The sequence below is a fragment of the Pelophylax lessonae genome (genome assembly GCF_965119305.1).
Source record: "Pelophylax lessonae genome assembly, chromosome: 8".
NCBI lineage: Eukaryota > Metazoa > Chordata > Amphibia > Anura > Ranidae > Pelophylax > Pelophylax lessonae.
In genome coordinates, this window is record NC_138775.1 from 51,778,581 (window position 1) to 51,922,759 (window position 144,179).

Here is a 144,179-nt window from a genome sequence, read left to right on the forward strand (position 1 = left end):
TTTCCTTTAAATATTCCCTGTTTGCAAATTTACATCATTAGGTGGCAGATTTTGTTCTCTGTAGCTGTAGCCTGTAAAAATCTGGAGTCTTTCCGTCTAACTCATTAGTCGCCCCTCTTCAGATATTGCCCATAAAGAACGATTACTGCTGTAGACTGTACTTGAGGGCTATAAAGAGAATTGCAACATAATTCCAAAGAGAGAACAAAATGATAAAAAGTAGTTTATGGCTGGATATTTCCACTTATAAATTGTTGGCTGTAATCCTCCTCTACTCCCATACTGCTGACTTCTCTGCTAGAGGTGAGCAAATCGTTAAAAACTTGCAGTAGATTATACTAAGATACATGGTAAAAATTATTTAGGGGGTTTATCAGAGCTGGAAATCTGTGAGATAAAAGTTGTAATTGTAGACATATATTTATTGAACCCACTTGACTGTTTGGTACTGTATGTTCAATAGACAGTAGTCGGACTCTTGCCAGATTAAAATGCCTAATAAGATCGGGTAATGGGTTGCTCAGCTACACAGCAAATGTGAAGGGTTAAAGACACCAAGCTGCTAGACCTTTAATTTCAACAATAATCTTCCTATAAATGATATGTATATCTAAGGTACTGTATTTTATGCATGTTATTTACCTGTAAAGAGACCCTGGTGTAGGCATCCAAAAGGCCTGGCACTGCTGCTGGGTGGTCAGGAGGAAGAATTCAATCCTTACAATGGAGGTCAAAATGCCATCCTCAAAGACAGCTAAAAATATCAATGGTATCATACTGCTGGCTCTGCTTAGTGTTGTTGGCCCTGGAATTATGTAGGCACCACCAAATAGAAGGTCAATCAACTACAACTCAAGGAACCCCTAGCAGCCTCTGGAGGAACCTTAGAGTTCCACGAAACCCAGGTTGAGGTTGGCTGCTCTATACTATTCTATCTCTTCCCTGACAGCTACATATTAGGTTATGTAGGGAGGTGGCCGGAGAAAAAGAGGAGCTGTGCCAGCATAGACAGTAGTTAGACATGACCAGAATTGGAGAGGGATGTTATCTGCAAGAAGGGAGGGGGATCTGTGGCTGTTAAGGAATTGACTCTTCCAGGAGTGGCCGAATTCCTATAAAAGTTCAAAGGCACCTTGCAAGTGAGTAAAACATTTGTTTATGAAAATTAAAACATTTTTAAAGCAATTTAAAATATTTTTTTCTGTGCTTTTACCAGCATTTTTGGTAAGTTGATAACAAGGTTTCTTTATGAAGCTTCAGATTGGCCATAAATGGGCAGATGACTCATCATCAATAAAAGAGAATGAGACATCTGCTCACTGTTAGGGATGATCGAACTTTTGAAAAGTTCAGTTCGGCCAGGACATCTGAACTTCCCGAAAGTTCGGCCCGGATTTCAGAACCCCATTGAAATCAATGGGACCCGTAATCAAAAAACACCATTTTAAGCCCTAAAACCCAATAAATGCCCCTAAAAAGTGCCTAGGGTTCTGGGTCATGCCCCATTAACTATTAATCACACAAAAAAAAGTTCTTAAAAATCGTCATTTTTGATAAAAAAGCCAATTATTGAAAAAAAAAAAAAAGAGAGATTTTTTTGATTTTGACTTTGGATTTGGTATCTGGGGTGTCTAAAAAGTGTACATGTAAAGTTTCAGCTCTGTAGCATGTCCAGAACCATGAAAAAATATATATAATTTTTCAGTAGAACAGGGATGTGGGACCCTCCTTTAACACCTATATGATCTTTTTTTCTGGTTCTGGACATGCTACAGAGCTGAAACTTCACAGGTACACCTTTTAGACCCCCTAGACACTAAATCACACAAAAAAAGTTCTTAAAAATTGTAATTTTTGATAAAAAAAAGCCAATTATTGAAAAATTAAAAAAAAAAAAAAAAAAAAAGAGATTTTTTTATTTTTACTTTAGATTTAGTATCTGGGGGGTCTAAAAAGTGTGCATGTGAAGTTTCAGCTCTGTAGCATGTCCAGAACCATAAAAAAAAGATTGTTTGCATTAGAAAACTTTCAGCACAGGAGGTTGGCTTCGCTGCTGTAACACCTTGCCGGTTTAATAGAAGGCATTTTTTTGGGTTCTTTGCAGTCAGGAAAAACATCTGAACTTGTGTATAGTGGTACTGTGCACAAGTTCTGATGTTTTGCCTGCCTCCAAAAACCCCCAAAAAATGCCAGCAAAAACACACCTGGGCATTTTTTTTTGACGCTAGCGTTTTTTTGGCAGTTTTTGGGGTTCTTTTGAGGCAGGCAAAACATCTGAACTTGTGTATAGTGGTGTATATGCACACATACATATATTTATATACACACCTAGACATATATAGGTGTGATAGTAGCAGAAATATATGCTTGCGCTAATGAAATCATTTACAGTAATATATTTCTGCTACTATCACACCTATATATGGCTAGGTGTCTATATACATATAATTATGTGTGTATATATACCACTATACACAAGTTCAGATGTTTTGCCTGCCTCAAAAGAACCCCAAAAAATGCCAAAAAAAACGCTAGCGTCAAAAAAAAAATGCCCAGGTGTGTTTTTGCTGGCATTTTTTGGGAGTTTTTGGAGGCAGGCAAAACATCAGAACTTGTGCACAGTACCACTATACACAAGTTCAGATGTTTTTCCTGACTGCAAAGAACCCAAAAAAATGCCTGCTTTGAAACCGGCAAGGTGTGAAAACCGAGGAGAGAAGCTAACCCCCTGAGCTGAAAGTTTTCTAATACATACAATCCTTTTTTTTTCTGGTTCTGGACATGCTACAGAGCTGAAACTTCACATGTACACCTTTTAGACCCCCCAGACACAAAATCACACAAAAAAAGTTCTTAAAAATTGTCATTTTTGATAAAAAAGCCAATTATTGAAAAAATAAAAAAAAATAAAAAATAAAAAGAGATTTTTTGATTTTTACTTTGGATTTCAGATCTGGGGGGTCTAAAAAGTGTACATGTGAAGTTTCAGCTCTGTAGCATGTCCAGAACCATAAAAAAAGATTGTTTGTATTAGAAAACTTTTAGCACAGGAGGTTGGCTTCGCTGCTGTAACACCTTGCCGGTTTAATAGAAGGCATTTTTTTGGGTTCTTTGCAGTCAGGAAAAACATCTGAACTTGTGTATAGTGGTACTGTGCACAAGTTCTGATGTTTTGCCTGCCTCCAAAAACCCCCAAAAAATGCCAGCAAAAACACACCTGGGCATTTTTTTTTTTTTGACGCTAGCGTTTTTTTTGGCATTTTTTGGGGGGTTTTGGAGGCAGGCAAAACATCTGAACTTGTGTATAGTGGTGTATATACACACATCCATATATTTATATACACACCTAGACATATATAGGTGTGATAGTAGCAGAAATATATGCTTGCGCTAATGAAATCATTTACAGTAATATATTTCTGCTACTATCACACCTATATATGGCTAGGTGTCTATATACATATAATTATGTGTGTATATATACCACTATACACAAGTTTAGATGTTTTGCCTGCCTCAAAACAACCCAAAAAAATGCCAAAAAAAACGCTAGCGTCAAAAAAAAAAAAATGCCCAGGTGTGTTTTTGCTGGCATTTTTTGTTGGTTTTTGGAGGCAGGCAAAACATCAGAACTTGTGCACAGTACCACTATACACAAGTTCAGATGTTTTTCCTGACTGCAAAGAACCCAAAAAAATCTGAACTTGTGTATAGTGGTATATATACACACATAATTATATGTATATAGACACCTAGCCATATATAGGTGTGATAGTAGCAGAAATATATTACTGTAAATGATTTCATTGGCGCAAGCATTTATTTCTGCTACTATCACACCTATATATGTCTAGGGGTATATATACAGACATATATGTGTATATATACCCCCTATACACATGTTCAGATGTCATGTCTGACATCAAATATGTCCTCAAAAAAGCACTGGCAGTGGCAGCCCCTGCAGCATGAAAAATGCTTGGCTGGTGAGAAGCCATATGCCTGTCCCGAAGCAATTCAGAGAAATGATCATTTCTCTATAGCGGTCACCCTGCTATGGAAGGGTTTTGTCACCCTGCCATAGCAGTCACTGCCAGTTAACCCTACACTACATTACGGTCCCCTTACACTTAACACTTTCCCTACAGAAACTAAATTTTTGAAGCTAACTTAAGTGTAAAGGAGCACTCTAACTACACTAGATATCCCTTTCCTCACACTAATAAATAGCTAAATGACACTTTTAAAGTAAAATTAACAGAACTGCTTCCACTCTCTTCCATGTCCAGTATAACAATGCTAGGAATATGGCGGGGGCGATCTTATATACTGGGGGGCGTATTCACTAATGATTGGTCTAGGGACCCCCTAGTCACTCCAATCACATTCCTAGCATTCTCCTGCCCCCTCAATTGGCTTTTGCTAATGGTTCTGGTCCAATCACAGGCTTTTAAAGCCCATTTCCTGAGGCATTGCATTTTGGTCGGTTCTGGTTGCCGAATTCCGAACTTTTTGGGCAAAAAGTTCTAAATTCGGCTGAACCTCGAACACCCAATGTTCGGGCCGAACCGATGGTCGACCCGAACCGATCGATCATCCCTACTCACTGTAGAAACATTCTGGACATTTGTGACACATTTGGGGGGACCAGTGACATTACTACAGGATTCAGTGCTAAAATATGCAGGTACTGTACTAATGACACTGGCAGGGAAGGGGTTAACACCAGAGGCAATTAAAGCCATTCTGTCTCCACAAGGAGCGACCGTGGTTGCCCGGTGGCAATCGCGGCCGCCGGACCCACTGATCGGCTTCCTCTGTGGCGAATGGGCACATGCGCCTCCGGCGCCACGCGCGCACCCCCACGAACCAACGTACAGGTACGTCATTTCGCGGGACAGAGACGACCTACCGGGCGGGCAGGCGAGTGTTACGTAATTAACAATAAAACTAAAATGGACCATAAACCACTACAATTCCCTTTTAAATGAAACCTGCTATGAGAGAAATATAGAGGCTTCCATTGTTGACCCTTTGCTAAAAAAAAAGTCTACTGCCTGGCAATTTCTGGCTTCAAAACATTCAGAGTCACTGACCTAATACAGTTGTGCAGGTAAAGTGTCATCCTGGCAGAACTCCTCATCTGCATACCCAACCCAGGTCAGGACCAAAGCAACCAACAGCCAGGCAACTAGCATTTTCAGTAGTGACAACCCTTGTATTTATCTCATGGCTGGTTTTCCATTTGGCATCTCATTTAAATGCAAAAAGAAAAAAAAAGTGACTTTTCCAGCTGTCCAATCAACAAAATAAATACAGGAGACACATCAGATTAGATTTTGTGTGATACATTACGATCCAAGCATTTCTAGAACAGTCCAGATTTCTAATTTGCAATTAAATTGCTTCATATCTGGGTCAAATATCATGGGGATTGAATGTAAATTAAGAAATTTATGATTGCACTTCAGAAACAAAATATCATTTTTTTTTTCAGAAAAAAATAGACGCTTGGCTTCAAAATAGACAAGTTGATGGATTTGACTGTCGTAAAAAAAAAATTGTCTTTTCCAGGAAAAGTAATATCAGCTCCGCATTTAATATAAACTAACCAGCAGCGATGAGGAATTGGTTTGCCCGTTTCCCGGCGATAGAATGTTCAAGAATCGGGTCACCATTCTACACTGGGTGACCCTATCTGTTCTGAGAACTGGTAAAGGGGTCCTTTCCCTTCACACATAACTAGTATTCATTCATCATGGTGGCCATAGAGGACAGATTTTCCCATAGCTACAGTTACCCCTTGCCGACCACTTAACTGTAAACATACGTCATTACTTTATAGTTAAATACCGGGGTCAGGGCTCCAGCTAGATGCCATACACCCAGTTGGCTTTCTGATAAATGTGATTCCAGTGGCAGATTTGCCGCTTTCCGGTCATTTCCGAGATTACTGGAGCCGTCGGTAAGCCCGGAACCGATCCCGTGCAGCTGATGGCTAGGCAAGATAGCCTTCACTAGGCTCTATACCAGGGGTCTTCAAACTATGGCCCTCCAGTTGTTGAGGAACTACAATTCCCATCATGCCTAGTCATATCTGTGAATGTCAGAGTTTTACAATGCCTCATGGGATGTGTAGTTCCGCAAAAGATGGAGGGCCATAGTTTGAGGATCCCTGCTCTATGCCTTTGGAGGACATGAGCCATATCTAATGCCACTTTCTGTTCTCAGGCAGATAGAAAGGATTTTTTAAAAGGCAAAACATCTTTTTTTTTTAAAAAACTTTTGCTTTTAAAGGTAAATGAGAGATCTGAGGTCTTTTTGACCCCAGGTTTATCAAAAAAGAGGAACTGTCATGGTTCTTTCTATTAAAAGGGATGTTTTAATTCCTTGTAATAGGAATAAAAGTGATCAAAAAAAGAAAAAAGGTAAAACGCATAGTGTAAAAAAAAAATTTAAGCGCCCCATCCCTCGGAGCTCGCACGCACAAGCGAACGCATGCATAAGTCGCACCTGGTTGTTTAAACCGCACAAATAATTCTAGCACTAGACCTCCATTGTAACTCTAAACAGGTAACCTGTAAGAATATGTAAAGCGCCACCTGGAGATTTTTAAGTTTCGGTTTGAGTTAAGTTTTTCGCCATTCCACGAGCATGCGCAAATTTAAAAGCATGACATGTTAGGTATCTATTTACTTACTTGGCATAACATCATCTTTTACCTATACAGAAAAATTGGGCTAACTTTACAGTTTTTTGGGGGTTTTTTTAATCATTAAAGTGTATTTTTTTCCAAAAAAAATTGCATTTGAAAGACCGCTGCGCAAATACCGTGTGACATACAAATGCACTTTAATAAATAGAAAACAAAATAAAACACAATAGTTACCCCGATTTTTTTGCATAACATGAAAGATGATGTTACGCTGAGTAAATAGATACGTAGCACGTCATGCTTTAAAATTGCGCACGATTGTGGAATGGCTACAAACGACGTTACTTAAAAATATCCATCGGCGACGCTTTCAAAATTTTATCCGGTTATCTATTTGGAGTTACAGAGGAGGCCCTGTGCTAGAATTATTGCTCTCGCACTAACGATCGTAACGATACCTCCCATGTGTGGTTTGAACACCCTTCACACGTGCTTGCGTGACTTACATATGCATTCCCTTCTGAGCGCAAGGGCGGAGGGATGGGGTCTGGGAGCGTAACATTTTAAAAAATATATATCTTTTACTTTTTTCTTTTCTTTTTTTCACTGTCCCATTATTCATTTTTATAATTTTGATTCCTATTACAAGGAATGTAAACATCCCTTGTAATAGAAAAAAAAAGAATGACAGGTCCTCTTTAGGCCCCTTTCATACTTGTGCGGCCTGAAAGTCGCACGACTTTGCCACGACTTGAAGCAATGCCTGTGTAATCTTGAGGTCTAAAGTCAGACCAAAGTAGTTCAGGGGCTACTTTGAAGTCGCACAGATATGAAAGGTACTCATTGGAAATCATGGGGTAAGACTTGTCATGCAACTTTGCATTCCCAAGTCGCCTGACAAGTCGCACAAGGGTAAAAGGGGCCTTATTGAGAGAACTGGGATCAAAAAGACCCCAAAATCTCTCATTTACCTTTAAAAGCAAAAGTAAAAAACATTTTTTTTTTACCTTTTACTATTAAAAAAAAAAAGATAATTTATTATGGCCTGGGAACCGGAAGTGAAGCCAGACATCTCTCCGGTCCTCCAAGGGCATAGAGGCGAGTGGCGACCATCTTGGCCTCACTTGTCTTTCTCTGTATAAACCAAATTAGCATGCAGCACAACGTACATAGAAATAAAGTGCTAATGTGCTAAATATATTGTGCTAATCACACCCTCAAAATATCACAAGGCGTAAATGGATATACAGTATTTCACAAAAGTGTGTACACCCCTCACATTTTTGTAAATATTTCCTTATATCTTTTCATGTGACAACACTGAAGAAATGACACTTTGCTACAATGTAAAGTAGTGAGTGTACAGCGTGTATAACAGTGTAAATTTGCTGTCCCCTCAAAATAATTCAACACAGCCAATAATGTCTAAACTGCTGGCAACAAAAGTGAGTACGCCCCTGAGTGACAATGTCCAAATTGGGCCCAAAGTGTTAATATTTTGTGTGGACACAATTTTTTTCCAGCACTGCTTTAACCCTCTTGGGCATGGAGTGCACCAGAGCTTCACAGGTTGCCACTGGAGTCCTCTTCCACTCCTCCATGAAGACATCACGGAGGTGGATGTTAGAGACCTTGCGCTCCTCCACCTTCCGTTTGAGGATGCCCCACAGATGCTCAATAGGGTTTAGGTCTGGAGACATGTTTGGCCAGTCCATCACCTTTACTCTCAGCTTCTTTAGCAAGGCAGTGGTCATCTTGGAGGTGTGTTTGGGATCGTTATCATGTTGGAATACTGCTCTGCGGCCCAGTCTCTGAAGGAAGGGGATCATGCTCTGCTTCAGTATGTCACAGTACATGTTGGCATTCATGGTTCCCTCAATGAACTGTAGCTCCCCAGTGCCGGTAGCAGCACTCATGCAGCCCCAGACCATGACACTCCCACCACAAACTTGACTGTAGGGAAGACACACTTGTCTTTGTACTCCTCACCTGGTTACCGCCACACACGCCTGACGCCATCTGAACCAAATAAGTTTATCTTGGTCTCATCAGACCACAGGTGTACTCACTTTTGTGAGATACTGTAAATTAAAATTTGAAAGTGCCAAATATTCATAAATATCACAAAATATATATAATATATCAAAGGCTAATAAAATGTTCAGTAACGTCCAGTAAATCTGTGTAAATTGTAAGAGGATCACTTGTCTTCCTCCTCCAGCAAACACCTGCATCAGCTTGCTCCTGGGCTTCACCGATGGGTCAGGTAAGCCCGGGAAGGACTGGGAAGCGGCACCCTTCCCACCACTTCTAAAAGTGATCCGGCAGCAAATCCATGTCAAGTCATGACATATTTTTTACTATGGGCCGGTCGTCAATTTGACTGTTGGTACACAGCTTTCGAGAGTCGATCATGACAGTTCATCCAACAAGCATGAACAAAAATCGGAAGACCAGGACCACGCATGTTCAGAAACTAAAGAATACATTGCAATGTAATACATCACTTCCCAAGTTGTATTCTATGGTAGGAGAATTTCGTTCCTTTAGTACCCTCCTCATTTCCGTTATGAGACTAGTATGAAAAAATGGAGGCTCATCCCTCTGATATTCTCATTGTGTGTACGAGGCTTAAAGCTGGTCATTCACTGACAGAGTTTGTGACAGAGACAGAGTGAGTCTTGGGGTCTCACCGAGAGTACTGGGTCCCGTTCTAAGGATCTAGAACAGCTGATTCCTGGTCATCTGATCGCTGTGATAGCCTCTGATTGGCTATCACAGTGATCAGTCAATGTGAAGCCCGCCCCCGTGTTTTCTGTTTCTGTGAATGGACGAGAAGGATACATTGTATCATTGTCTCTAAGTATAGAGACAGAAAAAAAAAAAGAACAGTGTGTAGAAAAACAACAAAAAAAAAACAAAAGAAAAGAAAATATTTAAATTAAGGATTGACCTAGGTCAGTGTCAGAGTTAGTGTTTGGTCAAGGTCAGGGTCAAAGGGCAAGGTTAAAGGTCAGGGTCAGTATGTTTTGGACAGTGTTTTTATTCATTTTTTGTAATTAGTATCAGTGTCAGTGTGTTTAAGTGCTGGTTTACATTGGTGCGATGTGAGAACCCTGCGGATCCACTGTGAGTTCCCGCATCGCACGTGACTTACCTGCATGTGTGAATTGCTGGGGGTGTCAATACAAAGTTAACGACACCCCCAGATTATTTCGCATATCGCAGTGCGAACTGTCAGTTCGGACAGGAATCGGATTGCATAGGTGTGAACACCCATGAGATCAGATTCTGGTGGGGACTAAAAAAAGGGTCCTGTGCGAATGTGATGCAAATTCAGCCATTCAATATGTATGGCTGAATTTGCATCGCACAGACATCGCATGTGATTTGCACAGCAGTGCGCTGCGAATCACATGTGATGTCTGACATCGCATATGTGTGAACCGGCACTTAGGTAGGATAAAAAAAGCAAAATGTGCACTATTGTACCCCACAGCATAATTCCTCCTCCACCAAATGATTTGGACCAGTACACAAAGCAAGGTCCATAAAGACATGGATGAGCGCGTTTGGGGTGGAGGAACTTGACTGGCCTGCACAGAGTCCTGACCTCCACCTGATAGAAAACCTTTGGGATGAATTCGAGCGCAGACTGTTGGCCAGGCCTTTCCTCCAACATCAGTTTACAAATGTGCTTCTGGAAGAATGGTCAAACATTCCCATAGACACACTCCTAAACCTTGTGGACAGCCTTCCCAGAAGAGTTGAAGCTGTTATAGCTGCAAAGGGTGGGCCAACTCAACATTGAACCCTACGGACTAAAGCCACATCCTAATGCCTCGTACACACGCAACGATTATCGGCCGACCGATCGTCCGACTTTTGTCCAGAGTGGTGTTTTGTTGGTTGGAATGTGCCTAGACTGCAAACTAATTTTCTCGGCCAACAAAAATCTACTTCAGAAGTGATGTCATGTGCTGGTTTACTTTCCGTGTGTTTTTTCTTCTATGAGCATGCCCAGTCTTGCTCATCAGATTTTTGTCTGCCGAAATCTGTACTGACTGACGGAAAATCGGCCGTTGTGTTGACGGCCAACAAAAATTTTATAGCCTGCACACCAGATTTTTTTCGGCCGAAAAGTCGGAGTAGGTTGTCAAAAGCATCATACTAACTAGCCAAAAATCGGACGTTGGCCGAAAATTCCCGGCCAATAATCGATGCGTGTGTACGAGGCATTAGACTGTAATGCCATTAAAGTTCATGTGTGTGTAAAGGCAGGCGTCCCAATACTTTTGACAATATAGTGTAAGTTTTTCTGTGGAATACAGAACAGATTAGTTGCAGAAATATCTGCTTTACCAATATATAACATGGTACAAGGTGGAATTCTCCTTTAAAGGTTGATAGGCTTAACCATTCTCTTGTCTTTTCTCGTTTGTTGAAGGGAATTGATCTTGTCATAAGAAGAGCTACTTCTATCCAGTGGGAAGACTTAGACGTTTCCAGCGAGTAGCTTGCAGGGGGTTTGGAAGTTGCCTCTTCTCCGTAGCGGAGCCTGGCTTCTGCTGTACTTAACATTCTCTGCTCATTTGAAACGTCCGTAGGGGAAAATCATCAAGCCGATGGCTTAAAGTCTAGTTCTGCCCCAACACATTATCTGTACTACATTCCTGACACCTGGAAATAAATACGGACCCGCAGGAAAAGGCTGCTGAACATATTGACAAAATGCATTTTGAAGATGTCCTTGAAGTTCCCATTAAACATGCACGTAAATCTGCATGTATTTGTAGAAGCAACCCCGGGAGCAGACCGAGTCCCTCTCTTAAAGGAAAAAAGAATAAGGCTTGTGAAGATTAGAATTAAGATATAAAAAAATATAAAAAATACTTTCGAAAATTTTGGCTGCACACCCAACTTAAATTTTAGGACATTGTCACTAAAAAATTCATAAGATTCAAAGAACATTATAGTGTATTTTTTAGCAACTACAAATTATTATTTTTTAATGTTTATCTTGAAGCTTTTTTTTTTTTAGGCAACCTTCACATTTTCACATGCGTGCTTTACCATATTTCTCTGATTGTATCACATTGACATGGTTGTAGATTCTTCCTCTAGTAGCAAACAATATTTGACTGCAGTCTCCAAACTTTCCTGTGCTCATACCACTGAGAAAATAATCCTAGAAACACAAAGAGGTGGATTTATAAAAAAATTGCAAAGCTGTTCGTCCATCGAAACTGCATGCAAATACATGGTGTGAATGGTGCAAAATCAAATGTTCTCAGAATCAAATGTTACTCATTAACCACTTCTGGATCGGAAGATTTTCCCCCTTAACCACTTGCCGACTGCTCACTCGAGCTCTACTGCGGCAAAGTGGTTAGTTCCCGTCCAGCGGCGTAGACCTATGTCGCTGGACTCCTCCCCTTGTGGGCGGCGCACGAGCACCACCGGAGGCTCGCTCCCGCTGTATTCAGTCACAGCGGGAGTCGGGCCAGGGGAGGAGCGGCGGTAATCACCACCGCTCTTCCCCGATCATTGGGGAATCGAGTTTAGAGATCCGCCCGCTTGTGTAAACAAAGCGGGCGGATCTCCTAAGTGACAGACAGTGACAGATTGCAGGGTTCAGCATAGCTGAACCTGCGATCTGTCCCTGTGTCGCTCAGTCACCTCCCCCCACACACGTCAGTAAGCACCAGGCATACATTAACCCCTCCCTCTCCAATAAAATGAACCCCTTCCCTGCCAGTGTCATTTTTACAGTAACAGTGCATATTTATAGCACTGATTACTGTAGTAATGTCACTGGTACCCCCAAAAGTGTCAAAAAATGTCAGTCAAGGGTCCGATCTGTCTGCCGCAATGTCGCAGTCCCGCAAAAAAAAAAATCGCAGATCGCCGCCATTACTCGTTAAAAAAAAACACCAAAAATGACAGAAATCTGTCCCTTAGTTAGTAAACGTAATAACTTTTGCGCAAACCAATCAAAATACGCTTATTGTGATTTTTTTTTACCAAACATAGGTAGCAGAAAACAAATTGGCCAAAAAATGTAAAAAAATTTAGATTTTTACATATTTTTGGGGGGGAATTTCATATAAAAAAATGTGAAAAATATTGTTATTTTTTCAAAATGTACGCTTTTTTTTGTTTATAGCACAAAAAGTAAAAATCACACAGGTGATCAAATACCGTTTGGGTACGGTGTCGCACGACTGCGCAATTGTCAGTTAAATTTGCACAGTGCCGAATCGCAAAAAGTGGCCTGGACGTAAGACAGCAAAATCCTCCGGTGGTAAAGTGGTTAATGACCAGGCCATTTTTTTGCGATTCGGCACTGTGTTACTTTAATGGACAATTGCGCGGTAGTGCGACAGTGTACCCAAATAAAATTGATGTCCTTTTTTACCCATAAATAGAGCTTTTTTTTGGTGGTATTTGATCACCTGTGCAATTTTTTTTTTTTGCGCTATAAACAAAAAAATAGCAACAATTCTGAAAAAAAAAACTATATTTTTCACTTTCTGCTTTATAACATTCCCAATAAAAAAAAAAAAAAAATAATAAAAATCTAATTTTTTCATAATTTTAGGCCAATTTGTATTCTGCTACAAATTTTTGGTAAAAAAATCCCATTAAAAGTGTATTTTGATAGGTTTGCGCAAAAGTTATCGCGTCTACAAACTAGGGGAAAGATTTGTCATTTTTATTTATTTTTTTACTAGTAATGGCGGCGATCTGCGATTTTCAGCGCGACTGTGGCGGACCATTGCGGCGGACAGATCAGACCCCTAACTGACATTTTTGACACTTTTGGGGGGACCAGTGACATTACTACAGTAATTAGTGCTAAAAATATGCATTTTCCTTCACATTCCTTCCTAACCCCCCGCCATCTTGTGCCCTGCTCCTTGCCATAGGCCTCCGCACAATATTCCTGGCCATAGACCCTTGTATGCAAGGAAGGAATAGCCACACAAGTAGTTTTGCTGCATTTTACTTGTGAGATTTATTACAGTCACATCACTTGATACATACATTTATACTTGACACACATTTATACTTGACATTACACAGTCTCTTACATTTAGTGGACAGTCCACAGTAGTCACAAGTGAAAGCATACAGTATGCAGCAACTTTAGCACTCCACCTGTCTTATATATGGGCCCTAACTCACCTATGACATCACTAAAGGAAGGACTTCTCTAAAAGGGGAGCTATTACTTGCTTGTAACTTTTTCTTTTACCATACTATTTTAGGACAGAGCCACCTAGGGACAGACTAGCTAACTGCACCTGCTTACACATGGACTTAAACCAACTTCACCCAGATCTGTAGAGAGTAGAGCTGGGTCACAAGCCAAAATCCGTAACAGCTAGGGAGGTAGGCAATAAATTGCAAGCAAGATCAAGATCAGAGACAAGCAGAGGTTGGCAATGTGCAGGCAATGAGGTATGGAATCGATAGGCAGAATCTTGGTTAACAGTCCAGGCCGAGGTCAGTAACACAAGTAGGCAGAAGACATAAACAAGCAGGGCAGTCCAGAGGCAGATCAGACGAAAGTCAGGTCAATAACAGGGTCAAGTAGGATTTAGGATCAAGGACAATAAATGCAAGCTGAAATACTATCCACCAATGATCCCATGCAGGCTTCAGGTCTAAATAGTCCACTAGGCACCAGAATCTGTGGTAGGCGTGTCCCTGTGTCCACATAGGCGCCACTGTGCACACGTTCTTAGGCTCCCTTGCCCAAAAACAATCATGTTATGCACATTAAAATGAGCACGCTCTTTCTGAAGGCTGACAAGAGATTCCTGACACTCTGGCCCATAAATAAAATACTGGTTCTCAAGATTGGTTTGATCATGTCTGTACATCTGACTGTTGGCTAAATCAGTATAATTACTGAGCCAGGTACCTCTGATCTCAGTAAGAATTTACTGAACACATTTATCACATCTAAAGACCATTAGTGAGGCAGGAGATGAATGAAGAGAAGCCACTTTGCTTCTCAAAGCTGATATTTGCATATGAGAAGGCTTCCATTTTTAAGATGTTGCCTACATTTCGCTCCTGTTGCAGGTTTACAGAGTGTGTCCAATGGAAAGGCTTACTTAAAACTCAGCGGGCAAACAGAGTGGGGAAAGAGCAAAAGTAAGGTGAGTATACAGTAAGTATGTAGGTAAGTGCAGTCTGTACTCTCCACTGCAGAAGCTTGACCGAAGTGGCAATGTAGAAGGGGAAGGAAGTTGTGAGGAACTTGGTTCCTCTGTGACTTCCTGTGGTCACAAAGAAACAGCTGTCTGATTGGATGCTGGCACCCCATGTGACTTCAGTGGCCATCTTGGGTCAGGAAGAGTCTATTTAAGACTACGGCTCCCAGGTTTGGGGCACTTTAGGTGAGTGGCTTGTTTAGGGACAGGTTCCCCATCTGACAGGGACAGTGTTCAGAGGAAGTGAAAGGTTTCAGAGGTGTGGGGACAGTGCAGGGACTATGTCAACCTCTCTTCAGTAAGCCTCTACTTTGGGTGTGGACTGGCCAGGCCGCATTCCGGGCCTCATAGCAGACACCGTCGGCATCTTCTAGTCTTAAGACCACTGTAACAGTTCGTAAATGGCTCTGGTTGGGTGTGCCCACCCACCAGGCTTGAATAAGTTGTGTTGAACCTTTGTACAATATACAGTACCTTTATTGCCTATCCCAGACTCTGTATCTTTACTGCCCAAGACACCACGCTGCACCTTACTCACAAGTAAGTGGTGGGAATGCCATTATTGTGAGCCTGTTTCGTGATCTGCATGGGTAAAGCACATGTTGACTTTAAGCACATACAGACACAATCTACAGTTTTCCTCTGTGTCCAGCTGACCTCATTTGACTCTCTTGGAAGATAGCTTCATGCACATACCAATCATACATTATTTATTAATTAGGTGAAGACGTACATAACAACATGATAAAACAGAGATAGCAAATCCTTCAACAGATAAGGATCTGAACAATGTTATACAAAAGAACTCGTCATCATCTGTTAAGAGGTTATAAATTGCTCATTCACATCTAGCAGGGCTTTTCCAGAACTCGTCAAGGTGAAGCCACTGACAAAGCTTGTGGCAATGAAACAAAGAAAAATTGTCAATTGTCAGCAATTCATCTTCTATGTAGTATTTTCCAGCCCCTTCCCTGCTGTCTGTCGTCACTCTTCCACAATAATTAATCTGATACTTAAAAGGAGGGTTGGATTTCCCTTAGTGGAATCTGAACGCACAGAGACTTTGGTGCCCAAAGCAACATTGCTCTACTAGGGTCATCTCTTCTATACATTTTTCTTTACTAGTCATACCCTGTGCCATGGAGTATGGGGGCAGCAGCCAACAACAGACAAGATCAGTGTTAGAAAAATACAAGCTCTCAAAGGGGCAAAGTAACAGCAAACTACAAGGTACAGTACCAAATTACAAAAAAGATGCTGCCAATGACAATACCACATCCCATGACATCTACAAAAAAAAAAAATCAGACTTTACTGGTACCAGGGGAGACTACTTATAATATAAATACAAATACTTTATTGAATGATATAAAAATCAGAAGATAAAAAACACCAAGGCAATGACATATCCCTAGTGTGAGGTCACATCTTCCATGATTACAGTATATAATATGAATTTCTCAACACATCATTTCATAATATTACAGTCCATAGAAGGTCAACGTGTTTCGCATGAATGCTTCCTCAGGACTTTTTCCATATGTTCATGAGAAGATGACCTATCTTAAAAAGATACACATTAGATAACTATGTAACTATGTAAGATATACATCACATAAATGTATGTACTTATATGAACAATAATAATATTCAACAACAGACAAAATTAGTATAAGAGCAACACAAGCTGTCAGAGGGCAAAGTAATAGCAAACAAAAAAGTACAGTACCAAATTACAAAAAAGATGCTGCCGATAATAGTACCACATCCTATGACATCTACAAAGAGAAAAATAAAAAAAGTGGACTTTACTGGTACCAGGGAAGACTACAATAGATAAAATACAAATACTTTTTTGAATGATATAAAAATCAGAAGATAAAAAATACCAAGCAATGACATATCACTAATGTGATGTCACATCTTCCATGATTACAGTATATGAGATGAATTTCTCAACACCTCATTTAATAATATGTCCAAAAAAGGTTAACGTGTTTCGCATGAATGCTTTCTCAGGACCTTTTCCATATGTTCATGAGAGGATGACCTATCTTAAAAAGATACATGTTATATATGCATCACATACATTTACATCCTTATTTGAAAAATAATAATATTCAACAACAGACAAGACCAGTGTTAGCGTGATGCAAGCTCTCAGATGGGCATACAACAAAGTTGCCAAATCGAGAGGAAGAAGCATATTGGTTTGAAAAGCTGAAGGCCAGGCTGGTAGTAGACTAAGGCACTTGCTGTCTGGAGCAGTTTTTACATTTTTTACAGACATGGTAAAATCAGCATTTTTTGCTAGAAAATTACTTAGAACCCCCCCCAAAAATGATATTTTTTCTGAAAGCAGAGGACCTGGAGAATAAAATGGTGGCTGTTATAATTTTAAAATTTTATATGATATTCACACAGCTATCAAACTCACATTGTCAGGAAGCTTGAGCCGCCCTATGCTTGTTATAACAACTTGAATACAGAATGTGTGTATATATCCTATGGGCAGCCAGTGGCTAATCCAAAGTACAAGCCAAGGTCAGAATCCAGAAACCAGGTTGACACAGGTAGACAAAATTAACACATTGATCAGGCAACATCAGGATCAGGAACTTCAGATTTCCCTATAGAGGTAGTTAATGAGGTTCTGGTCTCAGCAGTTTTGTGGTCTTGCTCCAGTGCATAGTAGCAACCATCAGATAACAAATGTTTAAGGCTGGTCATTACACTGTGGCTCAGAATATTGTGTCAACTTAACAAAGCTGATATGAGTTGACTGTATTTCTAACTTACAGTGTGAATGTAAGAATCAGCACTGCAGGCTATTGAATTCAACTGTTGCGGCACCTTCGCTGTCTTGAATACACAAACAGCCACTGCATCTGATTGGACGCAGTCACTGTTCAGCTGATAAGTTTCCACTTCCACCCAACTCAGACAATTTTTAAATCAACTTTTTTAAAGCCGAGTGGTACCAAGAGGGCAGATTTTGGCAGACATTTCAAGCCAAGTAATGTAAGCTTACCTGCTTCCCGCCCGGGCCATTGTAAAATGACACTCAATTGGGAACCCTATTGTTCTGGATGGATGTCATATGATGTCCTCCCCAGAATACACCCCCTGCAGGCCCAGCAGGCACGATCTGTCATCTGCTGTGTCCACCGGATCAGTGTACTGGCCTGCTGCCGGTATCATGTGATTGATGTGACCAACCACAGCAGATCACATGACAATTCTAAACAATTAATAGTTTGACTGCATGCCATTCATTGAGTACAATTGAGTTCCTAGCTGTGATTGGTCACAGTGATCACATGGTACAGACAGGGCCAATCACAGCTAATCAAAACATTACACACTAAATTATTCTATTTTATTCAGTAAAAATTCTTCCTTATAACAGTGAAATTCACTATAAACAATTATAGTATGTAAAAAAAAAAAAGATAAATCCTAAACACCTCCCCAGAGTAGTACAGTATTGCTCTGGTCACAGCATGTACAAAAAGGTTAAAAAAAAAAAGGAAAGGAAAGAAAAAAAAAAGGGGCAAAAAGTTTCAAATAATTGAAAAAAAATTATTAACAATTATTTATTTATTTTTTTCGATACTGTCACCAGTCAGTGTCCCTGATCACTGCCACACCAGTTATATAATGAAGCCGTACTGCACTGGTGACAGTTTTTAAAAATGTAGAACAAAATGTGAAAAAAAAAAATTACAACTTCGAAAAAGGGGCCTTACTAAATACCTTGGACTGTCTACTTTCCACTGTCATTTGGGGAATATTTGTAGTATTCTGGCATTTTCAGGCTTCAAGAAGAGGCCGTCAGTACATCAGAATTGATCGATTTTTCGGATATATATACCATAGTTCGTGAACTCTAACTTTCAACAAACTAAATAATATACACTCATTTTGGGTTATTTTCACCAAAGAAATGTAGCAGAATGCATTTTGGCCTAAATTTATGAAGAAAGACTATTTATTTGCAAAATGTTATAACAGAAACAAACATTAAAACCCAGTGGTGATTAAATACCACCAAGAGAAAGCTCTATTTGTGTGAAAAAAATGCTAAAAATGTATTATGAGTACTTTGTTGCATGTCAGCGCAATTGTCATTGTGTGTGTGTCAGTGTGACAGCGCCAAAAGCTGAAAAGTGGCCTGGGCAGGAAGGGGGTAAAAGTGCCCAGTATTGAAGTGGTTAATATTGGGAGATTTTGTACTGGAGGAGAGAGTAGATTGGCAAGAGTGATGACCTTGTCAGGCAGAATATTTGTTTCACATTCAACTCTGGACGACAAAAATAACAGTTGGAAGCCGATTGGTTGCTGCAGGCGCACTTTTAATACATAAGCCCCTTGTAAGCAGTGATCACTGTTATGTTTAAAATAATCTACACATGGCTAAGATTTAGGGAGATTAGGCGCTAGTGTTAATATCTCTCACATTCAAGATTAGTTAGGGGATGGGTGAAGCACTTTAAGTATGAGCTAATTACATACAGCAATCTGTCCTCATTAAATCTCCTAGCTGAACCACTAAATAAATGAATCCTCTTCTACAGCCTCCCAGTTACAAGCTATGGTGTTCTATGTCTGTGCACAGGGCATAGGAAATGTGTGCCTAGTGTTTCTACTAATAGGTTCTGTGTGCTCAGTCCTGTAGAACAAAGTACAAGCACGTCCTTAATATACAAGTGTAAAACTTTAATAAAGAGGACCTGTTGCATTTGAATTACCCTCAGCAATTCGCAATGCCTTTTGTCTTCCTCACCTCTGTTTTGGCCCACTTTCATGTCATTTTTCTGTTTTATTGCCCCCCATCAGGATATTATTGCTATGTAGTATGCTGCTACAATTTGTTGACTTAAGGCCCGTACACACGTACCGATCGTCGGCATACAAACGTCGGTGGACGAAGGATCTGCCGATTGTACGCGTGTTAGTATGGTGCCTCCGACAGATGTCTGCACACAATCCGCGGACAAAAGTCTTTCGTGCAAACATGAAAATATTTGTATGCCGACACCAGAACGGACGATTGTTCGCCTGTCAGTACACAATTCGGCCGACAGACCGCAGATTTGCAAGACTGGGCATGCTCAGAAAATAGAAAACACAGGGAAAGTTAACCATTACATGACATCACTTCTGCAGTCGGCGGACAAAATTCTTGTGCTGTCCTTGTGCTGTCTTTGCACTTTTCAGCAGACACCGACATCCCGGGGAGAAAAGAGGAACATTTGTAAGCCGACCATCGGTACGTGTGTACGGGGCTTAATGCCCCATACACACGTGCAGATTATCTGCAGACTTTTGTCTGCAGACTTACCTTTTCTATGTAGTGCAAGGGCCTGCTGGATTGCATACAAATTGAAAGTGTTTAGGTCTGACCTCATATTATATGGTTTTGGTAAGTCTGCAGACAAAAGTCTGCAGATAATCTGCACGTGTGTATGGGGCATTACTTGTCTATTCTCCCATTCTGTTCAATGCTATTTAAAAAATAAAAAGACATATTTACCTGCTTTGTGCAACCCTCTTCTGTGGTTTCCCCCGCCGGCACTTTTGGCTCCTCCTTTTCTTAGTGTGCCACCAAAGGAAGCCGCTTCCTGAAATAGCACACCTGTGGGCTTGATCTCGAGCTGTGCTGCATGTGTCTTCAGACACAGGCAGTGAGGCTCGGCTCCGTCCCCCTGCTCTCTTCTCACAAGCTGTGATTGACAGCAGTGGCCAATGGCTCTGCTTTTCTCTGGCACAGAATGGGATTGAAATAGGGTTCAGGTAAGTATTCTAGGGAAGGGGGGGGGGGACATGAAAGGCACAGGGTTTTAAACCTTCTGTGTGTAGCAGCCCCCCCCTAATACTTACCTGAACCCCATTTCGATCCAGCCATGTACACAGGAGCCTTGGCTCTCCGGGAGCTCACACTCCTGATTGTCTTTTTGGCAGCAGCGGGAGCCATTGACTCCCACAGCTGTCATTCAAGACAGTGAGCCAATCAGGAGATGGAGGGGTGTGGCCGAGCCACAGCTCCATGTGTGAATGGACTCGGATAGTTGAGAGTGCACCTGCTTGGGTGCCCCCAGAGCAAGAAGCTCTCTGTGGGGGTTCCCGGCAGGAGGGAGGAGCAAGGAGCGCTGGTGTGTTACCTGAGAAGAGGAGGATCCGGGCTTCTCTGTGCAAAACCGATACACAGAGCAGGTAAGTATAACACGTTTGTTATAAAAAAAAAAAACAAAAAAAAAAAACGAGACATTAATATTGCTTTAATGCAGGCAATGCTTTAAGGTAAAAACCTTTAGCCTCTCCAACCAATTCCAGTCCTAGCTAGACCCTTCCTATTTCTTTCATGTTCCCCCATGGAAGTGCTCGTAATTTACATGAACAGGGCTTTGGAAAGTCATTGTCTTCTTACACTTCAAATGACTGGAAAAACATAATCTGTACTGCAATAAGCTGAAGTAAATTATGTTGGATTCAACTTCTGTGTCTTATTGAAGAGTTAAGCTACCTGTGGCTGGTGCCAAGTCAGCAGGTGACCATACTGTCCAGCCAGACTGGATCTAAGGAGGTATGTCAATGCATTAAGTGGCATTTGAAATAAAACAACCTCCCTAGTTCTATATTTCCCTTTATTTCCTTTTTGTAACTCCATCTACCCTGTCTGTATTGTTGGCTTATCGGATAAGCTGGTAACTAACAATCCAAAAACACGTGTTAAGTGAGAGCTATAAGAGTCGGTTCACACTAATCCGACTCGAAGTCGCCCCGACTTTGGGCGACTAATGAAGTCGCCCGTGCAGCGCGACTTCAGCGTGGCTTGCAACGACTTCTCATAATAGAAGTCAATGCAAGTCGCTTCGACTTTGTCAAAAAATAGTGCAGGAACCTTTTTCAAAGTCGGAGCGACTTGAGTCGCTCTGATTAGAACGGTTCCATTGCACAGCATTGGAAGCTACATGTCAGGTGACCAAGTCGCCTGACAAGTTGGATCAGTGTGAACTGGCAGTAAGCCCTCTGAACAAACAAATGGCCATACCATAAACTCACATAGATAAACCGCTGTTCCTGGAACAAAGGATATGGCGGCCTGACGCCTGAAGTCCTCTGGCACCCGCCAATCGTTAAACAAAGCAGATCGTTGTTCTGAGAGGAGGGAAGGGATGGCATTTGTGTCAGTGTTAATTTTGGCAGCAAATTTCAATCTAGTTTTAGTCTTAGTCTTAGGACTAAAATGGCATTTTAGTTTTTGTCCCATTTTAGTCTTGTGCAAGTGTTTTAGTTTTAGTCTACTAAAACTCCAGTACATTTTAGTCGACTAAAACGTCCTATATTTTAGTCGACTAAAACGTCCTACATTTTAGTCGACTATAACTCATTTTAGTCATCTATAATCGAATGGGTGTAGTTCAATTGTAATTTGTAATGCATTATTTAAGCATTTCTCTACAATTTCCAAACTCATTATATACTACTGCTGGTCCTGGAGTGAAAAATCTAATATGTTATTATTTATGGTATTAAGCTTTGAGCATGCACCAGTGTTAGTTTTGGCAGCAAATTTCGATTTAGTTTTAGTTATAGTCTTTTGACTAAAATGCCATTTTAGTTTTAGTCGTATTTTAGTCATCTCAATTGTTTTAGTTTTAGTTGGTTTTAGTCGACGAAATTAACACTGATTTGTGTCCCTGCAAAGCAGTGAATAAATCTCATCCCTTCCCCTAGTAAAAGTGCCTCACACACTAAAGTTACAGGCTAGGCACACAGTTAGCCCTTAGATCGCCCCTGATGTTAACCCCTTCCCAGCCAATGTCATTAGTACAGTGACAGTGCATATTTTTAGCACTGATCATTGTATTAGAGTCACTGGTCCTCAAAAAATGTCAAAAGTGTCACTTAGGGGCTTATGTACTAAAGCTAGACAGGGCAAAATTAAGCCCCGTACACACGTACCGAATGTCGGCCGAACGATTGGCCGTCTTTTGTCCGGTGCTGTCCCATCGGCTGAAAAGCGCAAAAGACTGCACATGAATTTTGTCGGCCAACAACAGCCGACTGCAGAAGTGATGTCATGTGATGGTTAACTTTCCGTGTGTTTTTTCTTCTCTGAGCATGCCCAGTCTTGCTAATCGGCTGTTTGTCGGCCGAATTCTGTACTGACTGGCGAACAATCGGCCGTTCTGGTGTTGGCCAACAAAAATTTTAATGCCTGCACATCAGATTCTGTTCGGCCGAAAAGTCGGTGTCGGTTGTCAGAAGCATCATACTAACAAGCCGACAATCGGCCGATCGTTCGGCGGCCGAATATTTACGGCCGACAATCGCTACGTGTGTACTTGGCTTTAGTCACAATGCTGCAGAGAAATCAATCAGCTTCCAGGTTTTATTGTTAAAGCTTAATTAAACGAGCTGAGGTTAGAAGCTGATTGGTTTCTCTGCAGAATTGTACCTAATTTTGCTCTCTCTAGCTTTAGTAAATAAACCCTGCAGTGTCCGATTTGTCTGCCGCAATCTCGCAGTCCCGCCATAGAACTATCCCATAGTTTGTAGATGCTATAACTTTTGCGCAAACCAATCAATATACACTTATTGGGATTTTTCTTTTACCAAAAATATGTAGCAGAATACATATTGGCCTAAATTGATGAAGAAATACATTTTTTTTTTATGAGATATGTTTTATTGCAGAAAGTAAAAAATTTTTTTTTTCAAAATTGTCCGCCTTTTTTTGTTTGTAAAACAAAATAAAACCGCAGACATGATCAAATACCACCAAAAGGAAACTCTATTTTTGGGGAAAAAAGGACATACATTTTATTTGGGTATGACCGTGCAATCATCAGTTAAAGTAACGCAGTGACGTATCACAAAAAATGGCCTGGTCATAAAGGGGGGTAAATCCTCCAGAGGTCATGTGGTTAAGGTAACAGTATATAGCACAGTAGCTTAGTGGTTAGCACTCCTGCCTTGCAGCACTAGGGTCATCAGTTCAAAACCTGACACTACCTACATGGAGTTTGCATGTTATAAAAACATGTGTGGCCACCATTAAACTACCTGCTTTATTAACTCAAGCACCCTTTCACTACCACAACCGTCTCCCCCAGTGACACTTACTGCATTTTAATAAGGATAGACAATGCCTCCTTCACAGTACTCCTCTGCTGCGTGGTGTGCAATTAGCATGCAGAATACATGAAATGTTGCAGATACATTCTATTACCAAAAGTATTGGGACACCTGCCTTTACACGCACATGAACTTTAATGGCATTCCAGTCTTAGTCCGTAGGGTTCAATATTGAGATTGCCCACCCTTTGCAGCTATAATAGCTTCAACTCTTCTGGGAAGGCTGTCCACAAGGTTTAGGAGTGTCTCTATGGGAATGTTTGACCATTTTTACTGAACCGCATTTGTGAGGTCAGGCACTGATGTTGGAGAGAAGTCCTGGCTCGCAGTCTCCACCTTATCTCAAAGGTGTTCTATCGGGTTGAGGTCAGGACTCTGTGCAGGCAAGTCAAGTTCCTCCACCCCTAACTCACTCATCCATGTCTTTTGTACACTAGTCCAAATCAATTGGTGGAGGGGGGAGATTATGGTGTGGGGTTGTTTTTCAGGGGTTGGGCTTGGCCACTTAGTTCCAGTGAAGGGAACTCTTAAGGCGTCAGCATACCAAGACATTTTAGATAATTTCATTCTCCCAACTTTGTGGGAACAGTTTGGGAATGGCCCCGTCCTGTTCCAACCTGACTGCCCACCAATGCACAAAGTAAGGTCCATAAAGACATGGATGAGCGAGTTTGGGGTGGAAGAACTTGATTGGCCTGCCTCAACCCCATAGAACACCTTTGGGATGAATTAGAGCGGAGACTGCGAGCCAGGCCTTCTCATCCACATAAGTGCCTGACCTCACAAATGCACGTCTGGAAGATTGGTCAAACATTCCCATAGACACACTCCTAAATCTTGTGGACAGCCTTCCCAGAAGAGTTGAAGCTGTTATAGCTGCAAAGGTTGGGCCAACTCAATATTGAACCCTACGGACTAAGACTGGGATGCCATTAAAGTTCATGTGCGTGTAAAAGCAGGCGTCCCAATACTTTTGGCAATATAGTGTATGTTGTTCTTGCTCTGGGCTGGCATATACAGTACATGCCTCTATATATGAACACGGATCACGCAGCTGGCATTTCATTTAATTAGGAATGTTTTCTCTTACATTTACATTTTATTGATAGTAAACAGGAATAAACATGTTTCCTTAAAATGCTTATTTTGCTGATGTAATCACACTGACAGATGTTCCATTTCATACATGAGCCAAGTCACTATAGAAGGGAAGAGGAGATCATCAGCAGAGCGAGAACCCCAATTCATATTTACAAATGAATTAAGGAAGACAAAATATGGCCATTATGGTCTGCAACATGAAAGGCATCAGAGATGTCACTAAACAGAAAGTACTGATTTGCCTATAAAAAAATGAATCCTGCTCACCAGATTTCTAGCTGATAAATCTCCTGCAATTCACCAGATATTCACATATAATAATAAAAAAAGATGCACTGACACTTGATATGGAAATGACATGATCCCCTGAGTGCTTTGATGAGGTCTATATACAGTATGATGAAATGTGTAGAAAGGGGAGACACATAGGCGTGAGCAAGGGGTGTGCTCAGGGCCGGCGTTAGGGGGGGGCAAACTGGGCAACTGCCCAGGGCCCCGGATGTCCAGGGGCCCCGGGCCCCGTGCAGGGCCGGACTGGTCAATCGGCAGGGGTCGGCAAGGTGTCCGCGCACTGGTCCTTGCAGTGTCCGCCGCGCCGCAAGTGTCACTCTGCCCATCTGCCGAGAAGAATCTCTTCAATCCCGATGCGATGCGAACGCTCGGGGACGGAGCCTCAGGCCTCCCTCGGATTGTCCGCTCCCGCCTCCCGCTTGGCTCTACCTCTTGGCACCGCCCACAAAGTCGAGTGGTGGGGGAGACTGGAGAGAGACCTGCGTGCGCGGCTGCGCAGTGATCTCTCTCTCTGTGACTGACTCTGGGCTGGCTCGGCTGGGGGAGGGACTGTCTGACTGACCAGGAGAACTTCTGACCTGGAGAAGAAAAGCAGGATGGTAACGGTAGGTTGTGTGGACTCACTGAACTGGAGGTCTGGGAAGGGAACCCTGCTTGGCCTGCTCTAAGGGGGATCTATGGGGGTCGGGACCTGGGATGGCTGACCTGCCTGCTCTAAAGGTGGATTTATAAATATGGGGGACCCTCACCCTGGCCTAGGCCTGCTCTAAGGGGGATCTATGGGGGACCTGGGATGGCTGACCTGCCTGCTCTAAAGGGGGATTTATAAATATGGGGGGACCCTCACCCTGGCCTAGGCCTGCTCTAAAGGGGGATCTAGGGGGTCCCCCTAGATCCCCCTTTAGAGCAGGCCAGGGTGAGGGTCCCCATATTTATAAATCCCCCTTTAGAGCAGGCAGGTCAGCCATCCCAGGTCCCCCACAGATCCCCCTTTAGAGCAGGCCAGGGGGAGGGTCCCCCATATTTATACATACCCCTTAAGAGCAGGCAAGGGAGTCCCTTGCCTGCTCTAAAGGGGGTGTATAAATATGGGAGACCCTCACCCTGGCCTATGCCTGCTCTAAAGGGGGATCTATGGGGGACCTGCTTGCCCTTGTCTGCACTAAAGGGGGATCTATGGGGGATGGTGGACCTGCCTGCCCTTGTCTTCTGTAAAAGGGGATCTATGGGGGGGGCCTGCCTGCCCTTGCCTGCTCTAAAGGGGGATGTATAATTATGGGGCACCCTCACTCTGGCCTGCTCTAAAGGGGGATCTATGGGGGACCTGCCTCCCTTACCTGCTCTAAAGAGGGATGTATAAAGAGGGATGTATAAATATGGGGGACCCTCACCCTGGTCAGGCCTGCTCTAAAGGGGGATCTATGGGGGACCGGCCTGTATGGGGCACGCTGTGGTCACTCTGCATTGAAATGGGGCACGCTGTGGTCACTCTGCATTGAAAGGGGGCACGCTGTGGTCTCTCTGCATTGAAAGGGGGCACGCTGTGGTCTCTCTGCATTGAAAGGGGGCACGCTGTGGTCAGTCTGCATTGAAAGGGGGCACGCTGTGGTCAGTCTGCATTGAAAGGGGGCACGCTGTGGTCAGTCTGCATTGAAAGGGGGCACGCTGTGGTCAGTCTGCATTGAAAGGGGGCACGCTGTGGTCTCTCTGCATTGAAAGGGGGCACGCTGTGGTCAGTCTGCATTGAAAGGGGGCACGCTGTGGTCAGTCTGCATTGAAAGGGGGCACGCTGTGGTCAGTCTGCATTGAAAGGGGGCACACTGTGGTCAGTCTGCATTAAAAGGGGGCACACTGTGGTCTCTCTGCATTGAAAGGGGGCACGCTGTGGTCTCTCTGCATTGAAAGGGGGCACGCTGTGGTCTCTCTGCATTGAAAGGGGGCACGCTGTGGTCAGTCTGCATTGAAATGGGGCCCGCTGTGGTCAGTCTGCATTGAAATGGGGCCCGCTGTGGTCACTCTGCATTGAAAGGGGGCACGCTGTGGTCACTCTGCATTGAAAGGGGGCACGCTGTGGTCACTCTGCATTGATGGGGGCACGCTGTGGTCACTCTGCATTGAAAGGGGGCACGCTGTGGTCTCTCTGCATTGAAAGGGGGCATGCTGTGGTCAGTCTGCATTGAAATGGGGCACGCTGTGGTCACTCTGCATTGATGGGGGCACGCTGTGGTCACTCTGCATTGAAAGGGGGCACGCTGTGGTCTCTCTGCATTGAAAGGGGGCACGCTGTGGTCTCTCTGCATTGAAAGGGGGCACGCTGTGGTCTCTCTGCATTGAAAGGGGGCACGCTGTGGTCTCTCTGCATTGAAAGTGGGCACGCTGTGGTCAGTCTGCATTGAAATGGGGCAGGCTGTGGTCACTTTGCATTGATGGGGGCACGCTGTGGTCACTCTGCATTGAAAGGGGGCACGCTGTGGTCAGTCTGCATTGACGGGGCACGCACTGCATGATTTTACCTTTTATGAACAAGAAATCAACGTTGTGCTGGTATGACGACGCAATGCTATGGGGCTGGTATGTAATTTTTTCCAGGGCTGGTTTTCATACCCAGTCCGGCCCTGGCCCCGTGTCACTGTCAGCAGCGGGCTCCATTTTACAAAGGGGCCCCGTCACTGTCAGGAGCCGGCTTCATCTTCCAAAGGGCCCCCAGCCGCCCCCTGTCAGTGTCACGCTGCCTCCGCTCCACTATGTGCCGGCGGGCGGATACAATGCGATGCGCAGCGCTGTGCTGCCTGTGGCCTTAAAGCCTTGTCTACACTGGATTTTTTCTCGATGAAAAATTCATAGTTGCATTGATTTTGTTATATTTTATTTATTCTATTTAATGTTATTTAATGAAAGCATATTTTCATGTAGTTGTATGTTTTATTTGGCTAAATTGATTAAATGCGCCTATATTTTTGGTAGAATATAAAAAAATTTGGGGCCCCACTTTTAGGTTTGCCCAGGGCCACACTTTGTCTAAAACCGGCCCTGGGTGTGCTGGGTGTGCCTGGGTACACCCCAATAACCTTGTGAACGTTAAAATTAGTAACCCCTCCCACCAAAAAGCATTGTAAAAAATGTAAAAAATGTTAAAAAATTACAACAAATAATAACAAAAAAGTACAAAAAGTTAAAAATGTAAAACAAAAATATAACAAAAATAGGTGATTCTTGTGCACACCTATGGGGAGACAGTACATTTTGCAAGAAAAGAAAATGCACTAATGGAAAGAGTGCCAGTCCAAAGGATAAAAGAGTCCAAATTAATTTATAATTTAATACTAAAAAACATGCGATGCGTTTCAGGGGTCAGAGAAAACTCCAGGGCTTAAGTTACATAGATTCACACAGGAAACCTCGATTTTGAGTCCTTTTTAAAGTGTTACTAAACCCAGGAGCCTTCATTCACTATATCTGGTCTCCCACAGTACACAGAACATGGAAATGCAATAGTTTTAGTAAATATAAACTGCTAAATACCTTTTCCCATCAGCAGTATTAAAACTTGTAGGAGGAGTTTTCATTCTACTCTAACTGTCCTATGAGGCTGCAGGACCCCTGACCCTCTGTCTTGACAGTGCTGATTGGCCCTGTGCTGATCACAAGAAAAAAAAAACTTTCTAGCAATACACAGCAAATTGAGCATGTGCAGAGTTCTATCTGTTGTAAAAGCTCTATCAGGAGATGGATTGGGGACTGTGGAAAAAGGGGAGGATCAGAGAAGACAGGATGAAACAGCTTTTTTACGCAATGAGGAGGATTAACAACCAAGCATGGAGGTATACCAAGCATGCTCTACTGCATATACAGACTGATTTTACTGTTGTGGGTTTAGTAACACTTTAAGGTATTTAGTTTAAGAAAGAAGCCAGGGAATTCCTGTGAGATGTCTGGCTCAGAGAAATGCTCATGTGCGTGGCATTCTCTGCAGAATAGTGATCAGGCACACGGATGCACACATGAATGCGCACACACACACAGGTGAGCGCACAGTGCATGTTGGCACCAGACAGGCTATTTAAGGATGCTCCTGCCCATGCCCAGTTGCTGACTGGTCTTTGGCTGTTCCCTGCCTCCTGCATTTATCCAGTGTCTTCTCCTTGTTGCTGACCCGGCTTGCTCCTGACCTGATCTTGGCTCCTGCTCTTGACTTGTCATCAGTTCCTGACCCAGCTTTTGTTCCTGACTATGGTCACCTCACTGCCTGCCTGTTGATGACCCTGGCTAATCCTGTGACTACGCTTCTGTCTCTTACCCTGGCTTTCATGACCTGTCTGAGTTCCAGCATGGCTGTCTGCCGTTGAAGCTCTGCACACCGCTGAGTGTTGCCACCTCAAGTCTGCTGAGAGCTATGACATGCCACACGTCCTGGGCCTGCAGCACAAGTTGAGTGTCCCTTTAACCTCAGCCAGAATACTGAGCCCGGCTACTATTCCTGACCCAATGGTCCACCAGCCTCTTTGGGATCTCATCTCCTGCTGCAAAATTTCCTATCAACATGTGTTGGCATTCGTGTTCCTCCTGTCCATGGGCACCCTCTGTTCCAGTGGGGCCTGGGCTAGGGCCCCTTTCCTCGTGGTGTTGTCGTGTGCACTTTTTCACAGCAGTCGGTGTGAGGATCTTTTCTGAAACATCAGTGTCCTTTTATATTCATGGACTTCATGTTGTTTTGTTACTGGACTTTGCTATTTTAGTTGGCGCTGCACCCTTTGTTATATATGTGTTTTTATGGCAACCTACTGGGGTATCCATTGGCAGGGCTGCTGTTAGAAATCACGGGGGCCCCATACAGCTTACCTGACAGGGCCCCCTTCCCCCCGTCCGAAAGGGTCTGACATAGATTTATCAGGCCCTTTCTCTGTAGCCTCAACTGCACAGACAAATAAATAGGAACCACTCCGAGTCTTCCTTCTCATTCACAAACCAAAGCATAGTAAACACACTGCCTTGATAGGCAGTTTACTATGCTTCAGTGATATATGGACACAGGAGTGATTGGTACCAATCACTCACTGTGTTCATTCAGGAAGGAAAGGGGCCAGTAAATGACCGGTATAATTACTGGCCCCTTACCCCACTCTTCATCTTAAAACATCCTCTTGTATGCCTGCAGCAGCTGCTGGCGGTAAAGGGGGTAAGCCAGCAGTGCTATAGGGGAAAGGGACACACGGGGGGAGGGGGTACGGACAGGAGATGGAAAGGGCGCATGTGCTATAACCAATTTCCCTGCAGTGCAGCTGGAGGGGGAAAGAAGAAGTCTGCCTTAAGACAGTACAGCCGGACCTCCTGCCCAACAGGTGCCCGGGCCCCCCTTATAAACTGATGGGCCCAGTGCAGGAGGGCTTGCTGCACTACCTAATCAGTGGCCCTGCCCACCAGAGGGTAGCCTTGTCTGTTGTGAGCAGCCTAACCTGAGTCAGTGAGGTCTCAAAATAGTTTTGTCCTCTATTTTGTATAATCTCACATCAAAGTCCCAGCGCCTCTCGGATGCCTTTTTCTTCATTGGAGTATATTTTACCAAACATCATTTATTTTATTACTAAAAACAAAGGCTGTTTAAATTTAGGCTAAAGCTTCAGTGCGCACCTGGCTGTGAAGCCGCAAGCTGTCCCACACCGGAGATGCCAGCCCCGTGGGGAGAAGACAGAGAGAACCGAGGTTCCCCCCCCCCCTGCTGCGTCGCTGGATTCTGGGACAGGTGAGTATGTGTTTATTAAAAGTCAGCAGCTACACTTTTTGTAGCTGCTGACTTTTAATAAACACGAAAATGTCTGGAACTCCGCTTTTAACATGATAGGCATATGTTTTTTTTTTTTCCCTTTTTTACTGAGAGTTTAACAGAAGCATTACGGTAAAATAAAATGTAACAGTGTTTTTTAACAAAGAAAATAGCAGAAAGTCTGTATTACAACACGGGTTCAAGGTAGAAACCAATGAGGAATAATATAGAATATACAAGGTTGGAATCAAGGCAAGAGCAAACAATACAAAACATTCTGAGAATGGAGAAAATGAGCATGAGCAGGAAATCATGGACGAGAGATATCCATGAAGTAGGATGAGTGGTGATATATATCATCAATATTTTGCCTCTAAACATTGTTTCAATGTAAATAAATATGTAATAAGCTCAGGTAATTATAGTGAAACTGGTAGGTGTGGCTACTTTAAATCAAAATTCCAAGGCTAAATTCTAGTTTCCCGGCATCCACCACCTGGAGCATCCCTCTAATTTCACCTTTAGCAACATGGTAAATGTTATACTCATATTAAGGGTCTAACATGTAACATGGTACTACCACAGCACCCCCCAGATCCCCCACTATGACAGTGGGCGGGGGATGATCACCTGCTAATAATATAAAAACAGAGTTCTGGGAATAAATAAACTACAAGTTAATTGAGAACTACAAGCAGACGGCTTGTAGTTCCCAATGAACTGTGAGGGCGCTGGTGAGCGTCCTCGTAGTTTATTGATTCTTTCTGCTCTCCAGTAATTGTCTGCAGGCCCCTAAAAAATAATAATTTACTTGCAAAAAAATGTGCATTTATTTATTTCTACAAAAGTAAACTAATCCTTTATGTCCTATAGTTACTTTGCTTTCCTGCAGTCTTCAAGCATTTTACAGGTTTTTACTTTTTTCTTTGGTGGTGCCATGGTGGGGGTAAACATTCCTTCCTCCTGGATGAAACAACACTCATATAATAACGTTCAGTTGTTATGTGTTGCCATTCACACAGCATATCTATTTCTATTTTCTTTTAGATGCTTTTTAGATGTTTCTCAGAAGGAAGTGTCATAGCAAACTGCAAGTTTTTTTTAAATAATTTTAGGCAGGACATAGATGAATCACATTTTTTGCCACTGACAAAATTTGCATGCCGAAAATCTGACAAGCTGGTTGTACCAAAGTTGATTGTTGGATCGACTTGGGTATAGTAAGCCTGCCCATAGAGGGTTAGAATCTCGGATGGTTCAGCAGGGACCGGCCAAGATTCAAACCATCTATGGCCAGGTTTAAAATAAGCCTGTCCTAAGTCTGTCCTCATCAATATACAATAGAAGGCATCCAGCCTCTACATCTCTACACCTTAATCCTTGGTTAGGACAGACAATGCTGAATTGGCTGAGATTCAAACTATTTATGGCCAGGTTTAGAGTAAAGCCTGGTATACACCAATAATTTTTTTTTGGGTTGAACAAAACAAAAAAAAACCGACAGCTGTAGAAACAATTTGACATTAGTACAGCGATCTCCCCTACTGAGCTGTTGCTTTGTGACAGGGGGATGCCCCCCCCCCCCCGCCAGAACTCTCCAATCAGTGCTCTCAGCAATTGACTGAGAGTGCTGATCGGAAGCCAGGTGGCTGCTGGTTTTCCAGCATGCTCACCCCAACAGAAGCCGGCTTTGTTTGGACCTGCTGACATACACATAGGCCGAATGTCGACCAGTTTTTATTGAGCCAGCTGATGCCTCCTGACATTCAGCCTATGTGTACTAGGCATAGGTCTGTCCCAAGTCTGTCCTCATCAACATACAATGGATGACATGCAGCCTCTACACCCTAACCCAGGGATCCTCAAACTACGGCCCTCCAGCTGTTGTGGAACTAAACATCCCATGAGGCATTTTAAAACTCACAGACATGAAAAGGCATGATGGGAATTGTAGTTCCTGAACAACTGGAGGGCCATAGTTTGAAGCAGACATGGGAGTAAGTCACACATGTGCAAGTCACAAGCAAGTCTCAAGTCTTAACCTTCAAGTCTCAAGCAAGTCCCAAGTTACTGTGGCGAAAAGCAAGCAAGTCAAGTCCAGTCCCTGCTAGAAGTCAAGCATGTCAAGTCAAGTCATTTATTTTGGTCAAGTCACAAATCAAGTCAAAATACTGATCTATACCAATTTTCACCTTTAAATCAGTTAAAGTCAGTGGTCAGGAAAGGTTTTGTTTTATTTTCAACATTAACAAAACTGCTTAGTGCTTTTTTCTTGGCATATTAAAGAAACACTTTGAATGCCCAAACAGCTCAAAATCCTTCGTCCGGTCATGTTTCAACACCACAGTCACTAAAAACATGTTAAGTATTTCCATTGTTAAACAGCCAGTGTCCTAAAAATCAGAACACACTGAGGTGTTTTAAGTGACTGTGGTGTCAGAAACATAACAGGCACATTCATTTTGCTTTAACACATCTTGAGAAAATGCAAATATTTAATAACTTAAAAAAGTAAAGTCATTTCGAGTCATATGTCTCAAGTCAAAGTCAAGTCTCAAGTCATGAATACCAAGACAAGTCAAAGTCAAGTCGAGTATTTTATTAATTTTAGTCAAGCAAGTCTCAAGTCCTCAAACTGGTGACTTAAGTCTGACTTAAGTCATGTCATGTGACTCAAGTCCCCCACCTCTGGTTTGAAGACCCCTTCCCCAACCCTTTGTTAGGACAGACAATGTTCAAATATAGTCACAATTTATAATGAAGATATGCCTGCAAGGTACAGACAGGAATATTTTTGGAAATCACAGTTGCCCAGCCCCCTCATAAACGTAGAGAACCAAGTAGGATTTTTCCCTACTGGAGGGTCCAGAATAGAGCATCTGAAAAAGGTAAGCTGCAATTTTAAAATGGTTCCTTAGGTTACGCTATGTGAATGGGAACATCCAACAAATATAAAGTAGGTGTTAATCCCAATTTGACTTTAAATCTTCACCTAAAGACACCCATAGAATCTTTACATGCAGAAGATTTCTGGGTGTATCAGATATGTGTGTTTCCCACCACTTTCCCTGGTTCCCGTCACCACTCCCTACATCACTTCTGTGTCCTGTGGTGACACAGGGGCCGGTGTTCGCAATTATAAGGCATGGCAGGGGATGCAGGCATCTAACACACCTAGAACAGTATTGAGTCTTCTAGCAGCTTTGCTCTGCTTCTACAAATGGGCGCCAGAACACAAAAAATAAATTCTCTTTTTTTTATAGGAGCGCCAGTCACTTTTATGAATTATTAAATTTTCATAACTTCATAATTTCATTTTTAAATGTAACATCTTTTTTAAAGCTGGGTATCCTGAATCTGATTATGACAGACTTACTCAAACTTTATAACCTAGAAGAACCCTTTCAGGTCTACAGGAAACCTAGCTAAAAGATTTAATTAGGTGGGGAGGGGGGGGGGGGTGGTGCCCCCCCTTACAGTGGTAATTAGAATGGCACCCATACAGACTCTTCCAAGTGACATTTACCCAGAACTATGTAGGCACCATCAAATAGGATCCTTATCAAATAACTATTAGGGTAAACTATCAAAAGGAACTTTTAACGCTCAGAAACCTAAAGTTACCCATAGATGGATCAAAATTCAGTTGTTTTAGCAAGGACCAGCCAAATTTTGATCCATCTATGGCCATTCCTGTTCGACAGTAGAGATGATCGAACTTTTGAAAAGTTTGGTTCGACTCGAACACCCGAATTTCCCAAAAATTCGGTTCGGATTCCAGAACCCCATTGAAATCAAAGGGACCTGAACTTCTGGAATCAAAAAACACAATTTTGAAGCCCTAAAACCCAATAAATGCCCCTAAAAAGTGCCTAGGGTTCTGGGTCATGCCCCAGGGTCACATTTTACTGATGTTTCTGGGCCAGTCATGGGCTTTTAAAGCCCAGTTCCTGTCCCATTGCATTTTGGGCGGTTTTGGTGGCCGAATTCCGAACTTTTACCGCAAAAAGTTCGGAATTCGGCCGAATTTCGAACACACAATGTTCAGGTCGAACCGATGGTCGACCCGAACCGTTCGATCATCCCTATTCGACAGGAGTCGATCTAAGAATTGAATTCTGTTGATTGGGACTATTGGAAGACTGCTACTCATACCAGTGAAAAAATCATAATCACCGTCAAATAGGAAGTCAATCAGCCACAGCTCAAGGAACCCCTAGAATGCACTGGAAGAACATTGGCTGAGAATTACTAGCAGAGAGTTTTGACTCAGTGTTGTTTTGGCAACATTAAAGAATACCTCCAGCTAAAACTAATTTGCTAGCATTGGATAGAGAAGGGATAGAACCTCTGGGGGGGGGGGGGGGTTGCAGGAAAAGATGCTGATTCCTTCATTTTGTGCCTATTCAAAAGTATTGATACTTTCTCCCTCCCCTGTTGTAAAGGGAAAGGGAGAGTTCAGCACTGTACAAATTACCATATGTTTGCTGTGATGACCAATCACAGTGATCACATGGTACCCAGCCAGCCACATGGATGGTACCCAGTCAGTCTTACATTAATAGTATGTAAACTATTGGAGGGGATGATAAGGGACTATACTCAAGAATTTTCTGATGAAAACAGTATCATTAGTAGTAATCAGCATGGGTTTATGAAAGGTCATTCTTGCCAAACAAATCTGTTTCTACGAGGAAGTGAGCTGCCACCTAGATAAAGGGAGGCCTGCAAATGGGGTGTATCTGGATTTTGCAAAAGCATTTGATACAGTCCTCATAGACCAGTCATGTCCAAAGTCCGACCCGCGGGCCAGTTGCGGCCCATCCTTTAGTTTTATACGGCCCCCTGAGACACTGCTGACTTTTGTCAATGAATTTCCCACTGAGACTCCTCACATCTTCGCCCCGATGCTGATGCGATGGCTCGGGGGCGGGCCTCTAACCTCCCTCAGCAGCTCGGCTGCTCCCGAGTTCTGCCGATTCCCGCTCTGCCCCCCCCCCCCCCCCGCGCGCGCCGCTCGGCTCTATCTGCCGGCGCCGCCCACGACTGCGAGGGAGTGCAGAATGAATTTGAAAATTGCATGCCTTCTCGCCTTCACCGCACACAGCATGTATGTATGCATGTGTGTATGTGTGTGTGTGTGTGTGTATGTATTTGTGTGTGTGTGTGTGTGTGTATGTATGTATGTATGTGTGTGTATGTATGTGTGTATGTATGTATCTATGTATGTATGTTTGTGTGTATGTATGTGTGAGTGGGTATGTATGTATGTATGTGTGTGTGTGTATGTATGTATGTATGTATGTATGTATATATGTATGTGTGTGTGTGTGTGTGTGTGTGTGTGTGTGTGTGTGTGTGTGTGTGTGTGTGTGTGTGTGTGTGTGTGTGTGTGTGTGTGTATGTATGTATGTAGCTGACTAAGGAGGTGTCACTTCTACAATCCTACCGCCTGTTTATGTAAGTGTGATTTTATTCATAAAGTACTGATGCTTATTATTTCCTTTATATATATATATATATATATATATATATATATATATATATATATATATATATGTGTGTGTGTATGTATGTGTGTGTGTGTGTATGTATGTGTTTGTATGTATATATATATATATATGTATGTGTGTGTGTGTGTGTGTATGTATATTTAATTGTAATGGCTCAAATGTCAGGCAAAATGGTCAGCCCTCACGCATGTTCACTTCATCAAATCTGGCCCTCTTTGAAAAAAGTTTGGACACCACAGTCGTAGACGCTTAATTTACAAACGGAGGTCTGTAGGCATAGACCATAGGGTTTGTTCATGAGGGTGGTAATAAATAACATGTACTCAGACTGGTCTGGAGTGGTAAGGGATACCCCCAAGGCTCTGCCCTGGGACCAATTCTGTTAAATTTTTTCATACACGATATAGAGGTCGGTATATAAAGCTCCATCTCAGTATTTGCTGATGACACAAAAATAAGCATGGCAACAACCTCACAGCAGGATATAGAAACTTTACAAGAAGACCTGAATAAAATAATAGGTTGGGCAACTAGATGGCAAATGAGGTTTAATGTTGAAAAATGTAAAATATAAACGCAAGTTACTGGGGGGGGGAATCCAGGATGGAGAAAGATCAGGGGTTCCTAGTTGATGACAGACTGAGCAATAGCATGTAATGTCAAGCTGCAGCAAGCAAAGCCAGCAGAATATTAGCGTACAATCGTACATTAAAAGAGAATTTACTCCAGAGATAAAACGATAATCCTGCCACTATATAAAACTCTGGTTCAGCAACATTTAGAGTATGTTGTCCAGTTCTGGTCACCGATCCTCCAAAAGGATGTACTAGAACTAGAAAGAATTCAGAGAAGGGCAACACATTTAAAAAGGGGACTGGAGGACCTCAGTTACGAGGAACAACTTCAAGCACTAAACTTATTCTCCCTGGAGAACAGAAGTTTGAGAGGAGATATGATAGCAAAGCCTTCCCAGAAGAGTTGAAGCTGTTATAGCTGCAAAGGGTGGGCCAACTCAATACTGAACCCTACGGACTAAGACTGGGGTGCCATTAAAGTTCATGTGCGTGTAAAGGCATGCGTCCCAATACTTTTGACAATATAGTGTATGTTGCAATGCTGTATTACACTCTTTCATTGCGGCTTTTCTTTATATCTGCGTTTGTATAGATAAACGGTGGCATTTGGTGTCCAGAGAAGAAGCATGATTTGAGGACCACATTCCTGGTGTAGAGCTTTTGCTGCCTTAAATAAAATGTAATATGGATTTTTTTCTGATGTGATCGAATAGGTGATTAGACATATTGCACCGGTAACTGACCTCCTAATGATGAGTTATATGATCCACTTTGATCTTTGCTAAGCTTTGCTTTTTTCCCCCTCTCTCACTCACCAGTCTGCTTAATACATTATGGCATTCATTAGGTAAATACACATTTTACGGGCAGTCACTGAATGCAGTCTTAGAATAAGCTCTGGGAAAGATTAACATTAATCTGAGATAAACTCTGCTTTTAGGGGTCATGCTTATAAGTCAACTGCATAGATTAGTGAGCTTCAATTAAGTTCTCATTTCATAATTATAGGATATCACCTAGAAATATTTCATACAGTGTAAGCCTCTGCTCAACACACATTGAATCAATATGAGCCGGGATATGATTTGTGCATAAAAGAAAACAAAGGAAAACATGGGATAAAGTCAGACTGTCAAAAGTACATTCATTAAAGTGTAACCCCACTATTGATAAAAGTTATATGTGTAAAAAAAAAAAAAAAAAAAAGCAAGACTTTATCAATAACAATTTGATAAAAAAAATGGTCTTTAGCAAGGAACATACCACATTCCATTCCACATTAATAATAATGATACCAAAATGAATGTGTACTGTGTTTGTGGAGCATTGTTCCTGTTTCTTCTTGCTGGAGGGTGCCATTTTTCTAAAGCCCAGAGCCCCTGAACAGCAGTAAAACTTTAAGCTGTCAGCAGATTAACCCCTAGTGGCTCTGATTTTCAGCACAATGCCAAAAATGGAGAGAAAACGAGCATGTGCACAGCAGGGTGAGACAGTGTATTACTGGATTGTAAACAATATAGGCACTTATTTGTAACATTTTACATAGCCATCACAGCAAGAGGACAGCCTGAAGTGATATAGCAGGACTTAATATTCTGACTAAAGTTTTACTTTAACTAATCTAAAGTTTTTTTTTTTTTTTTAATCTACCTAAAAGCCCCAATTTTTACCTGAATTTGAAGCCGCGTGATGTGTTGGGTCGTGAGTCTTCTTTCTTCTGGACTGCAGAATGGAAAAGTCCTTCTTCAGGGTCCACAGAGCTCCCTGGTGATGTGAATACTTCCCATTGGCTATCCTTTGGTGGGGTCCTCAGGGGGTCCAGTGTCATGTTGATGTTATAATGAGGGGCAAAACTAAGACCAGTCAGCCTGAACGGCAGCAGTGTATCACCGGTCTTCACTATTTGAAGAGGCACTGTAGAGAGTCACATGATGGCCGATTCCATAGGTAAAAAACAGGTATAAGGTTTGAGTGAATAGGTATGGGTATGGGTGGGTGGGTTAGTATGGATTGGGGGGAGGAAGTTGCTTTGCCTGGATATGAGCTTTTACACTAATCAGGTAGTTCATGAACCTAAATCGATTGTAAAGTCTATTTTTTTTTTTCTAACAAACATGTTATACTTACCTCCTCAGTGCAGTTTGTTTTGCACAAAGCAGCCCAGATCCTCCTCTTCTTGGGTCCCTGGCTGGAGCTACTGGCCCCTCCCTCCTCCTGGCCCCTCCCTCCTGTTGAGTGTCCTCACAGCTTGCTATGGGGGCACCCGAGCATAGCTGCAACTCTGTATATCCATGCAGACACAGAGCTGCTGTTTTCCCCCTCTCTCTCCTGATTTGCTAATTGACATTTGACAGCAGCAGGAGCCAATCAGGAGAGGGATGTCAGGTCACCTGCGGGACCAAGTGACGGGTATAGCTCCGCAGAGGTTGTGGACCCAACTGCTGACTGCTGAGGGTCGATGGCTCTGAGAAGCAGCTACACAGGGTTGCAGCCACGGTCCTGGACAGGGAGCTAGAGCATTAGATTCCCCGAGGTACGGAGTCTAAGAGCCAGCAGGTTTTCACCAGGGCCTCTGATGGTGAGGATGGACTTGGCTGCAGCTGACTCCAGGGTCTCCCAGCTCATGCTCATGGCTGGCTCTGGTGGATGGAGAGAAAGCAGCAGTACAGAGTAACAAGGGATAGTCGGGAGAAGAAGCCAAAGGTTGGGGCAACACACAAACAGGAATGGTCAGAAAAACAAGCCGAAGGTCAGGGCAACAAGCAGACAGGGATGGTCATGAGAACAAGCCAAAGTCAGCACGGGGGAATCAGATGTAGAGCACACGGCAATAATCACCCAGGGAAGCCTTCACACAATTGTTGTTTGGGTAAGGCTGACTTGCAATGCACGGGTTAAAATAATGTTTCCTGTTAGAGGCTGGGGTGGAGCCATGCTGAGAGGAGATTACTTAAACACACAGGTGTGAGAGCACGGTCCCTTAAACTGATACACAGACAAGAGAGGTAAGCAGACAGTCAGGGCAGGAAACATTACTGCAGATTCATGACAGAGAGTCCCGGATAGCTGAGCCACTCGTGACATCGCTGGATGGAGAGGGGGCTCAGGCAAGTATTAGGGGGACTGAGGGGAGCTGCTGCACACAGAAGGCTTTTTATCCTTATTCATAGAATGCATTAAGATAAAAAAACATTCTGACTTTACAACCCCTTTAACTCAGGCTTTTTGCCAGGGACCAGTAAGAAAAATACAAGTGTACCACCTAAAGTGTGCCATGGTTCTGTAATAATTGGAGGTCATGATGAATGATTGGTGTTCCCAAAGGACATAATTTATTTCTATCACATACTTTCATGTTTTCCAGCATTAGCTTCCTTTGCAGCTTTAAGAATTTGATCAAATGAGATCTTAGAACCACAAAGAAAGTTGGTGCTGAAAGATTACCTTCTGATAGGTGCTCTGGTTGTAGATTTGAATGGGATGAAGGTATAGCCTTACAATGGCCAACATGTGTCACTGGCTGATTGCCATCTAATTAATGTCTGAATGGTGAGTGGTCCAAATAGCCCACGCAGGACCACCAGTCTAATATATCCTATTAGTACTGGCCCATGGGGCAGATACCCCCTTGCCCCCTATGTCAGTCCACCCCTGACTATTGGAGTCAAGGTAAATACAACAACATAGGGAAACTATTATACAGTGTATGAGACCCACTTAGGGTTGCTGCCTCATTCCTTTAAACCCAAACACATAATAATTACACAGGTTCTGTGGCTAATTAGGGTGGCAATTAAACTCACTTAGGGCCTTATCTGCATTAAATCAGCATTTAGAACCTGTGTAATTAATATGTATTTGGGTTTAAAGGGATTAGGTGGCAACCCTAGACCCTCTTCACATATGATCCATGCTTTAGGGTCAGGATGGAAGTACATCAGAAGCTTCCTGCATGACTCAGGATCCGAAATAGCACACAGTGAGACACCCGGCAGTACACAAGAGCTTCCCCCTAGATCTGAGTGAATCTGTCTGCATGCACCCAAGGTTGACTACATAGACCATTTAACCACTTAAGCCCCGGAAGATTTTACCCCCTTCCTGACCAGGGTTTTTTTTGCGATTTTTTACTGCGTGACTTTAATGGAAAATTGCGCGGTCGTGCGACGCTGTACCTAAACGACTTTGATGTCCTTTTTTTCCCACAAATAGAGCTTTCTTTTGGTGGTATTTGATCATCTGTGCGATTTTTTGATCATGCGCTATAAACAAAAAAAGAGCGTCAATTTTGCAAAAATAACAATATTTTTCACATTTTTTTATATGAAATTCCCCCCCAAAAAAATGTAAAAATCAAAATTGTTTAACATTTTCGGCCAATTTGTTTTATGCTACATATGTTTGGTAAAAAAGATTGCAAAAAGCGTATTTTGATTGGTTTGCGCAAAAGTTATCGCGTTTACTAACAAAGGGAAAGATTTTTGTCATTTTTGTTGTTTTTTTTTTTAACGCGTAATGGCGGTGATCTGCAATTTTTTTTGCGGTACTGCGACATTGCGGTGGACAGATCGGAGCCTTGACTGACATTTTTGACACTTTTGGGGTTACCAGTGACATTTCTACAGTAATCAGTGCTATACATATGCACTGTTACTGTAAAATTACACTGGCAGTGAAGGGGTTAACTTTTTTTGAGAGGGAGGGGTGGTGTGTGTCCCTAGGGGCGTGATTCTAACTGTGATTGGCTGTGGCTTGAGGTGTAGGAACAGTGATCAACGGTCCTACATACTAGAACCGTATGTTTCTACACAGGGAAGAATGACAGGCGGCTTGTTTACATTAGCCGCCTGCCTTTCTCCCTCTGCACCGACGATCGGCGAGTGACCGGCGGACATCGGGTCCGCCGGTCACACGCACGGACTTGCTGGGGAACGAGCCGGGGTGTGAGCGCGCCTCTGTGGGCGCGCGCTCGCCCACTATCGGCTCCCAAGCAAGTGACAGGCTAGTGACGTATATATACATCACTTTGCCTGGCCGGGGCTGACTGCCGACGTATATCGTCGTGCGGCTGTCGCCAACCGGTTAAAAGTAACTAGACACCATACAGAATGCACTAGTTCTCTTTAACAACAACAACAAAAATCAGTTTATCTAATAATTAGGAAATGCAATTAATTGGCTGCAGGCCATCCACTCAAGAAAAAAATAAAATAAAATATTCCTTACTATATTTAGTCCACCTGCAAAAAAAGGCTATTAATGTAACAAATCGATGGTACGTTCAAGCGGCCAGCTCTCCAGAATCAAGGACAAAAGCGACTTAGTGTTTTATAGATCAGAGTAAATAGGAGGTTCAGAGAGCAGCTTACACAGCACCAGTCTTCACAAAAGGAACAATCAGACAAAAGGTTGACAATCTACATTTGGAAACCAAGGCTGCAAAATGAATCAGCCAGCCAAAGAAAGAAGGAACAGGTGCAAGTGTGGGTGGGGAACCCAGCAGATTGTCCGTCAAACCCAAATATCAGAATGGTAAACCTGACTTCCTGTAGTGAGAGGCTACATTTACAGGGAAGTTAAGGTACAATCATCTGGCTGACACATTCATCGGCAGTGTGTTACCAAGAGATTTGCTGAATGTCCTGGCTTCCTTCATTAATGGAACATTCACTTTAAAGACACTCTGTTACCACAGTATACATTGCAACATAAGCATGAGTATTAAAAGTAGGCATATGGCACCCACTGTAGCACTTGTAGCATTAGTATTAAAGCGGAGTTCCGGGCATAGATGTCATTTTTTGATGAACATACCCCCGGGACAGTCAGGGCTAGCACATTCCACAATGGCTAGCCTCTGATCTGTCCCGGTTCGCACTTACCTTTTAGAAGAAATACTTACTTAGAAAATTTCTTCCACAGCGTTTCCATCTCTCTTGTGGGCAGCTGAAGCCGGCGCGGTCCTCTTCTGCGTCTTCTTCCGCGTCTTCTTCTCCCAGAATGCGCCGCACCGGCCCCTCTCGTCACTTCCGGCGCGGCGCCGCATTCCTAAACAGCTTCTGGGCATGCCCAGAAGCTGTTTAGCAGGGGAATGCGGCGTCGCCCGGAAGTTTAACGGTGCGGCGCATTGATTCCTGGGAGCGATGACGTTTAGCTCCCAGGAATCATCGCAGCGCAGGAAGTGACGGGGTGAGCCGCGGCTCCGAGGGAGGAAGCAGTCAGAGGTGAGTATTTACGATCTTCAATAAAAAGGTGAGTAAACAAAAAAAATAAAAATAACTATCCAATTCCTTTTCAGGTCAGGTCTACCTAGCGGAGGGGCACAAAAAAAAAAAAATAGTTTTTGTGCCCGGAACTCCGCTTTAATGTATTTTCCAGTAATCCCATTTTTAATTTTGAGCCACTTTCAACACTTGTGGAAATGTTAGAGGCTCTGTCCCATCCATGACTCAAACTTGAGTGTGATGTCACTGTGATGCCAGTAGAGATCTGGAGTCTGAAAGGCAAGCTTCCCATTAGACTGTGCATAGGATCATGCCAAAGCTGTCATCCACTTTGTTGAGCACAGGCACTGCATCATAGAATTCTATACAATCCAATCATATGAACACTGGCCATAACATGAATCTATTATTTCCAGTCCTAACATGCAGTGCTAGAGCTGAGAAAAGTAGATTGAAGCCTTGGCACTCTTATAACAGTTTCTATGAGGCTTACTGTCAGGGAGGGTAAGTGCATGGTCATGGCTGGAGATCTGCATGTGGGAAAATTACAATTTGTGGCCTGTTGCATAGGGTTATGGTAGCATGTACATCTGCACGTGTTGTTGTCTGTGCTAATGCATGTGCTCAAGCCCTATTTAATGCACAGCTAAGGAGAGTTGCTGAGTGGTCGTCAGTAGAGTTGAGCGGACACCTGGATGTCCATGTTTGGCGGGTTCGGCCGAACTTGAAAAAAAAGTCCGCGTCCGTGACCTGGACTTTTTCCGAACTTTACCCGGACACCGAACCCCATTGAAGTCAATGGGGACCCGAACTTTTAGGCACTAAAATGGCTCTAAAAAACCAATGGAAAGGGCTAGAGTGCTGCAAATGGCAGCAAAATGTAGTTAAGAGCATGACAAGTGCTCTTAAAAAAAATCCCCTTTAAATTTGTAATTTTTAAATAACAGATTAGAACTGCACTCTGTAGTAAAATATAGCTGAATGCTGCACACAACAGACTGATAGAAATATTTTTTTTTCTCCCTCCTCCTCCTCAATGGTCTCAAGTGAGGGCAAAAAGATCGTTCACTGCACCACCCCCCCACACAGCAAAATCGATGTAGATCGCTAATGGACGATTGTTCTGTCCTGTGTCTCCTAATCTCTCCCTGCCTAATCTCTCCAGCCTGTCCCTAAAATGCTCAAATATCTTTCCCTGCCTACACTCCGACCTGTCCCTGCATTTTTTTCGGGCACAATTTTTCCCTGTCTGTCCCTAATCAGCAGCAGCCAGCACGTATGATGTGTGCTCTCTCCCTACACTACAGCAGAATGACGCACCGCGCTGTGTCTCTCGAGCTTATAAAGACATGGGTCACATGCTTCAGATGGCCAATCACAGCTACTAATACATTAGTAGGCATGGCTGTGATGGCGCACACCAGTTAAAACGCTTGTTGATTGGCTGTTGAAAGCCCGCCATTAAAAGCGCGCCATTACATACAAAACAGGAAATAAAATTACCGAACACGGATTTTAAACCCGAACATACAGTAAAGTTTTCGGGTCCGTGTCCGGGTAACAAAAATCCAATTATCCGGTACGAACCCGAAGAATACAGTCCGTGTTCGCTCAACACTAGTCGTCAGCTCTTGTGGCCCATGACCTGACATATGTTCTGCTATCCTATGTTCGACCCTGATTGCCTCCTGATTCAGCTCTCCCATTGCTAACCTTGGCTTGTGTCCTGAGTACCAGGTGCCTTCAGCCTGCTGTCCTTGTACCTCTTCTTCCCATCTCTTATTGAGTCTGGCCTTTGACCTTGCTCCTGCTCTTGAATTGGTACCCAAAAATTTGCAGTGTGACCTGCTCTGGTTCTGATTGATTTATTTCTGAAGCTAGGAAAGCCTGCATCAATAAGCATGGGTGGAGCATGAGAGGCAACTATTTTCATTTCTCCACAGATGCACACGGATGGTTCATTTTTGGCCATCCCTTTGAAGTAAACTGGTGGCAGAAAAATGCTCCTATTAGGTCACCATGATATCTGTGCCTTTAAAAGGAAACTTTTCAGTAAGTGAGCCTATATTATTCAGCAGAAAACAGTTACACTTAGGTCCATATATATGTAGACACAGGCACAATTGTAGTTTTTCAGGTATTTGCCAAAACATATTCAAGCTATAGTTATATAATTGATTTGGGCTGAAAGTTCACACTCTCAGGTTTAATTTGAGGGTATGTACATCCAAATCAGAGGAAGGGTTTAGGCATTACAGCTCAGAATAGCCATCCCCCTTTTTCAAAGGACCAAAAGTAATTGGACAATTGAATCAGCAGCTGTTTCATGGCCAGGTGTGGAGTACTCATTGATTATATCTTCATCAAATAAGCAGGATTAAAGGTCTGGAGTTGATTCAAGTGTGGTATTTGCATTTGGAATCTATTGTTGTGAACCTACATCATGCATTCAAAGGAGCTGTCCATACAAGTGAAACAGGCCATTGTAAGGCTTCAAATACAAAATAAAATCCATCAGGGAGATAGCAGCAACATTAGGAGTCGCTAAAGCAGCAGTTTGGTACATTCTAAGAAAAGAAGAAGACACTGGTGAGCTCAGCAACGTAAAAAGGCCTGGACGACCATGGAAGAAATCAGTGGTGGATGATCGTAGGATCCTCTCTATGGTAAAGAAAAACCCATTTACAACATCCAGACAAGTTAAGAACACTCTCCATGAGGTGGGCGTATCATTGTCAAAGTCTACAATCCAGAGAAGACTTCACGAGAGCAAATACAGAGGGTTCACCACTAGGTACAATCCATTCATAAGCCTGAAGAATCGAAAAGCCAGCTAAGACCTTGACAAAAAACATCTAAAAAAGCAAGACCAGTTCTGTAAAAGTATTCTTTGGACAGATGAAACTAAGATTAAGCTGTACCAGACTGACAGGAAGAAAAATGTGTGGAGAAGGCTTGGAACAGCTCATAATCCAAAGAAAACAACATCATCTGTAAAACATGGTGGAGGCAGTGTGATGGCATGGGCATGCATGGCTTTCAGTGGCACTGGGTCATTGGTGTTTATTGATGATGTAATAGAAGACAGGAGCATCCGGGTGAATTCTGCAGTGTTTAGAGAAATACTGTCGGCCCAAATTCAGCGAAATGCAGCAAAGTTGATTGGACGGTGCTTCACAGTACAGATAGACAATGATCCGAAACACACTGCAAAAGCAACCCAGGAACTTTTCAAGGGAAAGAAATAGAATATTCTGCAATGGCTGAATCAATCACCTGATCCCAACCCAATTGGGCATGCATTTCACTTGCTAAAGGCAAAAGTAAAGGCAGAAAGACCCACAAAGAACAACTATAGACAGCTGCAGTTAGAGCCTGGCAAAGCATCAGAAAGGAGGAAACCCAGTCTTTGGTAATGTCCATGGGGTCCAGACTTCAGGCAGTCATTGCAGTAAGGGATTCTCAACAAAATATTAAAAATGAACATTTTTTTTATGATTATATTCATTTGTCTAATTACATTTGAGCCTCTAAAAATCAGAGGAGTGTGTATAAAAATGGTTGCAGTTCCTAAAATTTGCACTTGATGTTTATGTTCAACCCCTTGAATTAAAGCTGTCTGCGCTTCAAAGTCATTTGGATTATTTAGTTTTAAGAGCAACAAATTTTAAAAGTGTGCCTGTGTCCAAATATCGTATCTATGGACCTAACTGTATATGGATTCCATTCACACCATAAAGAGGGCAATAACAAAGGGAAAGGGTTGACAATAGCAAATGAAAATTATTCAAAGCGGGGCAAATTGAGGAAGAAGCCCAGGGCCTGAGGAAACCATCTGCTTCTGCTCTTATGCAGTGTTAGTGGAAATCATTTGGTGTGTCAGTAAAGAGCTTATTATGCCCTAGTATACCTTCTCTTTCTTATGTTGTATTTGCCTCTAAACCTTGAAATGTTTTATTTGTATTTCAATGTGCCTTTGTTACCCACCTACTGTCAGGATTTATGGCTTTTTGCCTTTGTCTATTGTCCACATATTGTAACAACTGCCTGTGTTTTGCCACATTTACTCAAAGTATTACTACATTCCAGGACTGTCTTTCTGAGGCTAGGTCGCCATTGCTTGTTTAAGAGACCATGCTACTATAATGTAACTACCTTGAAGGGCCTTTACGATCAAACCACTATAGAAAAACAAATATTTTGGCTACATCCTACTAAGCAGACCTTATCGGTATTATCACTTGCCTGGGGAACCTAGAGTTGCAGCAATTCCAGGGGATTCACATTGAGTAGGTAGATGGATGTTGGTGGAGCCTAGCCAAGTCAAAAGATGTCAAGCTCCTGTAGTAAAGTGAAACGAAATCAGAGAGGGCATAGAAAAATCTTTCTGGGCAGTAATTATATTATCAGGCATCTTGTAGTAATTGCGGTTATCCAGGACTCAAAGAAGATGTGCAATGATATAATGAAAATGTAGAGGTGGTAATTGTGCCCAAATAATACCCTGAGAAATATACCTTTTGTCTAGAAATTCCTTCTGACAAATAGCAATGCACATCTTGGTAGGTGAATGTGTCTAGGCACCCCTGTGCCTACAGCCTCATAGCTGAGTATCTGCAGTGTGAGATCTAAGGCACTGTTGCCTCTGACTGCTAGTCTCAGGATACTTGGAGTGAGATTTGGTAATATCACCACTGTCAGTGCTTTAATGGCGCTTTTCCACTGCATGGAACCGTACCGGTTCGGCACGCTTTTGTGCTTTTCCACTGCTGGTACCGCATGGTATAGGGTCGGAATGGTTCGGTACGGTACGGTATAGGTTTGCTTTTCCACTGCATGGAACCTAACGGTACGGTACGGTACGGCTCTGAAAAAACAGTACCTACTCGATTGTGGTTCCAACAGGTACCAAACTGGTACCATATCCCACAATCCTTTGCATGCAGTCACTACTAGCCACTGATTGGTCAGAGAATCCCACCCACCCCGTTGTTATCCCACCCACTTAACTTTAGTACTACTTTAGTGGAAAAGCAAACCTATACCGTACCGCACCGAACCGTTCCGACACTATACCATGCGGTACCAGCAGTGGAAAAGCAAACCGGGCCAAGCAGGGCAGAGTAGAGCCGAGCCGATACGAGCCGGTACTTGCAGTGGAAAAGTGCCATAAGTGTCCCAAAAGAGATGCCGGTACTCTATTATAGCCTATAAATTTTGTCGCCCCCCCCCCCCCCCACCCCACATCAGGGTCCCCACAGAGCACACCCCCTGGCCAGGGCTGGGACTCCAGAGCAGGGGGACTCACTGGTGGTGACTGGTCTGGCTCTGGAGTGGGAAATATTCTTGGGGGGGGGCAATTGAGGGCACAGATGTCCAAAATGAGCAAACTGGTATGCTAAGGCGCACGGAGAGGTGGCGGTATGCTCAAGAGCCATATTTGGAAATGGCGGTACTGAGTACCAGTGCATACCGGCCCACCTAAAGCACTGACCACTGTGCTGCTCACTGTTCATCTTGGTGGAGGCTCTGACCTGAAAAAGTGTTGCCTCTACAAAAATGTTGCCCTTAACACAGTGACACGGTGCAGATCCAGGCATGTGTAAGTCAATAATGGGGAAAAATCAGCCGCTGGGGAACCACAGGCAATAATGAACCACAGGCAATATTGATGACTAGATTTTTGCCCTCTTCTTAACTTTATTTGGGCACAGCTTTCAGAGTGGAGTTCTTCTTCAACCCCTTCACTCTGACCTTACGCAAATATGCGGTCCTACTGGACTGGGCTTTGTTCTGTGAGGCCGCATATTTGCATAGCTCTCTTGGTGTCGGCAGCACAGGAACCGGGGTCTCGCATAGTGTGTTTAAAAAAATTAAAAAAATAAAAATAATAATAAAAAAAAAATACAAGCATGCAAAAAAAAAAAACCAGACCAAGGTTAGATCTAGGCCATTGCCAGGGTTAGTGTTTGGATCATGGTCAGGGTCAAAGGTAAGGGTAAGTATTTTTTTTTCCCGGTATTTTTATTTATTTTTCTGTAGTATCAGTGTCAGGTAGTGTCTGTGTGTTTTAACTAGTTCTAGACCAGAAGGATTTGCCCCTTCAGGCTATTTTTTGCGATTCGGCACTGCGTTATTTTAACGGACAATTTCACGGTCGGGCGACACTGTACCCAAATAAAATTGATGTCCTTTTTTCCCACAAATAGAGCTTTTTTTGGTGGTATTTGATAACCTGTGTGATTTGAATTTTTTGCACTACAAACAAAAAAAAAAAGCGACAATTCTGAAAAAAACAACAACAAAAAAAAAACATAATTTTTCACATTCTGCTTTATAACATTCCCAAAAAAAAATGTAAAAACATAATTTTTTCATCCTTTTATTCCAATTTGTATTCTGCTACATGTTTTTGGTAAAAAAAAAATTGCAATAAGCATATTTTGATTGGTTTGCGCAAAAGTTATAGCGTCTACAAACTAAGGGAACGGTTTACTTCATTTTTATTTTTATTTTATTTTTTTTTACTAGCAATAGTGGCGATCTGCGATTTTTTAGCGGGACTGCGACATTGCGGCAGACAGATCGAGCCCCTAACTGACATTTTTTACACTTTTGGGGTGACCAGTGACATTACTTGCCCCCAGGACCGCTCCCGCGAGCCGACATACCCCTATGTCGGTTCGCACAGCTGAGCCAGCCTGCCGCAGTAAATCTGTGGCAGGCAGTCAGCAAGCAGTTAAAGCGGAGTTCCGGGCACAAAATCGGTATTTTTTTTTTGTGCCCCTCCGCTAGCTACACATAACCTGAAAAGGAATTGGATAGTTATTTTTTTTTTTTTGTACACTCACCTTGTAATCGAAGATCGTAAATACTCACCTCAGGGTACTTCCTCCTCCAGCGCCGAGGCTCACCCCGTCACTTCCTGCCTCGCGATGATTCCTGGGAGCTGAACGTCATCGCTCCCAGGAATCAATGCGACGGCACCGGCCCCGCACGTCACTTCCGGGCGACGCCGCATTCCCCTGCTAAACAGCTTCTGGGCATGCCCAGAAGCTGTTTAGGAATGCGGCGCCGCACCGGAAGTGACGAGAGGGGCCGATGCGGCGCATTCTGGGAGAAGAAGACGTGGAAGAAGACACCGAAGAGGACCGCGCCGGCTTCAGCTGCCCACAAGAGAGATGGAAACGCTGTGGAAGAAATTTTCAAAGTAAGTATTTCTTCTTGCAGGTAAGTGCGAACCGGGACAGATCAGAGGCTAGCCATTGTGGAATGTGCTAGCCCTGACTGTCCCAGGGGTATGTTCATCAAAAAATGAGATCTGTGCCCGGAACTCCGCTTTAAGTAGGATATAAAATGGGCACTATAGATTTTGGGCTGTACTACGGGTACAAACAACAACTAATATACGCATATGTGGTATCGCTGCGATCGTTGGGAACAGGAGAATTTAATTTGAGCTCTTCTTTGGTGTAAGGTTATGGCAGTAGCAAGAAATATACAGCTGAGTTTAAAAAAAAGATTTATTTTACTATTATGGGCCATATTAGGAGATATCCATTACCATTTACCACCAAAAGAAAGCCCAATTTGTCCTTAAAAAATACAGTATAATCCACCTGGATTATGATATGTACAGTTTACTAACACATGTCAACGTTTCAAAATTGTGTTTAGGCATGTAGATTGGTTTTACCCTAAGGAGCGAAGGGGTTAATACCATTAAAATTGGCACATCTGTAGATTGCGGTCAAACTGCAGATATGTAGTGGGATGTAAAGGTGCATTACAAGATTGCAAAGTATGTTAAGTATGTTTCAATGAAATGGATAACACTGTAATTAGATAACCAAGTCTCATTAAAAATGCAAAAAACACGATTTATCTGCTGTAATAATCTTGCCCAAGACCTAGCTGTTTCTTTTCACCTTGTTGTTATTTGCATATTGGTATTCATTATGTAGCCAGCGCTAACAAGTATTGACCATAGGCCTCTTGAGGGAATTGTTTGCAAATTGTTATATCACAAGAAACAAACTGAGCACATGGCAAGCCTGGGATCAATATGACTTACAATCACATCATGTGGTTGAGATACCGCGTCTACGCACGCCAATTCAGAGGTGTTTTTTTCCCTTAGGAATAACAGAAACTCTACGTCCGTGACAATGCAGCCATTGAAAATAAGCATGTCAGCCAGATAATTCATTGTTATGTCAGCTGTCATTTTGTAATGCACTTTGAAAAACAATATTGCAGTTGATTTGCTGGTTTCCTTTTGACCTTACTATCATTTTAATACTTGATCAATGTCATTTGTAACAGAGGAGTAACTAGAACCTTCGGGGCCCCAGTGCAGGAAACCATTAAGGGCCCCCCGGACCCCTGACCTGGGGCCCTTCCCTTCAAGCCTGGGGCTCTTCCCACTGATCCTGGGGCCCTTTTGCTCTCGTTGCAGGGCCCTTTATTATGGTCCCGCAATTGGGAACCATTCACAAGTTCTGCAGTGGGCCCCCTTCCTGCCAGCTTGGGGCCTCCCCACGGTGGTGAAATGCCAGGGTGCGGTCGCAAGTGTGACCTTTGCGATCCTGGAAGTTCACCCACTGGTGTCAGTAGTTTTTATTTTTTGGTATTTTAATTGTATTATTTTTTATAATTGTATTTTCTTTTTTTACAGTGTCACTGACTATGACTCTGTCCATTCATAAGAGGAAGGAGCTGGTAAATTACATATTTACCGACCCGTTCCTGGTTCTCTATTGTGCCACACCCCCCGCAGCAGCCGGCAGGAGAGGGGAGGGAGCACTGTGGGGGGGGGGGGGTTGCAGGGGAGCACACAGGGGCCCAGAGACAGCAGAACACAAGTAATTTGGATAGGAGGAGTGGCGGGGGCAGCATACAGAGGAACCAATCTCCTCCATTTTCCTCCTGCAGCTATGGGAGGAAAAAGGAGGACAGTGATTTCTCTACATGCTGCCCCCCACTGCCCCTCTAATCCAGGTGTACAGGGGAGCTGCAGAGGCCCCCTGGAGCATGGGGCCAGGTTGCAATTGCAACCCCTGCACCCCCTGTAATTATGCCCCTGATTTGTAAGACTGAGATCTGTAAACAATGAAGTTGTAAAAACTGCCTGCAAGTGGGTCTTCATGGCTGGCTGCATTTGGCTCCAAGAGCACAAGTTCCCACCCCACATCCTGATAGAACACTGCCCCTCCTGCTGAGGCCAAACCCTCCGCCATCTTTGCCTCACTCAGAGGCCTTCACATGACATTCCCAGCAATTGACCTTTACATTCCCAAAGGAAGGAATGTCTACACATTAAGTAGTTTGCTGCACTTTACTAATGGAATTTTGGAAATGGCATAACAGTCACATCACATCAACATACTATCCGGGGTCACTTGACGTTATACAGTCAATCACATTTAGTGGACTGTCCGCAGTAGTCACATGTGAAAGCATATGCAGCACCTCAGTATCCATCAGTGGACGGGTGTCAATCAAATGGATGCTAGAGCATGTCCTGAAGATAAAGTAGTTGCATCAAGTCTGCTGCTAGAGAGAGCAAGAAGACCTATTTCTTCCATACAAGTGTCAGCATGGTCAAGGCAATGTGTCTGCTTCCACACATAATCAGGTGAGGCCAAGCGAGAGTTGTACTGATCTACTGTGAATAGTTACATTGGAGTATCCCACTATTCCCTTCTCCCATCCAAGTTCCACAATAAATACAAGAAAAAACATAAACCTTGGACTGTTTATTGAGTAACGCGCAAACGGGTGTAAGGAGGGACATGTGAAAAAAAACCCCAGCAACTGTCTGCAGATAATCAGAGGGAGGCCTAAGAAGTCAACACACAGCAAGCCCTACGGGGACAGTGCTACATTTCTAAATAGCTGTACCTCTTATTATTAAGCAGTTGAGCTCCAGTCCAGTGACTTTGCCTAGGTTGAGATAATGTCATCAGTGTGCTACTGGCAGAAAGAAGTATTTCCTCAGTCACCTCCTCTTCAGTGATCATTTTGATTTTGCAGCAATGTGAGAATCAGTAGCAGCAAAGTTATTTGTGTCAGTCTTTTGTGATTAAAGATGTGTAGTGTACTGGCATCATGGGTTAAAATTGCACAGAAAGAAAGAAAGAAAGAAAGAAAGAAAGAAAGAAAGAAAGAAAGAAAGAAAGAAAGAAAGAAAGAAAGAAAGAAAGAAAGAAAGAAAGAAAGAAAGAAAGAGAAAGAAAGAAAGGAGAGGAGTAAAATGAAGAAGGGAGGAAGAAAGAAAGAAAGAAAGAAAGAAAGAAAGAAAGAAAGAAAGAGAGAGAGAGAGAGAGAAAGAAAGAAAGAAAGAAAGAAAGAAAGAAAGAAAGAAAGAAAGAAAGAAAGAAAGAAAGAAAGAAAAGGAAAGAGAGGAGTAAAATGGAGAAGGAAGGAAGAAAGAAAGAAAGAAAGAAAGAAAGAAAGAAAGAAAGAAAGAAAGAAAGAAAGAAAGAAAGAAAGAAAGAAAGAAAGAAAGAAAGAAAGAAAGAAAGAAAAAGAGGAGTAAAATGAAGAAAGAAAGAAAGAAAAAGAGGAGTGAAAGAAAGTAAGAAAAGAGAAAAAATGAAGAAGGGAGGAAGAAAGAAATAAAGAAATAAAGAAAGAAATAAAGAAAGAAAGAAAGAAAGAAAGAAAGAAAGAAAGAAAGAAAGAAAGAAAGAAAGAAAGAAAGAAAGAAAGAAAAGGAATGAGAGGAGTAAAATGGAGAAGGAAGGAAGGAACCATGGAAGAAAGAAAGGAAGGAAGAAAGGAAAGGAGTGGAGGGGGTGGAAAGGTGGGGGTAGTTTGGAGAAGGGAGGAAAGGAAGAATGACAAAAGGAAGGAAAGAAATATTAAATGCATTCCATTAGGACAATCCACAAATTGTGTATGTTTAGTTCTTATATAGATGAAAATATTCACAGCTGACCCAGAATGCCCGTACCGCTATCCATTTTTGTCCACTTCATTTACCGTGCCATGCTTCCACTTTCTTATTAGTGGGTAGCTGTCAGCTTTGAAAATGTCACATCAAGCCACTAGAATTGAAGAAAACATAGACGTTCCTGAAAAACAAACATCACTCGCTCACAAAGTGCTGCTGCTCAGTGACCTAGAATTAAAATATTTGCTGCTCTACCTTGTAAGGTGGAGATGCTCAGGCATTGATGAGTCGTTTTACCAGCAGACTGTTTGGCAAACGCATTTAAATTACCTGTAGCCTTTTCAGAAAATGTTAGGACCAGAATAATAATTAATGAGTGAGAAAAAAAATCAACTTATTTAGCATGAAATAATAAAAACAATTTATTCAAGCATGGTATGTTCAGTAAACAAAAGATTTTTGTTGAGGGAAAAAAACAAACCTTAGGCTAGTTTCACCAATTTATAGCTTGTAAAAGCAATATTTTGTTTCCTTCCCATCAAAAACAACACATGCTTTTGTTGCTCCCTTTCTCTGGAACTCCCTTCCACATGCAGTCATACAGTCACCAGCCCTTCAAGTTTTGAGAGCTGATCTCTGGGACTACATTGTACCCACACTCAATCTAGCTTATCAACCAATTAGTTAAAAAAATATTAAGCCAAAATACAAGATTTCTTACCTAAAATCATGGTCACGTGACAAGCCGGGTCCCAATTCTTCAGTGTGGGTTCAGATTCTGCAGTGTGAGAGGGTCCTTCTTCGAGGTTTCATGTTGGCTGTAAGTGAAGGCCAATGGGGGGTCCTAAGAATGCGTTATGAACCTTCCTACCTGCACCTTGTGTTTTTTTATCTCCCTGTGTATTGATCATGAAGTTTCATGGTGTCATTTGTTGGCCTGTACACAGTTTATATATCAAATCACATCATATCATCCCACTATCTCATCATATTACAGAGTCTATAGATCAAATCTTCACATTCAGGTTTCAGTTTGTGTTCAAACATGAGGCATGGCACTGCAAAAGGTAATGCATGGCCTTTGTCTATAGTGTGAAAACTGAGACTTCCTGTGAAGAAACTGCATGTGCCACAATCCCTGGGTCTCTCAATCAAGTGCTGGTGAAAAACAGTAATTAGAAATGAAGCAGAAAAAGTGCAATTGTTAGAGAACTCACCATACAGAGTTTTATCACGTTAGTATTCCTAATCTTGTGATGTGACACAGAAGGGATCATAAATGATCTAGAGGAGGGGATATCCAGCACAATCTCAGTATTTGCGGATGATACAAAGCTAAGCAGGGCAATAACTTCTATGAAGGATGTGGTAACCTTACAAGCAGAACTGAACAAAATAATGGGGTGGGCAACTACATGGCAGATGAGGTTTAATGTTGATAAATGTAAAGTAATGCACTTGGGCGTCAGAAATACGAAAGCAAGCTACTCAATAGAGGGGGAACCTCTGGGTGAATCTAAGATGGAAAAAGACCTGGGGGTCCTAGTGGACAACAGGCTTGACAGTGGCATGCAATGCCAAGCCGCTGCAAGCAAAGCCAACAGAATACTGGCATGTATAAAAAAGGGGATTCATTCCAGAAATAAAGAGATTATTCTCCCGCTCTACAAGACTCTGGTCCGGCCACATCTGGAGTATGCTGTCCAGTTCTGGGCACCGGTCCTCAGGAAGGATGTGCTGGAACTGGAGAGAGTCCAGAGAAGGGCAACAAAAATAATTAGGGGAATGGAGGACATCAGCTATGAGGAAAGACTACAAGCACTGAACTTATTCTCTCTGGAGAAGAGACGCTTGAGAGTAGATATGATATCAATGTACTAATGCTGTACTGGTGACCCAAGTATAAGGAACACACTTTTCAGAGAAAGGGAATACAATAAGACACGTGGCCCCTCACTATAACTAGAGGAAAAATGGTTTAACCTTAAAATACCTAGGGGGTTCTTTACTGTCAGAGCAGTGGGGATGTGGTATTCTCTTCCACAAGCAGTGGTATCAACGGGGAGCATCGATAGTTTCAAAAAACTATTAGACGGGCACCTTAAAGAGCACAACATACAGGGGTATACAATGTATGGTTAACTTCAAACACACACACACACACACATCATAGGTTGAACTGGATTGACTGGTGTTTTTTTTTTACCTCCCTAACTATATAACTATGTAACTAAGGGATGGTGAGGCATTTATCAGATGTTGAATAACCTGGAACAAGGAGTTGCCTATCCCTTTGGCGAATAGGGACAAGCAAGCTGAATTAATTCATGGACATAAGGGAATTGATTGGCCATGACACTACAAACTGCAGCCACAACATGAAAGCCATTTATTACAAGGTAAGGCAAACAAAGGACAAAGGGAATATATCTACACTAACTACACTGGTAAGTGTGTCTGGTCTGCAGTGTTGGATCACCAAGTTCCACTACCAGAAGAGGTGTCATGAAGGGTCACATGACATAGACATAATTAAAGCGGAACCATGAATAAAAAGTAAACATTTTTGAGCAGACAGACTCTTTATTGCAGAGAAACTGCCCATGTGCAGCTCAGTGTACATTCTTGTTACATCTTGGTGATCCTGCCTGTGCCAATCAAGACGTCAAAGGCCCCACACATGGAAGAAGCCAGGGAAAAGATGTCATAATGCAGGAGTGTAGGTGATCGTTTCCCTTTAATAAAGGAAATGTGTTTTTTATTTTTTTTATTTTAAATGGATAGTAGCTGGAAAAGTATATTTTTTTTCGTATGCCGTTAGGCTTTAAATGTTTTTTTTTTTAAATCCCCAGAAAAAAACAAATGACTTTATCTTTAAAGCGGAGTTTCACCCATTTTAAATAGTTGAGATGTAAGTAATCCCCTTTAAAAATGCTTTTACCAATGTATTTTTTTTTTTTTTGTAAGGAAATCCTTTTTTCTTCTTAATTCAGCCCCACCTTCGGGTGCAGCCGCCTAGGCGATTACATCACTAGGCGATTCGCAAGGGCTCCTGGGATAGCAGCGTCATGTATCCCAGCAGCCCTTGCGAATCGCCTAGTGACGAAATCTGGCGTTTTTTTCCAGACTGGAAATTTTGTGAACAGGGGACCAGGATGTCCTGATTGACAGGTTGCTATAGCAATGGGGTGGGAACTTCTGTCGCCGCCGCCATTGCTTTGGCAGCCTATCGGGAAGAGGAAGAGTCGCTCAGTGGCATGTTCCGGGTGCGAGATCAGGAGGTGCATGCTGGGTAGCCAGCTGCACCTTATCCTGGAAAAACACACGAGCAGGCTTCAAATGCCCATATCCTCGATGGCCCCTGCCTGCTTCCGAGATCATGTAAGTTATTACAGTTTTAAAAAAAACAAGAATGAAGGCAGTTAGGACAGTATCCAAATAATAATGTACTAGTACTAATCATTGGGAAGCTTTTAAAAAAATTTGATTATAATAGACTGAATAGACTGGAGCTCCGCTTTAAAATCTTTATCCAAACTCATTACTTTACATCACTCACAATTGCCATTTGTAGCCAAATTTCACTTACCTATTGTTCAATAGACTGCAGACTTGTTTCATAAAAAAAAAAAAAAAAATTTTTCATGGATACCTTAGGGTTTTATTTTTATAATTGCCATACCTCCTGAAGGTTCTCATCTTGTAATTCACTATTGGTACTGAAGATAAATCAAGAATAATGTTTAAATAATTAGCTCAGAATGTTTTTTATATAAAACTGGCTGCAATGCTAAGAATTAAGCTGCTTTTGCACTGATCCGTTTTTCTTCCATTTTTGGGCTAAAAAAAAAAGCAGGAGAACCATTAAATCATCATTTATCATTAATTATTATTAAATAAAGTACCAAAAATGCACCTCCTCATTGAAATATATGGAAAACACATCAACAATACACCTGCGGTTGCGTTTTTGGTCCGTTTTTTGTCACCTTTTTTTTTTTCATGTGTATAATGGCAAAAATGCAGTCAAAATGCAGCAAAAAAACACATATGTGTTTTTTTTTTTATCACGTTTTAGAAAGGGAGCAGTGTGACAGTAGCCTTACACACAGGTTTACCTTCGGCTCCCCCCGAAAATCAATAACGAAGCAACTTTGTAAAATGTTGTCACCTAGGACAGCAAATAGCCATAAACAGCTTGATAACAGCAAGCAAAACAATTATCAGTAGATTTTGACCATCACTTGCAATAATTGAACCCTTTGGGCCCAATGACAGTTTTCATTTAGAAATCCTATTTATTCCTACACAGCTGATTCGTTTTTATGTGCGACAGAGTAGCACAGACCACATTTTCGTGCATGTACCCTTCTTAAGCGCCACTAAAATAAATGATAAATGCCCAAAAAAATGTAATATACGGCTTTACAAATGGAAAATCGCATTCTTTTGTTCACTTAGAAAAATGATGACTAAAATAGTTTAGAATGCATAAAAACACGTATAAAACACACACCAAGTGCAAAACTGCAGGCAGTAGTAATGCACTTAGAAATTGTGCATCACTCATATGTTTATAGTGCTCTCCCCTGGAGGGGCCGCTGAGAATATGACCAGGTCTCCCTTGCTAGTACAAGGACTTTCAGTCACAAGAACAGTTTCATACACACTGACAATACAGGATCGGTCCAGGGCAGTGTTTCTCAACCTTTTTCCAGTCGGGGAGCGCATGAAAAGTATTTTCAGACTTGAGGCACCCCTGTCCAAGGTTCAGTTCACGTTACTGTATGTCACGGAACAAGCGCAGAATCGCGCTCATTCCTGACACACAGACAAATGCTCTGCTCTTTAGGGGTGTCAATTATTCTTAATGGTACCACCCATATTGGAAAACATGGGGTGCTTTTGGTGCGGCGTAATTAAAAAAAAAGGGTCAGGGACTTCTTTCCCTGCATTTCTGTGTGTGTAGGGAAGCCCATTGAAATGTGTCATTTATACAGTAACAGTGCATAATATTTAGCACTGATTACTGTATAATGGCGCTTTTCCACTGCATGGAACCGTACCGGTTCGGCACGCTTTTGTGCTTTTCCACTGCAGGTACCGCATTGGTATAGGGTCGGAACGGTTCGGTACGGTACGGCATAGGTTTGCTTTTCCATTGCATGGAACCGAACGGTACGGTACAGTACGGCTCTGAAAAAACAGTACCTACTCGATTGTGGTTCCAACAGGTACCAAACTGGTACCATATGCCACAATCCTTTGCATGCAGTCACTACTAGCCACTGATTGATCAGAGAATCCCACCCACCCCGTTGTTATCCCACCCACTTAACTTAGTACTACTTTAGCGGAAAAGCAAACCTATACCGTACCGTACCGAACCGTTCCGACACTATACCATGTGGTACCAGCAGTGGAAAAGCAAACCGGGCCAAGCAGGGCCGAGTAGAGCCGAGCCGGTACGAGCCGGTACTTGCAGTGGAAAAGTGCCATTAGTGTCACCAAAAAGTGTCAAAAATGTCAGTTAGGGGCTCGATCTCTCCGTCGCAATGTTGCAGTCCCGCTAAAAAATGCTGATCGCCGCCATTAGTAATAAAAACAAAAAAATAAATAAAAATTCCAAAAATCTATCCCATAGTTTGTAAACGCTATAACATTTGCGCGAACCAATTAAAATATGCTTTTTGGGATTTTTTACCAAAAATATGTAGCAGAATACAAATTGGCCTAAACTGATAAAAAAATTAGATTTTTTTTAATTTTTTTTATTGGGAATTTTTTATAGCAGAAAGTATAAAATATGGCGTTTTTTCAAAATCGTCTCTCTCTTTTTTTTTTATTTATAGCGCAAAATGTAAAAACCGCAGAGGTGATCAAATACAACCAAAAGAAAGCTCTATTTGTGGAAAAAAAAAAGTACATCAATTGTATCTGGGTACAGTGTCGCAAGACTGCGCAATTTTTCATGAATCTTCTTAGCGGTATTCCTGAGTGTGGCTCGGGGTTAAATTTCAGAGCCAAAAGCGGTAACCCCGAGCCACACTCGGGGTATCGCCAGAAGCATCGCTGGATCCTGAAAGCAGGGTTACTTACCTTGTCACCGGGATCCATCGGTTTTCCCCCGGCGGTGTCTATCGGCGGATCTTCCTCCTGATCCTCTCCGTGCCCCGGCTTCCGTCTCCTGCGTCTCCTGCGACGTATATATATATATATATATATATATATATATGTGTATGTATATATATATATATATATATATATATATATATATATATATATATACATACACGTATGTATATATATATGTATATATATATATATGTGTGTATACATACATACATACTTTAACTTAATTTATAGTTTTTTATTATATTATAATTTATGATTTTGTGTTTCAAACTTTATCATACCCGAGATGTTATAAAGAAGAACGCACAGTAAAAAAAATAATAATATGTAAATAGTTGGTTTGGGCTGCTCATTCTTAAGAATTACATGCAAAATAATGGCACCGCTTTCAGCACCTAAAATCCTAAAGAATCATACCGCCAGGGAGGTTAAAGTAACGCAGTGCCGAATCGCAAAAAATGGCCTGGTCATTAGGGGGTAAAACCTTCCGGAGCTGACGTGGTTAAAAAAAAAAAAAAAGTATTTTATACAACCTCCTGTTGGGCAAATGTATTGACTGTTGCAGTCTTACCCAGCGTTCATCTTTAATCCCTTAGAGGTGGGATGCACACGGATGAAGACACATGTCCTAGTCATTTTTGCAGTGACGCCCACGTCTAACATCACACATTCATGTAACACCGCAATAAGAAGTGACACGGGATCTGAAAATAAAAAGCCACAAAATAATGGGGGAGCGTGAACCAGCTCGAGGAGGTTTTATATATAGAGCAAAAGGAAATGATTTACATGGGAGACACAGCAGGGAACACTGGGCTTTCAGCCACCAAGCACAATGCAAAATATAGCCTTGACATGGAAACCAGGCCCAAATGTTTCTCACAAATAGATAATCACAATAATTAGAACCCTAGCTAAAAATACCAACAAGCCCTCCATTAAATGAACAGAGGAAAAATCTGCAATTTAAGCAAAAGCTGAACTTTTTTTTTTTTCCTTGTCAGATGATTTCTATGATTAGTGTTGGTTATTGTTTTACTTTATCATTGAACATCTTCTTTTGCATCCTTTTTATCATGTCACTGTAGTATTTCTTGTGTAGATGACGATTAGTGAGCTGTGATCTATGATATCACATGCTGAAGGTGGTATATTATGTAGCCAGGAGCCTGGCTATTGCCTGCATATTCAGGAGACACTCTGCAGTCAGGGTGAATGAGAACTAAGAATGAAGCAAAGCATCTTGGGACATGTAGTCAAAGGAGATTTATCTTCAGTCGGACTGTTATGGACTTCAAATCCCAGCCAGCTGGTGAAGTAGAACAGAATGCTGGGACGGACACAAGAAGCCTGTGCGGGGACAGAATCGCTTGCTTGGGACCACGGCCTGGATCTGCAAGCAGTGACTCATGCTGCGGCCAAGTTGCGGCCTGTGCAACAGGAAGAGAGAGTCATCCTGAGCAGGTGAAGAAGGACCCACTGCCAGCTATTTCTGGTCATTCAGCAGCAGCCTGGAGGCCGCAGTCATCACATCCATGCAAGATCTCAATGGGCTGCGGCATGGTGCGACACGAGGTCAAGCGCTGTCCCCTTGAGCCAGATTCTGCAGAGGACTACTGTGGAGCCCTCATGCCACTCTTTAATACCAAGGGCCGCTGGGATTGGTGAGCATGCACTTTCCCATCTACCTAAAACAAAGGGCACTGTACATAGACACCGTTGTTTTAATTTCTCTGACTAAACTTTAGGAGAACTTTGTGCTACACTTACTCGTTGAGCAGCAACAGTGTTCACCCTGCTTGCTTGTGCTACTTTACAGCACATGTGTCAAACACAAGGCCTGTGGGCTGAATGCGGCCCCCCAGGCCAATTCATGAGGTCCCTGCACCTTTCCGGAAGCTGCGACACCCCCCCCCCCCCCGCCTCAACTCCCACCTTGTCTCAGCACTCAGCAGCAGAGAGGAGGACAGAGCTGCTTCTCCAAATTCTGGGCTTCTTTATGCAGCCATGGCGAGGCTCGTCTCTGCCCCTCTTGTCTCAGCAATTGGCAGCAGAAATTACAGAACTTCTACAGATCCTGTGCAGCTGCAGCACCCAATCATTTCTGCCCCCCCCCCCCAGTCTTGGTATTCAGCAGTCTCCGGCAACTGACTTCAGTCCTCTGGTCCTCCTCCAGACTATGCACTTTCTGCTTCCCAACTCCACCTCCAGCTTCTTCCCGGAAGCAGCACAAGGTAAGGGGGTGCACCGTGATGTAAGAGAGGGTGGGGGACTCTTGACTTCTGATGGTAGGTGGCTCTTGAAAACTGATGTGAGAGGATGGGGAGCTCTAGACATCTAGTCTTGCAGATACAACCAGCCCTTTATGGGCAACCGTGATGCTGTTGTGACCCACATAGAAATTGAGTTTGATACTCCTGCTTTACAGCACTCTGCTTGTTAGGACACTTCAAGCATACCACTAAAGAGCTGGCGGAAGACATACGTATATACATATGGATATGTTCATATTTTACTTCAATGAACCGTCATTGTTTTAACTAACAGGACTCTGTGCAGGCCAGTCAAGTTCCTCCACTCCAAACCCTCTCATCCATGTCTTTATGGATCTTGCTTTGTGCACTGGTGTGCAGTCATGTTGGAACAGGAAGGGGCCATCTCCAAACCGTTCTCACAAAGTTGGAAGCATGGCATTCTCATCCAGGGTTTCATAGAACACTAGGGTTCTTCTAGAGTTATTAGGGGTCCCTCCGATTGTTGGTGCCTGCATAGCTCTAGAGTTCACTAGCATGGCGCCAATGATCTTTTTTTGTCTACAGGAGTGGCATTCTACCCACCACTGTCAGGGGTATTCTTCCCACTGGCAACCTATGTAAGAGAATTCACCCCACTAGCCATCAATTTAGGGTCAATCTTCCTACTGTCCACCTATGTAAGGGGCAATCTTCCTACTGTCCACCTATGTAAGGGGCAATCTTCCTACTGTCCACCTATGTAAGGGGCAATCTTCCTACTGTCCACCTATGTAAGGGGCAATCTTCCTACTGTCCACCTATGTAAGGGGCAATCTTCCTACTGTCCACCTATGTAAGGGGCAATCTTCTTACTGTCCACCTATGTAAGGGGCATTCTTCTTACTGTCCACCTATGTAAGGGGCAATCTTCTTACTGTCCACCTATGTAAGGGGCAATCTTCCTACTGTCCACCTATGTAAGGGGCAATCTTCCTACTGTCCACCTATGTAAGGGGCAATCTTCCTACTGTCCACTCATGTATGCGGCAGTCTTTTTTTTTGGCCACTTAAGTAAGGGGTGTTTTTTCCACTGACCTTCAACTATTTGGTCTTAGCAGAGAAAGTTCTTCACCAGTAAAAAGTTGAGAAAGAAAAAAGAGAACAAAAAAAGAATTTTCAGGTGCCAAGTATGAATACAAAAATAAAGTGAATACAGAACCTTAAAATTTAAAACAATTCTTAATTGACATTAATATAAGTACACTAATAAGTCCTCTGTGTTTTATCCCTGTAAATGTCCTAATCCTGCTGGACCACAATTAACAATGCCTTGTATGCAAGTCTGTTTCCTGCCAGCACTGGAAGTCGGCGTGGCGGGCATGGGGTGATGCCCCACATTGGCAGCCATCATTTAGGTAGGCTAACAAGTGGGGACTGTACAGATCTGGGATGGAGTTGGGGCATCACATTGGGGGACTGGCAGAATAGCGCATCTATTGAGTGGTTTAAGGTCTTTAAGGTCAGTACTATGGACTCTCTCCATTAATAATATGGGCAACCATTTGTTTTTACATTTATTGTTTTGCACAATATATACTCTTTGACTAATATTTGGGGAATGCCTATTTTGATTTACCCCTCTGGGGCTTACCCGCAGGATTCATAGATTCTTAGTATTTTTCTTTCTTTTTTGTCTATTTTCTTTACAGTATTTCTTGTTTTGCCCATTGTTTATGAACAGGGACCACTCCTATGTAGTGTGGGTATGTATCCTACAAAGCTATTGCATGTTGTATGCCCCCCTTTTGCCTAAAGCCTACATTTTAACCCTTAATACATAATATAAAACTTTCCTTCTGGACATATGCTTCATGTTTTTTTATATACAGTATATGATTTAAACATTACTTTTTTGTGATCCATTAGGTTATTAGCCACCTAATAAGGGCTGATTGAATATATAGCGCTTTACAAACAACACTAGGGTTATGTATTTGTGAGTACGCAACTGTTATGTATTAAGATCTCAAAGATGTTGTTTGCTCATTTTATTATAAGCAATAACTGTATTTAAACTCATTGAGACCAATGACCACCTCCTGTACTTTGGCCTTCTATGCTTATTGTAAATTTATTGTGTAACAAGATGCACTTGTATTTACAAAGACATTGCTTATTGTGTGCCAGCAGGATTAGTGCATTTTCAGGAATATTAACATAGTGGACCTGTTTGTGTGCTGAACAAGTTGTTTTTATTATACAAGCTTTTAAAGTGGTTGTAAACCCTCCCATATACCTTGTGACGTGAATAGCCTCAGATGATACACAGAGATGAAAGAAATCCTCCTATATAAGTTATACTTATCTGCTGTCTTCCCCTTTCTACACCCTTTGAAAAGTGCAGATCGTGTTAAAAATCTTTCTTCATCTTTTAGCAGCACATAGGGGGTGGGAGGGGAGACTGGACTTACATTGTGTGAGAGCTGATTGGAGGAAAGGGACACCCCCCCCCTCCACATAGGCAGAGGAACGAAGGAACATGCAGAGCTGTATTCTGAATAGACAAGCTCCCTGCCTATCTCCCTCTAAGCTCCCTCCCTGACTCAAATTTTGAGAAGTGACAACTTTTCAGAAGTGACTCATGCCGATAACAGAAGAAGAAAGCATCAGAGAGAAACAACACTTAGAGCTTTGGAGAGAGATAAGTAAACACTACAGATATATGTGCTTAGTTCAAATTTCACAAAAGGGGTTTACAACCACTTTAACCACTTGCCAACTGCTCACAGTATATTTACTGTGGCAGTCAGCCCCTCACAGGCAGAGTGACATAGATCTACGTCACTAGCCTGTGAGGGTCTAGGGAGCGAGCGTGCGCCCCTGGAGGCACGCTCCCGCGTGGTCACGGACCCCCCCCCGCGCGTGTGACCGGTGGACCCGATGTCTGCCGGTCACTCTGCGATCGTCGATGCAGAGGGAGAAAGTCAGGCGGCTAGTGTAAACAAGCCGCCTGTCATTCTCCCCTGTGTAGAAACAGTGATCACACGGTTCTACTATGTAGGACCGTTGATCACTGTTTCTACAGCTCAAGCCACAGCCAATCACAGTTAGAATCACGCCCCTAGGGACACACACAGCCCCTCCCTCTCAAATAAAGTTAACCCCTTCACTACCAGTGTTATTTTGCAGTAAAAGTGCATATGTATAGCACTGATTACTGTAGTAATGTCACTGGTAACCCCAAAAGTGTAAAAAATGTCAGTCAAGGGTCCGATCTGTCCTCCGCAATGTCGCAGTACCGCAAAAAAATTGCAGATCGCCGCCATTACGCGTTAAAAAAAAACAACAAAAATGACAAAAATCTTTCTCTTTGTTAGTAAACGCGATAACTTTTGCGCAAACCAATCAAAATAAGCTTTTTGCGATTTTTTTTACCAAACATATGTAGCATAAAACAAATTGACCGAAAATGTTAAAAAATTTAGATTTTTACATTTTTTTGGGGGGAATTTCATATTAAAAAATGTGAAAAATATTGTTATTTTTGCAAAATTGGTGCTCTTTTTTTGTTTATAGCGCATGATCAAAAAATCGCACAGGTGATCAAATACCACCAAAAGAAAGCTCTGTTTGTGGGAAAAAAAGGACGTCAAATTCGTTTAGGTACAGCATCGCACAAACGCGAATTGTCCGTTAAAGTCACGCAGTGCCGAATCACAAAATAGGCCCTGGTCAGGAAGGGGGTAAAATCTTCCGGGGCTTAAGTGGTTAAAGTAATAAACTCAGACAACGTTACTCTAAATCCACAATAATAATGATGTGAATAAAGAGTTGTTTTAAATGTTAAGGTTGTGTATTCACTTTTTTAGGGTTATGCTTGGCACCTCAAAGTCCTTTTTTACTTTTTTTCTTTTTTCTGTATAGATATTTTTTGATGTGGTGTCAACAAACTGTGTTCCCAGTTTTAAAAAAGTTGAGTAACGTTTCAAACGTTTACTTATTTTAAACAACCATTAAACGTATTTTAAAACAACTCCTTATTCATCTCTGTAGCTGTAGATATTGTGAAGATATTCATCCTCAAAGTTAACAACACAGGCTCTGAAATCACAACGTCTCTCCCTTTATTTTCTTTAGCAGCAGAAACTTTGCAGCCTGCCAGTCTTCTGATATAAACAAACCCTGGGTTCTCTAAGCTGTTAGAAACAGAAATTTGAGTTTAGAAACTTTGTTGTAATCTTTGAAAATGAATTACTTCACTTTGCAAGCAACTAGAAAGATCAAGGATGGCTTTGTTCTAGTTTATTGTATTACTGGTTAAGAAAATCTAAAAACTTCAATATCCATAGACTGGGCATGAATGCAATTAAAAAAATCACCTATCTGTCCGCTAACTCCTCTCTTTGCTCTCCTGCAGAGCTTTACAGCCTCCGAAAAAATCTGACACACTTCCGTAGCTTTGGGACTTGCAGCACATGTCTTTATAGCAATAAAAGGACATTTATGGGCTGATTCACACCAGAATGTGGCACAGGAAAGGCAGGTTCCATGCATTTTTCTTGCACAATGATTGCCTTTGTGATCGGCTGGCGGTATCAATATATTGTTAATGACACCCCAAACGCCGATCACAAACTCAGTGAGTTTTCAGGCACCAGATACTGGCAGTATTTGCCTTGGTGGATGGGCTGTTTCCTCACAGATCCTATGCATGGAATTTGTTTTTCATCTGTTTCCACACAAGGCTTCCTTCCCTCCCTTAACCAGTTATATACTGCATCAGTTATGGACCACTGTTCATGATATTATACATATTAAACCAGCTATTTAGTGCATATTTATGGACTATACTTTGGATGTTTTTATACATGTTATTTATTTCATTATGCGTTGCACTTTATTTTTATGACATTTTACTAGAGGTTTAGGTTTGACCTTTTTGTTTTCAGCTGCAAATTTTAGGAATTTTAGGAATTTATGATTGCACTTTATTTTTTAAAGTTTTTGTATGGATTAAAATGGAACGTTTTTTTTAATCTATACAAATAGAAAATAATATTCAGCGCACAATCTAAATCATAAATTCCTAAAATTCCTAAAATTTGCAGCTGAACACTAAAAGGTCAAACCTAAACCTCTAGTAAAATGTCATAAAAATAAAGTGCAATGCATAATTAAATAAATAACATGTATATAAAAACATCCAAAGTATAGTCCATAAATATGCACTAAATAGCTGGTTTAAGATGTATAATATCACGAACAGTGGTCCATAACTGATGCAGTATATAACTGGTTAAGGGAGGGAAGGAAGCCTCGTGTGGAAAGAGATGAAAAACAAACTCCATGCATAGGATCTGTGAGGAAACAGCCCATCCACCAAGGCAAACACTGCCTCTCACCTCAACAACTCGACCACTAAGGGTCACAAAGCATGTATCCAAGGACCAATCCATTCCCAGAGAGAAATACCAGTCTTAACCTCCAATTGTCGGATTAGCGTGTAATGAAGAAAAAGGATCTAGTGCTCTCTCCGGTTGATAACACACAATTTATTATCATAAAAGTTCATATACTCACAAGTGAAGCACTGTCTCAGTGCAAAATGCAGGCAGAATGATACAAACTGATCAGCGTGACAGCTGCGGGTGACGTCCTCCCCCCCGTACGCGTTACGTCCGTAGGCAGGACTTCATAGCGAATCTATGTCTGTTTATTTCTGAGAAGATTTAGCACCGTTAAAGTCCTGCATTTCATTATTCATTGTTAATCACAATTAATGTTGCTATACAGTAAAAATAACAGTGTGAAAAAACAATGCATGCATTGATATACTTACAAACTCTGTTCCAATACACTCTTTGCCCAGCCAAACATATGAATAAAAAAAGATTCACAGACTGGAATTCCCTGAGATCTTGCAGGATTTCAGCATCCAATCAGAAAACTTCCCTGAAAAGACTGATGGAGTCCATAAGAGGACAATTCTTTGAAAGGGTACCCAAAGGTAAACATTTTTTTTTTAGTTTTGGATAGAGCGGAGTGGGATTCATTTAGAACCCCTGTCAGTTTTTACTGTTGTCAATGCCCCTGTTAGGGAGATTTACTCTCTCTATTTGTCCCATTATCAAAAGTGAAAGTAAAAAAAAATCCCACATTTTGGGTTGGCAATAGAACACTAATAGACAGGAAACTAGTTCTGGTTACCTTGACAGCCAGCTTACGCATGTATTTGCAAATGTGTGCAAAATAAACCCCTGTTTTTAACACATACTGTTAGACAGGATAGTTGGGTTGGTTGCAGGCTGATTGGTAAGTTGAGCTGGGAATTTCTCTGGTTTTGATTTGCATGTATTGCCCTTCCATGTGCTCCTTCCTACAAAGGGCAGTTATAGGTGTGGGCAGTGGCCATTTGTTTGTACTGTTGGAATACTGGTGAGGGGATGCACTGAACTATATGATGGGTGTCTGGTGCACCCCTGTGCCTTTAAGAAGGGCCGGGCTCCCTCCAGGCTCACCTGCCCTCTGCCTATCCATTATAATGCATGTGCTTCCACTGTGGAGGCTTTCAATTTTTTGAGTTAGGACTACAGACACTGGGGTGAACTGAAGGAGCTATGTGGCTTACGCATGTATTTTCAAATATGTGCAAACTAAACCCCTGTTTTTAACGCATACTGTTGAACAGGATATATTGGCTGCTTGCAGGCTGGTCGGTAAGTTGAGCTGGGAAGTCCTTTGGTTTTGTTTTGCATGCATCGCCCTTCCATGTGCTCCTTGCTGCAAAGGCCTGTTATAGGTGGGGGCAGTGGCCATTTGTTTGTACAGTTCTGGTTACCTAGTGACACAATGGGATTCCCTCGTTTTGGAGGGAATTCCTCACACTTCCTGTTTTGACTATGGGACAGGAAGTGACAGAGATCCCCCCAATGGCACGCATATGGCAAACCCCCCCCCCCCCCCAAAAAAAAACAACTGGTTGTAACCCTACCTTACTCTATCCAAAATAAAAAAAATTTTGCCTTTGGTTACACTTGAACAAACCCCTCTCCACCTGTAACAACAGCACAGTGCCGCCTACAGGTTGGAGGAATGCCTGCATCTGCCTACACTCATGCAGCAGTATTCTATAGTTCAGTGATGGTGAACCTTGACACCCCAGATGTTTTGGAATTACATTTCCCATGATGCTCATGCCCTCCACAGTGTAGTTGGGCATCATGGGAAATGTAGTTCCAAAACATCTGGGGTGCCAAGGGTCGCCATCACTGCTATAGTTCTTTTGTACAGACAACCTGTGGCTCCTGGGCATCACATTTTATTTTATATGCCTCAATACGCCTATGTGCATAAGCCCTAACACAGACAGAAGCCAGACTCAATTCTCAGCTTTTATTTTGAACGTCTTGTTCTTAACAAGCCTTCCGTTAATGAGGTCCTATTGTATTCCTAGGTTGCCAAGACTTTATCTAATGTCAATGTTGGCAGCAGTTGTTCTGCAGACATAATGCACGATAACAGATTATCATTCTGCCTCATGTGAAGGCAACCTAAAAATACAGCTTGCAGAATCACACTCTGCAAAGTTATCTGCGATAATTTTTTTGAGGTGTGACTCAGATTCCCTTCTTTTTCTGTTTGACAATGTTTTTATCAGAGCCATATGTTGTCAGCGATTTTGTTCTACAACTGAAGCAAAACTGCAGCAAAATTCAGAGGCCCTCCGCTCCAAACGATGAAGGAACACAGAAAATTAGCTAAAATAATTATTCTGTCCATTAGGAGTGACTCCAAGCAATTTTTATATTTTTTTGCTGGTGCTGGAAGTATAAGTGGGGGAAATCAAAGCTCCCATCCTAAATCCAGTGTTATATTAAAAGCAGACATACCATATTATAAACTGCTTAGTCAGAAAAATAAAAATCATATATAATATATTATTAAGCAATCACAGTGTAATAATATCAAAAATCTTACACACATACAACACAATAAAAACATATTTACTTATATACAAAAATAAATAAAAATGAATATATACATAAATAAACAAAAACAAACAAGCTTACATCAGCAAATAACAGAAAATAAAATGTATTTTTTCCCCCCGAAAAAAGATCCGAGAGCGATCGATAACAGTTGAAAATGCAATGCCAGGAATGGTGGCGGCACCCATAGGTTTCCATAGCCCAGCTGTTGCCGGCGCTGCCTCCTCTCCCCTGCAGCTGCCACTCATTGACACAGGGGAGCAAGAGCTGTGGGATCATGTGACCAGATTGCAGCAGGTTGAAATTAGGAATTTTTAGGAATAGTTAAAGCAGTATTACACTCAAATCTAAAAATGTAAACTATTACAGATTACCAATTAGTATACAGGCATACCCCGTTTAAAGTACACTCACTTTATGTACACTCGTGAGTACGGACAAAGCCTGGTCAGCTTGGCATGGCATTACTCCCAGTTTTTAACATTGGCGTCTATGGGAAATCTTGGTCAGCTTGACATGGCACTACTCCCAAACCATAAGTGACAGGGATATCAAACTTAGGAAGCAATGTGAGGGGACCCAGGACTACAACATATCCTATTTGTGGCCAGCCAGCTTGCCTAGGTAATCTACCATGTCATAGTCCTGGATCCCCTTAACATGCTCCCCAAGCTTGGTGTCCTTGTCACTTATGGTTTGGGAGCAGTGCCATGTCAAGCTGACCAAGATTTCCTATGGAGCTAGTGTATTTACATGCATTGAGAAATTAAAAAAGGTATTGCTTCACTTTAAGTACATTTTCGTTTTACATACATGCTCTGGTCCCATTGTGTACTTAAAAGCGGGGTATGCCTGTATGTGTGGGCAGCATTTCTTTTCTTTTTTTAGACTTTTTTGCCTCTGTTTTCACCTGGTGATCTGGTCAGTAACACACCTCCTGTATTAAAGTGCCTCATACATAAATGTATGAGCACAGGGGAACCTTTGGACAGCAGGACAGCTGCATTGTTAATCTGGAGGGAGGGGAGTATTAGATGTACTAACGTATTTAGATGCACAAACAAAATGAAGCCAAAATCCAGCTTACAAGGGGCTACAGCTTTTTTTTCTTTTTTTGGGAAAAGAGTTTTACATAAATAAATCAAAATTGATCATTGTAAACACCCCTGTCATTGTTAAAACAAACTTACTGGCAGAATCGCCAGATGAAAATAAGAATGAGAAAGCCTCAAAAAGAAAATGAATGCAGCCACCACATCTAAGAATTGGTGAGCTTGATTTAATTTAATGCTGCTTTAAATTCTACTTGCCATCCGCGCTATAGCCGAAGTACAGCTACAGCGCGGCCTTGAATTTCCGGGAGGCCGTCTTTAAACGGCCTTCCAGTGACAGGCTCCCCGCGCGCTCCCGCGAGCACGCATCGGGGAAAATCTGTGTTGGCCGTGTCCCTTGGACACAGCCAATCACAGATCGTGGTAAATGGCCAATCACAGCAGCCATTTACCATGTGATCGGCCCATGCAATGAGAGATGATCTCATATGTAAACATATGAGATCATCTCTCATCGCCAGCGCTCCTTCCTCGCACGGAGACTGCAGTGTGAGGAAGGAGGAGAGCCGATAAGCCGTCGGGGACACAGTGGAATGTAATCAGGGCACTGATCACCAGTGCCCTGATTACTACAGAGGTAAATAAAATGTGCCCACCATCAGTGCCCACAGTGCCCTCCATCAGTGCCCACAATCAGTGCCCATAGTGCTGCCAGTCAGTGCCTGCTCATCTAGGCACTGATGAGCACTGACTGGCAGCACTATGGGCACTGAGTGTGGGCACTGATGGTGCTGCCCATCAGTGCTCATCAGTGCCGCCCATCAGTGCTCATCAGTGCCACCCGTCAGTGTCCATCAGTGCCACCCGCCAGTGCCCATCAGTGCCACCCACCAGTGCCCATCAGTGCCGCCTATCAGTGCCCAGCAGTGCCACCTCTGTGCCCAGTAGTGCCACCTCTCAGTGCCCAGCAGTGCCACCTATCAGTGCTCATCAGTGCCGCCTATCAGTGTTCATCAGTGCCGCCTATCAGTGCTCATCAGTGCGGCATATTAGTACCTCCTCATCAGTGCCACCTCATCAGTGCCCATAAGTGCCACCTCATCAGTGCCCATAAGTGCCACCTCATCAGTGCCCATCAGTGCAGCCTATCAGTGCTCATCAGTGCCGCCTCATCAGCGCACATCAGTGAAGGAGAAAAATTTATTTATTTTCAAAATTTACTCGCAGAAAATAAGAAAAACTTTTTTTTTCAAAATTTTCTGTCTTTTTTCTTTTTTTTTTGTAAAAAATAAAAAACCCAGAGATGATTAAATACCACCAAAAGAAAGCTCTATTTGTGTGAAAAAAATGATAAAAATGTCATATGGGTACAGTGTAGCATGACCGCGCAATTGTCATTCAAAATGTGAGAGCGCTGAAAGCTGAAAATTGGCCTGGATGGGAAGGGGGTGAAAGTGCCCGGTAGGCAAGTGGTTAAAGTGATTGTAAAGTCTCATTTATTTTTCTATTAAAATACCAAACATATTGTATTTGCTCCCTCTGTGCAGTTGGATTTGCACAGGGAAGCCCAGATCCTCCTCTTCTCGGTCCCTGGCTGGAGCTCCTGGACCCTCCCTCCTGCTGAGTGCCCCCACAGCAAGCAGCTTGCTATGGGGGCACCCGAGCCGAGCTGAAACTCCATGTATCCATTCAGACATGGAGCTGCCATTCGGCCCCGCCCACTTTCTCTCTCATGATTGGCTGACTGAGTTTGATTGACAGCAGCAAGAGTCAATAGTACTGCTGCTGTGTTTCAGCCAATCAGGAGAGAGAGTCCCGGACGGCTGAGGCATTCATGGACATCGCTGGATAGAGATGGGGCTCACGTAAGTATTAGAGGGGCTGAGGGGGGGCGCTGCACATAAAAGGCTTTTTTTCTTCTCGCATAGAATGTATGAAGATAAAAAACCTTCTGACTTTACAGCTCCTTTAATATGAAAAATGTTTTCTGGTATCAGGTCCCCGAAACATTAACGTTTCCCATTATATTTTTTACAAATTGCCTGCCTAGCAATTATGAATATTATATCATTTAAAAAATCATGAGTTTCCCTATACAAATCAGCATATTTTATTTTTTTTTTACAAATTGTGTTTACTTAGAATTAGCCTGAAAGATATTCCGCATAAAGTAAACAGTAAAGAATTCCCTTGCCAAATACATTCTTTAGATTTTTTTATCCATCCAAGTAAACATGGAGTCTTCACCAGGATCCCCCAACACGGCATCTTCTGATGTTCCTGCTTCACTGCCTTCTCGTCAACTAAACACACATCCCAGAATAATATGACACCGAGACATTTCTGCTGAGCTGACATGTTGCTCAGATGCTTATTTGCTCGATATAATAAAGAAACATTCGGAGAATATTCTGTGTTGGTGATGTGTGAGAACGGCTCAGAAATATCACTAATTATTCTCATACAGGGTATAGAAGGTCGGGATTTATACAATTATTTTAGACTATACACATTAGGGCCTATTATACAATGCCTTTTGGGTACCTGACCTGAACATGCTAAGCAAGTGACAGTATTGAAGATATTGGATCAGCATGATGGTCTAGCAAATTCCATTTTCCTACATGAGATCCACATTGGGAGCCTACATAAAGTAATGGCTCCATGGATTAGCCAGCCCAAAGATGATATTCCAGTATAGCCTGAAGCAAAAAAATAAATAAATAAAGTGTAGGGCATGACTGGGTAGACAGGGTAATCAGGGAGAGATAGGGTTAACTAGGTAGTTCCTTGGTCTCTCACCCAATTGGGGGTTTTCTTTAGCAGGGAGGAGGGGCTGCAAGGAGGTCTTTGAGAAGTTTGCACATCTTCCCAGCATTCGGTGAAGCACGTGGGGGAAGAACGTTCCCACCCACCTGCCCCTACACTGGATTTGTTTATCTGTAAGTGGTCTTCATGATTTGGCAGTTGGGGTCTTTGGAGGCATTTAAAAAACCTCAGTATAGGGACCCATCTAAGGTACGGAGTTAACTGTGGAATGCCAGTTAATGGTGGGTTAAATTATGAGGTATCTACAGAATGTTGAGGTTGTCCCTGAGGCGGTGTACTTTGGCTGGGGACCATGTAAGTAGTTACACAAATACAAAGTAGATAATTGATACTTGGTGCCTTCAGAGATCGGAAACCTCATGTTTCTTGTTATGGTATTTGGTTCCTGCTTTATGGAATGTTTGTCCAACAATTGTGTTTTTGTATTTTTTCTACATATAGTTGGGGTAAAAGGGGTTGGGTTGGTTAGAGGTTATGAATATGATGAGGTTGAGGATTACATCTGGGGTGCCTTAGTCAAGTTTTAACCACTTGCCGACTAGTCACGTTGACTGTACTGCGGCAAAGCGGCTTGTTCCCGTCCACTCCTCCCCTTGTGGGCGGCGCTCGCACGCCGCCGGAGGCTCGCTCCCGCTGTTTTCATTCACAGCGGGAGTCGGGCCAGGGGAGGAGCAGCGGCGATCACAGCCGCTCTTCCCCGATCGTCGGGGATTCGAGTGTGGAGATCCGCCCGCTTGTGTAAACAAAGCGGGCGGATCTCCTAAGTGACAAACAGTGACAGATTGCAGGATTCAGCATAGCTGAATCTGTGATCTGTCCCTGTGTCACTCAGTCACCTCCCCCCCCCCACATGTCAGTAAGCACCAGGCATACAATAACCCCTCCCTCTCCAATAAAATTAACCCCTTCCCTGCCAGTGTCATTTTTACAGTAACAGTGCATATTTATAGCACTGATTACTGTAGTAATATCACTGGTACCCCCAAAAGTGTCAAAAATGTCAGTCAAGGGTCCGATCTGTCCGCCGCAATGTCGCAGTCCCGCAAAAAAAAAAAAAATCACAGATCGCCGCCATTACTCATTAAAAAAAAAAAACCACCAAAAATGACAGAAATTTTTCCCTTAGTTAGTAAACGCAATAACTTTTGCGCAAACAAATCAAAATACGCTTATTGTGATTTTTTTTACCAAACATAGGTAGCAGAAAACAAATTGGTCAAAAATTTAAAAAAAATGTTGATTTTTACATATTTTTGGGGGGGGGGGGGAATTTCATATAAAAAAATGTGAAAAATATTGTTATTTTCTGAAAATTTGCGCTCTTTTTTATAGCGCGAAAAGTAAAAATCTCACAGGTGATCAAATACCACCAAAAGAAAGCTCTGTTTGTGGGGAAAAAAAGGACGTAAATTTCGTTTGGGTACAGCGTCGCATGACCGCGCAATTGTCAGTTAAAGTAGCACAGTGCCGAATCGCAAAAAGTGGCCTAGACGTAAGACAGCAAAATCCTCCAGTGGTAAAGTGGTTAAGTTTCAGATAGTGGATTAAATCATTTGACAGTTTTTTATATCTTCGTCACTTCCAGCAACTGAATGACCAGCTCTTCTAACTTTCTGTGGACATTTTCAAGCAGAACCATTTGATTTAAAGTGATTGTAAAGCCTTGGTTTTTTTTTCTATTAAAATACCAAACATGTTATACTTACCTCCTCTGTGCAATTGGTTTTGCACAGGGCAGCCCGCATCCTCTTCTTTTGGGTCCTTAGCTGGAGCTCCTAGTCCCTCCCGAGTTGAATGCCCTCACAGCAAACAGTTTTCTATGGTGGCACCCAAGCCGAGCTGCAGGTGGCACCACCCCACCTCTTCTGATTGGCTAAATTAGTTTGATTGACAGCAGTGGGAGCCAATGGCATTGCTGCTGTGTCTTAGCCAATCATGAGAGAGAGTCCTGGACGCTGAGGCACTTTTGGACTTCGCTGGATAGAGAGGGGGCTCTGATAAGTATTAGGGGGAGCTGAGGGGGGCTGCTGCACATAGAAGGACTTTTATCTTAATGCATAGTATGCATTAAGATAAAAACCCTTCTGACTTTACAACCCATTTAACAATTTCAAAAAAACAGTCACATACCCAGCATGTGCTGGCATTGTAGCAGTCAAAGCATCCAATGGCTGGCGTCATAACTGATCAAATGTGCAGCACCATGGCAGTTGAAAATGCCAAGGCCAAGATGGTGGCTTCCTTGGCTGAAAAGAATAGGAGGGTTTAGCTCTGCTGTAAGGAAGTCTTGGATGTATTAATTTGATTTTCATTACTTAGAATCAGTGCTGTATCTTGGCCTAGGCCAACAAGGCCCAGGCCTAGGGCAGCACTTTGCAGGGGGGGCAGCAAAAAAGCTGATGGGGCTGCACTGATATGCTGCCCTGATGGGCACTGATATGTTGCACTGATGGCCACTGATGAGGCAGGACTGATAAGCTACACTGATAGGGCTGCACTGATGGGCACTGATATGATGCACTGATAGGCTGCACTAATGGGCACTGAGAGGCTGCACTGGTGGCCACTGATGGGGCTGTACTGATGGCCACTGATGAGGCTGATATGCTGCACTGAGGAGGCTGCACTGATGAGCACTGATAAGGCTGCACTGATGGGCATTGATGAAGATGAACTTATGGGAACTGATGAAGCTGCACTGATGGGCACTGATAGACTGTGGTTTTGGTCTGGGGTTTACAGATGACAGGGCGGGTCATCTGTATAAACAGGAAAGAGTGTGGCCTTTACAGGAAGGGGGGTGCATATTTAAATTAGGAGTGCCCAAGTTTAGTCAGGCCTAGGGCAGCACAAAACCTAAATACACCACTGCTTAGAATGCAGTATTAGGTTTTAGACTTTGTGGGATGGACTCCAGCAAAGTATGGAAACCTCATTTTTTGCAGAATGAAGGGACTAGGTGAATGTTAGGGTGTGTCAAAATATTTCTCTGTTAGAAGGGAACATCCTGTCTGCCCTACCCTTTTACAGCACCCTGAAGAAGAACCCTATTGGATTTGGATCTATTTTGGGTAACCTTCCCTTACTGGATATATAACTCCAGGTGAGCTACAGACCCTCATAGGTCTCCATCACCAGCTCTGGTCATCAGTGCCATCTTAAGAGCATTAAGGGGCCCCCGGGCAATGCAGTGCCCTGGGGCCCTGCCTACACAATCACCCACAAGAATAAAAATGCAAATTATGGATAAGGTAATATTTAATTGGTACAGCAATGCCAGGCTAATAACAGCTTCCAAGTTGGGCGGCTGGGTCTGGTGAACACACACATGAACGGGATTCAGACTTGACTGTCCTGTGTGTGCCTGTTCCCGTGGAGGCTGACAGGCATTCCTGCAGCTGTGGGCTCCCCCTCCGTGGCCCAAGTGGCCTGACAGTAGCACAGGGCCGACAGGCACTTGCCAATTGCTAAGTACGGCGGCGGGATGCACACAGGAATCGGGACTAATGCTTGGCTGGGGCTGGGTCGCTGGGCAGGCGGGGCCCCCTGGTCAAGTGGGGCCCCCGGGCAACTGCCCAGCGGGCCCAATCGGAAAGATGGCCCTGCTGGTCATAGTTTCCTTTATGGTGGCAAGGGATTGGAAGGCAGCAGGTTAACCCAAGTCTTCCTTTACTTGAGTTAACTTCTTAAACACAAATCCAGCAGGAGTGACCCTACTTGGCGCAATGTCACTGGTAGATGGTCTCTTGCTTCTACACCTTATGTCGTCTCCCTCCAACTGTTAGCAACCTCACTCTTTTTCTTTGTTTTTCAGCCACCAAACTAGTACATCTAAACCTCTCCAGACTGACAATGCTGCTTCCAAGGGTGGTTCTATTGCTCTCCTATCCAGGGTGGAACCACGCTAAGACAGGAAGTGGTTACTGGTCAGATCACCAGGGGAAAATAAAGGAAAAAAGCTTAAAAAAAGAAAACAAATACAGCCACTATATATAAGGGTTAGTACATTTCAATATACTACATTTTTGTTTTTGGGTTTAATACTGCTTTAATCTCTCTGTCAGCACCTCAAGCTAGTTGCATGCAGCGAATTTCGGACATATGCACTCACCAATGGCAGGCTTAATACATCTCTGGGACTACCTAGAGGAATTAAGATTTAACTAAAAATCTGTTAACTCTTTTAGTAACCCAGTTCAGCCCACCAGTGTCCATATGTAAGGGTTCTTCAAAAAGTTTCCAAACATTTTTTTAAACTCTTTTCTACACAGTCACCCTTCCTTTGCAAAGCCTTTTCCCAGCTTTTCTCCAACTCTCAGACACAACCAATTGCTACTCCGCCCTCACTTTTTCCAAAAAAAAAAAATAAAAATGTGGATAAGTTTGGAAGACCCCCTAATACAACCAAAGTTTTAAGCTATGGTTGGAATTTTCTTTTAATACAGTAAATCTCTGACATTCATAAAAGATTAATCACTGCTGCTTTATAAAGGCTACAGAGGAAGAAATGAGCCTAACTGATCCATTAGCCAATCAGATTATTTCAGTCCTCCTGTAACCTTGGCATTTTAAACAAACAATGACAGCTCTAATCTGATTGGTTGCTTTTCTCCATCTTCTTTTTCTTTGAATTTGTATAGATCCATTCAATGTCAATTTCCCAGCCAAGGCATTGAAGCCATTCCTCTGATCTCTCTGTACTGTAATAACCTAATTCTCAGCAGTGTCCCAATAAATCAATGGTTTATTGAATACACGAGTAGCGTCAGGGAAAAGGCTGCTTCAATAGCCAAATTAAGGGAGATCTATTATCTGATATTACCCTGACGCTCTGTGTATTTCCAGTTTGTCAAACTGCTCAGTACAACAAACGTAATGAATGGAGCATGAAACTCTAAGCCCTGTCCGGTCCACCTCTGTTTGATGGTAGTATAGCTACGCTCCCAGCCTGCAGGGAAACAAAATCACATTATATGGTTCAGATTTATTGATCTATATCTTCTGTTAAAGGAAAACTTCACTTTCATTAAAAATTGATATAGCATTACATTTATAATTGCTACACAAACCATTTTATAATTTAAAACTCTACTCCCGGCAAATAAAAAAATACACAAATAATGCAGCTCCATAATCATTAACACATCATTGAATGTATTTTTTAATACAAGCAGTGTAAGTACCTGGATTTGTTCTGATGTCATCATCTCAAAGTTCCTGTACAGCAGAGCTGGAGCACGAGAAAACGAAGCAATAGAAGCAGCCCCTCAGTTCATGTACTGACAAGAAATATGCTGATAGGAGGAGAGAGCAGAGTGACAGACTTTTTAGCACATCATTGTACTGCTTCTCCTTTCACTGTCCAGTCACAGGCTGAAGTGGATCCAGGACAACCTGGTCTCAGTGGAAATGGGTTGAATGATGTTGGCCATTAACCGGTTGCTGCTCCTGCGCAAACTGACGTAGGTATATGTCGGTCGCATGCCTGCAGCTAGGGGGGCGAGCATGCGCCGCCGGCGGCGCGCACCCGCCCCCGCTCGTCAGCGGGGACTTCGATGCACGGGGCAGGCAGTTCCGATTGCCGCCTGACACCCACGACCGTTCCCCCGCTGAGAGAGAAGAACGGTCAGCTGTTATAAACACAGCTGACCGTTCTTCTCCCTGGAATGATCACAGAGCCCCTGTGATCCTTTTATATAGGAACACAGGTCTCTGGGATTATTTCACAAACCACGCCCCCCACAGTTATAAACACACCCCTAGGTACACATTGAACCCATTGATCACCCACAGTGTTAACCCCTTACCTGCCAGTGTCATTATTACCGTAACAGTGCATATTTATAGCACTGATTACTGTAGTAATGTCACTGGTCCCTTCAAAAGTGTCAAAAATATCAGTCAGGGGTCCGATCTGTCCGCCGCAAAGTCGCAGTCCCGCAAAAAATTGCAGATTAACCGCCATTACTAGTAAAGAAAAAAAAACAACAATAAAAATGCCATAAATCTTTCCCGTAGTTTGTAGACGTGATAATTTTTGCGCAAACCAATCAAAATACGCTTATTGTGATTTTTTTTTACCAAAAATATGTAGCAGAAAACAAATTGGCCTAAAATTTTAAAAACTTTGGGAATGTTATATAGGAGAATGTGAAAAATGTTTTTTTTTTTTTTCAGAATTGTCGCTCTTTTTTTTTTTGTTTATAGCGCAAAAAATAAAAATCGCACGGGTGATCAAATACCACCAAAAGAAAGCTCTATAATTTTTTTTTAGGCACAGCATCGCACGACCGCGTAATTGTCCGTTAAAATAACGCTGTGCCGAATCGCAAAATATGGCCTGGTCATTAAGGGGGCAAATCCTTCTGGTCCAGAAGTGGTTAATGATGAATTAGGGTACAATTTGGTTTTGGTCCAAAGCATTCCCCACCCCACAGCATCACATACAAGGGACTGAGATGCTCATGACAATATTGACCTAATATGACCACATGGCCATATTAGATCAGTGTGTGCAAAAAATGGGTGCTCTAGATGTGAGCAATGTGTGTTAAACCAAAAGGAAAAACACAATGAACAAAATGCCTAATAAATATAAATATACACAGATTTTATAAATAGTGCACAATGTGAGCAAAAACGTGCTATGGAAATATGTGCAGTCCAAAACAATTCCAAAATGAAAAAAGGCTGAAATCTTCTTGATGGTGAATGAAGGAGAAGAAGAGGACGTGCAAACACCAAATCCCACTTGGCGCCCACATGTAAAGAAAAGAGAGGTAATACCCTTACCAACTCAACATAATAAAACACTTGAGAAGATGACACCAGCCAGTGTAATAGATATAAAGTCCTGACCTTTCACTCTTCCACCCGATATGTGGTATATCAAAACTCTTACCAAAGGCAAGTATTTCACAGGTCAGATGGTGAGTGATAATGTTCTCCGAATCATCAGGCAAACTATCCAGACTAGCAGGCAGTGAACTTTCTTGTAAATCTTATTCTGACTCCTGTTGCTGTATGGGGGTTGGTCTCTCTCCTGTACCCCTCACACTCAGTGACAGATAGTGCCCAAAAAAAAATGGAACAGGTAATAGTGCATTACCTCTTAAACGACTTTATTAAGAAAAGGTAGAACACTTACAGTTAAGTTGAATAAATAGGCCAATGCAAATTCAATTGTGACCGCTCTGCAGCGCGGACCATGGGGGGTGATGGCGCAGGCTTCTCCCCCCCCCCATATTAGATCAGTGCCATTGACCTAATGGCACTGATAATGGGCCTGCAGCTTAGGCATGTATTTGCAAATGTGTGCAACTAAACCCCTGTTTTTAACGCATACTGTTAGACAGGTAAATTCGGTTGGTCGCTGGCTGGTTGGTAAGTTGTGACTGGAAATTTCTTCGTTTTTTTTAATATGATCACATGGCCATATTAGATCAGTGCCGTTGACCTAATATGACCACATGGCCATATTAGGTCATTGATGTCCCATGCATTTATGCCCTTTTGTGGTATGGTAAATGCCTAGACCACAATGCATTGGCTGGCACTGACAGCTTCCTTCAAATCGAAACCAAGCTGCACCCAAGCTCATCCTCACTAGCTTTTAGCCTGAAGACATCAAGTGGCAGAAAAAAAGTACTATGGGGAAAATATCTGAGTTTAAGGTAAATATTGTGGCAAAGGTGAGTTTTGCTATTTTATCATTTAATGGGCTGTCCAACCTTATCTTGCTATGTTTGGCTTGAGTTCTCCTTGAGGCTGGATTCACACCTATGCGAATAGCATGCGGGTTTCTCTGCATTCAATTTGCATAACGGGCGATTGTGACTGGCTCTCAAGGGAGCCAATTCACACATCTCCGGGGCAGCTGCGGAGCGATTTGCATAGGGGTCCTGTGCCTCTTTGGCTCCATTTCAGGTCCGAATTCAGGCAAAAGATTCATCCCTAAAATGGAGAACAGGGACGCACCGGACCGGACCGGACCGGACCGGACCGGACCGGACCCCTGTCAGCCACATCTGTTTTAAGTGTGAACCCAGCCTGGAGGTTATTAAAAGTGATATTTCAATTTGTCAATTGTTTTCAGCAGCTGAAAAATTGTAAAGCTCAGCAGCCATGGCAACAGACTTCTGGGAGTGTTCTGTGTAGTATGTGTATAGAATGCCCCCAGTTGTTTAATTTTCTGCTCCTGTGAGTGTCTTGCTATTTTTCCATATGTATTATGTGTCTAATCAAATTGGAATGGGATTTTTTCCCTCAACAAAATAGGAGTTTCACTTAAAGCGGAGTTCCAGCCATTTACTCACCTGTCCAACGGTCCAGCGATGCGGCCGCCGGAAGTCTCGATCCTCTCCCTCGGCGCCGGCATCACTGCTGTGGGCACCCGGCTGTTACAGTTTGCGGCTTCACAGCCGGGTACCCACTGCGCATGCGCGAGTTGCGCTGCGCGCCGTGATTGGCCGGCAATCTTCTGGGACCTCTGACGTGTCCCAGAAGATTGCAGGGAGGGAGGGGGAGAGGAGAACTTCCGCTCAGGGCGCCGCGGCGCTCCGAGCGGAAGTGGGAGCGGGTACCTGTCAAAACTAGGTACCCGCTCCCCCCCCCAAAAAATGACATGCCAAATGTGGCATGTCGGGGGGTCAGGACTCCCTAAAGCGGAAGTTCCACTTTTGGGTGGAACTCCGCTTTAAGGAAGGAACTTTAAACTGTACAGTATGTATAGCCAACACCTTTTTCTTTTTTTTTCTAGATGGATTGAGACACTAAAAGTTTTTTTTTTTTTTTGCAGTCAATGCAGGAAGAAAGAGTAGGGTTTGGGTCTTTTTATATGAGGCAACTGGAAAGAGTATGTCTCTGGAATATGTGTCAAATGTTTAATGTCATAAAATAGCACATTGCAATATATACATGTCATTGGTCAAATATAACATGTGACAAGTTATACACTGCACATCGGTGCCACGCTTGGCGCCGGCGCATGATGTCACTGGCGTCATTGCGCCGACTGCCTCACTCCACTCCACGTGTATTTAGGTTCCCTGCGGGTTGGTCTGCTTCGGCGTCCACTACGCGCTTGGGGATCCGGTGATATACACAGGCGTGACGCTGGGGTAGGTATCTTGCGGATGGGAACACACTTGGTTGTGGTCTGATCTATGGATATATTATCCTTCATTCTTTTACTTCTCTCCAGCCACTCACTTTCTATACCTCTCTATATCTATGGGTTTTGGTTTGGTCGTTATTTCCTTTCCTCTGCAATTCTATTCATGCCTGCACCATGTTTTATCTTCCATGTGTGCTTCCAGTTTCACGGCTCCTATTTTCTTTTAACTGGCTTCACCTCTTGATCACTTAGTCCTACACACCCACGCTCTATTCTCACTTGGTGTTACCCTAAATACTCCTACGGATTTTCTTCCTATATTTGCATTCTATAAGCAGCACCATGATCAGTGTTGGGGGTAACTAGTTACAAAGTAACTGATTACAGTAACTACATTACTTTTTTTGGTAACTAAGTAAAGTAACTAGTTACAATACTAATATTGGTAACTACACTACTTTACTAGGCTATAGGAGGTAACTACACTACTTTACTAGACTATAGGAACGCGCTTTCCTGCGTTACCCAAGCCGTGTGATACAATCGTTATTTCGAAGAATAGAGAGGGATGAAGTTTATGACTTTTTGTTGCACTTTATGTTTTATTCAGTTTTTTCAGGTTTTGTTCTCATGGTTCCCAAAGCCTGTGTTTATACAATAAACTCTATGCAGAAAGAGTGTCATGTATCTTCTTCTACACGGTCAATTAAGAAAGAGGAAAGTAAAGTAATAAGTAGTGAAGTTACTTTTCAAATGCAGTAACTAGTAAAGTAATCTCATTACAATTTACAGAAGTAACTAGTAACTAGTTACATTTTTTGAGTAACTACCCCAACACTGACCATGATATACCCCTATCTCAGTCACATTTTTACCAAGTACACTTACCTATATTACTTTTGGACATCCCCTTTTGCTGCTTATATGCATTTTTATATTTTTATTTCACTTAGACCACACCCTCCGATGTGTGGCTTCTCCGCTTTTGCCTGCCTGCCCTGCGAGCCCTCAGCTCCCGTGGGAGACCCCTGGTGCCATGTTCCATCTCCTGTGCCAGTCCCGACTCCATTTGCAACGTAAGCTTTTGGTATATTGGGGGATTTACTTTCCCCCTTCCTCGTTTGTCCAATCTTCATTTTATATTATTGTTGTTGATCCTCATACAGTTATATATATATAGGTTTTTTAGATATAAACAAAACATTTACTCCTGATGAAGTGGCACAGTTGGTCCACGATACGCTTCGAGTCTTCTGATGTTATGATCATACTACTACTCTAACATTAATGCAATTTTGAGTCTACGATGTTGTGATTTTTATCCAACGACTACATTACTGTGGTTTCAATACCTGTTTTATTTTTATGAACACTGGATTTAAGGATGATTTACCAGTCATTATATTCCTCCAATGGAATCACGTTTTACTATACTGTGAATTATTTTATGATGATGTTCAATACTTGTTACATTAATAATGGTATTTTATTGTTCCTGACAGCCTGGTCATGTTTTTCATCTAAAGTCCCGACCCGCCTCTTTTATTTTTAACATGTGACATTGGATAAATAAATCAAATTCATATATATACACATAAAATACAAAATAGCAACATGCAAAACGTCAAACAATAAATAAACCAATACTGGTAGTACTCCATGTGTGGAGAAGTTGTATTAGATGATGGTATAATCATGTAGACTTGGTATATAAAATGAATATATGTGGCTGCATCTAAATAGGATATGGCTACATTGTATATAGCTCAACGCGTTTCGTGATCAAAGTCACTTTTTCAAGAGCTGATGCTGCTCTATATATGGAGCTACTGTGCCACCAATGAACGGACATATTGAAACAGGCTAGCTGACAATGTCTGATCCGGGAGCTGAGGTAGAGATAAACCCTCAAGTGAAGTGGACGCACATCAGAAAAGTAGTAAAAAATGTGATCTCCCATGGTGTAGATGGAGTAAAGAAAAAATATATATCTCATGAGTATCTGAAGTGAGGGAAAAAAGTACAATATCACATGCCAGAATGTATGGCTGCAAGGAAATAGACACCAAGAACGTGAAGAGTAAACGTCCAAACCAAAGAAGGTCTCCACCAGCGTCACGCTCAAAAGTTTAGTTTTTATTTTGCAGTCAATAAAGGGAGAATTCACTTCACTTTCTATCCCAGAGCCACAACAGGAAGTGAGACAAAATCTCAATAAAGTGAGAAGAAATCTCATTGTCACTGGAACAGGTGTCCACATTAAAATGTTACCTTTAATTTGCGTTCTGGTGATAACCTCTAAAATTTGGGATTTCCCACCATTTTCTGTCTCAGTGACAATGATCTCCAAGACAAATAAAGAAGATGAATCTACCTAGCTAGGATACAGATAACAATAAAATCATGTTTTTGAGGAAAAGAGCGCTACATCAGGCTTAAAGAATTCATATTATATAGTGCATGTTTAGCAAAATAAGAAGAACAAGCCAAAGCATTTTGGGGGCTCCTGGGGTCCCCATTAATCAGGGTTATATGCACTGAAAGATTTTTGTCTCTAAAATTCTGGAATGCTGCTCCAGAATGATGCTAAAACATCCTTATTGGCCCATATCGATGATGGGCTGCCTAACTCATCAATAGGAAGTGGTAGGCATTGTTTGTGGTAACATAGTAAGACTGACCCTTGACCATTGTCACCAGGAAAGATTATGATAGATAATCCAAAACTTTACGATTGCAGAAACGTGGTAAAATTGACTATTGACCATTGTCACCAGGACAGATTGTGATAGATAATCCAAAATTGTATGGTTTTGGCAACATGGTAAGATTGGCCATTGAGCATTGTCATCAGGAAAACTTATGATAGACAATCCAATACTTTATGGTTGTGGCAAAATGGTATGATTGACCACTGACAGCAGGAAAGATGGTGATAGATAATCCAAAATGTTATGGTTGTGGCAACATGGTAACATTGACCAATGACCATTGCCAGCAGGAAAGATGATGACAGATAATCCAAAACGTTGTTTGTGGCAACACGGTAACATTGACCGTTGACCATTGCAGCAGGAAAGATGGTGACAGATAATCCAAAAATTTTGATTTTGGCAACATGTTAAGATTGATCACTAACAATTGTCACCAGGACAGATAGTAATAGATATTTCAAAACATTATGGCTGTCACCAGAACAGGAGAGGAGGGGAAATCTACAAATGGGATATCTTTTCCAGTGAAAACTAACGGTGCACTCACACTGAAAGCTTTAATGGAGCCTGGGCACGGTTCATCCCCTTTGGTCCCGTTCATTTGTTTAGTGTATCTGCTCCAAACTCCACCCCAGAACAGTAACGTGTATCATGCCCTTGACCACTTGGAAGAGGTGGCCCTGGGCACTATTCACTTGTGATCCAGTACAGTTCACTTCAGTGGCAGTGCAAACTAGTGATTGACTGATATCCGTTTTTCGTTGCCGATACAGATATTTTGGCCAATGCATATCTGTATCGGCCGATATTTTTGTACATTTAAAAAAAAATATATATATTTTTTTTTGACAGGTACTTTTGTGGAGGGATCGGGGGGGGGGGGGTCTAAAAGATCCCAAACCCCTCCTCTGCACTTAAAAGCATTCAAAACGCCAAGTTTGGCTGTTTTGAATGCTTTCATTTTTTTTTTATCTGGCGCCAGACAGTACCCGGAAGTAATGTCACTCATGACACCACTTCCGGGTTTTTGCATGGAGACCCGATCAGAGCCGAATGCGGCTTTGATCGGGTCTTCAGGGGCCGTTCAGGCTGGTTGCCCAGGTCTCCCGGTGGGGCAGGAGACCCGGGCGAGCCGCGGAAGGCAGCGGGAGGGAGGGGGGACGTCCCCTTCCGCTCCTTGTAATGACAGCCAACCGGCTCCTCAGCCGCACCAGTTGTCATTACAAGACAACCGACCATCGGCTATGGACGCCGGTACCGGGGTTATGCCTCTAGCTGCAGCCATCACTCCGGTACATGCACTTTCCTGAAATATTTGCAATATCGGTAACCTCCGGGGCTGATTCCGATATATTGGGAAAAGTGCATATCAGCCCTCGATATATCGGCTTTGCCGATAATCGGTCGATCCCTAGTGCAAACCATGCCTGAGCACAGAACTCTTTATAGATAGCTGAAGACAGAAGCAGTGATCACTGTGGTCTGGTTGGCAGAGGTGATGTTCTATATGTGCTCTGAAGCATTTGCCTAAAGCTCAGTGTGGGGAGCGGGGAGGGTGGACAATCGAACTTGGGCATGGCTTCGTTTAACTGTGCCCAGTGTGAGTGCGCCCTAAGCAGGGCCACCATCAGGGGGGTACTACTGGTACTTCTGTATGGGGCCCGGGGAGAATGTTTAAGAACATAACGATGCATTGTGTGCTTCTTCCTTCGCCAGCTGAAAGCCATTTTCTCCTCCTCTCCCTCTTGCTGGCTTTCAGCTGCTTGTCCCTGCCCACACTCAGAGGCGGGACAATGAGAAGAGCAGCCTGTAGAAGTGGTGGAGAGGAAAGAGCCGGGAGGAGGTGCGCTGTGTTGTGCTCTCCTCTTCTGTCAGAACAACACTCGTCCATGCAGCACAGGAGACAGGATCGCTCTTACATTGCATCGAACTGTACACACACAGTTTGATTATTGCCCCCTACCTCCTTTATGGGCTGCTCATCTCCCGACAGCAGGAAACATGGGTAGGGACTCAGCAGGAAGAGGAATTGAAGTCATGTGATAGCACTGAATACTGCAAAATAAAGGGAGAAAAACTGGGATTTTTTCATTTTGACACATAAGGCTGAACTCCGCACACATTAATGATTGCAGGGGAGAATTTAAGGTGTTAGGTTGGACTTTAACTTTAAAGTCTTTGGATAGTCAACAGAGGCAAACAACTTTTTCCCACAGCCGTTTATGTTATTCCAGTTAGTGTGATAACTTGCAGTTCTCCGAGTGATTCAGCAAACAGCTTCTATTTTTATTGTAAGTGCACCCTCTGTGAAGGAATAATATGTTTCCTTAATTAGGATTTGAACTGTTGACCTATAAGTGTTTTTTGTTTATATTGTACATCCTGGTAATTGGTCAGTGGACGAGCGCCCATTGTCTGCTTTAATACCACAGATAAATCATGCCAAGCAGTTTTGGACTGTAGGCAGCTTAGGATGCAAAACTCTATGCCAGCTTGTAGAGACCGGATGTACTAATTTCACCATGAAATGGGGCATACCGCACCTAAAATATTAAAGCAGAACTTCAACATACAGTGAAATACACAAGTGATTATGATACATAATATATACTGTATATATATATATATATATATATATATATATATATATATACAGTATCTCACAAAAGTGAGTACACCCCTCACATTTTTGTAAATGTTTTATTATATCTTTTTATGTACTGAAGAAATGACACTTTGCTACAATGTAAAGTAGTGAGTGTACGGCTTGTATAACAGTGTAAATTTGCTGTCCACTCAAAATAACTCAACACACAGCCATTAATGTCTAAACCGCTGGCAACAAAAGTGAGTACACCCCTAAGTTAAAATGTCCAAACATGGGGCCAAATAGCCATTTACACTCCACGGTGTCATGTGACTCGTTAGTGTTACAAGGTCTCAGGTGTGAATGGGGAGCAGGTGTGTTAAATTTGGTGTTATCGCTCTCACTCTCTCATACTGGTCACTGGAAGTTCAACATGGCACCTCATGGCAAAGAACTCTCTGAGGATCTGAAAAAAAGAATTGTTGCTCTACATAAAGATGACCTAGACTATAAGAAGATTGCCAAGACCTTGAAACTGACCTGCAGCACAGCGGCCAAGACCAAACAGGGGTTTAACAGGACAGGTTCCACTCAGAACAGGCCTCGCCATGGCCAACCAAAGAAGTTGAGTGCACATGCTCAGTGTCATATTCAGAAGTTGTCTTTGGGAAATAGACATATGACTGCTGCCAGCATTGCTGCAGAGGTTGTAGTTGTGGGGGGGTCAGCCTGTCAGTGCTCAAACCATACTCTGCACACTGCATCAAATTGGTCTGCATAGCTGTCGTCCCAGAAGGAAGCCTCTTCTACAGATGATGCACATGAACTTTAATGGCATCTCAGTCTTAGGGCTCTTTCACACACTCCGCTCCGTCGGCAGGAGAATGACAGCTGTTCTCCGCACTGTGTGCGGAGACACAGCTGTCAGAGCCCCATACATCTCTATGGGGGAATCGGATGGGAACGGACCGTCGCTCCGTTCTCATCCGATCCCATCCGATCCCATCCGCTGGACGGATGGAAAATAGGGTTTCCATCCGTCCAGATTTGACGGATCAGATCTGATGTCAGCGGACATGTCTCCGCTGACATCCGATGCCCCATAGGGATGCATGGGGTCACCGTTCAGATCCACCAAAAAAACTGACAGGCGGATCTGAACAGTCCGCCTGTGTGAAAGGGGTCTTAGTCTGTAGGGTTCAATATTGAGTTGACCCACCCTTTGCAGCTGTAACAGCTTCAACTCTTCTGGGAATGCTGTCCACAAGGTTTAGGAGTGTGTCTATGGAAATGTTTGACCATTTTCCAGAAGTGCATTTGTGAGGTCAGGCATTAATGTTGGATGAAAAGGCCTGGCTCACAGTCAAAGCTCTAATTCATCCCAAAGGGGTTCTATCGGGTTGGGGTCAGGACTCTGTGGAGGCCAGCCAAGTTACTCTGTCCTCAGTCAGTCTCCAAAGGGAGTGGTTCATGCTCTGCTTAAGTATGTTACAGACAGTACATGTTGGCATTCATGGCTCCCTCAGTGAACTGTAGCTCACCAGTGCAGACAACACTCATGCAGCCCCAGACCATGACACTCCCGCCGCCATGCTTGACTGTAGGTAAGACACACTTGTCTTTGTACTCTTCATCTGGTTGCCGCCACACACACTTGCCACCATCTGAACCAAATAGGTTTATTTTGGTCTCATAAGACCACAAGACATGGTTCCGGTAATCCATGTCCTTAGTCTTCTTGTCTTCAGCAAACTATTTGCGGGCTTTCTTGTGCATCATCTTTAGAAGAAGCTTCCTTCTGGGACGACAGCCATGAAGACCAATTTAATCCAGTGTGCGGCGTATGGTCTGATCACTGACAGGCTGAACCCCACCCCTTTAAACTCTGCAGCAACGCTGGCAGCACTCGTATGTCTATTTCCCAAAGACAACCTCTGGATATGACGCTGATAACGTGCACTAAACTTTTTTTTCTTTTCTCCATGGTGAGGTTTGTTCTGAGTGGAACCTGTCCTGCTAAACCGCTGTATGGTCTTGGCCACCATTCTGCAGCTCAGTTTCAGGGTCTTGGCAAACTTCTTATAGCCTAGGTCATCTTTATGTAGAGCAACAATTCTTTTTTTCAGATCCTCAGAGAGTTCTTTGCCATGAGGTGCCATGTTGAACTTCCAGTGACCAGTATGAGAGAGTGAGAGCGATAACACCAAATTTAACACCCCTGCTCCCCACTCACATCTGAGACCTTGTAACACTAATGAGTCACATGACACCAGGGAGGGAAAATGGCTAATTGGGCCCAATTTGGACATTTTCACTTAGGGGTGTACTCACTTTTGTTACCAGTGGTTTAGACATTAGCCTCCCTGGCGGTATGATTGTTTCTGATTTTAGGTGCTGAAAGCTGTACCATTATTTTGCTAATTGTAATTCTAGCAGCCCAAACCAACTATATACATATGATTTTTTTTTACTGTGTGTTCTTCTTTATAACATCTCGGGTATGATAAAGTTTGAAACACAAAATCATAAATTATAAAATAATAAATAACTATAAATAAGTTAAAGTATATGTGTATATATATATATATATATATATATATATATTGTACACACACACACACACACACATATATATATATATATATATATATATATATATATATATATATATATAAAGTACAGTAAAACTGCAGGAAAGGGCACTGGGGGGCAAACTAATGTCAATTTATTTTATTTTGTAATCTAATCCAATAGGATTACAATATATCAGTGTGTTTGTGTGTTTTACTATTTAAATTTGCCGCCGGTTCCACCCTCCTGCAAGCGTCACGTCGCAGGAGACGGAAGCCGGGGCTCACAACATCGGGTGGAAGATCTGGCCGCCGTATGCTGCAGGGACACATCGCGGGATCCCGGGGACAAGTAAGTAACTTCTACCAGGATCCAGCGATGCTTCCTGGCGGTACACCGAGTGTGGCTCGGGGTTACCGCTAATGGCACTAAAATTTCACCCCGAGCCATACTCCAGAATACCGCTAAGGAGGTTAATGGCTGTGCGTTAAGTTATTTTGAGGGGACATCAAATGTACACTGTTATACAAGCTGTACACTCACTACTTTACACTTAAACAAAGTGTCCTTTCTTCAGTGTTGTCACATGAAAAGATGTAAAAAAAAATGTACAAAAATGTCAGGGGTGTCCTCACTTTTGTGAGATACTGTATATATATATATATATACTACTATAAATAAACAGACAGCTCTCCTACTGACAAACCCTCACAGCCGGCACTGCCTCAATGATGCAAGATAGCTCAAACATTTCAAATTGGGCACTGATGAAGAGGGTATACCCTCAAAATGCCCAAACCATCTTGCACCACTGGGACAGCACCTACGCTGGCTGTGGGGGGTCGATAGTGGCAGACTTGTGCGTATTGGTTCAAAAGACTTTGGATTTTATGGATTTTTTGAGATATGCATTTACATTAAGTAGTTTTGCAAGTACAGTCAATATATTGATTTGAATAAAAGGTATTGATGATATTACACTAAGCCAGTGTGCTCTCTATTTATTTTTTAGTGCCTCTAAGGATTTCCCAGTATGGAGGGGTTTACTTTCTCTAAAAATCTGGAGGTTTTGATTTTTAACTTTCAGCTTTCACAGTTTTTAAAAGACCCCCCCCCCCCCAAAAAAAAAAAACCTATACATTTTCTGAAAACAAAGAGCCAGTAGAATAAATGGGAGATGCTACTGGTTTTTAGGGCCCTGTGATATTTGCGCAAATGTTTACCAAAACAATATGTTCGCAAACAATGCACTAAAATCATTATTAGCAGATACAAACACAGCAAATGTTACAAAATTCCTGCTAAGTTACTTCTGTAGCGGACCCCCCAGAACCCCCTAGGGCCTAGTGATGACCTTCAGTGGCAGAGAGGGGCTACATACCTCCTGTGGGTGTGGATTGTCAGGCATGGTGGGTAGTGATGCAGGTAAAAATAAATGTTGGGCGCCAGTCACTTTTATGCTGAAGAACAAGATAGTTTATTTCTTCTCAACAGGTCAGAAATAAAATGAGGGAGAGAGGGGTAGGGTCCAGGACACCCTTTAAGAACAGTCCATCAGGCAGACTCCTATTGCAAAAGACAGGTTATTCAGACAGCGGTACATCACCAGTAGTATCGTGGATCAGGCAGTTGAATAGGCTTCCCAGAAGATCCAATAGTGGTGATGTAATGCCTTGCATCAGCTTGATTGGGCCTCCTTATAATGACACAATCCGGGTATATATGACGACCATAGTCCCAGGTTTTCAGAACTTTAGTGTACTGTTCTGCTTGTCTGGGTGACAACTCAGAGATTTTACGGTATGCAGGAATTCTCAGGTAATCTCTGATTGCACTGTCAATCCATTGAGCCCGCTTGTCTTGAATTTCAGCTACAAGAGACTCTGGCACATAAGGATACAAATAGCCATATTCCTCAGCTATTTTCTTCATCACAATTCGCTGAAATTTAGACAACTTTGACAAGATTCTAGGGTCTCCATAGCCAAGCAACACAGGCGTATCTGGAGCACACTTGACAGGATACCCTGCAATTGTATCTGGTCTTGGAGGGACACTTGCAGGACCAGATTCATGACTTGCAGGCAAAGGCAAGGTAGGCCTAATACTGGAGGTAATATTGGGTGAATGGACATCCTCCTTTGTAGGCTCAACTTGCGGTTCAGTCTCACTATCAGACCAATTTTCACAAAATGACACAGTGTCAGAGAACAGTTCTGAGATTCGGTCAGACATTATGTCAGAGTCTGACTCTGCAGAGAACTCTTCAGCTGGGAGCAGGTTAGGCCGGGAAATTATAGCAACAGACTCTCCTGACTCTGCTCCCAAGGAAGACACTGGCCTCACAGTCCCAACAGGTACGCCACCCTCACCCACATCAGGCTTACCAGGTTCAGGCGATTTCTTTTCCGGTGATCCCATCATCAAAGCAAGTAGGCGACCTCGACCGCGACCACGGCGGGAGGTCACTGGGATGTCCGGCATTGCAGCGGTCACTGTAGCTGAAGAAGTAGAAGGAACAGGAGCTTCAGCAGGCAGAGCAACAGTAGTAGTGACCACTGGAGCCGGTCCGGAATCGGCAGCTGCAACACATTTGAGCCAGTCCACTTGCAGCACCCGGGGCGATAAGGCCGGTGAGACTACCTCTAGGAGCGATTCCCCGCAACTTCCGCAGGTGATCCAGGGCCGAATACTAGTAGCCAGTCCAGAACATTTCACACATGTCAGCCCGATCGCTTCATAGCCTCCAGCCGTGTACAGCACCAGGTTCCCTTTAGGTGTGTACCGCACCCCGGTGTCAGTGATGACTTCCTTCAGCCCAGCGGGGCTAGAACCGATGCCTGGCACAAACACTCTCAGGTCAGAAGAAGGAATTCCAAAGTGCGCCATCTTCACACTCTTCCAACACGTGCAGCCAGGTAACTGCGCACACAAGCGCGGTTTAATTTCCTCCGCGTGGGAACAGCGACCCCTCCCCCTGCCAAGGGATTGGTCCAGCCGTTCAGCAATATCTTCAGCGCCCGCCTCTTTTCCTTTGCGGCGCCAAAAATCTTCTGGAGTCTGCCTTAACCCCTTCAGCCCTGGCGTAAAGTGACAAAAGACCAGGCTGACACTCTCCCCAGAGCAAAGAGACAGTTAGGTTCTTCCCACGTTGTAAAAAGGACAAAACACAGTCTTTGAGGTACAAAAGATGTTACTTGCCACTCTCCCACGGAGCCAAACGGTGATTCCTGCGCGGTTGCTATAGGCGACCACCACAAAAATACCGCTTCGCCCCACGTTGGGCGCCAGATGTAGCGGACCCCCCAGAACCCCCTAGGGCCTAGTGATGACCTTCAGTGGCAGAGAGGGGCTACATACCTCCTGTGGGTGTGGATTGTCAGGCATGGTGGGTAGTGATGCAGGTAAAAATAAATGTTGGGCGCCAGTCACTTTTATGCTGAAGAACAAGATAGTTTATTTCTTCTCAACAGGTCAGAAATAAAATGAGGGAGAGAGGGGTAGGGTCCAGGACACCCTTTAAGAACAGTCCATCAGGCAGACTCCTATTGCAAAAGACAGGTTATTCAGACAGCGGTACAGGATAACAGACCTTGAGAATCATTAGGTTTCCATGAGCTTCAGATCGATCTGGGAGACAACTTCTCTCCACCAGATTCAATCCCCTTTTGTGGTCTGTACTGTCTGGACAGCTGTCCTCCATAAGATACAAGCAGGTTACTCACACAGGTTACTGGATGTCTGTGGATGATCTTTTCCTTGTGGGTCGCTGGCTCTCCTCAGCAGAATCCCAGGTATCTGACTAGGCCTCAGGCTTCAGGCCTAGTCAGCAGCAACAGCAGCACACACCCTTCTCCAAGGGGGGTAGGGGCGGAAGAGACCGATCATTGGACCTCCCATCCTTTTTATAAGATCCCCCACAATGCCGTAGTGACACTGTGATTGGCTGAGGGACACCTGGACATTAACAGTTTGCTTAACTGTAATTCTCACTCTAGTGCCAGAGGCTACAGTGCCACCTACTGACGGAAGGGAGAAGCGCAGTCAAACAGATTAGAAGGGAAGTCCAATTAACCACAGAATAATTACAGCCAAGCTAAGTAAGGCTCAGCAAACTAAATTTAACAGCAACCTTGCATAAAGACAAGGGTGCTACACTTCTAAATATAAAAGCTAAACCTGTGTTGAGTTAATAAATGACAAATATTTGTACATTTTAAATTGCGCCTTTTTGAGAAATAATGAAAATTGGACGTACGCAAGAATTTCTCTAAAAATCTGGATGTATTCCTTTTTCACTTACAGCTTTCAGAGTTTGTAAAAGACCCCCTAAACCATATATTTTATGAAAGCACATGGCCAGCAGAATAAAAAGAGGATGCTACTGATTTTTAAGGCACTGCGATATTTGTGCAAATGTTTATCAAACCAATATTTTTGCTAAAAAATACACTAAAATCATTAATTGGATGAATTCATACATTGTAAAATGTACAAAATCCCTGCTAAATTCCTACTAAATATAAAAGTTTACCCTATATTGAGTTAATAAATAACAAAAATTAGTACATTTTTAATTGCACCTTTTTGTGAAATGGTGAAAACTGAATATAAGCAAAACTGTAAATAAAAACAATTTACTCCGGAGGTTACCATTTTTCACATACAGCTTTCAGAATTTGAAAAGACCCCTCACACCATACATTTTCTGAAAGCACATGACCTGTAGAATAAAAAACCTGCTACTGGTTTTATGGGCCCCGCTATAACTGCGCAAATGTTCATCATATCGCTATTTTCACAAAAAATACACTAAAATCATTATTGTGCACATAAACACAACATAACTTACAAAATTCCTGCTAAATTACTACTAAAGCATCGTTCCCATGTGGCATACTAAAGTGTACGCCCATGGAGGGCCATGTTTACTCATACAGGGATGCACAGGTGTTCCGTGTATCCCCGTACAGGCAGTCCAATATATGTCAATTGGGATGCAATGGCTGCACAGGCATAGCTACTGTTCCCACTCTGACATTCGTGTGGGTGTGGGTGCATGACCTGAATGCAGACAGTGTGAGCTCAAGGACATGCATGTGGACCTACATAAATGTCAAATTGGGAGCAACGGCTTTGTTGGTGCAGTTGCTACATCCCAAATGACATCAATAGGGCTGCCTGCACAAAGATGCATGGGACACCTGTGCATGCCTGTAAAGATTTGCTGTGTATGCCTGGTGTGAACAAGGCCTTAGGCCCATTTTACACAAGCAGACCGATCGAGTCTGCCTATCCATTTTTCAGGCGGGCCCAATTGGACCCTATGGCGAGGCTCGGATCGGATGATATCAGATGGAAATGGACAGGCGATCCACTTCCATCTGACCTCCCCATAGAGAACAGTGTGCTGTGTCCATGTCCAGCGGACATGGACCTGTTATCCGCCAGCTCAGCGGGGATCAGCAGAAAGATCCCCGCTGACCAGGGGGATCTGCTTCACAGCTTCGGGGGGTCTTTAGTTAAATATCACAGGTCTAAACAGACCCCCATATCTTTTTTGAGACATCTGCATGAGCAGAGCGGACGCGGACCTGTTATCCGCCGGCTCCATGTTTTTTTTTTATTACATTTTTTATACTTTTTACACTTTTTTACAATTAAACAATTTACTATAATCAGCTGATCAGCTGTAATTGGATATATGAGCCACTGTACTACAGGGAGGGGGATAGTAAACACATGTTTACCAAGCCCCAGCTTCACCAGCACCACCTCCGCCACCCCCCCCTGCTGTCAGGCTGACCGGTCACTGGACATAGTGCTGGTCAGCAGCTGCAGGCGGCTGGAGGGGAAGAGGGATGCCGCCGGAGCAGGGATGGATCAGGAGTGGGGGGGCCAGTATGGGACGGGGTGATTGGACAAGCGGGGGGGGAAATGCTGAGGTCCCCTCCAAGCCCCAGCAGCACCCGAAGCCAGTGGGAGGGGAAGAGGAGGGATGCTGGTTTCGGTCGGACTCGGCAGGGGGGGGGGGATCAGTGCTATGGGTGAAGAAGGGGGATGAGGGGTTTAGGAAAGGAGAGGGGGAGTAGTAAATTTAGGTGACAGGGAGTGGGTGGGAGTTGAAGAGGTTGGGGACAGGGAGCGACAGAATGCGGGGGGGGGGGGGGGGGAGACACATTTTAGGTTGATAACTCTGATCAGCGGATAGTAATCAACGGATCAGAGTTATAGCATTGTTCAGCAGGGTCTGCTAAACAATTCTGTTATAAGCTCATGGTCAATGAAGTGACCATGAGCTTATAAAAGAGGAAGAAATTAGATCCATATGGAGCGAGGACCTGGCCAGCTGCAGGCAGTGCTGTAGGTTAATATGGGCCTGGCAGGAAAAGGGTTAATAGAGTAATATCAGCCAGCAGGGTGGACTGGAATTCATAGCATGTGCATGTTGCCAAAGGTGAAGCCACTGCCTCTTGGGTGGAAAATTAGATTATATTCAGATGGGAAAAGACTATGTACTGTATCTAATGAGGCCACTTTTAACCAAGGATCAATACACAAGGCATAAAGAACTTACCTTAGAAACAAACTCAGTTCACATGAATCCAGCCTGTATACAGCCAGTGCAGCTGACCTCTACAAAGACTCCTACCAAGGAGACCTCTACCCCCTCTTCACAATAATCTTTTGAACCCCCTTCACCACATTACCCTACCTCCTCATTCACAGCAGTGTCCTCAACCACTCTTCACATCAACAATCCCACCCCCCAACATTTGTGTCCTCTCCCCATTCACATCACCTCCCCAACAGTAGTGCCTTCCTCTGTCTTCCTTCACATCACCCCCCCCCCATAGAAGTGCCCCCCTCCCCCCCACCAGTGTCTTCCTTTGCCCCCTACACACCCCACCCCCTCACAGCAGTGTCCTCCTTTGCCCCCCCTTCACCCCTCCCATACCAGTATCCTCCTCTGCCCCAAAACACAGATGGAACAGTGTATCAATCTGGATCTGGACTGTTGTTTGCCATTTAGTGATGCCTGCTCTACTTATTTAAAAAAAAAATCAACCCTATACTTATTTAGTAAGCTCAATGTACACTCACTTTCTACTAATCCTTTGGTAAATCAACTCCATCATTTAATACTGCAAAGCAGGAAGCTGACCCTGCCTGTGTAATGGGCAAAAATGACTGTCTCATGTAAATATATAATTGCAATCTTCACAAAGAAGAAAAAAAAAAAAATCTTAAAGAGGTTCTATGGTCATAGCATGCACTTTCATATTATAACCAGCATTGTAACAGCAATATAAACAATAGCTATTTTTGAGAATCCAATATAATCTTACTTGAAAAATCTCCTATCGTGTTGTGAGTTCTGCCTGTCTGATGATTTCTATCTTTCCACAACCTCCTGGATTCCTGCATGCTTTTCAACTTCTCCTCAGCTGTTTACTTAAACGTTCTAAGGACTACTTATCCCATGGTACCTTGCTGCCAGCAAGCTGTGATTTCTGTACTGACTCCACCTCATGTCAGCACCTCTGTAGTTGAGAAGGCAGGCTCTGTGAAACGTGTGACACAGCAATGCCTACTCACAGGGCATAGTGACAACATGTCACAGAATTCAAGGATGTAAATGTAGCACCCTACAGGTAGGTGCTAGGCAAATGTATAGTTGGCCTTGTCTGCCTAACAGCAGGGCCATGATTTCTTTTTGCTAGGGTGTCATGGCTTCCAGGTGTGCCTGCTAAGAGGGGAGTTTCCCCACTGGCTCCTCTGAGAGGCTTCTCATAGGGCGGTGGAGGAAACCCAATCAGGGGACACATGCAGGCTTGTAACTACCCCAGAAGGCAGATTATGCCGCAAGGGATTCTGGGAGTGGGTATAAGTTTGTGGGAAGTGCATGACTGGGTGTCCCAGGAGGGAGAGAACGGCTGTCTCTCCTCCTGTCTGAGGAAGCGGATATCTTTGGGTGTCGTCTGAGAATCCAGAGAGTGCTGAGTTGAGCTGAAGGGGATCCGGTGTGCCGAGAACCAGCGGAGAGAGAGAGAGGGGTCCAGTCCCAGGAAAGCCTACACAGGTCGTGAGTACTGAGGATTGCCCCTGGGGGTCTGCCTGAAGTGTTAGATGAGACCATTGCCGAAGAGGTTCTGGGATCCAGTGTCAGCTAGCTGTAAAGGGGGTACCCAGGTTGAGGATCCTGAAGTGATAGAGGGGGTACATAGTCATTGGACCCTGGAGAGCTAAAAGTGTAAAAGTGTAAAGGGGGCGCCTGCAGTTTGGGCCCTGAATTGTACAGAGTACCAGTTGAGAGTTGCAGCCATACAGGAATTCACAACAAGCTGTGTTCTAAGCGTCATTGAGCTTTGGTAAGCGTCGGTTGGCGTCAAGGCAGTGTTAACAGACATTTTTCTGGATAAAGTCCCAAGCTGTACTTAGTTGAGCCTAAAGGAGTATCCCACTCATTCCCTTCTCCCATCCCCTTAAATACAATAAAACAACAAAACAAAGATGCCAGGGTTGTCAGTCTCAGTTCTCACACCCAGGGCCGCAGCTTACATGGGCTGGAGAGGTAACCGGTAATGATGGCAGACCCACATCCCCCTGGAAAACCTGCTACATAAATATGTGGGGATCTTAACAAATTAAATGTACAAACTTCAAGATTGTTCAGAGTAATAGATGCAGGCTAGAAATAATTAAAATACAATGCAGAAAAATAATATTTTGATTTTACATTTTGACCATAAATACGCTTTAACACACATCAATATCAAGATTTGTTTTTTAAAATGTATATCTAGAATAATTATGCAAGCTATACATTTTTTTCAATAATGTAAGTTAGTAAATTTGTCATGGGGCTGTAGCTAATTCTTTGTATGTAGTACACTTGCTTGATGGTCTCCTCTAAGCGCTGTGTGTAGTGAATTAGTTTTTTCTTATGAGTAGAAGACAAAGCCAGCTATGCTACCTGGGAGATTCAAGAGTGGTTAGGCAAAGAATACAAGCTGGGACTAAACAACCTGCAAAAATAATACTGAATGAATTCTGTACAGCAGCAGCCTCTCCAACCCGCAGTAATAACTTCAAGCTGCCTGCGGTAGGTCAAGATTCTTTGAATTAGCCCTTAATTGTACATTGAGAATACTGACATTGATGAACGACCCTGTGAGGAAAGACTGAGGGAGTTTATTGCTAAAGAAAATTAAAAATACATTTTTAAACAGTTTTAATGAAATGTACAAGAGGTGACTTGATACAGAGGGAAATAAAAAAAGTGGATTCTCATTTGTTTAATAAAAACCAGCCAAAGCTTCAGAGAATTAGGTTGTGCACAGGGCACGCCATTAGCAATATATTGATATACGCTACGTTACCAAAAGTATTTGGACACCTGCTTTTACACGCACATGAACAATTCACTGTTGTTGGAACTGATGTTGGAAAGAAGGCCTGGCTTGCAGTCTGCATTCAAATTCATCCCAAAGGTGTTCTATCGGGTTGAGGTCAAGTTCCTCCACCCCAAACTCGCTCACCCATGTCTTTATGGACCTTGCTTTGTGCACTGGTCCAAATCATTTGGTGGAGGGGGAACTATGGTGTTGTTTTTCAGGGGTTGGGCTTGTCCCCTTAGTTCCAGTGAAGGAAACTCTTAAGGCATCAGCATACCAAGACATTTTGGCCAATTTCATGCTCCCAACTTTGTGAGAACAGTTTGGGGTTGACCCTTCCTGTTCCAAAATGACTGCGCACAAGTGCAAAAACCAAGGTCCATCAAGACATGGATGAGTGAGTTTGGGGTGAAGGAACTTGACTGGCCTGCACAGAATCCTGACCTCAACCCAATAGAACACCTTTGGGATAAAGTAGAGTGAAGAATGCAAGCAAGGCCTTCTCTCCAACATCGGTGCCTGACCTCGCAAATGCCCTTCTGGAAGAGTGGTCAAACATCCCCATAGACACACTCCTAAACCTTGTGGACAGCCTTACTAGAAGAGTTGAAGCTGCTATAGCTGCAAAGGGTGGGCCAACTCAATATTGAACCCTACGAACTAAGACTGGGATGCCATTAAAGTTCATGTGCGTGTAAAGGCAGGCGTCCCAATTTTTATGGTAATAGAGTGTATTTGAATAATTTTAAGTAATTGATACTGTAGAGAAATAAAACAATCCATTGGAAAACATTTTTTTTTTTTTTTTTTTTAAATGTTAGCTATTTAGTAAAGAATGCACAGTGCTGCTGAAAGCATTTAAACATTTCTCAATGCTTTTCATACACAATCCCAAAGCTCAGAATCAAAGAGAGATGCCAAGGATTTGCTCCTGTTTATCTCCAGTTAAACTCTCCAAATATTTCTGATTTATGGAGAGGATTTTGTGACTTTCCGCTAAGAACTATTTTCCGTGCAACAGTTCAAGTACTTTCATTTAGTCTTCACTGACAAAACCCGGTATGTGCTGATGATTTATGATCTTTGTGCTCCGGAACCGGCTTATAACAAAAAAAAAAAACGAAAAAAAAAAAAAAAAACCACATAATCCAGTATAAATCACGTTAATAATAGAATGGAGAATAAAAGACCCAACAGTAAAAAGGAAATGCACATATTCCTATATACACACACACACACACACACACAAACACACACACACACTAGACGTTAGCTATGTAATGGTGGTTATCCAATAAACCAATAATCAGGGGAAATTTTTCGTTCAGAAGGTCTAAAGTAGATGTCAATCCAATTAACAAAATCTCATATAAATTTAAATGTTTTAAGAGTTTTAATGTAATGTCACAAATCATTTTCAATAACGGTAAATTTTCAACTCTTATTAAATCGTAACTTTAATTTACCGATGGCCATGTAAAAACACTTATTTATAATATATATATATATATATATATATATATATCTATATATATATATATATCTATATATATATATATATATATATATATATATATATATATATCTATTGACAACTAGTGAGCAGTGTACATGATAGTGGTAGAGGATCTCTGCACCGATCTGACCCACTATGGGCCCTGTAAGCCCCAGAAGACCCTTGTGCAAATGCATTGATGGTATTCCATCCCTGGAACTAACCAAAGATAAGCAATCTGTATGCAAACATAAGGCTCTCTGTATGGTCATCTGAACTTATATTATCAGTGCCTAAAAAGATCAAGTCACTGTGCCATCTCTTTTTATTTCTGCATAGCAAAAGACAAGATAATACTGTGTGCTTCAGATTTTATTGATGTAATAGATATAGTAGTAATAAAATATAGACATATATTGGCATGGTTTCTTTATAACCCAACCTCAGCCAAAACTTTATTTTTACTTATGTCTGCATTGAGGAATAGTTAGAACTCAACTTTTTCTTGCTGACTATGTACTCAGTTAAGAGATTTCTCCTCTCTTTCTGTCTATTTCAAAGGAAACAGATAGAACAAGAAGTGTAATAGATGCCTATTTAATAGATGTAAGGCTGGGGAGATTTCACTTCTTGTCCAAGTGATAGGTGTCAGATAGACTAGGAAGTGAAAAGAAATGTCCTTTGCCGGATCACAAAAAAAGCATTTAAACCTGACTGAGATACACTATATTACCAAAGGTATGGGGACACCTGCATTTACACCCACATGAACATTAATTGGCATCCCAGTCTTAGTCCATAGGGTTCAATATTGAGTTGGCCCACCCTTTGCAGCTATAACAGCTTCAACTCTTCTGGGAAGGCTGTCCACAAGGTTTAGAAGTGTGTATATGGGAATGTTTAACCATTCTTCCAGTAGTGCATTTGTGAGGTCAGTCACTGATGTTGCATAAGAAGGCCTGGCTCGCAGTCTCCGCTCTAATTCATCCTAAAAGTGTTCTGTCCAGTTGATGTCAGGACTTTGTTCAGGCCAGTCAAGTTCCTCCACCCCAAACTCGCTCATTCATGTCTTTATGGACCTTGCTTTGTGCACTGGTCCAGATCGTTTGGGGGAGGGGGATTATGGCGTGGGGTTGTTTTTCAGGGGTCGGGCTTGTCCTCTTAGTTCCAATGGGTGGAACTCCTAAGGTGTCAGCATACCAGGACATTTTGGACAATTTTATGTTCCCAACTGTGTGGGAACAGTTTGGGAATGGCCCCTTCCTGTTCCAACATGATTGCTGTGTGCTAAAGGGGGGACATGGCTGTGCCCTGGGATCCTTGATGTCAGCATAAACTGTCAGAAGTGACTCATGCAGGTAGCAGAGGAATCACACTGGGTGCTTTGGATTGAGGCAAATTCACACTATAGAAGGATATGCTTTGCTCACTTTTTATGTCAGAGGTTTACAACTACTTAAAGCAGGGAATGCTAAACAAATCATCTGAAATATGGATACCCACCAAAGAGGACATATCTAAATTAGCATAGGATATGCAACAATCAAAATACAAAACATCAAGTAAAATTGAAAACTAAAAATGACTTTAATGCAAAAGTTACAACAGTGGCTCCAAATATGTAATTGCTACAAATATACTATACCTTAAACCTTCCTCTTTGTGTGGAAGCTGGTATTTTCTTACAGTGCACTGGGGATTTAGTGTCTTTATGAAGAAATAATTGCCTTTGTGCTTAACGTGCTTACATTTTGAGTTAACATGAAGCCAGAGTATGATAATTAGCATGACTCCTTGGTGAGGATTTGTTACACAAACACTGCATGATCAGGTACACAAAATTCACAGCCACTCATGAGCCTGAACAAAGTGTTATTTTATAGCTAATAATAGTCTATGCGCCTGAGTTCATCAGCCTCATCACACTGCAATTCACCAGGATGGTATGCTGATATTTTCCAGAGATTTAGAAAGGACATAGCTGCATTATGTCTCATTTATTTAAGTGGACCTCTTGGTAACTTTACAAGTCTGAATTATGAAAAAAAATGCAATATATATCAACATCATTTTTCAAAAAGACTGTACATTTTATTAATAAAGGGCAGCAGAAATGTCCTTCTAAATCTGCTAAATACATTCCAAGTGCATCAAAACAAAAGCAGTGTGTAGCCGGGAGCGGACTACAGTTATCTGACATTGCAGACTTACCCTCCCAGACTGTCTCTATATTCCCCTAGTGCTGGGCTCGGATTACATGCATCACACTCCTGAGCCTAGAAAAGAGAATTGTGGGAACTGTAGTCTCCTGAACAGAGATCACTGAACTGCAGAGCTATCAATGAACTACACCTCCCACCAAGCAATCTGCTCCAGGAGAGAATTGTGGGAGAAACTATAAAGGGATCTGCTGACCAGGCCCACGCTCTCTTGCTTCCCGGGATCCATTGAGTGTGCACCAGTTTGCCGCTGTGTGAGAGAATCATGGCCTACCACGCGACACACAGCCTTCTGCAGCTCCAGCCCAGGCGGGATAGACACTGCATGCTACACCAGGGGTGCACCCATCAGCATCGATGATCGCACTGGAACGGGCGACTCATTGAATCAGCAGACTACAGCCATTTCAGCCGGCCTGCAGTAGAGTTGACTCTAACTGTTCCTCATGAAGTCATTAAAGGTCCTCAAGATTGGTGAGAAGGCACTTGCCTAAAATCCAGTTACCAGCCACTAATACATCACTCCGAACACTGTATACAGACACCTTACACCTGGATTGCAAACAGGATTGCCATTAGTCATAACAAGCTGCCCTGCATTGATTGCCTATCACTGTGCCATATCTAGGAATTCTTTGTTTCTGTGAGCTCCAACTGCCGGTGAAGATATTGCAAGGTCTTGCTTTCTGGACACTGCTATTTTATTGCTCTTAAAGGGGACACGCTACTGGTATTTATAATGCTTCATCTCTCATTAGGATGAAGGTAGTATAGGCTGGTTTGGGGTCCCTCTTTAGCAGTAGTATGACACACATCAAACAATAGCTTTCTTGAGAGATCCACTTACTTGTCTGTTATTGTGTACATTGGTATTATTTACCTGTCATTGCTAATTGTCATTTAACTGCTTCAAGAGCTATTTCAACTGAGTCTTGGCTGTTTATCCAGGACTTGGCTGACTAATACTCTTTTCAAACATTTTCTCTTGATTAAGTACATTTGAGTTAAAGCAATCTGCATTGTGTCTGTGTGTCATTTAACCTCTTTAAGACCGCCCACCGCAGATGTAGTGCGGCAGGCAGTCGCTCCTGCACGCATAGCCATAACTGTACGGCGGTCGTGAGCAGGGAGCTAGGGGGAGTTGGTGATTTCCTTTATGCCCAACCTAGATACCTTAAGTGTATATATAATAAGTCCCTGACTTATGGTCTGTTCTATGTAAAAGAAAAGCAGAGCTCTGGAGAATGCTTTATCCTGTTCAAAAAGACACATGCAACCAGTGTTCAGTCAAAAGCATTCTTAGGTTTTCTTAGGGAGTGAGTGCTCTCAGGAAGAGTCAAGTCTCTCAAAAGTCAAACAATGTGTTAATACAGAATGTTCGTTAGAAATTGCAAAATATGCCTTGTCTAGACCCTATAGTTTAGTATAGCTAAAGAGGAAGTTAATGTGCGATAAAGAATGTATCTTTAGCTAAGGTGTGAAAACATGGGGGACATGGGGGGATTTATGAGTTTCCTTGGTCTTTGTAACTAAAGCCTTAAAGCAATCTTAAATGAAATAACTCATTTTAAGTCAGAGATGCATTTAAAATGGCGTGACACAGGTCAAGCTAGAAAATGGTTGCAAGCAACTAGTTAGAGGTCCTGTCATTCCCCTTCAATCCCCTCTAGAAAATCATAATTTCATATGCATGATTTTCCTTCCTATCATTTATACAGTGTCATCAGAGGACACAAGGTCTCTCTGGAAAGGGATGGCAGGTTAGGCGACAATGTCCTTGGCTTCCTTAGTATAATCAAATAAGGACCTAAACCTGCCCACCTAAATGGTAGACTTAGCTTTAGAACTTTACATATTCCTGATAATCAAAAGGGGTTTGGGTTTGTTGCCTCAGCACACCTTGTCCAGCTGTTAGAAATGTGTCAACATTTTCAGCATCTCTGTTAAAATACAAACTTACATAAGATCCCCCTCTGCTAGCTGAGTCTGGGTTCTTTGTGGTTTTAGCGATTAGGCACATAATAAGCTTAAAACATGCATATGAAAATAATAGAAAAAGTAAAATCATCACAATCATCATAGCAATGTCTTTTAACCAGGAAAACACTCCTCCAAAACCAAAACCCCCCATACCTACAAAGGGATCCCAGCTTTTAGCAATGTTACGGGCCTCTTCTTGCAATTTATTGACCTCCTTTCTGTGTTGGGCAATTATGTCATAGTAATTTGGCACTTCCAAAGTGGTATTGTATATCCAAGTGCAACACTCATAGTCCTCAGTATGCTCACAGAGGCCAGTCAGTGCAGCACTCATACTCTCTATAGCTAAATCATGTAATTCTAACTTCTTCCTAATGGCCCTTTGTTCAAGATTTAGCAATTTAATATCATCTGAATTCTTTTCCATGATCTCATCAATGATTTCAGAATAATTATTTAATTTTTTCATCATATCGATTGACCATCCAGTCCAGGAAGTGAGCCAGGCCCATGCCAGGTCTCCCTTGCTGAACAGATCTCGTTTGATTCTATGTCTTAAGGGGTATCTTGGATGTGCACTTGCTTCAAGCATGTGCCCATTGTTGTCATTATCCACAACTCCCATAATTGGGACCACTGAAGCTAAATAGCACCATCCTGAGACATGGAGGGGGACCCAGGGGTAACATTCCTTCCCACAACATACATATATACTCTTTCCCAGTGAAAAAGGTCTTTGGGAAATATATTCTTGTAGGCGTCTATTCTGTACTGCGGTCACAAGGTGGTCCAGTATTTGTTGTATGTCTTTAGAGAAATTCTGGTAGTTAATCATTATGGTCTTATTTAAACTAGGACTTGATATGTCAAACAGGGAACATGATTTTCCTAATGGGACTTGGCAGGAAGTAATATTAAGAATTGACTTTTTGCAAATGGAAGGGTTAACACTTGTGTTATTTCCTAGGCTGAAACACCAGTCTGGGAAATGGCTTCTACCATCTACTGGGAAGGTGATATTATTATTACTTGGCACATTGGCTAAAGTAGCAGAGGTCTCATTAAGGAACTGGGTAATATTCAAAGGGACGGCCATAAGAGGGATGCGGGCTGTTTTTGGATGGAGTTTGCTACATATCCAACATTTCTCAAAACCTGACTTCCTTGCATAAGCATATTTAAATCTTGTTAATAACATTTCACTATGAAAAGTGGGTGGATTCTCATCTACATCATGCTCAATACTCAATTCTCTCTTTGTTCTGTTATGTGTCTCATGTGCAGGGTATGGTCCGCATATACTTCTCATGACACCCAGGTCTTCAGGGTGGTAGATACAGTTAGTAAAAGTCCATACAAGGGAAAACACTGAAAATGAAATCAGGATTATCAGCAGCCATAGTTTGCCCGAGTCCGGTGAAACTGGAAAAGTCATTTTCTACAGGGTCTGGGCGGTCTGCCCCTGTCAGTACCCCCTTTTCTTGACTCTCCTGTTCAAGGTCAGGGCGGTCTGCCCCCGTTAGTACCTCCTTTCTTTGACTCTCCTGTTCAAGGTCAGGGCGGTCTGCCCCCGTTAGTACCTCCTTTCTTTGACTCTCCTGTTCAAGGTCAGGGCGATCTGCCCCCGTTAGTACCTCCTTTCTTTGGCTCTGGATCTTCCAGCTCAGGTCCTGTCCGCACCAACTTCATTCTAGTGGCATGGATCCAAGTAGGGCTGTGTTCGGTCAAGACAGCGGTCCTGGTAACTGCTACTACGGTGGTCTCTGGGCCGTAGGCGAAATCCTTTTGTTTCTTTCCTTTGGGTAGCTAAGGTGTGAAAACATGGGGGACATGGGGTGATTTATGAGTTTCCTTGGTCTTTGTAACTAAAGCCTTAAAGCAATCTTAAATGAAATAACCCATTTTAAGTCAGAGCTGCATTTAAAATGGCGTGACACAGGTCAAGCTAGAAAATGGTTGCAAGCAACTAGTTAGAGGTCCTGTCATTCCCCTTCAGAGGTAAGTGCGCTGCCCGCAGTCAGCAGCGGGGAAGCCGTTCCATGCGTCAGGCGGCTCTGATTGCCGCCTGGCACCCGCGATCGTTCCTCGCTGAGAGAGAACGGTCAGCTGTTGTAAACACAGCTGACCGTTCTTCTCCCTAGAATGATCATAGAGCCCCTGTGATCCTTCTATATAGGATCACATGTCTCTATGATCATTTCAGAAGCCACGCCCCCCCTACAGTTAGAATCACTCCCCTAGGCTCAGATTTAACCCCTTGATCACCCACAGGGTTAATCCCTTCCCTGCCAATGGCATTATTATTGCAGTAACAGTGCATATTTTTAGCACTGATTACTGTAGTAATGTCACTGGTACCCCCAAAAGTGTCAAAAATGTCAATTAGTAGTCCGATCTGTCTGCCACAAGGTTGCAGTCCCCCAAAAAAAAATTGCAGATCACCGCCATTACTAGTAAAACAAACAAAAACAATGACATAAATCTTTCCCGTATTTAGTAGACGCAATTACTTTTGCGCAAACCAATCAAAATACGCTTATTGCGATTTTTTTTTTACCAAAAATATGTAGCAGAAAACAACTTGGCCTAAAATGTTAAAAAATCTTGATTTTGAATTTTTTTTTTTTGTTATATAGCAGAATGTGAAAAATACTGATTTTTTTTCCAGAATTGTCGCTCTTTTTTTGTGTATAGGGCAAAAAATAAAAATCACACAGGTGATCAAATACCACCAAAAGAAAGCTCTATTTGTGGGAAAAAAAAGGATGTAAATTTTGTTTGGGTACAACCTCACACGACCGCGCAATTGTCAGTTAAAGTCACGCAATGCCAAGTTGAAAAAAGTGGCCTGGTCATTAAGGGGGCAAATCCTTTCCGGTCTTAAAGTGGTTAAAGGTATACACAACATGTTTGAACCTAGAGTGTCAGGAGAGCTGGTCGGTTCACAGGGTCAAGGCGACACAGAAGAACATGCAACTACAGAAGCAACCCCTAAGAAGGCAGTGATACATGTGCAAAATCTTACAGTTTGCATTTTTTAAAAAGCTCCAGCTGCAACACAGAAAGGCCTCTCTCCTGCCAGAATGCTGTAGAGAAGGACCCTTTCTCTCTGTGTGGGAGCAGTGATCTTGCTGCACAGGTCCAACACGTCCCCTGCCGAGTCAAAGCTAGAGCTTAGCAAATTGCCTATCCCTTGCTCATTAGAAAGATGAAGCTGTGACTTTGCAGAAGACATGTTGGATCATTGAGGAGAGACCACTGCTTCCACAAAGAAAACAAAGGGACCTTCCCTGCAGCATACTGACCCAGGCAGCATTTTCTGCTCAGGCTGTGTCTGCTGTCTCCAGAAAACAAACTGTGAGGCTGGTGTCCTTGCTGTTGGGGTGCATTGGTGCAAATGAATTGACAAATGTTACGCTGTGTGTTAACATGCAAGGTGTTAAGACAGTCCATTTATTTGTATGGACTGCCTAATGCAACAAAACATACCAAAAGGGTGCATGCAACCAAATTAGTGCAAAGCAAGTGCATTATGAAGGTGTGTTAGAATGCTATTCACAGCATTACTGCATGTTACTGAAGCACGGCAGTGTTTACAGGGCCTAGGACTTTGCACATCTTTAGTTTTGATGGACCTGAAATAGTATTTAGCTGATTTAAACTGGAAGCTCATTGGGCTTTAAAAAACAGTTCTTGAGCTCAAGCCAAGTGACTTTGTCTAGGATGAGCATATGTAATCAGTTGGCTGAAGGCAGGCAACTCACCAAAGTTAGGATGGATAAGAGAGTGCTTACCAGTCCCTATGGAACCACTCCCTTACTAGGTGAGCCAGCAGGAGAAAAACTTCACCACATGATATAGCAAGGTTACAAGAAGACCTAGATGGAACAGAGGGGTGGGCAGCTATATGGCCGATAGGGTTCAATATTTAAAATTCACATTTTTGCACTTGGGAGCTAAAAACATGCATGCAATTTACTTACGAGGGAGAATCTCTGGGGTAAACAAAGATGGAGAAGGATCTGGAGATCCTAGTATTTTTTTTTAAGAACAATAGGAGAATTGTCATATTATCCTGCTCTGTGCAATGGTTTTGCACAGAGCAGCCCGGTCCTCCTCTTCTCGGGTCTCCCTCGGCGCTCTAGGCCCCTTCCCCTTGCCAATTGCGTACCCCCCCAGCAAGTCTCTTGCTAGGGGGGCACTTGTGAGTGCTCGCTCCCGAGCGGGCTCTCTGTGTCCATAAAAAACACAGGGAGCAGGTCTCAGTCCTGCCTCACTGGCTGTGATTAACAGTAGCAGGAGCCAATGGCTGCATCTCAGCCAATGAGGAGGGAGAGACCCGGGAGAGATTAGGCTCGCGTACACATCGCTGGATCAAACTCGGGCTCAAGTAAGTATTAAGGGAGCTGCTTCACGCTGAATGTTTTTTGCATTCATGCATAGAATTTATGAAGGTAAAAAATCTTCAGACTTTACAACCACTTTAACCTGTGTACCAGGCATTAGGATTTCTCCACTCTGGATGGAGGAGCAACAAAGGCACCTTTGGACAGCAACAATGTCAATCTAGGGAGGGGATAGTGTTAGACACATATTAGATTTAGATAGACTAACAAATGAAAGTCAAGCTCCAGCTAACATTTTTTAACAATTTTGTTTCCTTTTTGGACAAACATTTTACACAAACGATCAAAAGGTGATCATTGTAAGCACCCATGAGTGATAAAAATGGTTTGTCTCAATCCTCTCACTGCCACTTTTGGTGGACAGCTTGGGCTGTTAAAGTAACCTGAAAAATAACAGACCTAATATAGGATCACCAATAACCAGGTGAAAATAAAGGAAAAAAAGTAAATAGATTTGAGAACAGTACCAGGGGCCCAAAGGTAGCCACTAGGGGGACCGGAGGATTCCTGGATGAAATACAGGGTAGAGACCCAGAGACACAGAAGAGAAAAAAGGTAAATAAAGAAGAATTATTAGAGAGAAAAGTGGAGAGCTATGGGGGATTTTAATGGTACCATACGAATGGGTTGTATAACTCAATAATATACCATGTGAATAAAAAATCAAAAACTTTAATTCTATAATTTCAATAAAATATACATGTGCATTATTAAAATCAATACAATGATACAGTAAGTATATTGTAGAACCATAGGTGCATTGTAGTTCAGATTGCCAACAGGCTATACTAAATTGACGCCCGACATGTTTTGCAGCCCTTGTCACTGCTTCTTCAGGGGCAATATTTCAATAGTACAGACAGTACAATGCTAGTGCACTTAGAAAATAAAAATGAAAACAAAAACAAAAAACATACATAAGTACAATGTTTATATGTGGTGACAAGGTCTAAGAACCCCAGGCCAATAACACAGTCACCCCACAGTGTAGTTGGAAAAAACACAAGAGTTTGCACAATAGGAGGAGATCCTGAACGCCTCACCGACAAGTGTGGGAGTGTGGAGACTAAAACCAAACAGGAAAACAGATTAAAGTATATCATGCAAAAAGGTGCTCACAAAAGAGAATCATTCAGTGTGATATGTTTTAGCTCATAATTTTCAGCATACCAATTCAGTGCTGATGGTACGTGTACGGCTTAAATGGGGGGTATGGACACTGTTCTGTATTAGCTTCCTGAGGTAAGTATCAGGTATGGGACCATAAAATCAAAGTGAAGTTGATGGATTAAATCCAAAACAAGATGTCCAACAGATACTTAGACATGCCCCGAACTGGAGTCCATCTATAATAAATATATGAATTGCATCATAAACCTGCACAACCCAAAGGTTCCATATCTATGGTTTCCAAAGGGTTATGGAGAGACAAATGCCACATATGTATAGAGAGAAGGTATTTTCAAAGATAGAGATGTATTATAAGGAAGGATTTTTTGCCACCCTCCTATTACCATAGTTTGGTGTTCAGGAGGTCAAAATGGCGGCCACGTGACTGCATAACTTCCTGCTTGCCAATATACCAATATAACGGTGCATGATGGAATCCGGTAAGGGTGTCAGGCAGAGGGACTTACCCCACATATGAACGGCGTCCAGAGACTCCCTGCAGCATGTGTGCCGATGGTAGTCTCTGCGTTTAAATGCTCCCACTCCAACCCGGCATCTGACGTCCATCACGGCCGGATGTGACGTCAGCGTTGGATCCCTAACTACGCATGCGCCACGCGGAACTACACAGTGCCGCGTCATCGGCTTGTGAGGCCTAACGCTAGCCACATCCCCTCCAAAGGTTGGAAGGCTGCCTAGGGCTCAAACACTCGTCTGAAAGGGTTGGATCAGCTCCCTCTCGTGGTCACGGCTATAGCTGCAATGGCGAACCAGGAACCTGCCAAATCTCCACACAAAAACATAAACATAAGCGATTATACATAGAATAATAGATACTAAATATTCAATTAAGCAACGGCCTTCCTATCACTATGGATAGAAAATACATAATCATGAAACATGAATAAATACCATCAAACACAGCAAATATATAAGATAACAAAATCATATTATTATGACACAATACAGTACAAGACTAGAGTGGTCCCAAAACAAGAGGGGGAGAAGGGGGGCCACTAGTGTCAACACCACATACAGTATTGCAATATCATATAACAAAAAATGCTATCATTGGTTATTGTATTAAACCAATGGAAAATGGGGACATCTCTGAATCCTCCATTATTGATGACCAGTAGGCTGCCATGAATCTCGGGGTCACCATCCAGGATTTGTATTCCACTAGAATTCCACGTTCTCTCTACTAATTCTTGTTTCTTTTCCTTTTTTCTCTTCTGTGTCTCTGGGTCTCTACCCTGTATTTTACATCCAGGAACCCTCCGGCCCCCCTAGTGTCTACCTTTGGGCCCCTGGTACTGTTCTCAACTCTATTCTCTAGGTTTGGAGGACTCTTGGCCTTTGGGTCCTTCCAAACCACATTTAGGGATACTCTCTACTATTTTGTTAATCAACTGGGATGTAGTTATCTTGCTTACTAGCAATACACCACCACAATCGCCTTTCATTGTAAAGGAAAAAAGTAAAAAAAAAAATAGGAAAAAGAAAACAAATGTAATCTCCACAGCTAAGAATTGGTCATTCAATTTTATAATTTTTGGGATTAATACTATTTTAAAGGTAGATTTGTATGCAATCAAATAACACAAATAAGGTGCAGGATTACCTTTTAAGCTAATTTACATTAACTTTCTGTGAAATTGGTAATTTTACAGCGAAATTAAAAAAAAAATTACTGTGCTCATTTCTTATAAAAAAAAATGTATTGTTTTTTTTTTTTTTCCCCAGATGGCTGAACAGAGCAGTAGGGGAGCAAAAGCAAGGAAAGCATGGGTGTCTACAGAGGTCAGTAATAAATTGAACTTGTTTCTTTGACCTGCATGGGCACAGCACAGGTGTGCTTTAAAGAAAACTTTACAGCATCAACTCTAAATGCAAATTCCTAAGAAATTTGTAATAGTTTTCCATTTTAGGAGGCAGTTTACTCAGTAAGAAAAATGGGACAGCAGGAAGCACACCTTGGCAGGCTCATTCTAAATAAATCTGCCGCTGTACAAGGGAGCTTGTGTCTTGTAACAGCCATTGTGACAGACCTACTGTTCTGCTTAAATGAATTTTGCCAGCAGCAAGGAATATTGTTTTTTATGGTAAATCCAACGCCAGTAAAGTCCAATTTAAAGTGGATGGAAATGTCAGTGAATTAGCCAGCTGAATGGTTTTCTACAGTCGCAAGAATGAATCAATACATATATTGTAATTTCTTTAAATGACAAAAGGCCATTACATATAGGGGTTTTTGCACTTCAAATAAAAAGTGGACCATTTCTTCAACAATGGAAAATCCCCTCCCCCGACATTCTCCGATATCAGAAAGACCTTCTTCTCAGGTCACAGAATATTATTAAATTGCAATAAAAAGAAAAAAGGAAAACTGTACTGGTTTTAAATGCATGTTGCTGCAAAATATGAGGAGGGGGGTCCCATCCTTTAAATACAGGAAGCAGTTTCAGACACCCACAAAGGTCTTTTTGGAATTTTATGTGAATGTTGTCAGCCAAGAGCCATATTATGAGCATGGGAACAAATGTGAGTGACTCTTTGCGCAGGCCTTGCGGAAGAAACAAAGCCTATGTCACATACACAAACTGATGTCCCATGATCGGCCTATTACAGACTTTTCAGGCATTGTGCAAGAATTCAATACCTATTATACATCCTTGGCCCCCACCTGTCCCTCCAGGCTTAACAGCATAGACAGCCGCAGATACAAAGCTGCTTACAAGAGGTAGCCTATCCCACTCTTTCTCACGAGCTCACTCAGGAATTAGACTATCCAAATACACCTCTAGAATTGGCAGTTATAATCACTGATCTCCCTAAAGGGAAAAGTCCAGGCCCTGATGGCTTTACAAACTCATACTATAAGAAACTATCCCGCCTCTTACTGAAACCACTATGTAACCATCTCACTACTATTTCGGTGGCCAGTCCCCTTCCTCGGGAGGCTCTCTTGGCCCACATAGTGGTCATTGCAAAGCCAGGGAAAATTCAGACAGGGTGCCAAAATTACTGCCTTATGTCCCTTTTAAACACTGATACCAAAATGTTTCTCTAAACTATTGGCAATAGCAACTAGATTGCAGGATCACCTCCCATTCGATAATCCACCCTGATCAAACGGGATTTATAAATCGGAAGAGAGGCCGAGATAACACTATCAGGGCGCTCAACATACTCCACTGGATTAGATGTGGACCTTCTCAATCCCCTTGTCATATTCTATCTACTGATACCAAAAAGGCATTTGACAGGGTGGATTGGTTGTTTATGGAGGAGACCCTCCAATCACTGGGACTAGGGGAAGAAGAGGGGTTGGACCTCAGCGCTCAGGAATGCCTGTTATCCTCTTAGTACTAGAAGCCTTTCTCTAAAAAATTCATCAAAATGGGAATGTACGGGGTGTCTGTGTAGGCTCGACAGAGAATAAACTTTTGGCGTACGCCGATTATATTCTTTTCTCCATCTCAGTCGCAAGAATGAATCAATACATATATTGTAATTTCTTTAAATGACAAAAGGCCATTACATATAGGGGTTTTTGCACTTCAAATAAAAAGTGGACCATTTCTTCAACAATGGAAAATCCCCTCCCCCGACATTCTCCGATCTCAGAAAGACCTTCTATAGCGATGAGGACAGTCTTGAGCCTGTGCGGAGATAAATGCCGGTTTTGACCCCCTGTAATTAAGGGGTCATCTTCTTCTGGTAAGAAGTATATTGTCTAACCACTGGGTGGAGGTGTATGGTGAAGGTTTCTCATCAAGTCCAAGTTTGTTGCTGAAGACACAGTCTGCACTGAGCACTTTAAGGACTTTAGTTTTATCACATGAACCACCATTGACTTATTTATTTATTCACTGATTTATGCATTTTATCTTTACTGAATAGGTTTGCCCGTATATTGCAAGTTTGTGACCAATCACATATGCACTATAGCACTTTACAGTGAGAACTGATTGCTGAGCGCAATACTCACCCTTGCTAACAATTTTTCACGTTTTTACGTTTATATTGCGGCTCGCAGTGTGGAAGAAATTCCCAGAAACAATTTCACATTTATTTATTGAAAATTTCTGTTGTCAAATATTATTTCTTTTGCGCAGGCCTTTTTGGTTAGCACCAATTATTTTGCGTTATATTTGTTCATTTAAGGCTTTACAAAGTTTACAGTCATTAGTGGGCAGGGTTAGGAACCCTTACACTGCAGAAAAACAGCCTGGAGATTAGTTGTTTAGAGCACACAAGCTAACGACAAAATGGCCTACTGTGGAGAAACAAAGCCAAAATGGAAAACAACAGCACTGGACAGAAAGACAATGCCCAATGTATGGCTCTAAATAAGAAATTGTAATTCTTGACTGGAGTGTACCTTTAAAAATATTGGAAATTTGGCTTCAATAAAGACAGCAATTTGTTGGATATCAGCTAAATGTGTTCACATTAATTGTGCTCATTAGTCATTGCTCTCTGGGTCTGTTCCTTTTAATAATTATGGTAAAAATCTGCTGATGTTACTTTGCTGCTGCCAGAGAACATCTACGATCTAGTCTAGAAATTCCGGGATTCAGAGGATGGAAACAGATTTTGAACAGTGACTCATCAGCTCGTATTATGTATCTCATGTCAATTATTGCTTAACTAGAGTGTCCATTATCCAACTGCAGATGATTCATTTCATGTTTTTGGATTCCCTGATGCTTTTATTTGACAAGAGGCACACACGGCCCTCTCAGTCTCCATTAGGAGACAGATCACTATATCAGTCCGTGCTTCATTGTTCTGACATTTTACTCATTGCAGCTAGAAAGGTCCTTACTGCTCTGTGAAAGCTGGTTAAGTCAAGGAAAAACAGGATTTTCCTTTGCAAAAAATATGTTGCCAAGAATCATTGAAACAATTATTGGCATATTTTTCAAACTGTTGGAGAATCCCAAAGAATGTGGAAGTGCACATCGAGAAACCACCCGGTCTTTAGAGTACCAGATTGGTTTCAGCTTGTCTCCTTCCCAGCCAAGCCCTTTAAACACATTTCACCCACTCATGGGCTCAATTGTAGAAGTGGGAGTGACTATGCATCATCAGCCGCTGAACTAAATCAGACCAAGTTGGATAAATGTGGACACAAAGAAATGAGAAAAACCACCTCTATTAAATGCAAAGCACTGTTTCTAAAATACATATACTGTGCAGGAGCTTAATTTTTTTAATAAGAATAAATAATACTTTTCCTTATGTATTTGTGGATTTATTCTTTTTTACTTTTTTTGTTTACATTGACTTATTTAATTGCGCGTTGTTTTTTTTTTTTTTTTTGGTTCCAATTTTAAAGCGGAGTTCCGGGCACAAAATCGGTATTTTTTTTTTTGTGCCCCTCCGCTAGCTACACATAACCTGAAAAGGAATTGGATAGTTATTTTTTTTTTTTTTTGTACACTCACCTTGTAATCGAAGATCGTAAATACTCACCTCAGGGTACTTCCTCCTCCAGCGCCGCGGCTCACCCCGTCACTTCCTGCCTCGCGATGATTCCTGGGAGCTGAACGTCATCGCTCCCAGGAATCAATGCAACGGCACCGGCCCCGCACGTCACTTCCGGGCGACGCCGCATTCCCCTGCTAAACAGCTTCTGGGCATGCCCAGAAGCTGTTTAGGAATGCGGCGCCGCACCGGAAGTGACGAGAGGGGCCGGTGCGGCGCATTCTGGGAGAAGAAGATGCGGAAGAAGACACCGAAGAGGACCGCGCCGGCTTCAGCTGCCCACAAGAGAGATGGAAACGCTGTGGAAGAAATTTTCAAAGTAAGTATTTCTTCTTGCAGGTAAGTGCGAACCGGGACAGATCAGAGGCTAGCCATTGTGGAATGTGCTAGCCCTGACTGTCCCGGGGGTATGTTCAGCAAAAAATGAGATCTGTGCCCGGAACTCCGCTTTAAGTTCTAGCACAGTATGTGCATTTATGAGGCAGTGCTTTGCAACTAAAAAAATGTATCACTCCTTCCAGCTAGTAATGGTGATTCCCACAATGATATTAACTTATTTTTTATTACCTGATTCATAGGTTCACATTTTTCAAGGATTCACTGGTGGAATTTTCCCAGTGAAAGAACAGTTAACTTTTCAGGAGAGAGAGAGATCCCATTGAAGAACTGTTGCTATTCAAGCCTAGAAGCAGTGGTTATTAACCAAGTTTTCCTATGTTAATTGTTTACTATTGTTGAACAATGCTTCTGGGTGTATATATGCATATATTTAAAGGGTAAGTTCACTTTTGTAAAAAATCAAAAAAATAAAATGCATATTCTTGGCAGGTTAGAAAATATGCAGTGTCAGGCTCCTGCAGACTCTTAGTACCCTCTACAATTGTGGGCTACATGTATTCCCTTGTTTGTTATCTTACGTGCTCTTTACCAGATAGTTTGGCCCGTGACACAGTGTGCATGGGTAGTGATCATCTAGCTGTATGTTAGTAGTTAAAACTTTTTATTGCAATACATTGGAAAGATTTCCAATTTTATTGCAATAGAATTAGTTCTCATTAGTTTACATTAGCGCGATGACAGACATTGCATGTGATTCGGAGTGCACTGCTCTGAAAATCACATGCGATGTCTGTGCGATGTGAATTCAGCCATATAGATTGTATAGCTGAATTCACATTGCATTCAGACACAACTCGCGCAGGACCCTTTTTTGAGTCCGCAGCAGAATCGGATCGCATAGTGGTTCACACCTATGCCATCCGATTCATGTCCAAACTGACAGTTCGTACTGCGATATGCAAACTGATCTGGGGGTGTCATTATCTTTGTATTGACACCCCAAGCAATTTGCATATGGCAGTGTGAACTGCCTGCGATTTGAACGCAATGCGGGAACCCGCAGTGGATTCGCAGGGTTCCTGCATCACATATGTGAACCGGCACTTATGGTCTAAAATTCTATAGCTAGATTTAGCTCAGGGATTAACAACCAACATAGGCTAGAGCCATGTTAGGCATTCAATGGTCACTACTGGTTGTCTGGTTGCATGACAGATTAAACACTGCTAGGAACTTAACTCAGAGTAGATAGGCTGACTCTGCATTCCAGTGCCATACTACAGTTTCTGCTGGTGAAATGCTGCATTCCAGGCTGATTATAAATGGCTGGAGGGTTTACTCATCACTGCAGAACTAGTCTTAAGGTCTCTACACCAAGACAAATTTTGCTTTGTGATCAATCTCAGGGGCCCCTGTAACTGAACTTTGCTGCAGAATTCATCCAGAGGTATCCTTATTACTAACTATTGTAGTGGAAATTAATAGGGCTTGGAGCATAGAAACCCGCTCAGTGCGCTGAAGATTAATACGCACCAAACGCCATTAATAGCTTGTACTGAAAAGTACAAATGCACAGCTCTTTTGCATAAGGTTTACCAAGAGCTCGGCGACAAAAAAAGGTCATATCGATGCCATCTGCCGGGTCTCTCTCTTGGTATGTATGTGGGTATGTGGATGCGTGAGTGTGGGTAAGAGCAAGTGTTTGTGGGTAAGAGTTTGTGTGTGCATGTGTGTGTGTGTGTGTGAGTTCCTGTGTGCTTCTGTGTCTGCATGCATGAATGAATGTGTGAGGTCTGTGTCCATGTGTGGTCTGTGCTGTGTGAGTTTCCTTTCTGAGTCTCAGGGCAGGGCTTGGTTTATTTACAGCAAGTGGACAAAAGGGGGTTACAGGGAGTGGCTTCAAGACCACCAATCACAGAACATGTATACATTCAAAAAGTACAATGGGTAGTGCTTATGTAAAAACACAGACATGTGCAGAGATGAGCAGAAATGGCTGCCATCTTATGGACCTGTCTGTGCTCATTCATAAACATGGACCCATTACCTGTTAGTGGATCTCATCAAATATGATTCATATAAACCATATTTGATAGTGACCATTCTATTTGTTCCAGTCGATGAGGCTTTATCTGCATAAGACAATAGCAGCAGTATTTCAGTCATACGGATCAAGTATGACTAAAAGATGCCATCCATTAATCTTGGTAAAATGATAAGAATTCCATATCACAAACATATCTCAGCAGTATGGGGCCCCCAATAGCGGGTATACATCTGTGCGATGGACTCTCTTTGCTACAAGTATTGTGCCATCTCATCTTAATGGTAGGTTTTCACTTAACAAGTCTTTCCGCAATAACAGTTAAAGCAATATTCACTGTGAATAGTGATTACCGGTAAAACTGACACTGGGAGACATTATGACTATTTAACTAAAGAAATGTCCACAATCAAATTTTCCACAACACTATATATACCCAGATATATGTGCACAATTCCAATAGGACTTTTGCTGAGCACATTTTTGATAATACCTGTTTACATATGGGATATGTGTACTATTATTAATCTATTCTTATTTAAAGCTTGAATTATTTCCATACTGGTGTGCAACTATATACTTATGGTTAATTCTCAAAGCCACTATCCTGGGTGGAGGCACTGCCAACTGTATTATCAAACACATCCTTTCGCTTAGTTAAGGTTCTGGTTCTCCTATTTACCTACTGGTTTAGCACAATATCCTGTTTGAGGGGGCCATTTATCATAGCCCCCCCCCCCTTCTACAATAGGGTACAAGTGTTGAATTGTCCAGCAGCAGGACTGTTTAAATCAAGGATAATAGACCTAATCAGTGTATGCCTAACTTGTATTACTTTTATTTTATGTATGGGCATAGGAGGGTGCAGTCAATATTATAATGTGAATTGGTTTAGGTAAACTCTGTTCTTGCATATGGTTTATTTTTTTTTCAGATGATGCAGAAATGTGCTGTGAACTAAATGCAGCTCCAAGAACAGACTGCCAGTAACAAATTACTACTGTGCTTTGAACACCCCAAACTGAAAATAGCAGTATCAACATAAAATAAAAATATAAAAACTAACAAAAGAAATGAAAACCTCAAAATACCTTCCCTGAAACAAAAGATCACAATTTTTAAAAATAAGTCTTGCAGTAAAAAAGCAGTTTAACCTAAAATAAAGGCTGTATTAAAAAAAAACAATATATATATATATATATATATATATATATATATATATATATATACATACATATATATATATATATATATATATATATATATATTACCCAGAAATAAACCCCCTCTCCCCTCCAAATACAACCCTAACGCAATAGCTCATTTTTTTAATAGTAAGCCATGCAAAAAATTGACCACAAAATAAAATGAAAAATAAAAAAGTCCTCAATAAAAGACAACAAATAGGTTGGTTGCCCAAACAAAATGAAAGCATGCTGTTTTTTTTTCACTTTTCCGGCAAGAACTTCTAATTCATTTACACTATGGTTGCTCTGTGCCCCCAATTTATAGTGAGGGTGACTGGCTTAACCAAAAGCCCCCTTATTGGATTTTTTTAGTGTTCAGGCCATAGTTCGAAGGCCATGTAGTGTATTACGGTTTTAACAAAGAAATTCTCCTGGGCCAATCTTCCCATACATTTGCAGGGACAGCAAACATCAGACTTGCAAGAATCACCTTAAACTCATCATCCCAAACCAATCCACCAAAGTGTGCGGGTAAGAGGAAAAAAAAAAAAAAAAACACACCATGTCATAAAATACCGTATTATTCTTTTTCTAGCTAATAATTTCCTTTCCAGGTTCCAGTGAAGTCCAAAGATATCCTATGCTGTCTGCTCCAGCGATTGCAGATGAAAGTTTGGAAAAGCATTGATCCCCCTTCTTCACTGTTAAACAGTGTTTTATGTGCTAAGGGAAGGGTTTCCTGAGATAATTTCCCAAATCTGGACTAAGGTGCAAAAATGGGCAGTGATGTCTTTGAAACCACTGTGATGAACAGAGGCAATGTAAAAAATTGAATCTTAGTAAAAAAAAAAAAAAAAAAATGGATGAATCCTGTGTTGAGCATTTTTTCTTGTCAAATAAACCTCTTTAAATTTTCTGGTCAGCATCTTGCAGATAATATTGCCCATTTACTTTGGCTCTTGTGCCCACAATATCCTCCAAAGATGGTTTCCAAACTGTGGCCCTTTGCTTGCTTTTATCCGGCCCTTGGGTTGCTTTTTTATTCACTGACACAAATAAAGGACACAATTCCTCCCAATAACACCAATGAAGGGGCACAATTCCTACCAATTACATCAACGATGGGGCACAATTCCTCCCAATAACACCAACAATGGGGCCCAAGACACCAATGATGGGGCAAAATTACTCCCAATGACAACAAGGATTGGGCACAATTCCTCCCACTGACACCAATAATGAGGGATTGTTTACTCCCACTGATGCTGGGACATTTTGTACTCCCGATGGCCACAATCTGGGCCACCTAAAGTCTAAAGGACAATAAACAGGCCCGTTGTTTAGAAAGTTTGGAGACCCCTGCTCTAGTTCAATGTTCTTTGGACACACATATACATAGGTATACAGATGCTATCTTAGTGGAAGCGAATTAACTTATGCTTTTATCCTTGGGGAAAATATACAACCTCTATAAAGACAGTGGGGTTGATTTACTAAAGGCAAATAGACTGTGCACTTTGCAAGTGCAGTTACACTAATTGTCTTGGGTTTCAACCTGACTTAGCTCTTGATAACTTTTTGAGGCCCGCTGCAGCATAATTGAAGACAGAAGAACCCTATGGATGACTTTAAAAAAAAACACCAAAACAAAACTTTGCTTCCAGAAATTGGCGATTAAAATTAATGATCCAGCCTTTTATCATAATGGCTAAAATATCATAATCTACAATATTAGTTCTCAAATGTACCCCATAATAGCTCTCATCAACCTTTGGCCAGATAACAATGCAGCTTGCATGTTGACAAAAACTCCTTAGAAATAGGAGTGAAAGCGCATTTGAGATTAATTACAAAATAGGCTGTAATTACAATATTGCATTAGTCATTATGGCTGTCACTGGAATATAAAGATTATTTCAGGTTGGGAAGAGAAAAATATAAAAGAAAAAACACAGATAATGCTTAGAAAAATATGTGTGAAGGGTTTAATAGATGTAGAAAGAATGTACAATGTGAACTGAAATTAGCTTTAGATAATGACCTTGTCCCGGAACTGCCAGAGCCCTTTATTGTATTTCTTTGGTGCTCCAGATTGGCTGTGCAGTTACAGTTTGAACCACAGATCCCCCACAAGGTTCCTCTAGGGGCAGCTCTAAACGATCTCTGCATCTTAAAGCGGAGTTCCGGGCACAGAAGTCATTTTTTACTAAACATACCCCCGGGACAGTCAGGGCTAGCACATTCCACAATGGCTAGCCTCTGATCTGTCCCGGTTCGCACTTACCTTTTAGAAGAAATACTTCCACAGCGTTTCCATCTCTCTTGTGGGCAGCTGAAGCCGGCGCGGTCCTCTTCTGTGTCTTCTTCCGCGTCTTCTTGTCCCAGAATGCGCCTGCACCGGCCCCTCTTGTCACTTCCGGTGCGGCGCCGCATTCCTCCACAGCTTCTGGGCATGCCCAGAAGCTGTTTAGCAGGGGAATGCGGCGTCGCCCGGAAATGACGAGCGGGGCCGGTGCCGTCGCATTGATTCCTGGGAGCTATGACGTTCAGCTCCCAGGAATCATAGCGAGACAGGAAGTGACGGGGTGAGCCGCGGCTCCGAGGGAGGAAGTACTCTGAGGTGAGTATCTTCGATCTTCAATTGCAAGGTAAGTAAACAAAAAAAAAATAACTATCCAATTCCTTTTCAGGTGAGGTCTACCTAGCGGAGGGGCACAAAAAAAAATATTGTTTTTGTGCCCGGAACTCCGCTTTAATTCCCAGATCTGGTCATCTTCTACGCTAATGACAAGAGATCCTAACTTTCTTTTTTGGATTGTTTCTTTATTGTACATTGAGAGGATACACCAGGAGCACTGAGGCTCTTCCTGCTGCAGCAAAAGGGTTGAGATCCCATTTTATGATAATGCAGAAAAGAGTAATCCGGCAGACAGTTTTCTTCACTCCTTAAGTCCTCGAGAGATAAAAGGTGCTAATGGGTGTTGGAGTCTACAAACTTTCACCTGCAGCTGACCCTTTTAAAGGAACCTGTATAAATAGGAATATAACATTTACTATTGCTGACTTGGGTTTTAGAGATACATGCTCTGGGGCTGTCATCGTTACAAAGAACATTATTGACCCAAAACAAGCACACACGATATGAGTTTAGGCATTTCAGTCTCCCCTGGCTCCTTGATTGTGACTCAGTAGCTAGTGAAGGACACCCCGAGGACTTCTAGCTTTATAATCAAGCCAGCCCTGGCAGCTCCAATTTTTCTACCCAAACCATTTCACTTAAGTTATATCATCATTACAATACAGACTGTTCTCTAACATTTTCTTTTTTTTCGATCTGTGTTCTCTTCTGTATATTTTTATGTGCTTTGCAAAGCCAGCAGGCTCCATTTCTGCTCCTAATGAATTATGAAGGCCCTTGCAGACGTCCATGAGTTATGTTCCTCTGTAGTCCGCTTACAAAATGCTTCATGTTTCTGCTCGCCACTTATGAAATTTTTTGCTTTGAAAGGCATTGTTTTTCCATACAACACCATTTCACAGCATATGTTATTAGTCGAAGAGTGCCCTTGGCTTGTTTTAATTTACAACTAGTAAAATGAAAAATATCTTGCAAATACCGCTCTGTTCTCCGTTAAGAGATATTTTTTTGCATGTGGCTTTTAATTATTTCACACATTTACATATCACCAACATTTTCTGTATTTCTTTACAGAATTACCTTCTACCCTTTATAACCGTCCCTTCCTCAGTGGATTTTTTCTTTGGACATTCTTATTACAGGCACAGATTCACCTTGATTTTGATAAATTAAATTTTTTCATTGGGACTGGGCAAACTACAGCTGCCACACTGTGTAAAAACTGTATGTCAAAGCATGTCTTGACAGCCAATGTTTAAAAAAAAAAGAAAAAAAAAAGGCAGCATGGATGGCGGATTAGTGGTCATAAGGGTCCAGGGTACAGTTACCACTAGGTACTCTCTCTGCATACGTTTGTAAGCTCTGTCTGTGTTTGTGTAAGTTTTCTTTGTGTTCTCCATTTTTTATTCTTACTGTTAAAGCAGAAATAAAAGGAACAAAACAAAAAAGAGAAATTTGAATAGCCCTCACAGTAGTCCCCCCCTCCCTGGAGGTCCTCTGAAGACCATCATCATTATCTAACATGCCCTGAGTGTAGGTTGGCTTTGAACCACCCCAGCCTGTGACTGGACAGTGAAAGGTGATTATTTTTTTTTTCTGTCACTGTGATTCCGTGTACTGATTATCAGCATGCTTCTAGTCAACTTGTACTTCTTCTTCCTTCACATTCCAGCCCTGCTGTATATGGAATGTGAGTAGACATCAGGTTTGGTTTCACCACTACCATGAGTTCTGTGAGAAACCAGTGGGTTTGAGATTCACACTCCTGATTGGAGATTTTGTGTGCAGATTTGCCCGGGAAATGTTTTTTTTAATGAGAATGCACTGAATAGCCTTTAAACTATGGCCAGAGGGCTTGGAAGAGCCAACAAGGGGGGTTGTGGATAACCCAGACCCCTAAAAAAAAATGGCAGCGAGCAGACATAGTGTTAGTGTATTGGAAACTACTGAGGGGAAAGGATAGGGAAAACTGACAAACTGCATATGGAGAGATTGAAGCCCCAGCCCAGACAAAGCCCCAGTTAGTGGGAAGGGCGAAACATGTAGGCGGAGGGGTACACGCCCTCCCTCGTGGTCCGCTGTCTGTAGTATACCAGATGTGGCCAGCAAATGCTGGCAATTGGGATTCTAATGAGAGATGTAGGAGATATCGAGGACAGAGGGCACAATCTGCAGCATGCAGTGGAGCAGACCATATGTCTTGGAGAAACTCTCAGTCTAAAGCCTACAACTCATAGCACCAGAAACTGATGTTTTAACAATTATTAACTATCTGCGTATCGACAGGTGTGGTGAGCAGACTGTAGACCTCTGTGTTAGGCATATCCATATTGCTAACAGACAGGAGTGAACATTAACTTTGCGGCCAAAGCAAGTTATATGCAGAGAACTGTACCGCCGAATAAGATATGGAGACAGTTTTATTTGCTGTACACAGTCGACCTCCCTAAGATGGGAGAAAGGAACAGAAGGAAAAAAACCCTAGTGGGACTTTAACAGCCTGTTATAGTACCTAAATCATAATGGAAAGTAACCATTAACCATTACCAGTCATTTGGGTGGGGGGAAGGCTGCTATGGTTCTCACAGGTCTGGGTGAAAATAATTCAGGACAACTGGGTTATTTCTACTATCTCGCAGGGGTTCCAAATATAATTTCAAGTGTTTCCTCATCCTCAGTTTGTAAAGTGAAACATACCTACAGTTCCCTAAAAAGAAGATCTGTTTTTCTGGCTCTGGACCATTTAAGGTCTCAAGAGTGATTACAGAAGTTCCAGATGATGAAAGATTCAAGGGTTTTTACTCAAACCTTTTCGTAGTCCACAAGCCAAACTGACACGTGAGACCTACTCTGGATCTCAAAGCTCTGAACCGGTTTCTAAACATTCGCACTTTCCAAATGGAGTCAATTCACTCAGTCATGGCCTCTCTGCAGGGAGGAGATTTTCTAGCATCCATAGACATCAAGGATGCGTACTTTCATGTGCCTATCTTTCAGGCCCATCAAAGGTTTTTAAGCTTTGCAGTAGAAAACCATCATTTGCAGTTTCTGGCTCTGCCCTTCGGGCTGGCCACATCTCCACGAGTGATCACAAAGATCCTAGCCCTAGTGTTGGCTGCTCTAAGGTCTCAAGAGATAGCAGTGGTAGCATATCTAAATGATCTGTTACTTATAGACCGATCGGGTTTGGCTCTAGGCCAGAATGTGTTCCGGAAAACGGAATTTTTGTAAAATCTTACCTGTAAAATTCCTTTCTCTGAGTCCTCCGACAGTCGCCGCCATCTTCATATTCGTCACAATGGGGTATTAGACTTTGCTCCGTAGGAGTAGCTAGGCAACAGAATATGTCAATATTAAAGCTTTTAACATATCCCCACCCCAGGGGGTGGTCCCCTCAGTCTATACCCTCCTGCTTCCTGTTTCATATCTCAGTTTCAGTGGAATAGCAGTAGAGTACCTAAACCCCAAAAGAGGGGCGGGGGCTGCGACTGTCGGAGGACTCAGAGAAAGGAATTTTACAGGTAAGATTTTACAAAAATTCCGTTTTCTCTTACGTCCTCCGACAGTCGCCGCCATCTTCATATTCGTCACAATGGGGACGTCCCAAAGCAGTGCAAACATGAGGGGAGGGAAACGCAGCCGCGCCTAAAGGCAACGCAGTCTCCACATCAAAGAAAGTAACCTTACCAAAGGAAGGAAACCAGCTGGGCAACATGAGAAAAAACTTGCTCAACGGGAGCAATAACCCAGGAAAAAAACAAATAACCCAAGGATAAAAAGAAATCCCAAACAGCCCAAAAGTCCAAAACAAGGGACCCTAAGGGACCGCCGCACTAGAACCGTGCGGCCAAAGGAAGCATCTGCCGATGCGTGAACATCCACTCTGTAGAATAGAGTGAAGGTGTGCATGGTCGACCAAGTCGCCGCCCTACACACCAGGGCCACAGAAGCCCCATGACGACAGGCCCAAGACGTACTCAGAGATCTGGTAGAGTGCGCCTACACAGGCATAGGGGAAAACTTTTCCCTGCAAAGTATAGGCCTGTGCAATGGCCTGTCTGAACCAATTGGCGACGGCAGAAGCCGACGCCGCTACGCCCTTCCGAGGACCCCCGGAAGGACAAACAAGAATCCGACTTGCGAAAAGATTCTGACGATTTTTGGTGAATCCTAATCGCCCGAACAACATCCAAGGAGTGCAACTCCACCTCCTTCGGACATTTAGACTTCGCGCAAGGCGAAGGCAAGACAATGTCCTCATTGAGGCGAAATTCCGAAACCCCCTTCAGAAAAAAAGAAGGGTTAGGTCGCAAGACCACCTTAACCAAGTGAGTGGCCAGATACGGACATTTGCAGGACAAGCTGCCAGCTCCGACACTCTGCGAGCCGAAGTGATTGCCGCCAAAAAAGATGACCTTCTTGGACAACATAGACAACGAGATCTACCAGATCCGTTCAAAAGGACCATGTTGTAACACGGACAGAACAAGATTCCAGCCCCAAGGAGGCAGAGGCACCCTCCTAGGAGGGACCAGATGCCCCTGAACAAAAGTGCCAACCAAGGAGTTAGATGCCATAGGACGTTGAAAAAGAACGGCCATCGCAGACACCTGACCCTTGATCGTAGCCAGCGCCAAACGCTGGCAACACCCTTTCGAAGGAAGGACAACACCCTAGACACCGAGTACGGGCGAGGTGAAAACCCCCCGGACTCACACCAGGCAAAATAAGCCTTCCAGGTACGGTAATAGACCTTCCCCGAGGAAAATTTCCTCGCGTCGATCAAAGTGTGAATGACCTCAGGGGAGAGACCCCTATCCCTCAGGACCGCGGTTTCAACAGCCAGGCCGTCAAAGCCAGCGACTGTAAAGCAGGATGGAATATCAGCCCTTGAAACCGGAGATCTTCTCGAAGAGGCAGACGCCACGGAGCGTTGACCGCCAGAAACACGAGGTCTGCGTACCAGGACCGGCGAGGCCAGTCCGGTGCCACAAGAATCACTGTGTTTGGTTTCGAGTTCAACCTGCGAAGGAACCCGGACAGCAATTGAATCGGTGGAAACGCATACATCAGTCGATACTGATGCCACGGAGCTACCAACGCGTCTGACGCGTCCGCCCGAGGATCGCGCGTCCTTGCCATGAACCTTTTCACCTTGTCGTTCAGACGAGATGCGAACAGGTCTACCTCCGGAAGACCCCACTTCGCGCACAACATCTGGAAGACATCCGGGTGGAGGGGCCAGTCCCCCTGGTCCAGGAATCAGCGGCTCAGACAATCCGCCTGCCAGTTCTCCACCCCCGGAACGTAAACCGCCGATATCGCCGGGACGTGTGTCTCGGCCCAAGACAGAATGCCGGCCACTTCCCGAGCCGCTCGGGCACTCCTGGTGCCCCCTTGGCGATTGACGTAAGCCACCGCCAAGGCATTGTCCGTCTGCACCCGAACCGGACAGCCCTGCAGCCTGTCCGTCCAACGCCGAAGGCAGAGATTCATCGCACGCAATTCCAGAATGTTGATCGGAAGGGAGGATTCCTCCTCCGACCAAGTCCCCCGGGCGGACAGAACGCCCAGGACACCACCCCAGCCCAACAGGCTGGCATCCGTGGTGATCACCGTCCATGAAAGAGGACGAAAAAACTTGCCCCCTGACACCGTCGGGGACCGGAGCCACCACAGAAGATCCCTTCTGGTGCGATGGCTCAACTAAATCTGGAGATCCAGAGATTGCGGTCGCCCGTCCCACCTGGACAGGATCTCCGCTTGGAGACCCCGCGTGTGAAACTGGGCGAAGGGAACCGCCTCGAAAGCCGAGACCATCAATCCCAAACATCTCATGCACGTCCGGAGTGACGAGCACGGAACGTCCCTGAGGGACCTGACTTCTTCCTGAAGAGTCCTGAGTTTGTCGTCCGGTAGGAAGACCTTCGCCTGGACCGAGTCCAGAATCATTCCCAGGTAGGGAAGACGAATCGACGGACACAGCGTCGACCTTGGAAAATTTATCGTCCAACCAAACTCCTGTAGAGTCAGCATCGTGAAGGACAGGTCCTCCTCCAGACCCTGGCCGGTCGCAGACCGAACCAGAATATCTTCCAGATACCCCAGGACAGAGATGCCCTGGGCTCTCAACAAAGCCAGAAACCGATGCAAGCACCTTGGCGAAAACCCGTGGAGCCGAAAGCGAGACCAAAAGATAACGCCACAAAGTAGTAGTTATCCTCCGCAATGGCGAATCGAAGGTACCTCAGGTGACCCTCGAAAAACGGGATGTGAAGGCACGCATCCTTCAAGTCGATGGAAGCCATGAATTCCCCCGGAACCAGGGTAGCCACCACCGACCGCAGGGATTCTATGCGGAACTTGCGAACCCGCACAAAGCGGTTCAGAGCCTGTAAGTCCAGAATTGGACGTACCCTGCCCTCCTTCCTGGGCACAGCGAACAGATTGGAAGAGAACCCCCGAAATCTGTCCCGATGAGGCACCGGAACTACCTGAGGGAAAAAATCTGCTCCCCGGCCGAGAGAGAAAACTCGATCTTGTAGCCAGAACGAACGATTTCCTGAACCCACCTGTCCCGAACACGGGCCAAACAGGGTTGAAGAAAAAACCGAGCAAGCGTCCCCCCACCCCAGAACTGGGTGAGGGCGTCCCTTCAGGCCGCATTGTTATGGGCAGCGGGTCCGGACTGGCCGGACTTCTGCATGCCTGACCACGGCTTCTTTTGGGAGCCTTGACCTTTGAACGGCTTGCCCTCATAGTGCTCCCGAAAGGCACGAAAGGACCCCTGAGAGGGCCGAAAAGAAGCATGCTTCTTACCAGGAGCCGCCTTAGCCTTGTGGGATTGGGGCAAGAGCATGCTCTTACCACCCGTGATCCCCTTTATCAGTGTATCCAAAGATTCTCCAAAAAAGGCGAGATCCATCATAGGGCTGATAGGCTAAGGTCTTGCGCGAAGATTGGTCCACAGACCAACACTGCAACCAAACCAGGCGGCGAGACAATACCGCCACACTGTGTACACGTGCAGCCAACGGTACTATATCCAAGTCCGCATCACACAAATACATGACACCCTGATGGATTTCCATATCCAATGTCGCCGGTGAGGCTGAATCAGCCACCAGGACGCGCCTGAGTACCTGCGTCCTATTCGCGACAGCCTGGGCTGTCATAAGCGAAGCAAATAGAGCCTTTAGCATAGAACCCGTATAGAGTAAGTATGACGGGCAAGAGACTCCAGCCTCCTGTCCGTAGCATCCCGGAACACCGGGGTGCCCCCTGCAGAAATCGCAGTGGACTTATTCAAAACCGCCACCGCGTGATCCACCGGAGGTGGCACACACCACCGCTCATCAGTAGCGGGCGTGAAAGGATACCACAGCCTGAACCTACTTGGTACAGCAAAAAGCTCGCGTATATTGCGCCATTGTTCCTTAACAGCGCGCTGAAAATCATCAGTGCAAGGAAAGACCTGCGATGTCTTGCGTCTTTCTGCGTCCCATAAGCGGCCAGGGCAGCAGGAGGACATGGTTCATCCTGTAAACGCAGTGTTTGCTTGATAAAAGCAATCAATTCATCCATGAGTGCAAGCTCTTCAGGCGAGCCAGGGGGAGAATTATCCACCCCTTCTACCTCAGCCCCCACCTCGGACCCCACAAGATCCAGGGAGGAACAGGACCCCGATAAGGAGACCCCAGCTATAGCAGCCCCATCACCATCACCCTCTGAATCAGAGGAAATTTAAACTCTGGGCCGTTTTGTGGATAGAGCAGCCACAAGCATTTGCACCTGAGCAGCAATGTTAGCCACAACCGCAGCCAAAACCCCCCCTGGGGGGGAAACAGCAGTCCCTTGGTCACCCACCAAAGTGGTAGGAAATTTGCTTTCCTGAGAATCCATTGCCCCAATACTATGCCGGAGAATAAAGGGTTAACAGCCCCTTAAACAAGCGCGGCGAGCGCTGCCCACCGCACACACACACTAGCACAATTTTGACCCCCACAGGGAGAAAAAACTTAACTCAGGCAAGGAAATAGGGATAGGGAGGTAAAAACCTGTAAAGACCACCGCTGCTGCTGCTGCCTCGATCGGTGCGCCCAGGGAAGGGAAGCGATGCAACACAGGGCGCTCTATGAAAGCCTATGGAAGGCTACAAGAAAATGGCCGCCTGCAGTGAGACCATGCGGCCGGAGTGAGCGCTGCCAAAATGGCGCCGTTTGGCGCCGAAAACGCCGCTCCTCCACCTCAGTGAAGTGGAAACACACCACAGTATATTAAAACATGGCGGACCGCCGCAGCGGTCGCTGTAATGTGCCCCAAACATGATATAAACATGCCCCACAGCACACAGCCGTTCACACATTCACAGTCTGACACAGATAGTGCAGCACATCCCCCCCTCCTCGCAGCCCACAGCATGCAGCCAGAGAGATAGGGAACTTAACAGTGTGAACACAGGCAGGGTAACACAGTCCCAGACTGACAACCCCCAGACAGACAGGTCCCCACACAGATACACTTACCTCCTAGATGGCGTGGGGAACCCGCACAGGCGAACAAGCCACTGCACATGTGACAGGGAGAGTCGCATCCAGGACGCAGCAAAAAATGGGGTTGAGAAACCGCACAGCGTCCAGTGAGGTAGCCACCTCACCATAGCATCCCTGCACCGAACAGGGATGGGTCGTTCAATGTGCCAGGAGCGTTACCTGGCTGAACGCTCTCGATGGCAGGCTGGGAAGCCACTGACCCACAACCTGCTAACAGGGGGATCAGCCCGAGACCCAGCCCGCACGAATCCTCTTCATCAGAAGAACTAACTAATGCTGACAAAAATAACAGCTAAGTAAAGAGAGAGAAAAAACTCAAACAAAAATCAAAAAAGAATAGAGAAAGGCTGAGACAAAATGCCCCAGCATAGAGACATCCAGCTACTCCTGACAAGCTAGACATTGAAACTGAGATATGAAACAGGAAGCAGGAGGGTATAGACTGAGGGGACCACCCCCTGGGGTGGGGATATGTTAAAAGCTTTAATATTGACATATTCTGTTGCCTAGCTACTCCTACGGAGCAAAGTCTAATACCCCATTGTGATGAATATGAAGATGGCGGCGACTGTCGGAGGACGTAAGAGAAAGTTCATTTCTTAGAACGTCTGGGTTGGATTCTGAACTTAGCAAAGTTAGCATTGCAGTCGGTCCAGCATCTGGAATATCTGGGTTTCCTTGTGGACACAGTACAGGAAAAGGTATTCTTAACGTCACGAAAGATAATAGACCTGAAGGATCTGGTTCGGTTCGTAAGAAGGAAAAAGTATCCATCTGTACGTCTTTGCATGAGGTTATTAGGGAAGATGGTGTCTTCTTTCAAAGCAGTTCCCTATGCCTAATTCCATGCCAGACCTTTACAGAACAACATTCTGTCAGCCTGGAGCAGAAAAAAACAGATCTTAGATGGGTGCATGTCTCTGGGACCGAGGGTACGTCAGAGTCTAAGTTGGTGGTTGATAGCCAGGAATTTGGAAAGAGGGAAATCCTTTCTTCCAGTAGTCTGGAAGGTGGTGACTACAGATGCCAGTCTCTCTGGCTTAGGAGCGGTTCTGGAGGAAGCCACTGTCCAAGGAAATTGGTCTTGGGTAGACAGGATCCTTCCCATCAATATCCTGGAAATCAGAACAGTTTGTTGGGCATTAAAGTACTGGACGCCCAGACTTCGGGGTTACCCTGTTAGGGAACAATCCGACAATGCCACGGCTGTGGCTTATTTTAACCATCAGGGAGGCACCAAGAATCAGTCAGCCCAGAAGGAGATGGATCTCATACTATCCTGGGCAGAAAAATGTGTTCCATGCCTGTCGGCGGTTTTCATTCCGGGAATAGAAAATTGGCAGGCAGACTTTCTGAGTCATCAGCAGATGTTTCCGGGGGAATGGTCTATACACCCCGAGATCTTGCATTGATCTGACAACACTGGGGGGGTCCCGGATGTAGATCTGTCGACATCCAGATTCAACAGCAAGTTGAAAAAGTGTCCAGGACCAGGTTCCACTTGCAGGGAGAGTGGATGCCTTGGTGACTCCTTGGGAGGAGTTTTCCCTGATTTCTGTCATTCCTCCGGTTCAGCTGCTGCTACGTCTTCTACGCAGAATCCAGCTAAGGGGGAAATCAGTAATCCTGGTGGCTCCAGCAATGCCCAGGAGGTTTTGGTACACACAGATTCTAAAGTTGGCAGTGGCAAACCCTTGGGTTCTTCCACCGCGCCCGGACCTGCTCTTTTAGGGTCCAATATTCCACCCTGCTTTACAGTCTCTAAATTTGACGGCTTGGCTATAGAAGCCTGGATCCTGCTGTCTCTACCCTGATAAACGCTAGAAAAACAGTCTCTAGAGGCATTTATTACAAAGTCTGGAAGTCTTACATTTCCTGGTGTGGGACCAGGAAATGGCATCCCCGTAAATATATAATCGGGAGAGTTTTAGCCTTCTTGCAAGTAGGGGTAGATACCCTGTTTCCTCGAAAATAAGACAGTGTCTTACATTAATTTTTGCTCCCAAAGATGCTCTAGGTCTTTTCAGGGGATGTCTTATTTTTCCATGAAGAAGAATCCTGTGTCATTTTGATTCTCCCCCCCCCCCCCACTTCTGATCCTCCTGTGTCATTGTGTACGTCCCCTTTGATCCTCCTGTGTTATTTTAAGTGATTCCACTCCCCCCACCCCTGTGCCAGTGGACACCATCACCAGACATCCCCCCACCCCTTTATCAGACATTTCCCCCCCTACCTTAGTCACCCCTGTGTGTCCACACAATGTGCCCGACTCCTGCCCCTCGCGATTCACTGTCTAATTGTGAGCCAGTCAGACTCTGTCAGGGCAGAGCGAGCAGCAAGCGGCAGCTTGTCCTGGCGGCAGCGCAAGCTCTTTGATTAAAAGAGACCTCGCACTTCCTGTCTGCTCCAGCTGCGCTGCGGCCAACAGTGAGCTGCGCGGCAGCGTCCGCTGCTACGGTCTAGATTCCAGAGGTACGGTAGCTTCGGGGGACCTTATTATCAGGGAGACCTTATGTTCGGGGGAGGCTTTATTATCGAGGAGGTCTTATTTTCAGGGGGATGCCTTATATTTCAGCGAGAGGTAAAACTGTAATTAGGTCTTATTTTCGGGGGATGTCCTAATTTCGGGGAAACACTTTATGAAGTTAGCCTTAGACACTATTAAAGGTCAAATTGTAGCCTTATTGTTTTTTTCCAGAGACCAATCACCTTGCATTCCTTAGTTCAAACCTTCATTCAAGGGGTGCTACATATGCTTCCACTAAATGTGGTGCTGGCAGTTTTACAGAAACAGCCTTTTGAGCCCATGTGGCATATTCCTCTGGTTCTTTCGACCAGAAAGTTAGTCTTTGTGGTTGCAGTAACTTCAGCCAGAAAGGTATCAGAATTGGTAGCTCTTTCTTGTAAAGAGCCATTTTTAATTTTACATCAAGGTGATTCTACATCCACACCCAGGTTTTTTGCCCAAGGTGGTGTCCGCTTTTCATTTAAATCAGAACATTATACTGCCTTCCCTCTTTCCAGATCCTCAAACAGCAGAGGAAAGGTTGTTACATTCTGTCGATGTTGTACGTGCATTCAAGATTTATTTGAAGAGGTCAGCTCTGATTCGTAAGCCCAAACTTTTGTTTGTGCCGCCAGAAGGGCCCAGGAAAGGGCAGGCAGCATCGAAGTCTACAATTTCTCAATGGATTCGTCAGGTTATTATCCAGGCGTATGGTTTAAAAGGGAAGGTTCCACCTTTTCCGGTAAAGTCACATTCTACCAGAAGAATAGGTGCCTCTTGGGCAGTTCGCCATCATACTTCGATGGCTCCGATTTGCAGGGCTGCTACTTGGTCTACGGTGCATACGTTCACTTGATTCTATCAAGTGGATGTTAGGACCCAGGAGGAGTCTGCATTTGGCCACAGTGTTCTGCAGGCAGCTATGTAGATCTTTTGCGATCTAATAGCTGTGTTTTTATAGTGTGCCCCTCCCCTCAAGTGCATTGCTTTGGGACGTCCCAGATAGTAATGAATATGGCTGCTCTATGTCTCGTGATGTACAATAAAGAAATATGGATTTTTCTTACAACTTACCTGTAAAATCCATTTCCTGCTGTAAAATCCATTTCCTGGAGTACATCACGGGACACAGAGGTCCCTCCCCTCTTGTCTGGCATGTTTATTGCTTGCTACAAAACGGAGGTACTTCCTGTATGGGAGGGGTTATATAGAGGGGGACTTCCTGTCTTAATTGGTTGCAAGTGTCCAATCATCTATAGGTGGCGTATAACCAAGATAGTAATGAATATGGCTGCTCTGTGTCCCGTGATGTACTCCAAGAAATGGATTTTACAGGTAAGTTGTAGGAAAGATTTATATATTAAAGTGGTGTAATTCAAAAATATACAAGTACATACAAAACAGGCAATGTGTGTATCATTTTCGGTTGTACAATATTAGCAAGAATACATTTGCATAAATGCAAATATTTATAAGGAATAGTGACAAACATATTTCTCATAAATACTGTATTATATATGTATTTTCAGCTATATTAGATGCCAGTATCCCATAGTGCAAAAAGATCAGGTAATGAAATGTAGAGGGTCACCAATTGGACATATCCCTTATAAGTTAAGTCAAAGTTATGCCCTTTTGAACATGAAGGTGTCCAGGGTTTGCGATCACCCCTTTGGTCAGTGTGTGTTCCCTGTGGGATTGACCAGGTACATGACCTTACCATCAGAAGATGTTGTAGCCTTTAAGGACGTACTCAATCACTGCATTGTTCTTGATCTTAGAAGGTCAAGTCTAAATTTTAATAGTGGTCAGTTTGGCTTTCTGCCTCAAGATGAGCGTCTGTTTAGTTAAAGGAGACCGAAGCTCAAGAGTCCGTTTCCACGCTCACTCCAGAGGGGTTAGCTTATGCATTTCTTGCTGGGAGTCCAGGAAAAACTGGTAAGCCAGGAAAGTCAGCAAGAGCTCCATGGTAGGATGCTTTCTGGTATTTTAGGATTGTGACACTCATACATGCCTTATGGGCACTTTGTGGTTCCTCCATGGACATCATTACAGCTTTGGCGATGGATATGTAGTCCCTTAAGGCAAGCAGTTCAGGCCATATTCTGAGATCTTTCATCCTTCACATCTCAGACTGATCCGTAGAGATCGCCTCACTCCAGCAGCTCAGGTAGACTCAGGTAGGCTCAGTTGAACTCTCTCCCTCGTTCAAGTCGGGTTTCTGGACCAGTGGCCTAAATTTTTGGTTGGAGAAACTAAATAATGATTTCACGGCTTCCAACTAGATTATTGCCTCTTGGTTGGTGAAGCTTATCTCCTTGGCCTACAAGTTGAAAGGGTTGGCTGTGCCAGGGGAATCACGGCACTCTTTACTAGAAGGGTCTCGACCTTGAGAGTGGCGGCAGGCCAGGTGTCCCAAAGATGATCTGCAAGACATCTACGTCGGCATCAAAATATATACATTCATGGCTCATTACTGTATAGAAGCAGCCTTAGTTGAGTTTGCCAGAGGCATCCTGGCTTATGTTTTCAGCCAGAGTTGAGGAGTGTGTAGCATTATCCCCCCCCCCCCCCTGTGTGGCTAGCTAGTTTCCAGATGTGCTGACATGGAGCCATTAGGAAAACTGAAAAACTAATGACAAATACTTACCATAATTTCCCTTTCCTGTTGAGGCCCATGGCAGCACAGATCCCATCCAGCTTGGTAGGACTAGTTACAGAACGCCGAGGCTGAAGGCGGGCTTCAATTTATAAGTTAGGTCCTGGAAGCATGGGGGGGCGGAGCCTATACCCAGCTGTGCTGCCATGGAGCTTGTCAAGAAAGGAAAATTATGGTAATTTTCCATACACAAGCTAGAAATATAAAACATGGACAATTGACATCAGTATCCAGGTCAACAAATAGGACAGCAAGAGAGTATAGCCTTCCAATCACAGGTAATCCAGCCACCTACAGAACAAGAAATGCCCAGAAACTAACAAAATATGCTCATTTTAAGACTGGACATGGAAAGCAAAAGGAAAAACCATTTATCCAAAGCAATGAGTCACCGCAAGCAAGCTGCCAACTACATAATCATCTAGAATTGCCACTGACTTGCCATTTCAGTGATGTATAAATAAGGGAATGACATGTCTGCCATCCATTCATTCTCTTTCCTCCGCACAACTGCTCTGTACCCAATAATTGGCTGCAATGCACTGCAGAATCTTCAGCCATCAGAGTCAAGCAAGGACTGAAAATCGTCACTCATTTATGTTAAGAACATATACTCATAGAAAGGAAGAACACTGACTCCCGCTGGCATTTAGCACACTTATTACAAGTAGTCTTTAAAAGACTAAACTGCCATTTTACCATATATGCAGAGAAAAGAGAATCTGTTTATTGCACAAAGTACTAGCTCTCTAAATACAGAGCAAGATGGAACGAGTTCAAAATGAGTTGATGTTCTGTAATCTTTCTTGTTGTTCCAGGAAGGTTAATTTGTTCCTGAAGAGTTATAGTCTGTAAGAAGTACAAATGTAACTTTATTTACTTTTTTTATCTAATGCTTTTGACCATCTGGATGTACCTAATCTATTATTAGTGAAGTCCTATTCTAAATGAATATTGTAAACTTAAAAGATAAATGAAAGTGTGAGATAACATATCAGATCTCCAAAGTAAAAAAAACAAGTCAGATATCGAACCACGCAGGAGTTCAGATCCATCTCTGTCTCTTAAAGTGGTTGTCTGGGTGGGGTGGGGCAGGACGGAGAGCATGTAGGGTGTGTTTTTTATTTTTTATTAATGTTTTATTTAAAGGATTGCAACAGATAACAAGAAAAAATACTGACTTCACACATATAGATACTTCCAACCTATAGTCCATTTCAGTTCAAAGGTACATTTACAAAAGTATAAAAATATCCAAAAAGGTGTACAAGAACTGCACTGATCAACCAGACTCCATTTGTAGAAATGTCAAAAGTTCCAATGAATAAAAAGAAAGGACTTGGTACAATGGGCATAGAAAGACCTCTTAGATTCTGAGAGTGGGTGCAGGAAAGGAACCTATGCCCATAAAACCTCAAAGCATAGTAAGCACAAATGTACAAAAGTCAAACATATCCAAGCATGCCTGGATCAGTAAAAAAAAAAAAAAAAAACACCAGTTCTGGATCGAGTAACAACAAAAAATCACCAGTTAATGTGCTGATCAAAAATCCATCAAGGCAAGCTAATAGTCTTTATCATGCAAAAAGCTTCTGTCACTGAAGCATTGCAGCTCTCCTATAGACACACTGGGTGGTAGAAAGGCATCTACACTAGAAGGATAGGAGGTAGGAGGATCTAGGATCTGGCAATCCGGTCCTCGGGTGGCGGTTTGCCGTTCCCAACATCTTACAGCTGCGATCCAGGAGAGGGGAGCACAATACTTTACATGCTTGTGTCCAATTTTTCAAATGGAGCGTATATAGTGTTAAAAGCCAGACATTATCTCATAAACACACAGTGAATTGCAGAATCAGCAGGTTACTGTCACTTCCAATACACAGCACACTAAACTGCAGTGTTACTCAGGCCTGATCTTTGCTAGCACTAGCAGTTACATTTTTTGGTAGCGGTTCAAACAGTCTTTGACAACCTGTGGGGGCACTCAACAGGGAGGAGGGGCCAGGATCTCAAGCCAGGGACCCGGGAAGAGGAGGATCTGGGCTGCTCTGTGCAAAACCACTGCACAGAGCAGGTAAGTATAACATGTTTGGTATTTTAATAGAAAAAAAAAAAAACAAGAGTTTATGATCACTTTAACTCCACATTAGGCCAGAACTCTAAACTATCTCAGACCTCTGAGAAAAAAAAAAAGTCAGGATTCCAAGACAGCATATCTACCTCTTATATGGTAGATTTCTGTAGCACCCTTCTCCTGTTGCGCTGTTAATTTAAATTTCGTTTTTGGCTCTACTGTAATGAGTGGAGCACTTGCAAGGAATGGCATAGCATGCAGCATACTCTTCCACAGTCACTGGCTTGTTGTCCTTGCTTCTCAAGGCCAAAGAGGGAGATGGAACAAGTATTGTTACTGAACTGACATGTTCAATATAATTCAGTTTTGGAAAAATCAAAAAAGCTATAAAAAGAAAACATCAAACGATCATCATCCGGTGCCAAGCTGAATATCATCAAAGAGCCATGGCGGAGAGGTCCATTTGTTATCATAATATCTGCTTACCTCTGGTGTGCTTGACCCTTTGAGGTCTCTCCTTCTGGTAAGCAGGTTTTCCGTGTGGTGGTGGATACATATTGTTGGTGGTGGAAGTTTACTCCTTACTTCACATATTTATTTTGTTTTTGGTTGGATTCCAAATAACTCTTTACTGATTTTGGACTTTCAATATTATATTTATTTTTATCAATCGTTTGGACTATATATGGAGTATTCACTTAGCACTTTATTGTTCAATAAAACACTTTACTATATAGACTGCTGCTGGAGGGTCCTAGATATACTGGCCAATCCATGTTACCACCAGAAAAGCTTCTATTAGGAAAAATAGAGAGAAGTATTCCTCCTATTATTGCTGCTGATTAGTTTGGAGTTCCATGTGACCCTAAACCCCTTTTCTGTTGAAGTTCTTCAGCAATATATACTTAAAAAGACATCCCCTAGATCAGTGTTTCTCAACTCCGGTCCTCAGGGCACACTAACAGGCCAGATTTTAAGTATTACCTTGGGGAGATGCAGACTAATAAACTGCAATCACTGAGCAGCAAATGACATCACGACAAGGACCGGAGTTGAAAAACACTGCCCTAGATGGAGTCGGAATTTTCGATGTGTATGGGACTGTTTGTGACAGGCAACCTCTGTATTACATTGGGAGAGCCTGGGTATATTCTCAACCCCCCCGGGGGGAAGACTAAAGAGCTCTGAAATAAAGACAGAATTCTAAGAGTATATTTAAGCAGCATATTCATTTCTGAGAGTGAAAGTCAGATTTCAAACATAATAGTAGAGCTCCAAAATTAAAGGACAGAATTCAGAAAAATTAAGCTTCATGATTAGTCAGAGTTCTGAGATAAAAAATCAGGTTTCTGAAACAGCATATCTACCTATGAGCTTGGAAGACAGAATTCTGGCATACTACAGCCATGGCCAAAGTTTTAAGAATGACACAAATATTAATTTTTATAAAGTCTGCTGCTTCAGTGTTTTTAGATCTTTTTTTTAGATGTTACTACGGTATACTGAAATATAATTACAAGCATTTCATAAGCGTCAAAGGCTTTTATTGACAATTACATTAGGTTTATGCAAAAAGTCGATATTTGCAGTGTTGACCCTTCTTTTTTAAGACCTCTACCATTCCCCCTGGCATGCTGTCAATCAACTTCTGGGCCACATCCTGACTGATGGCAGCCCATTCTTACATAATGAATGCTTTGACTTTATCAGAATTTATGGTTTTGTTTTTTTGTTTAGCCGCCTCTTGAGGATTGACCACAAGTTCTCAATGGGATAAGGGTCTGGGGAGTTTCCTGGCCATGGACCCAAAATTTCAATGTTTTGTTCCCCAAGCCACTTAGTTATCACTGTTGCCTTATGGCAAGGTGCTCCATCATGCTGGAAATGTCATTGTTCCCAACCAAACTGTTCTTGGACGGTTGGAAGAAGTTGCTCTCGGAGGATATTTTTGTACCATTCTTTATTCATGGTTGTGTTCCTAGGCATTCTGAGTGAGTCCACTCCGTTGGCTGAGAAGCAACCCCACACATGAATGGCCTCAGGATGCTTTACTGTTGGCATGACACAGGACTGATGGTAGCGCTCATCATCAAACAATCAGAAGGAGATTCATCAGAGAAAATGACTTTCCCCCAATCCTCAGCAGACAAATCCCTTTACCTTTTGCAGAATATCAGTCTGTCCGTCATTTTTTTTTTCTGGAGAGAAGTGGATTCTTTGCTGCTCTTCTTGACACCAGACCATCCTCCGAAAGTCTTTATCTCACTGTGTGTGCAGATGCACTCACACCTGTCTGCTGTCATTCCTGAGCAAGCTCTGGACTGGTGGTGCCACGATCCCACAGCTGAATCAACTGTAGTAGACGTTCCTGGCACTTTCTGGACTTTCCTGGATGCCCTGAAGCCTTCTTCACAAATGCAGTGGAAATGTTTTTTATGGGATTATGTTCATTTAATTGGAATTCATCTGAATACTCTTTATACCATTCTGGAGTATATGCAAATTGTCATTATAAAACTGAGGCAGCATACTTTGTGAAAATTCATATTTGTGTCATTCTCAAAACTTTTGGCTTTGGCTGTATATTAAAGCTCTGAAATAAAAAAAATCAGAAATAAAAAGGTTGGAATTCTGAAATTTTCGAGATTCACAATAAGTCTTATTTTCATGAAATAAAAATTCATTATTCTGAAGTGACATAATTCAGATATATGGCTTTTTTTTTTTTTAAATCATACCTAGATGGCTGCAGCACCGATCCCAGCTACATCTGTCCCCCGCCACCTCTATGTCTGAGAACTGAGCTACCAAACACAGTTGATCGCTCAGCTCTTGGTCCTCAGCCTGCAGAGAGCTGGTGACTGTCAGTCACTGGCACTCTGCTCTTCCCCTCCAGTATTCCCTGGAGCGCTGGGCTGTGAAGGGGGGGGGGGGGGTGGCTTAGGCTCTCAGCAGATCGTTGAGAGCCTGAGCCAGGTGCCAGTTCAGGGGGGTTCCTGACCATATGGTCAGGATCTTTTCAGAGCGTGGGCTGGGTCTGCGACAACAGCGGCCAATAGGCTTTAGCCAGCTGTCAGCTAAAAACAGGTCACAGGAGTGCAGTTAGTAAGCTTTAACTACACTTCTCCTTTAAAGTGGAACTTTAGTCAGAAAATAAGTCCTTCTAGATCACATCAGGCTGGCTCCATTTGCAGGTATAGCCAGTGCTGTATCTTGGCCTAGGCCAACAAGGCCAAGGCCTAGGGCAGCACTTTGCAGGGGGGCAGCAAAAAAGCTGATGGGGCTGCACTGATATGCTGCCCTGATGGGCACTGATATGTTGCACTGATGGGCACTAATAGACTGCACTGATGGCCACTGATGAGGCAGGACTGATAAGCAGCACTGATAAGGCAGCACTGATGGGCACTGATATGATGCACTGATAGGCAGCACTAATGGGCACTGAGAGGCTGCACTGGTGGCCACTGATGGGGCTGCACTGATGGCCACTGATGAGTCCGCACTGATATGCTGCACTTATGAGGCTGCACTGATGAGCACCGATAAGGCTGCACTGAAGGCACTGATGAAGCTGAACTTATGGGAACTGATGAGGCTGCACTGATGGGCACTGATAGACTGTGGTTATGGTTTACAGATGACAGGGCGGGTCATAAACAGGAAAGGGTGTGGCCTTTACAGGAAGGGGTGGGTCATATTTAAATTAGGGGTGCCCAAGTTTAGTCAGCCTAGGGCAGCACAAAACCTAAATACACCACTGGGTATAGCTATGTAAAACATTTAAAAAAAGTGAAAAAGTGTCTATACTGTTTAAAATCCTGTATTTCACTGCATTCCCCTGCTGTGCTCATGCTCAGTTGCTCTCCAATTTTGGTATTGTGATGAAAATCAGAGCCACTAGAGGGCGATCTGCTAACAGCCTAATTATTTACTGCTGCTCAGGGGCTCTGGGCTTCAGCAAAATGGCACTCTCCAGCAAGAATGAACAGGAGTAATGCTGGAGGCAATATACATCACACACTAATTTTGGTAGCATTATTGTTTATGTGTAACGTATGTTCCTTGCTAAAGATCATTATTTTTTTTGTTAAGTTATTATGGATAAAGTTCTGCTTTAGGACTGTTTATTAGGAATACACATTTTTAAACTTTAGGGACTTTAGGGTTGCCAGACCATTTATTTTCCACAAAAATATGTATATACAGGGCTTTTTTTATCAGAGAATCGGTGCAGGAACTCCCCCTTCTGAGCCCCCCCTTGTCTCTGCCCCCTGCCCTCCTCTAAACATAGTCTCTTGGTTCCACCCCCTACCCACCTCCTAGTTGCGCCCCTTTCAGAGAATACAGAACCAAGTATCATTTTGTGGTGCTAAATAATGTGTATGGAATTTGTTATTGATTA